Source organism: Sorex araneus, chromosome 5, assembly GCF_027595985.1.
Source record: "Sorex araneus isolate mSorAra2 chromosome 5, mSorAra2.pri, whole genome shotgun sequence".
Taxonomy (NCBI): Eukaryota; Metazoa; Chordata; class Mammalia; order Eulipotyphla; family Soricidae; genus Sorex; species Sorex araneus.
The window spans coordinates 138,131,165-138,271,442 of record NC_073306.1 but is presented as its reverse complement, the minus strand read 5'-3'; the positions used below and the strand labels follow the sequence as shown (position 1 = coordinate 138,271,442).

The following is a 140,278-nucleotide window of genomic DNA, read 5'->3' as shown; positions in this document are numbered from 1 at the left end:
GACAGGCTGTAAAAGAGCTCCCCATTAACTTAATTTATTTCACTTGAATACCAGAGACACTGATGCTAAAACCCTCTTAAATGAGCCATCTATCCTACTTCTGAAACGTATCTGCTGATACTACATTAAAAGGAGGCCTGTTACCAGGAGACGGCGCGACGGCCACCACGTACCCCCATTAACACCCGTGCTACAATGTCCACTTTATCCCAGGACGCACAGACGAGAGCCTTTAAGAAAGGAGCTCAGGGGTCATAAAACTCGGATCGATAAGAGAAGAGCTGAGGCATATGCTAACACACACACGCACACACACTCCCACACAGCCGCACACACACGCACACACACTCCCACACACACGCACACATGCACACTCACTCCCACACAGACACACACACGCACTCTCACTCCCACACAGACACACACATGCACACTCACTCCCACACAGACACACAGACGGGCACACACTCCCACAGCCTCACACACTCACAGGCATACACACCCCCACATTCAGTCTCACACACTCCTTCTTACACTCATTCACACCCAAACACGCTCCATCCCACTCACGCTCAGCCTCACGGTCCCAGAGAATCAGTCACACACTCATTCTCACACACCCTCACACTCACACACTCACACACATGGGCACACCATTCATACACAGCCCCACATCCACACACACCTTTAAACTCACACACACACACACACACACCACTTTCTCTTCCCCCCTGAGAAGTGACTGGACTGAAGGTGAAGTCAAAGCTTCCCAGGAAGCCGGGAGCCCCGGCCCGACCTTCTCTCAGCCCAGGGCGTCCACCCTCCTTGCCCACTTCTGCGCTGGCCGCCCGCAGGTTGCAGGGTTCCTGGACCTAAGGCCTCCCACAAAAGCACCCGCCGGGCTCCCTCCAGGGCCCCCCGCACTGCACACGGGGGCTCCCGGGCTGAGGGCTGGCACCCGCCTGGGCTCTGGGCAGCTCATGGCCCACCCTCGGGCACTGCGGGCTGGAGAAGGAACCGTGCGTCCCTGAGAAGCCGGACGCGGGCGGCTCCTCTGCGACTCGGACAGGGCTGTGCACGTCAACACCAAGAGTGGGGGGCAGGCCGGAGCCGCCCGCAGCTGACCTGGACGAACATGGCTCGTGAAAACCATCTGTGCAAAGGCCGTGCCCATCAGGAGTCCGAGGCAGAACATCAGACGAGCAAGCAGCGGCCCGGGGTTCGTGGCCCCAGGTCACGCTGCCGCCACGGCTGGTCTCGGCCCGTGCTGAGCCGCAGACCCCGGTGGCCTGAAGCCGCCAGCCCCCCGAGGGCCCGCCAGCTGAGTCAGCAGAATCTTAAAAGGATTAATTATCAATCGCAATGCTGCCCAATTACATTAATTGACCACTGTTTCCGTCCACGGAGAGTTGCTGATACTCACTCTCTGTGCTCGGGATGCTACTGGAGGAACGTTATGCTTTACGTGTGATTGAAATAAATGCTGGAAGGAGCTGTATGTCGGCAATGAACACTGCTCCTTAATTCTTTGAATTTTAAATTAAAATAAAGATCCAGAACACTGGGAGATTTGTGCTTGTTTGTCTTTAATTCATTTTCGATTCCCAGGGCACAGCGAGGCGAGTCTATCTGTGCCTAAATATTGGTATCTTTAATGACGACTAATTCCATCCCCCCCACCGAGATATTTTGCATTTCTAATTTGCTTGGTACACAGGCAACCAATGTGCATAATTGAACTGCAAATGGAAGTGTGTTTGCTACTTCAGTGAAATTAGAATTCAGTGAAGGTTATAAAAATATTAAACTTAATATCATATTACAGGAAGCGTAAGTATTTTTGATGGGCCCATAATTCCACCACTTCACCTGCTGTCTCCGCTGGCAAACATGGTTTGGAATATGAACGGAAACTCCCTCTTTATTAAACTGCAGTATTCGGAAAAGGTCCTCGACCACTTAGCAGCTCGCCACAGAAACTTCCAGACACGACCCACTGTAAAAATATCCTCCCACCACCGCTGAGAGGAGAGCAGCCTGGCCCCACCCCCTGGCCCGCAGGCCCCGCCCCCACCCGCCTCCCATCCACTCCCCCAACCCACTGTCTGCTAGCTTCACGGGTGTTGCTGCTGCTTTGTGTGTTCGTGTGTTTGGGAGCCACACCCAGCAATTCGGGCTGACTCCTGGCTCTGTGCTCAGGGATCACGCCTGGAGAGGTTGGCGGGCTGGACAGTCCAGCCCGCCCGGCTAAGCTGAGGGGCCCTTGCGGAGGCAAAGGCTGGCCGGGCCTGGCACTGGGGCTGACACCGCGGGAAGGAGAGTGAGAGGCGAGGAAGCAGCCCTGGCCATGCCCCAGGAGCAAGTTCCAGAAGCTTCTGGGAGGCCTCGGTGGGGCCCCCCCAACAGCCAGCCCAGCAAGGCCTATCCACCGAGCCTCTGGCCTCGAGTTCTCCTGGTGGGCTGACCCCTAGGTCAATTTGTCTGGGTTTTTTGTTTGTTTGTTTCTTGTTGTTGTTGAAGAACTGAGTAAGGGGTCTCTTATTCTGGGCCGGGAGCCGAGACCCGCCCCGCCAGCCTGCTCCTGGGGAGACGCGGGCCGGCGCCCTCCCACTCCCCAGAAACAGGCTCCCAGCCCCCTCCCAGCTGAACACAGGGTCTCTGCAACTCTACGGCAGCTGTTGTCTGTAAGGCAGATGCACATCATGAAAATCAGAGAAAACAATTTTTATCTCAGAGCTGGAGAAAGTTGGGGCAGCGACAGCGGGTCGAGGGGTCGGGCAGTTGCGGGCTCGTGGCTGGCCCAGGCCCCTTCCCGGGCACCGCCTCAGCTCCCAAGGCCCACCAGGAGTGAGCTCAGCTGAGCTGAGCAGGACTGGAGCAACAGCACAGCAGGGAGGGCGTTTGCCTTGCATGCAGCCAACCTGGGTTCGATTCCCAGGATCCCATAGGGTCCCCCGAGCAGAGCACCACCAGGGGCAATCTCTGCGCATCGCTGGGTGTGACCAGGAGTGAGCTGAGCACTGGGCCTGAGCACGGCTGGGCGCAGCTGGGAACTTCTCGAAACCAACCAGGAAACTTCACTGTGCCGGAAGGAGCGCGGAGGGCCGGACGGGCTCGGCGGGAAGGGTCAAACCCTGGCACCGCCATCCCCAGAAACAAGAAGCCCTCAGGCTAAAGACACTGACAACACGCCCGGCAGGCAGCCCTGGGCACCGGGCGGCTGAGGCGCCAGCAGGGCCGCTGGGGCGTCTGGGAGCTGCTCCCCTCCCCGGGAAAAGGGGAGGCGGAGCCCAGCAGACTGAGGCCCGGGTCACGGGCCTGTCCAGAGCCTCCCTGGCGACCCTCGGGGACAGGCACCCCTCCGCCCCCACGGCCCCAACCCTCATCCCAAAGCTCCACCAGGGCAAGGCCGACTCCACCACAGAGACGCAGCCAAGCCCCGGCGACTCGGCCCTCAGTGCCGCAGCGCGGCCCACGGTGCACAAGCCGCAACCCTCCAGGGGTGGGAAGTGACCCCCGAGCTTCCTCCCGCAAGTCAGGCCGGACTCGCCTGGCCCGTTCCCGACGCACCCCGAAGGCCGGGCTGGCTTCGTCCACCCGAGGGGTGAGGGGCGCTGGGCGGGTGGGGTGCCCCGGCACCTACCGGACACGTTGATGGAGGCGCCCGCGTCGATGACGCCGCTGTTGGGCCTGACGCAGTACCTGCGCGGCGCCGTGGTCTTCACCTTGAAGCACACATTCCGGTCCGTCGGGTTGCCCAGCTTCAGGTTGGTGGTGACCACGTCCGTGAAGGGGCCTGCGGGAGGGACGGACAGTGACCAGGGTGGCCGTGGGGAGAAGGGCCCCAGGGAGACCTGCTCCTGGGCCCTCGCCATGAGCCCGCACGGACGGGCAGACGGACGGACGGACGGACAGTCTGCGAGGGCCCTGGTCCGGCCCCCCACAGGGCACCAGCCCCAGGGACTGCACAGGGCAGCGGGCAACAAGGGTCGCAGAGGGCAGGCGACCGGGACCCTCTGCCACCCCCACAGGGTCGTGTGCTGGGGGAGGGGCCGCTCGGGCGGCCGCCAGGAGCCGCTCGGCTGCCGGGAAGCCGGGGACGCGCAGCGCCCCCAGGGCGTGTTTTATTATTATTTATTCATTTTCTACTTTATTAGATTTTTTAATTAAAAAAGTAAAACACGGCTTTTAAAACAGGCCCAACAATAAAAGATGAATAAAGAGGAAGTTAATGAGCTTTCCCTGTCCCCTGAGGTAACTAATATTCAGACACCAGCATCCCCCACAGTCTCTGTTTAGACAAACAGTTACGGGTGCTCACGCACGCACACACACGCGCGCGCGCACCCACACATGCACATACACACGCGCGCACACACATGTGCACGCACGCACACACGTGCACACACAAGCGCATATATACAGGCACACACGCACACACATGCGCAAGCACTGCGGAGGGGACAAAATTCAGATGTCCCCGTCATCTGAGTCTGGCGACCCGTTCACCTCTGCCTCGGGGCAGCCAGTCGTTGGGCGGGAGAGGTCAGCCCCGAGCCTGCCCCTGCACCCGCAGCTGCTCTGGGGCACGAGCCCTGTGGAGGGGACGGGGTCTCCCCACTGCCAGATGGAGACAGGCCCTGCCTGCCACCTGCTCCCCACGGCCACCACACCGCACGCTTCCCGCAGTCCCGTCCCCTCCCCTCCTCCCCCTGGCAGGCCCCTGCCGGCAAAAGTCACCCCCAGGCCGCGTTCTCTCTGCGAGCGGCGCGGGGCACGGACAGTCCATCTGGGACGGGCTTGACCATGAATCAAGCCAACAGTGGAGAGGAGGAAGCAAGGGCAGGACTCCCGGAGCCAGACGGACCCGCCGTGCTGCGAGGCTGAGCCGGAGACGTGCATCCTCGGGCCGTGATTGATGCGCAGATTACAGGGCGATCTGAGCATGAAACGGGGCGTACATGTGCTCACGCGAGTCTATCTGCCGGGACGCCAGGCGGGCAGCACCGGGGCAGCGAGGGGGCGGGAGGGGGAGCCAAGGAGGGGACCAGCTGGGCGGGGGGCACCGGGCACCCCAGGTGTGGCCCCAGACCCCAGAGAACGTCTCTGGGGGCTTCTCCTGCCCAGGCCCAGGCCTCCCCCAGGAGAAGAGGGGCAGCACTGAGGGGGGGAGGGAGGGAGGGAGGGGACAGGCAGCGGGGACTCGGGGTAGCTGCATGCAGGACGGGTGGGGGGTAGGGGAGTGGGAGGGAGGGGGAGGGGAGGGGGGAGAGGGAGGGAGGGGACAGGCAGCGGGACGGGAAGAGGGGTAGCTACACGCAGGATGGGCGGGGGAGGGGAGTGGGGGGAGGGGAGTGGGAGGGGAGGGGAGTGGAGAGGAGGGCTCCCCTCACACGCAGCCACATCTGCACAGGGCTCGAGTCTCCTACCAGGGCACGAGACAGACCAGCCAGAGTGCCTGAGTTTTCTGGGGTCTGTGTCTGTCTGTCTGTCTGTCTGTCTGTCTGTCTCTCACACGTGCAGCCAACATGGCACCATGCCCAGCCTCAGGCGCAGACAGGCCAGCAGGGAGGACGTCCCCCGAGAGCAGCGGGAGGGGATGGGCAGAGGGGGCTGGACGGGGCGGCCGCACCTCTGCCCCCCACGGCCTGCTCTGGGGATTTCAAGGCCATCCCGAGACCCCACATGCGTGCGGCCGGGGCAGCAGGAGGCGCACGGGGGCAGACTGCCCAGGTCTGGCCAGCTCGGCGGGCCTGGACCCGCCCAGGGCCCCGCCTGAGAGCAGAGTCCCTGCAGCGAGGGGCACGGGGTTCGGGAAAAACAAACCAGCCCTGTTCTCCCCACCCTGCACAATTTGCTTTAAGAATTTTATTGAAAATAAATTCTGCATGATTTGAGTAATTATAGGAAATAAACCATGTTAGTGTTCTCCCTTTCCCTGTATTAATTAGTCAGAATGCACAAAAACCTCAATAAAAATGATGGACGGGCCTATGAACATCATTCAGATTTTTACTAGTCACTTTCGTTTCATAAAGCTGCCACTTGCATTAAGGCAGTTTGTAAAAAATGGGCCTTTACTGGGCCACTGTCCATATAGATCACCAAGGACCTTAAACACTGCATACCAAGCGCCACACCAATCTTACAGACGCAACTCCCCGAAAGTCGGGGTCTTGAGAGGAACGTGAGAGCATCTGGTCTGTCTAGAAACAGAGCAAACTTGAGGCTTTTCTTTCTACTCCTCCATTCTGTCACTCAGTTTACACAAGTCTGGGAAGGAAAAACCTAGTGTGAGAAGTGGGAATTAGGGGAAATGAAGTCATGTGACTTTGGGAGGAGCGAGAAACACCGCCTAACTGTTGGGTGCTTCTTTTTTACAACGGGGTGATGCTCTTTACACTCCGACTCCGTGAACAGGCTGGCGTCCAGCGGCGGCCGTGCCCCTTGAGCCCAGGGCGCCCAGCTGACCTTCTCCGGCGTGTCTGGTTACTGCCACTCCTAAGTGTGTACCTGAAGACGGGAAGAGGCCCCAGAACTGACCTTCTTTACTTTTTGATGATTGTATTTCGGTTTGGGGGCCACACCCCGCGGTGCTCAGGAGACCGTCTGGGCTGCTGGGGGTCACACCCAGGTGGCTGCATGCGAGGCCAACGCTCTACCCACCGTTCCAGCCCCAGGCCTGCAGTGACCGTCTCAGAGCAAGAGGCTGCTGGAGTGGCCGGGCGGGAGTGTGCCCTACTGTCCCCTTCCACGGCACCCGCGGCCAGGTTGTCACCAAGGCGGGCAGGGGAGAGGCCGGGCAGCTGCAGGGCGTTGCGGGGCGCTTCACCAAAGCTCACTAGGGAGGCGGCCAGTCCTCCGTCCTCCGCCCCGTCGGGGGGCCGTCGCCACTCTTCTCAGGGCCCAGCCACCGGGGGCCACACTCCCCGCTCTCCGTCCGGGCCACTGGCCCCCACGCCCACTGCGGCCTCACTCCCTCGGTGAAAGCTGGGCTCTCGGCGAGGGTGCAGACACGGGCCCCGAGCCACAGGAGTGCAAGGCCCGGACACAGGGGGCCGCGGAGGGGCACCGTGTCCTGCCCCCCCCCTGCAGACGAGCAGATCCTCGAGCAGATGGACGGACAGACGGGACAGGCCCCGGGAAGGACGTGAGCCCCCCAGTCAGAACAGCTGCCGCCCCAGCACCCGAAAGGCAGAACAGAAACACTCAGAACTGGAGCCGGGTCCCGGTCAGAACCAAGGGCGGGTTCGGAAGGCGTCACACGTCGGAAGCGTGTTAGTCCGCGGCCAGGGCCTGCACCCGCCAGCCCCGGGCGGGGCCAACGCTGCTCTTCCCCCACCTCCGACTCTGCCCCCAGCTCCGCCCCGGCCGCACGGCGCTCCTGCTCCACAGCTGCGTAGTATTCCCCGGGCGTGGGCCACGACTTGTTCTGCGGCTGCCCCGGTGTCTGGGTGGGCTCCGCGCCCCGCGAGTTCGTGAGCGCCGCGGGAGGAACACGGCGCCGTCGCCCTCCCAACGCAGCAGTCCCCAAGCTTTACTCTCTCTGGTGCTTGGACTCGTTTTTGGTCGCACTCGGTGGTGCTCAGGACGTCCTCCTGGCCCTGGGCTCAGAGGTCGCTCCTGGCGGTGCCAGCCATGGAAGCCGGTGCCACCCTGCCATGCCCCGGGCCCTCTGCGACGGTGGCAGGCCTGGGCTCTGTCCCCAGCACCCCTCGGCCGTACTCTGAGCACAGAGCCAGGAGTATGCCTTGGGCACGGCCACACCAGAGCAGAGTCAAGGTCACGGGGCAGAAGGGCAGGGCAAGGGGCACCTCGGGGACTCGCAGGAGCTGGGGGGAGGAAGCGCGGCCCCAGGGCCCTTCCCGGGGCTCTGAGTAGTCGCTGGCCCCGGAGCACCGAGGAAGCGGACTCGAGTCCAGGCAGCAGGGGACCTGGGTGTCTCCTGCCCACAGCGCGGTGCGGGTGCAGTGACTTTACACACGACAAGGCGTGGCCCGCGGGTGCGAGGGAGCCAGCGGGTGTCAATGCCAGATCAGGGGGCAGCGGCAGGACCACGGGGTGGGGGACAGCAAAGGTGAGGAACCAGCGAGACCCCCAGGGCAGGGCAGCCGCGAGGGTGTGGAGGGAGAGGTCATGCCTGCAGGGGTGCGGGGCGTGCAGGGCTTAACGGGCAGGTAAACTGAGGCCAGGGAGACCGTTCAGGGGGAGGCGCTTCCTGGCACACGGCCAGCCCTGGCCTGACCCCCCGGCTCCCCGGGCACCGCCAGAGGCCAGCCTGGGCATCGCCAACAGGAGGAGCAGGCGGAGACCAGCCTGCGGCTGAGAGAGAGGGAAGCGGGGCGGCCCAGGGTCCGAGTCCCTCAGAGGGGAAAGGCAGCCAGACACCCGCCACCAAGTGTCACCCACCTGTCCTGAGGAGTGACCTGGCTCTCCCCCCACAGCCCACCGTGCCCCTCGGGTGCCCAGGAAGTGACCGTGCCTGTGACTGGGCCAAACTAAAGAGCAAACCCGACGACATCTCCATCCCAGCCAACGGCAGGCGCCCAGGAGGGGAGAGGAGAGAGGAGTTCGGGAACAGCCGCACAGGCTCTTCCTCAGAGTGCAGGGTCTCCTCAGAGTGGGGGGCTTCTCCTCACAGGCAGAATTCTCCTCAGAGTGGGGGAATCTCCTTAGAGCGGAGCTTCTCCTCAGATGGGGGGCTTCTCCTCAGAGGGATGGGCTTCTCCTCAGATGGGGGGGGGCTTCTCCTCAGAGGGATGGGCTTCTCCTCAGAAGGATGGGTTTCTCCTCAGAGGGATGGACTTCTCCTCAGAGGGATGGGCTTCTCCTCAGAGGGATGGGCTTCTCCTCAGAGGGATGGACTTCTCCTCAGAAGGATGGGCTTCTCCTCAGAGGGATGGGCTTCTCCTCAGATGGGGGGCTTCTCCTCAGAGGGATGGGCTTCTCCTCAGATGGGGGCTTCTCCTCAGAGGGATGGACTTCTCCTCAGAAGGATGGGCTTCTCCTCAGAGGGATGGGCTTATCCTCAGATGGGGGGCTTCTCCTCAGAGGGATGGGCTTCTCTTCAGATGGGGGCTTCTCCTCAGAGGGATGGGCTTCTCCTCAGAGGGATGGGCTTCTCCTCAGATGGGGGCTTCTCCTCAGAAGGATGGGCTTCCTCAGATGGGGGGCTTCTCCTCAGAGGGATGGGCTTCTCCTCAGATGGGGGCTTCTCCTCAGAGGGATGGGCTTCTCCTCAGAGGGATGGGCTTCTCCTCAGATGGAGGCTTCTCCGAGAGGGACAGCAAGTGTCCCCCAGTGAAGCCACTAGGCCCCATTAAAGGAGGAAGTTGGAGCTGAGGGGGGCCTCTGAGCAACCTCAAGAGGAGGAACTGAGGGCGCCTTTGCAAGACCACACTCCCTCAGCAGCTGCAAGGCCTAATGCTGACAGGCCGCCCTCGTCAGCCCCGGACCCAGGGCCCCTCATCTCTGACACCAGCTCCTCAGGAGGCCACATCCTTCCAGCCACTCCTCTGCGCTGATCATGGGGAGCCCCGGGCGCAGCCCCTTCCCTCATGGTACCCCCTGAGCACTTCAGAGATCTGCAAGCCCGGGGCCCCTCTACTCACACAGCCACTCCCGCCTCCAAACTCCCTGGGCAGAGCTGCAAGCGCTCGCAAGCTAATGCTTGTTTGGACAATCAACACCTAGTACAAGAACGAAGGTACGTCAGGGGCTGGAGCGACAGCAAAGCGGGGAGGGCGTCTGCCTTGCACACAGCCGACCCAGGTTCGATTCCCAGCATCCCATACCGGCACCGGCAGGGCTAATTCCTGAGTGCAGAGCCAGGAGTGACCCCTGAGCATCACCAGGTATGACCCAAAAAGCCAAAAAAAAAAAAAAAAAATGAAGGCATGTCATAGAAAACCGTGGTGCCATCCCATCTAAAGGAACGTTCTTCACGGCGGGGCGAGAGGAGCTGGCGGGCAGCTCGGGGAGTCAGGTGCAACCCCCAGCACTCAGACGCCCCCTGCGCCCTACCAGGCGTGACCCCTGGGTGCAGAGTGAGGAGTCAGCCCTGAGCATCACCGGGTGTGGCTCAGAAGCCTGAAGAAACGCCCCCTAAAAATCTCCAATGAGGAGCCGGATTCGATCCCCGGCACCCCAGACGTTCCCCGGAGCCACCAGGAGTGACCAGGGTGGCCCCAAACAAAACACAGAACAAAAACCCCCAAATTCCAAAGACTAATTCTTCATTTTTCTCCAGAAATGATCCCAATAGGAGCAGGAGACGCCTCCGGGCTCGAGTGTCCACTCTGCACGCACGAGGCCCCGCGCTGTCACCCCCAGAGCCACACGGCCCCCAAACACCACCACAGCAGAAGAAAGGGCAGCTGCAAGGCCGAGGGGCCCCGGGGAGAAACAGCATCAGGGCGCCCGCCTGGGCATGCTGGGGGCGGGAGCACGACCCACGTGACCGGGCCCCCGGACCCTCAAACAGTCACCTGCAGACCCCAAACGGAGGATGGCTCTTTCGAGGGGGCCAGGGACAGGTATTCAGAGACACTCCCATGACCTGATGTCCTGTGCGCCTCGCAAGGCCCTTCCCCGTGACTGTCTCGCGTGCAGGTGGAGACGCTGACGCTCACGGCTGTCCACATCGGCGGCCTCCGCTGAACTTACCACTCTGGAAAGCGGGCAGCTCAAGAGCACTGTTTCAGTGCTCTAAAACCACTATCCCGCTCGTGACTTTGCTTCTCTGCGGCCCCGCACCCCCAATCAGGTGACGACCTCAAAGGCCACGGCCGCCGTGCTGAGCACAGACCCAGGGCAGTGGGCTCGGACCCAGCCCCGGACCCGCTCGACCCTTGGGCTGTGGATTTGACTGCACAGAAGCCTCTTCGGCAACCTTGTCTTGACGAATGGCACCGGCGCCCGGGGCTCGTCTTTCTCGTCACCTTACTGAGAGCCGCGCTCATCTGTCCCAGGCCAGGGTCACCCTGAAGACGGCACATTCTTCAAACCCCAGTGGGGGCGGCCGGGGCAATCTCAGAGTGGAGGCGGCGAGGCGGGTGGGCCCCGGGCACTCGCCGCCCCCCTGCCCACGGGGCGTTCCAGCTACTTCCTGAGGGGTGTGTGGGGCCCTGGTTCCCAGGGCTTGGCCTCCAGCTGGGAGGGAAGATGAGTTTAATGAACCCAAGGAGTGGGTGTTTTTCCTTCCTCCAAACTCTGCTTTATCACAAGCGCCGTGAGTCACAAGGCTCCGGGTTGGGTTTGTGACATACAATGTCCATCACCGAGCCCGCCAGTGTCCGCCTGCTCCAAGCCGCTTCCCCAGGACCCTTCTGTGGCCCTCATGGCGAGGTCACCCTTCCCCGCTGTGGGTCAGGGCCGTGATTTCAACTCGCGCACATCGAGAGACCAAGCGGGCCGGCGGGCAGGGAGGGCCATGCTGCCGGCGAAGGCCTGTCCCGCCCGGCCAGACCGTGGCGTGTGGCCGCCCCCGAGCCCCCTCGGGAGCCAGTGCCACAGCGGGAAGGGGGGAGCAGAAGCGAGCCCGTTTCTAGACGGCACTTTTCTCCCCGGAACAAGAACTCGGGAGCAGCGCTACGGAGACTGAAGCTCAGTACAGCTTAGCGAGTTTACTGCCACTTGGAGAGGTGGTTAGGAACGGAATAGGTAGATGGTCTATTCTGACGGGCGGGAAGTGCTAGAGAGCTCAGCACGGCAGGCTGCTGTGCCGGAAGCGTCTGCTCTGAGACCGGGAAGCACCGAGGAACCAGCATGCCATCGAGGAAAGGCTGTCCCTGGCGTCGGGGAGGCCGCACTGGGCTCTCTGCTGGGCTTCAGGGTTAAAACAAAACACTTGAGGGGCTGGAGCGATAGCACAGGTGTGACCCAAAAAGGGAAAAAAAAACACACTTGACGGAGCCACACATCAATAGCAGGGGAAGCTGACAACTTTGGGCTTGCTTCTCGCACCCAGAACAGCCGCGCTGGCCTGTCTGCAATCGCCCAGCTTCCGACTGCTGTCCCCAGGGGCGCACGCGTCAGGCCAGGGCACCGCCCCTGCTCCCCGCCACCCCGCAGCACAGCGGCACAACAGCCGGTCAGGGCGGGGGGAGGGAGGACCGGGGGGCCTGGACCATGAGCAAAGACGGGGCGACACAAGTTACCTGGTCAGAATAAGCCGGAGGGAGGGACCCCAAAAAGCACGAAGGCCACGATGGCCACGATGACCAGGCGGGGAAGCCCGCCGCCCCGGCCCAGCACGTGGAGCCCCCGGAAGCTCCACGACGAGAAGACAAACAGCTGCACCACAACCGCGGGGGACTCCGAGGAGGGGGGACCCCGGGGCCCAAACACACAGCACAAATGCCATCGGCACCTGCTCACTGCAGCAGGATCCGGACAGCCCGAGTGCCCGAGAACAGACGACTGGTCAGAGAAACTATGGCACATCCACACAGTGGAACACCACAGCCACCAGGAAAAACGAAGACATGAAACTGGCTTATAGATGGCTGGACGTGAGGGTGTCGTGCTGAGTGAAGAGAGTCGGAAGGAGAGGGACAGCCAGAGGCTGCACTCATGTGTGGGATACAGATACACAGATACGGATATGGATATATATAAAAGTAGGACTGGGGCGACAGCACAGCGGGTAGGGCTTTTGCCCTGCACGCAGCCGACCTGGGTTCGATTCCTTGGTCCCTCTTGGAGAGCCCCGCCAGCTACTGAGAGTATCCCACCCGCACGGCAGAGCCTGGCAGGCTACCTATGGGGTATTCGATATGCCAAAAACAGTAACAACAAGTCTCACAATGGAGATGCTACTGGTGCCCGCTCGAGCAAATCGATGAGCAACGGGACGACAGTGCCATGACAGTGCATATATGAAAGTGGGAGACGAACAGCCCAGGACAGCAGAAACAGGGCCAGGAGGACTGGACTGTGGCAGGAAGCTCGTCCCAAGCGGGGTGGGGTGGGGGGCACTACAGCAGTGAGAGTTGGGAATGAGGGTCTGAAGGGAGGTCGGGGGGCAAACACGGTGACCTTCCAGCACCCGTACTGCACACCCTGATGCCAGGGAGAGAGACAGGAAAAGTGCCCACCTTGCGGGGAGGGCACGGGAGGGAACCGGGAACCCGGGCGGTGGGAGACGGACACTGGTGAAGGGACTGGGTTCTGGACACGGTGACCGGCACCTGATCACGGACAGCTCCGTGGCTGCATCTCACTGAGTCAATGAAAGATAAACACTGACTAAGTGGGGAGCAGAGACGACAGCCACTTGCTCTGAGAGGATGGTCTGAGCACCCGCTCCGACCCTCAGCAGGGAGACACAACACACAGCTGGGGCGAGGGAGCAAGGGAGAATGAGCACCCGCCCGCCCCGGAGCTGGCGGGGACGCGGGGGAAGGAGCCACGGGAAGTGCCGGAAACCCCCCAGGACTCAGCAGTCCCGCGGCTGAGCACCCACCCCAGGGCCCAGCACACCCGCAAAGGCTGGGGCGCCTGCGCTGGCCACAGCCCCAACCGCCGGGACCCAGGACGCTGGACACAGGATAGTGGAAACTGGACACGGGACACAGGGCATGGGTGCTCTCACAGCCCCACCCACAGCCACGGGGACACTGGACTCTGGACACAGGCACTCCCACAGTCCCATCCACGGCCACCGGAAAATGGGACACTGGACAGGGGCACCCTCACAGTCCCACCACGGCCGCCAGGACCCGGGACACTGGACACGGGACACAGGACATGGGACACGGGCGCTCTCACAGCCCCGCCCACTGCCGCTGGGACACTGGACCCGGGACACTGGACCCGGGGCCGGCCGGGCGCCAGGACACGCAGTGCAGGGCCCGCGGGTCCTGCGCACAGAACAGGCCACGCGCGGCCTCGGCTGGACACAGGGAGGCCAGAGGACGGGCCGACATGGAGCCGCTCTGCGAGGCGCGAAATCAAGACACGCAGCAAGGGAACCAAACGGGTCAGAGGCGAGAGAACCCGCACTGGTTCAGAACCCCGTTAACACAGGCAGAGGCAGGAAGCGGGCCCCGGGGGCGTGGTTATCCATTGGGCGGGGCCACCCGGTGGGGGCGTGGTCGCCGGGTGGGGCGGGGCCTTGGGCGTGGTCGTCGGTTGGGAGAGGCATCTGGCAGGGGCGTGGTCACCGGGTGGCAGGCGGAGGCGTGGGGCTGGGGGCTGGGGGCTGGGGCTGTTTCCGAGGAACCGGTCGTGAACGGCTCTGTAAGCCAGTGCTATGATAATACGCATCGTCTCATTACATGTCATATATGGAACTTCATGTGTAACACGTATACACTACACACAATTGTGATCCATTTCCTCAATGACTCAGAAATCGTCACCAGCGGGGCAGGCCGTGTGGCGGGGCGGGGCCACAGAGATTCTTGAGAAGAAGCGACTCCAGCAGAAAGTGCGCCCATGCGAGCACTGCCACAGGCCCAGAGGCCCCTCGGACAGCAGGCCCCTCCCTGCACGGGCTGGGAGTCCCGGGCCCTGAGGGCCGCCCCCTCACCCTGACAGCGGCCGGGGTCTCTCTGCTGCCCGCAGGGAGGAGGCCCTGCAGGCCTGGCGCCCACCCTGCACCTGGGCAGACACACCAAGAAGATGCACGCGAGACCCAGAGCATCTCTGCCGAGACCAGCTCTGCCTGAATCATCTCTGCCCAGACTGTCTCTGCCCAAGCTGTCTGCCCTAACTGTCTCTGCCCGGACAGTCTCCAGCTGGAGGGTCTCTGCCAGGCGCATCTCCATCCACACCGAGACGCGTCATCCTGGGCCCGGGGTCGCCGGCACTGGTTACCTCCTGAGCAACGCTGGCTGCGCAGTGGCTCCATCGCAGGGGGCAAGAACTCAGCCCAGTGACACGTGCCAGCTCTCACGCCGGCCGACAGCAGGGACCTTTCCTACAGTTTCATGTCTCAGTACACGGAACATCCCATCAACTCAGCCCCACTTCCTCCTTGGCTTCTTCCAGGGAACCTTTGCTTGTTTATCTGGGGTTCACACCCAGGGGTGCTCGGGGTACCAAGCAGCGGTAGGGGTCGGCCCCAGGCCACCTGCACACGCAGCCTGAGCTTGGTAACCCAAGTTCCCGCCAGCCCCCACCCCTTTAAACGCAGCCCAAAGGGGCGAGAGACAGGACGGGAAGAAGGCCTTGCACGTGGCCCACCCCAAATCAATCCCGGGAACCGCATTCGGTCCCCCAAGCACTGTTAGAAGTCACCCTTGACACAGAGGCAGGAATAGCCCGAGCACCACAAGATGTGCCCCCCCTCCACCAAACCAAATAAATAATAAAAATAAACAGCTCCGTGACCCTCCCAGGAGCTGCCGGCCTCGGTGGCGCTAAGCCCTGTGGATTACCTTCCCCGAAGCTATTCCTGCTGCTTCTGTCATCTGCGGCCTTCTCCAGGGGCGGCGGCGAGGGGGTGTGTGTGACCTGTGTGGGCCAGGCGCTTGGGCGGGTGTGTGGACCCCAGGACCAAGCGTGCCCAGGCCCAGGGTGAGGCCCCGGCCCCGAGGCTGCCAGGGGCTCTGCGGGGACCAGCACCAAGAGAGGCCCTGGAAGGTCCCGAGCTGCCCCAGGGTCCCAAGGAAGCGGTTGCTGCCACCGACAGTGACCAGCCCCAGGCAGGACGGAGCGCAGGGGCTGGGCCCCGGGTTCACGCCCCAGTCGGGGGCCGGGGACGGGGCTCGGTGGCAGCGCAGGTGCTAGGGGAGAGCCGGTGTTCATGTCCAGCACCCCAGAGAAGCTGGGCAGTCTGGGTTCGAGCGTGCCACTTGCCAGTTGGGTCATTCTGGCCATCACAGGCTCCTTTCTGTACCCGGGGCGCCGGGGTCAGCATCCTTGGCACGGCCACCCGCACGGCCCGCACTGGTCAGCGCCCGTGACTCCGGAGTCCGCGGCCCCGGCCGGAGGCAGCCCAGACCCTCCGCACCCGCCAGCCGTGCTGACCACGTGCCAGGCTCCGTGCTGACCACGTGCAGGCTGGAGGGGCTTCCAGTGTGATGCCCAACTAGCCGGCCGGCCGGGAAGGCCACACTGCACGGGGCTGTGCACGCGGCCGAGGGTCCGGCCAGGCCAGGGCACGCGCACTGGGCACCCTCGGCGGCGGCGGCTCCGGCCACGTCTCGTGGGGGGCCGAGAGGGGCCAGCGCCCGCCCGCCAGCCTCGACCGCGGGCCCCGCGAGGCCGCGTGCCCAGGGCGGGCCCGGCCACGGGCGGGCACGTGGCGGCGAGGGGACCCCCAGAGACCACGTGCCCGGGGCGGGCCTCACGGGCGGGCACATGCCAGCGAGGTGACCAGCGGCCGGACCACGTGCCCGGGGCGGGCCCGGCCATGCGCGGGCACGTGGCGGCGCGGTGACAGCGCCCGTCCTCGCGGCGTCGCCTCCCTGCCGGCGCGGCCCGGGGCGGCGGGGGCGCGGCGGGGGCGCGGCGGGGGCGGCGGGCGCGGGCCCGGGCGGCGCGGGCCGGGCTTACCTCGGAATCGGAGCTCGTGCTGCGGCTCGAGGCTCAGGACCTGCTCCACCTTCGCCATGTTCCCGCGGGGCCGGCCGCCGCCTGCTGCGCCCCCTTTAACGCGCACGGGGGGGCCGCGGGGGTCGCGGCGCGCGCGGTGCAGGCGCAGGGGCGGAGGGCGAGGGCGAGGCCGCGGGCGCGCGCACGCACGCACGCACGCACGCACGCAGGCGCCGCTGCCCCGCGGCCCAGGGCGCAGGCGCGGGCGGCGGGGGCGGGGCCGGCGCGCGGGGGGCGCGGCCAGCGCGGCTGATTGACGGCGGCGGGCGGGCCGGGGTCTGGCCGGGCGAGGGTCCCGCTTGCGGGTCCCCCGCGCTAACGAGCGGCCGCCAACGTGCACATGGCGCCTGCTGCGTGGGTGCCAGGTCCTGTTAGGGACTTTAATAGCGAAAGTCCTAATTATCCTCCCGCAGTCACCCTGTTTATTGGAGGCGGTGAGGCTGCCAGGTGTGACGTCGGGGAGCAGTAACTGCAAGTGGAGGGAGCCACCAATTACTGCGTGCTTGCCGAGTGCCTCCCCGCTCGCATTCGCGGCCAGGACTCTGCATTAGATGTGCACTGGGGGACGAGCACCCGGGACGCGCTCTGCACGCTGGGAAACAGGCGCTGAGGCGAGCGGGCTGGTGCCTGGGCTGTTGCACCAGCCTTCAGTAACCGACCGCACATGCCAGTTAAGGGATTAAAAAGTGCTGGCCACACACACACACACACACACACACACACACACACACACACACACACACACACACACACTCTGCTGGCAGCCCAGATCTACTCAAACAGGAGCACCTCACTCTTGGGGCTGGAACCTGACGCTCTGAAGCTTAGCATATGGAATGCGTGTTGTTTGTCATCTCCTGCACGTCCCCGCAGGGATGAAGGGCAGAGCAGGGAGTGGCTGAAATTGTAAAGTTTAGGGTATAACGTGCAGGTTCTCTACCGTCTCCTGCACAGACTGCGTGGATGAAATGAACAGCAGAGAGTGGACGGAGTTGCCAGACGCCCAGGGCCCTGTGCTGTTCTCACCGCCCTGCTGCTTACTGGAATTTTTCATAATAGAAGTTCTTTCTTAAGACAATCTTTGTCTTTTAAGTAGAGCATTTGGTCCATTTACACTTAGTCAAAATCAAAATATCTGGATTTATTTCTATTATAAAAATATCTGGATTTAGTTCCATTACTTAATTTGCTTTCTATGGCTCATGCCTATTTTTCATTTTCCTCTTTCCTTGCTCCTGCAAAGTTTCCTTTATTCTCATTCCATTTTTCTTCATCTGACCCACTCTGCTCCTAACATCTCAGTGATTCCCCCAGACACTTAAGCCTGAGTCCTTATATTATGAAAGTCCCATTTTTTAAAAAGCTTTTTACCCCGCTCCCTGAAAACATAAGGACTTTGGGATTCTTTAAATCACTCAGGCCCCCAAATTATATTCCTTGACTATAACGTATCTAAACTTTAGTGTTTTCTTTTTGAACCCACAAGTCATTATTACATTTTTTTTAACAGCTCATGTTAGTTTGGACACAACAGCACAATTATTGATTTTTTTTGCTCATTTTTTTCTCACATCTCGCAACTCACAACTAGGTTCAGTCTCCTGAGGCCAGGAGGAACTCCTTTAAATTCTATTTCGGGGTGAGGAGGAGCGCGTACAGGGTTCACTGATAACCAGGTTCAATCCCCACCACCACGTCTGCTCCCTGCTTGGGTCTGGCCCCAAACCAATAAATAAATTCTGCTTCAGTGAGGGTTTGCTAGAAAATAAGACCCTCTCAAGGGATGCTCATCTGAAGGCCGGAGCAGCAGGCGGGGTGTTTGCCTGGTACCTGGCAGACCCGGGCTCCATCCCCAGCACCCCAGATGGTCTCCTGAGTTTGCCAGGAGTAAGTCTTGAGCATGGCCAGGCGTGCGTCTCACACACACACACACACACACACACACACACACACACACACACATTCATTTGAAATGATTTGATTTTACTCTTGTTCCTGTAACTTATTTCAGTTGTTACTAAATGGGCAGTTGTTCTGTGTGGACACGAAGGTTCCAGACTCGGGACCCCAGCCCAGTGCCACGGTTCCTGTCAGGTGAGGGTGAGGGTCTCCTGTTATTCCTTCAATCGGAACCAGGTTGCCCCCACACCCCCTGTTCTGGGCTTCTGCACCTCACCACGACCAAGGCTTTAAAATGCTGCCACTGGGGCTGGAGCAATAGCACAACGGGTAGGGCAGGCAGGCGGCGGACCCAGGTTCGATTCCCAGCATCCCACATGGTCCCCTGAGCACCACCAGGAGTGACTCCTGAGTGCAAAGCCAGAGAGTAACCCCTGTGCATTGCCGGGTGTGACCCAAAAAGCAAAAAAAAAATAAAATAAAATGCCGCCACTGGTCTGCCCGGGCTCTCCTCCAGCCATCCCTCAGACTGACTGGCTGTCAAGGGCTGGCATTCCTCAGGTTCTCGAGACCAGGCCGGCCCAGACCAAGACCCCAGCAGAGCACTGCGTGGCGAGGCCCTTCCTGCCTCCCGGCTGGCTGCCCTCTTGCTCCCTGGGGTCTCTCTGGCCCAGACGCTAATCCCCTTCCTGTGCTCAGCCTTGTGGCCCAGGCCTACTCCCCCAACTCCGTATCAGGAATCAGCTCACAGCATACTAGGGGACGCAAACGTCCACCTTATGGTAGGACTCTCACTCGATTTCTCTCATCTTGCTGAACCTGTTCGTTGATATCTCCCAATGTTCTAGAAAATTCAGAGAGAATAAGATTTCTTTGTATTTTATTGTGGTAAATCATAAACATGATGATCTTAGCCATCTAGGTGTGTGTGTTGGGGGGGTGCTTCCAGCCCCGTGCTCCGAGTCCGTCCCTGTGTTGCTCTGGGAACCGGGCAGGGCAGGGGTGGAACTGGCCTCCCTCGTGCCAAGCACGTGCCCAGCCGCTGAACCAGCCCTTTTCTTGAGTGAGGGGGATGGTGACTGAGTCACACCCGGCAATGCTCAGGGCTTACTCCTGGCTCTGCACTCAGGAATCACTCCTAGCAGCAGTCGGGGGACGCTATGGGATGCCGGGGATCGAACCTGGGTTGGCCCCAGACAAGGCCGGTGCCCTGCCCACCCCTCTCCGGCCTCCCTTAACCACTCATGTGTGCAGGTCAGAGGCGTTCGGGCCAGTCACTGCCCACCAGCTCCGAAGCTCTCAAAACTGGAACTGGACCCCCGAGCTCCCGACTCCACAGCACCCCCACCCCCCCGCCATGTCCCCTCTCTAGGAACCCAACTGCTCATCTTCGGTGCCAAGAACGCTCTTGGTTCTTGTGTCTGTTTGGACCCTGTGATCCGGGCACCCGTGGGGCAGTATCGCCTTTCGGCATCCCCTTGGCCCCGTCTCTCCTCCTCTTCTGCAAGTGGCGGGGGGCAAGCCCGCACTGGCTTTCCAGCAGCGGGGGCCCTCCCAAGAGTGACTTAGAAAAACAACTGTGTTGTTCCCAGCCACGAGGGAACAAACAGAACATCCACGCTCGGCGTGTTTCCTCATGAGCCCCTGCTCCCGGTGCCTGCCAGCCCGCCTCTGCGAGCACTGGGGCAGCGAGTCGCAGGTGAAACGCCTGGTTCCCTGGGGGAGATGGCGGGAGGGAGGAAGAAGTGGGGGCGAGAGAGGCTGTGGAGCAGCCAGGTGGCCGCTCTGCTGCTGTGCCACGCCTTCACCCTCTGGTCTTCCTCGGACCTTTCCGATTCTTCCTTGGGCGCCTGCGGACGCCGTTCCTGCTTCATTCTCTCGCCGCTGTGGGATTCTGAGCATGCTGCTGCTCCGGCCCCCACTGCAGCCGGCCTGCTCCCGGCCAGGGTCGAGCTGGGGTGTGAGCACCGGGCTGGAGTTTCCGCATCTGTGTCCTCGCTGCTGCCTCGGCAACTCCCGGAGCAGGCGGGGCCACGCCTGGGAAAAGCCGATCAGGCCAGCGATGTCCCCAGTGCCAGTCAGTGACGCCCCAACTGGGGGACATTTGCACAGGACAGTGGGACCATCACCCCATACCCATCCTGCCGCACCCCCTGCGTGCTCACTCCAGCTCTGGCTCCTCACCCCGCCCCGAGGCAGCGAGGCTTTGCAGGTGGCGTTGACAGTCATGGGCCCCCTCTCCTGCCCCCCTCCCCTGGGAATCAGAAAAATTGGCACACTTCTGTGTCGTCAGTCTAGCATGCTCTCTAACATTTGGGTTTTGCTTTTTTTAATGCTTTTTGGGTCACACAGGGGTTTCTCCTGGCTCTGCACTCAGGAATTACTCCTGGCGGTGCTCGGGGGAACATATGGGATGCTGGGAATCAAACCCGGGTTGGCTGCATGCAAGGCAAACGCCCTCCCCGCCGTGCTCTCGCTCCAGCTCCTGGGCTGTGCTTTTTAGACCTACAGCTGCAAGGAGATAAGGGTTGTTTGAGGAACCCACGAATCACTCTTGTTTCCTATCTGTGACTGAAGCCATGTTTAAAGATCCTGATAGGACAGCGGGGAGGGCATTTGCCTTGCATGTGGCAGACCCAGGTTTGATCCCTGGTACCCCATTTTGTCCCTTGAGCACCACCAGAAGTAATTCCTGAGTGCAGAGCCAGAAGTAACCCCTGAATCACACTGTGTGATTCCCCAAAATAGAATAAAATAAAACAAAGTAAAGAGCCTGTAATTATTTTCCATAATCGTTCCAATGACTTGGAGCAGCTATCTCCTCCACACTTACATACTCACACATATAACATATGCGCTGTATGTATGCACATGTGTACACATACACATACATGCTAATATAGACATACTCGCATACACAGATAATCAAGAGAGATAGTGCCAAGGACTTGGCATATACCTTCCATGCCCAAGGCCTGGGTTTGATCCCTGCCACTGTGTGATCACCACCAGGACAATCCTTAATCACTGAGCCAGAACAACCCCCAAGAACTCCTGGGTAGGCCCTAAAACCCAAAAAAGAACCACTCTACACACACACACACACACACACACACACACACACACACACACACACACAGTGTTCTGAAGCCATTACAGCGAGCTGAGCTCAAGAGGGGACGCTCCAGGGGCTTCTTGGTCACAGTCACCTGCAGACAATCCTGTAATTCACAGCCACACTGTCACTCTTCTTGTCAACAGCGTGTGTGATAAGCTGGTTCTCTGGAGGAGGAGAAGTGACATTTCTGTGGTGCAAATCTCCCACCAGCACTGACTGCGAGGGGCATCAACCACCCCAGTTAAGAAGAGGGTGTGCAGCTACAGAACACGGCCCCCAGCAAGCACACGGCCACCTCCGGGCGCACCAGCCCAGCGTACCTATGGGACACGACTCCCAGCGAGCACACAGATGCCTCCGGGCGCACCAGCCCAGTGTACCTGCGGGATACGACCCTCAGCGAGCACACAGCCCCTGGGCACACCAGGGCCCATGCCGTGCCAGGGTCAACCCAGGGGACCCCGCATCCACAGTGTGTGCTCCTGCCTTTGCGCCCTCCCTCCTCCTCCCATCCTATGGTTCCTTTAAGCATCAGGGCCAGCCTCGGCGGTCCTGCCCTGGTGGTTTCTCTGGTGTTGTGTTTTGTGGCCTTCCGCGCTAGCATAAGGATTGCGGTCCCTTATCTCTGCGTTGCCAATCATTCCCCCAATGGTGGCTCCCCACAGTCATGTGCAAGGCGGGGGCTGGCTCGGGGGTCCTCAGGAGGCTACTGGGAAACAAGGCTGGCCACAGGCAAGGACTTCACAGTTGTTCACAAAGCTGGCAGAACCAACTAAGATGGCCTCAGATCAACAAAGATCACCTAAGATAGCCTAAGGTCACCAAAAATCACCCAAGAATACCTGGAATCACCCCAGATCACCTGTGATCATCTAAGATTACCTAAAATCACATCACCCAAGATTACCAGAGACCACCTAAGATTACCGAAGATTACCAAAGATCATCCGAGATTACCAGAGATCACCTAAGGTCACCAAAGATCACTCGAGATTACCAAAGAGCATCTAAGATCACCACCAGCTTTAACAGCAACAGCCGGTTGAGGCACCCAGCGAGGCAGGCTCAGGTTCATTGCTAACCGGACTCAGGAGCTCTGGGAAATCTGTTGAACTCAGGCTTGCTCCGGGAGAGGACAGACTCCCGTAAGCCCAGAGAGGACCCTGTGGACTCAGTTCACTCCACAGGGTCAGTGTGTGTAAACCGTACCCAGGACCAGGGCCAGGGAACAGGGGAGCCGGCCCGAGTGCCCAGGTCGAGAGGCCTTACAGGGTCTCCAATATGGGGGCACGGCAGACCCACTGGTCACCCACAGGGTGGACTTCAGTTTCCAGGTTCCTTCAGCTGACTTGAAGCCTCCACCTTCAGGCAACTGTGGTTCTTCCTGGCAGGGCCAGCCTCCTCCCTCAGGTTTGTGTGTCGGTCAGGTTCCTCCCTCAGATTACACAATGTGGCAGCCTCTGCCCAAATTTCATCGTGTCAAGCCAGAAGGACCCGGAGTCTTCAGGCACAGGCTGTGATGCCCAAAGGACTCAGTGCTGTCCCCTGAGCCCGGGCCCCTGCCAGGCCCGACTCTCCTGGGCTGCCAGGCTTGGCAGGACACTCGTGACTGGCTGGACGACGCCTCCCTGCACAGGACCCTCTGCAGCCCCACGGCCATGGCTATCCGCGTCACCTGCTATTCCCGTGGGCTTGCTCTGTGGACGCGGTGGCCAGGGGCTTCCTCCACGGCTGCTCAGGGGAGAAGGAGGAACATGGGCAGGACAGTCGGGGATGTGGGCAGCGGCCACTTCGCTCCAACAGAGATGCCCATGGGGGTCCCAGAGCAGGGCAGAAATGCCCGTGGGGGCCTAGGATGGGGCACAGACACCCTCGGGGGTTACACAGTGGGGCAGAGACGCACATGGGAGCCTCAGGGTGGAGCAGAAACTGCCTCATGGCAGGGAGTGGCCTGTCCTTGCCCTTCCCCCCAGGAGGGCAGCGTCTGTGTTTGCACGGGGGCCAGCAATCTGGGCACCGCCAGGCACCCTGTCTGGGGGTAGGGTCTGGCCTTTGCCGTCCGCTGATAGAGTGGAAGCCAGCTCTTCCCAGAGTCATTCCTGGTCCCTGGAGCCAGACACTGTTGCCACACTGGACCCTTGGGCAAGGTGACCAGGGGCAGGACAGGGAGAGCTGAGCCCTGGCCACCTCTGCCCAGGGGCACCGTCTTTGCAAAACGGGGTGTGCTCGAGGGGTTTAATTCCTGTCCAGATAGGGGGCCCCTCTGTTTGTCCACTGGGGTCTCAGTTATGAGGGGAAGTGTGAGAGATCTGGGGGGGACACGGCTTGCCCCCAGCCCCTGCGACTGGAAGTCCTTGGTTCTTCCTTCCTGATAGCACCAGGGTGGCAAGGCGCTTCTTGGTCCTCGTCTCTGAGTCTGGCAATTAAAAGGTTCTCACTAAATGTTTGATGAATGGAGGAAATAATGTAATTAAGCATTTGAGGCGGTGGGGGGACACGCAGTCTCTTCAATCCTTAGGGCCCCGTCCCCAAGCACCCAGAAGGCCACATTTGCATACAAATAATTGATATTCTAATTACAAATCATTCGTATTGATTTATTAAGCAGGTCCCTGAAGGGGCTCTGGAAGATAATTAGATTCCTAGCTCCTAAGGGGTGAGGGCGGTGGGTTTGCCTCCCCGGTCCCCCTCGGCTACATGATAAATGTTTGATGAGGCGGGAAGTGAGTGTGGGTTTATTGTGGGGAGCATTTATGGGGTCCCCACAGATCATTTGCGGCTTGTTGGTGTGGGGGTTGGGGAGGGACCAGCTGTGTGGGCCTGTGTGCGCGTGTGCGCATGCGTGTGTATGTGTGCGTGCGTGTGTGTGTGTGTGTGTGTGTGTGTGTGTGTGTGTGTGTAATGGGCAAACCTGTCTGTTCCCCGGGACCCTGGGAGTTTCCAGGGGTGCCCTTCATTCATGGAGATACACTGGGGTGCTCTGGGAACCCCAAGACGAAGGACATGAGCCAGCCAGGAGAAAAAGCTGAGCGGAACAGGGGCCTTGCTGGGGAGGGACCACCCCGGCCCGGCATCTGTCACCGAGTGGCTGCAGGTAATGCAACAGGAAACACACGGGCCAGAAAACTGGCTGTTTCCTACTGCTCAGAAGCTGGGCTCAGCCCAGGGCAGCTCCCTGCACAGCAGCCCTGGGCCAGCAGCAGGACCCTCTGGAAATGGAGATGGGGGGTGCAGTGGTTGGGGCTGGAGGTGCACACAGAGGCAGGTGAAAGGAGCACAAAGGAGGAAGGAGGACCAGGAGGATGGTGCAGGGGCCGCCAGTGTGTGTGTGTGTGTGTGTGTGTGTGTGTGTGTGTGGTGCTGGGATTAGAACTCAGAGCCTCACATAAGTGAGCCTCCCTAACCCTTGTCCCCAGCTCCTGGGGTCAGTTCAAACTGGTTTGCTCCCCACTATCCCCCCCCCGCCGCCCCATGATAAAGAATGTTTAGGGCCCAGCTCCTCCAGCAAGGCTATGCCTTTCTCGCAAAGTATCATGAAACAGTTGCATGTGTGTTATGTTGTGTGTGTGTGTGTGTGTGTGTGTGGAGGGCGGGGGACAGGGAGTGTTGGGAATCCCAGACCGTTGGGATGGGGTCCTCAGCTTGGGCTGTGGATGGAGGGGACGGGGCTGGCTTCCAGGGCAGCTTGGGCACACACCAGAGGACAAATGAAACTTATCCTCTTGGCAGGTTTTTACATGGTAGACAACATGCCTGTAGCCTGTAGCTGAAGGCTGAGCTTCTTACTGCGGCGGGGGGAGGGGTAAGGAGAGAGAGATGGGAAGGAGGTAGGAAGAAGGGTGGGCTATGGAGAGGAGGGAGTGGGAAAGGGAAGAGGGGAAGCAAGGGAGGAGGGAAGCAAGGGGAGGGGGACAGGCTGGAAGGAAGGACTGGAAGGAGGGAGCACTAGGGCAGGAGGACTGGGGAGGGACGAGGGAGCGGTGTAAATATACAGCTGGGGACACGGAGAGTGAAACTGCCAGTCAAAGGCAGTGACTTTGGCCCAGGAGTGAGGAGGCTTGGGGTGCTAGTAGGGCCCGGTGAAGTCTGGTGACCAAAGCACAGAGACCAGGAGGGCCAGTCTCAGCTCTCAGAGCAAAGAGCAACCTGACTACCACTCTGACAGAGGGAGGGGCCTTTATTCGTGGATTGCAGGGGGTGCGGGACACTGCTCCAGTCTCCTTGGACTCCGGTGATTCTGCAGGGGTGTGGGGGTGCAGGTCACTGTTCCCATCTCCCTGGGCTCCAGTGATTCCGGAGGGGTGTGGGGGTGTGGGTCACTGTTCCCATCTCCCTGGGCTCCAGTGATTCCGGAGGGGTGTGGGGGTGTGGGTCACTGTTCCCATCTCCCTGGGCTCTGTGATTCCACAGGGGTGTGGAGGTGCGGGGACACTGTTTCCATCTTCCTGGGTGCTGTTGATTCCACAGGGGTGTGGGGGTGTGGGTCACCATTCCTATCTCCCTGGGCTCCGGTGATTCCACAGGGATGTGGGGGTGCGGGTCACCGTTCCCAATTTCCTGGGCTCTGGTGATTCCACAGGGGTGTGGGGGTGTAAGTTACTGTTCCCATCTCCCTGGGCTCTGGTGATTCCGCAGGGGTGTGGGGGTGCGGGTCACTGTTCCCATCTCCCTGGGCTCTGGTGATTCCGCAGGGGTGTGGGGGTGTGGGTCACTGTTCCCATCTCCCTGGGCTCTGTGATTCCACAGGGGTGTAGAGGTGCGGGGACACTGTTTCCATCTTCCTGGGTGCTGGTGATTCTACAGGGGTGTGGGGGTGCGGGTCACCGTTCCCATCTTCCTGGGCTCCAGTGATTCCGCAGGGGTGTGGGGGTGCGGGTCACCGTTCCCAATTTCCTGGGCTCTGGTGATTCCACCGGGGTATGAAGGTGTGAGTTACTGTTCCCATCTCCCTGGGCTCTGGTGATTCTGCAGGGGTGTGGGGATGCGGGCCACCATTCCCATCTCCCTGGGCTCTGTGATTCCACAGGGGTGTGGAGGTGCGGACACTATTCCCATCTCCCTGGGCTCTGGTGATTCCGCAGGGGTGTGGGGGTGCGGGTCACCGTTCCCAATTTCCTGGGCTCTGGTGATTCCACCGGGGTGTGAAGGTGTGAATTACTGTTCCCATCTCCCTGGGCTCTGGTGATTCCGCAGGGGTGTGGGGATGCGGGTCACCATTCCCATCTCCCTGGGCTCTGTGATTCCACAGGGGTGTAGAGGTGCGGGGACACCATTCCCATCTTCCTGGGCTCCAGTGATTCCGGAGGGGTGTGGGGGTGCGGGTCACCGTTCCCATCTCCCTGGGCTCTGGTGATTCCACAGGGGTGTGGGGATGCGGGTCACCATTCCCAACTTCCTGGGCTCTGGTGATTCCACCGGGGTGTGAAGGTGTGAGTTACTGTTCCTATCTTCCTGGGTGCTGGTGATTCCACAGGGGTGTGGGGATGCGGGTCACCATTCCCATCTCCCTGGGCTCTGTGATTCCACAGGGGTGTGGAGGTGCGGACACTATTCCCATCTTCCTGGGTGCTGGTGATTCCACAGGGGTGTGGGGGTGCAGGTCACCATTCCCAATTTCCTGGGCTCTGGTGATTCCACAGGGGTGTGGGGGTGCGGGGACACTGTTTCCATCTTCCTGGGTGCTGGTAATTCTGCAGGGGTGTGGGACTGTGGGTCACTGTTCCCATCTCCCTGGACTCTGGTGATTCCACAGGGGTGTGGGGGTGCAGGTCACTGTTCCCATCTCCCTGGGCTCTGGTGATTCCGCAGGGGTGTGGGGGTGTGGGTCACTGTTCCCATCTCCCTGGGCTCTGTGATTCCACAGGGGTGTGGAGGTGCGGACACTATTCCCATCTTCCTGGGTGCTGGTGATTCCACAGGGGTGTGGAGGTGTGGGTCCTGTTCCCAATTTCCTGGGCTCTGGTGATTCCGCAGGGGTGTGGGGGTGCGGGTCACTGTTCCCATCTCCCTGGGCTCTGTGATTCCACAGGAGTGTGGGGGTGCGGGGACACTGTTTCCATCTTCCTGGGTGCTGGTGATTCTGCAGGGGTGTAGGGGTGCGGGTCACCGTTCCCAATTTCCTGGGCTCTGGTGATTCTTCAGGGGTGTGGGGGTGTGGGTCACTGTTCCCATCTCCCTGGGCTCTGGTGATTCTGCAGGGGTGTAGGGGTGCGGGTCATTGTTCCCATTTCCCTGGGCTCTGGTGATTTCGCAGGGGTGTGGGGGTGTGGATCACTGTTCCCATTTCCCTGGGCTCTGGTGATTCTGCAGGGGTGTGGGGGTGTGGGGGTGCGGGTCACTGTTCCAAATTTCCTGGGCTCTGGTGATTCAGCGGGGTGTGGGGGTGCGGATCACTGTTCCCATCTCCCTGGGCTCTGGTGATTCTGCAGGGATGTGGGGGTGCGGGTCACTGTTCCCATTTCCCTGGGCTCTGGTGATTCCACGTGATGTGGGGGTGGGGTCACTGTTCCCATGTCCCTGGGCTCTGGTGATTCTGCAGGGGTGTGGGGGTGGGTCACTGTTCCCATCTCCCTGGGCTCTGTGATTCCACAGGGGTATGGAGGTGTGGGGACACTGTTCCCATCTCCCTGGGCTCCGGTGATTCCGCAGCGGTGTGGGAGTGCGGGTCACTCTTGCCATTGCCCTGGGCTCTGGTGATTCCATGGGGCCTCATTCTGAGTGCCAGCAAGGCTAGTGTGAGGCTGGAGTCTGCAAAGATGCTGAAGAGCAGCCGGAGGTGGGCTCCAGGACCAACTGCGGGAACAGGTCGGCACTACCCCCGTCCCTGCTGTCTGGATCTCAGTGTCCTTCATGGGGAAGGTGGGACAGGCACAGGATGCACAGAGGATGGTAAAGAGGCCCCCAAAGGGCCCTGAGACCAGGAGCCAGGCCGGAAGCAGCTACAGAGAAGAGCCACACTGGGCGGTGCTGGGGCACCACACATGGGTGCCTGGTGGGGATGACACAGATCAAACCCCAGACCTGTACATGCTAGACCCATATTCTACTACCAGAGCTGTCTCCCAGACCCGGACTCCTCATGTCAGTGCTCAGGGGATCTGGTGGTACATATGATGGGATGGGAGCACTCAGCCCTACAGTTCTCTGGCCTGGGAGATAGTAGCATTTCCTTTTTTTTTTTTTTGTGGGCCACACCCAAGTTGGCCAGTGCTTGGAATCATTGGGTGGGGGTGGGGGTTAGGAGAGCAGATAACAGTGCTGGGGATGCATCTGGGGTCAGCTGTGTGCCAGGCAAGTGCCCAGCTGAGTCTGCGTTCTCGGGTGTGTGTGTGCAGGGCTCAGGCCTGGTGCCGTGAAGGCCCCGGAGTGGGGGTCAGAACTACCACACAGGTGGGTGGGTTGGAGGAGACCAGGAAACCCCAACCTTGTGCCTGGCCCCAAGCCAGCGCCCCCAGGAAATGGCACTAGCAAGGGCGGGCACCCACCCACCGCCCAGGGTGAGAGTCCTGTCCCTGAGTGCTGTGAGCGGGGCCAGTGAGCCCTCCACGGCAGCAACGGCGGATCTCGCCTGCGTTTTGCGGGAGCAGGTATGCGAGAGAAACCTCTCCTCTCCTTTCTCCTGGGAGGAGGGCTCACTGCCGGCCTCTAATCCATCCGTGTCATGCGTGACAGGAGCCCAGCCGCCCGCCCGCGCGCCGACGGCCTCTGATTGATCCCCCCTGTCCTAGCCCAAGGAGCTTGCAGGGAGAAGGTTTCCCATTTGAATTCCAAAGCAGCAGGGATACTGACAGGAGGAATAAGAGCCGGTGATGGATGACTCTCCCCGGCTGGCTCCGCTGTCCCGCGCCGCCAGCCTTGGCCTTGCTTCTCTCTGTCCTCCTGCTCAAAGCACCCACCCTGCCACCCTCCCCTGCACCCCAGCTGCCGGGGATCTTTGTTGTTTCCTTTTCTTCTTATTTTTCCTTTACAATTTGTCACTTGTCTCCCCCCCCCCCCATGTGTGGGTCTTTTGTTGCTGTTGAACTACAGCATTATAAAGAACAAACTTTTAGACTCCCCCTCTCCGTCCTCCCTCCCCGTGCTGTAATAGGGAAAAGGAAGCCTTCTGAACAGGGGGTCCTCAGGGCGGATAATCGTGGGGTCTGTCTCGTTTTTGCTAGTGTGGTTCATCCAAGTGATTTTTACAGCTTGACCCCTGGCGTCATTCATAGGAGACCTCTAAAGGGGTGTCACTGCCTTGGGGAAACACGGTCACTCTGGCTGACAGAGGGACCGGGCAGCACCCACCCGTGGAAACTGAGCAGCAAGTGTCTCTGGCCCATTTCAGAGAAGACCCCAAAGCAGGACAATGTGATTCCACCACTGCAGTGCCGAGCCCAGCAGAGCTGGTGGGTGCGGTTCTCTTCGTCTTTAGCGGCCGTGGGTGCCCTTCGGTGGGGGGGAGGGTGCTGGGGCTGGGGAGGGGGAACCCGATACACTCGGCTCCATAAATGCACCTGCAGAAACTTCAGCACTTGCTGTCCTTCTCCACCCCAAGGTCGTAAACAGGCCATTTATAAAAACTGCCACTCGGCCACCAATGGTGTCATCTCCTGTTACATCCAGGAGATCTGGGTGCGGAGGAGGCATTTAAGAACAGGAGGAAAGAACCCCGGGAATCCAGTGTCTCAGAGAGCTGGGTCAGCACACTGGAAATAGGAAATAGAAAAATTAATTTGAGCCAAGCCTTCTTGGGGGGAGGTTTTTGGACGCCGTGGCCAGTACTCAGAACGGGCTGATTCAGAGGGTTAAGTCACATGCTGGCAAGAGTTGCGCTTTCCCCTGCAGCCGGTTGGCTGGGGTTTATCTCTGTTTTTCATTAAAAAGAAAAGAAACAACTCTGGTAGGTTCTCATTTATATGCAAACAAGCCGCTGCCCCGACCCAGGGAGAGTAGCTGATTGAAATTCTAATGTTGATGATAGTATACCTCTGGCGGCATTAACCTCACATTTACATTCACGACTCCATAATTTCCTTCTTCAAAATACCCTTTTTTCTAATGGAACAGACCTGGGTGGGTCACGGTCCCATTATGTTTTCCCTGTATGTGATTTAACAGAGGTCGCCAGGTGACGTTCCGCAGTGAGCGCTGGTGGAGAGGATTCTGCTCCTCCCGCTGTCCTGCCCCCAGTCTTGCAATGGAGATTCTAATTATATCAATTTATGCAAATTTCGTAAAAGGTGCCCTCAGCCTGCTCTGCCCGGTTTCCTGGAAACTACCTACATGTTGTGCTGAAAATAAATCTAAGTGACCAGGGGCCTGATAAAAATCATCATCAACAAAATGACTCATTTGGACAAGGAAACTAGGAAGTTTGCCGTTTCCTTTGTTCTCTTTCACAGGCTGCCCCAGGGGTCTCTCAGAAAGGGCATTAAGAGAGGAGGGTGATTCTGCGGACCTGGAGGGCATACTCGAGAAGGACTGGTGATGCTTCTCAAGGGATCCAGATGTTTTAGGGGGAAGTCATGTTTTTGGCGAGCATCCTAGTATGAGCCACACAAGTAAAAATGTTTGCGAGAGCTTCGCATTCTGTTTCACGACGTACAACAGTAATGGAAATCTGGTTCTAAGATTCTGATGGAAAGAAAAACCGGCAGTAAACACTAAGGTTGCTTAGAAACCCGAGTCCACGGCTCAGTTCTCTGGTCCTCCAGGGCGCGCGGCCAGCTGTTCGCGCAGAAATAATGCACAGCAGCTGTGTGCGCACGGCCCCCCTTGACTTCCTGCGCGTGCTCATTCGCTTCTTCCTTTTCTGCACAGACTCACTTTCCCTGGGAATCACTGCGGCTTTCAGTGCAGTCCGCGATTCTGACCGGACAGAGGCTAAGCGCCTTCTTAACCAGCTACTTGTAGCCTCCACGCAACCCATTTCTTCTTTAAAAAAAAAATGCCCCAAATGAACACACACGTGTGAATAACACCCACAAAAAAGAAACGGAGGTTCTGGTCATGGCTCCTCTGAAACCCGGCTCGCGCTTCCGACTAAGCAAACTGAAGGTGAGCACTTTCCGGAGGGAAATTTGGGGCAAGTTCAGTGACTCTCTGGGGCCACTTTTCTGGAGGGTGTGAAGGCCCAAGCGCAGGAGCTTCTGATGGTTTTGTTCAGTTGGGTCTGGCTGGAATGGGGGTCGGCAGGTGTGGGGTCGGGGGGAGCCCCGTCACCGTCCCTCAGGTCCGTCACCGTCCCTCTGACCAGTCACTGTCCCTCAGGCCCGTCACACTCTCTCAGGCCCGTCACACTCTCTCAGGCCCGTCACCCTCCCTCAGGCCCGTCACCATCCCTCCAGTCCCTTCACTGTCCTTTCACTATCCCTCCCGCCCCCGTCCCTTCACTGTCCCTCCGGCCTGTCACCATCCCTCAGGCCTGTCACCGCCCCTCCAGTCCCTTCACTGTCCCTCCGGCCCGTCACCGTCCCCTGGGCTCCCATCATCATCCCTCAGGCCCGTCACCGTCCCTCCAGCCCCGTCACCGCCCCTCAGGCCGGTAACCATCTCTCTGGCCTGCCACTGTCCCTCGGGCCGCATCACCGCCCCCGGCCCCCTGTGAGGTCCTCTCGACTCCCTGTTCGAGGCTGCCAAGTTCCGTCAGGTCTTCTCTGGCAGATGGCGCCCGTCACCTCACCTCCTTCACGGGCCTGGGCAGGTGCAGGGGCTGCAGAGCAATCGCCCAATAGGACAGTGTGAGTTGCCCTAAACTCCCACCCCTATGGCCGAATGTGACCAATGAAGACGACGCCCTTAGAGCAACCGTCCAATAGGACAGTGCGAGTTGCTCCAAACTCCCACCCCCATGGCTGAATGTGACCAATGGAGACGACGCCCTTAGAGCAACTGCCCAAAAGGACAGTGTGAGTTGCTCTAAACTCCCACCCCTATGGCTGAATGTGACCAATGGAGACGATGTCCTCAGAGCAACCGTCCAATAGGACAGTGCCAGTCACCCCAAACTCCCACCCCTATGGCCAAATGTGACCAATGGGGACGAACCCCGCAGAGCAGTCATCCAATAGGACAGTGCGGAGTTGCTCTAAACTCCCACCCCTATGGCCAAATGTGACCAATGGAGACGAACCCCGCAGAGCAGTCATCCAATAGGACAGTGCGGAGTTGCTCTAAACTCCCACCCCTATGGCCGAATGTGACCAATGGAGACGAACCCCGCAGAGCAGTCATCCAATAGGACAGTGCAGAGTCGCCCTAAGAATGCGGCCAGTTTGGGATGGCTCACAGAGCCCCCGCCCGACAGGACCGTGCGGTCCCTCTATACCGCCGCCCCCGGCAGCCAATGGAGACGGGCCCTCAAGCGCGGGCTCGGCCGGCCCGTGCGGGCTCGGGCTCTGCAGGAGGCACTGGTGATGGGCCGCTCTCGGGACCGCATCCACTGCAGTAACAGGAACTCGAGTGCAAGTCCTGCTTGGCGCTCGACCCAAGAATTCCGCACCCCACTGGACGGCTGGGTTTGGTCACGAAGACCCCGCGCGCGTGTCTCACAAAGACACGGGGGAACACGCACTGCAGCGACCACCTGCGCACGAGCCGGCGCCCCCGTGGCCGATTCCCATCCCAGGTCGTCTGTGCAGCGAGATGCCACCAAGGCCTCTGCGCACGTGCACGACACCGGCCAGGGCCCAGGGCACGAAGCCCGCGACTCATGTGCTCTGCGTGTTTAGTTCACCAGCAGGCGACAGGCATCCGTGTGCTTGGAAAACAGGCGGGGGCGAATCGGGCGGTGATGCCGGGAGCTGGGTATAAGTCCCGGGGTTTGGTCCTCGGCCTGGTGAGAGGGCACTGAGCTGGCCGCGAGACTGATGGCATGTCCAGCACGTGCTGTGCTCCACAAATGAAGCAGAAAGCAAACAAACCCCCTGGACTAAGGACACAGAATTATTTGAACTGAAAGAGATAAGGAGACGGGCCCTTAAAGATAAATGGTGAGTGAGTGCTGACTCGCTCCTGCCGGGCCAGATGCCAGCTGGGTGGGCATCTCCGAGCCTGGAGAGCACTCCTTAGCCTCTCCTGGCTACCCTGAAGAAGGCAGCAAAGTCCGTGGGGGGCGAGGGGGCGGGTGGCACCTTGAAACGCAGTCTGAACATGGGCTCTGCTCTCTAGTGCCCATCTGGACGGCATTTCTCAGGAGCAGCGGGCCCTGGGGACAGCAGTGGGTCTGGTGACACGGGGGCTGGGGTGGGTCCCACACAGAAGAAACCTCCAGATCACCACATCTGTAAGGGGCCTCACTGTCCCTCTCCCCAGGGCAAGTACAGCCCTACTGAAGCACAGGGTCACTAACTTGGGTAGCTTTTGGCCTCTTTTCAGGAAAAAAAAAAAGTTATGCAGTGTCTCCCTGCAAATCTACCTGCTTTGAGCAACAGAGAGAGGGCCACCAATTGCAGAGGGTTTCTATGTCTCCCACCCCACCGGTTCAGCACCCCCTGGGGCGGGGGAAGTTGAGCTGGGTATGCAACTCAGTGGTAAAGCGCTTGCCTTTTGTGTGTGAAGCTCTGTAACAAACCAACCAATATCCCACCAAGAGATAAAGGCCTTGCAGGCCTGCCTGCAACGCGGTTCCCCGTCTGAACCTTCCCAGGGCCTTGAAGAGGGAGGGAGTGGTGGAAGATAAGAGGCAGGAGCTGGGAGACCCATCTGGCAATAAAGATGCCTCCCTACTCACAGACAGGATTGCTATCAAGGTCTGGGGCTTCAGTTAACAAAAACCATTTTGAAGTGACTTCAGCATAACTGGTCAAGTAAAACACAGCAGGGCAGAGAGCTGGTGCACAAGGCCGAACGCTTGCCTTGCATGAGACCAACTCAAGTTCAATTCCCCGGATCCCGTATGTTCTCCCAAGCCCTCCCAGGAGAACTTCCTGAAAGCAGAGCCAGGAGTAATCCCTCAGCAGCGATGCGTGTGACCCAAACAAAACAAAACAGAGAAAGGCACGAAGATTATCCCCACGAGAAACCATCTGAAACGCAAATATATGTATTTGTAAACATAGCATTTATTAACAAAATGTTTACACCCTTCTTACAATACAACAAATTCTGTAGTAATTTAGCATGTTATACTCTGTGAAAGTTTATCTTATAATACTCAAGCCCAAACAGTAAGGTTTAAAAGTATGCCAAATCAACCACTATTTGCCAACTACTACCAGCATTAAGTGGAAAAAGAAAAATCTTACAACAAAATCAAAAGATGTAGTTTTGCCAGCATCTACAAACAAGACAGACATATGGTTTATAGACTCAGGCCCAGCCCAAGCTTAAGACTGCAAAAATAAAGTCTCCAGACATCCACAGCAGCCTGGCAAACCATCATCTCTCATTCCATCCGGGCAGGCAGGCAGAGGCGTGCAGAGCCACGGCCACAAGTGCGGGTGCTTACGAGGCTCGCGTGCACGGCAGCCTCCGGTGTGGGCGATGCACCTGATATCCCCCTAACAGACTCAACTACAGAAAGGCACAGATTGCTCAGTCCCGGCCTCGGCTCTCGGAAAGGCATGGCGTTCCTCGAAGAAAGAACTGCTGGTAGGACAGAGGCAGAGCGATTTGTTTTAATATCTAGGTTCGTCTCCACGGCTGCTTCCCACCCCCCCTGCCCCCTCACAAAAGCTCTTTTCCCGGAGAAGGCCAACAACCGCTCCCCCCACCCCATACAAGCCAGCCGGGGCCGGGGGCTGTGCCTTGTCTCCCTCTTGGACGTGGGGCCACCCCTCCGAATGTGACCACTTAAGGCAGCACAGGAGAGAATGTCACACGCACGAGGGGTGGCGCTGGGGTGGGTGGCCTGTGTCTTGGGGGGAGAGCAGGGAGAGCCCCGCACCGGAGGAGTAAGGCAAGACGTATGCTCAGGCCCGGCGGGGCCGGGGGGAGCGTGACGATTGTGGAGTGACTCAGAGCGGGGACCGAGGGAGAATGAGCTGGACTGAAGGCGGACGGAGAAACTCTTTTCCAGGGCGATGAAGCTCCCTTTTCCCAGCACAGCCAACGGTTCAGAACTAGCGCTGCCCTCGGCTGTTCTGACTCACCCTCCGCTCATCACCCCCCTCACCCCCCCAGAGCCCTCTGCCATCACGAATCCTAGCCAAGTTAAGATTAAGAGAAAGTTCCCTAAATTCGACAGCTTGCTCCGGGGCCTGGCATGGACACACACACATTTAAGTCCCGCTTTCCAAAGTTTCTGAGGGCAGTGACTATTGTTCAGGTACGAATGAGAGAAGAACGGACCGACAGTGCTCTGGAAGCGTCTCAGGGTCACCTCTGGCCAGCTGGGGACACCGTGGGGAAGATGTGTTTGGCTTTCCCACAAGGCTGACTTCACAGGCTGTGAGAGTTTCCTGGACAACTGAAGTTCCAAGCACAGATTATTGGCCCTTGTAAAGACGCCATTTAAAGATGATTTCCTCCCGAGAACCGCCTCCCGCAACCCGCTTGCCCAAACACAGGGAAGCTTCTGAGTCAAGGGCCACCGAGGCAGCCATGCTCTGTTTCTGCTGTGTGATTAAGGAGAACATTAAGGTCCACGGTTTAAAACTGCCAATTAAAAAAGGCCCTTTCAAAAAATCATTACTGTCTTAGGACTTGCTATTAGTTGGCTGAATTCTTGGCACTAGTATCCCTGTTCATGGAAAGCTACCCAGAATTTTGTTTTAGTTGTAAACCATTTTGATGAGGCACTGGGCGCCATACAGATCTGGAAATGCGCTGGCAATAAATTGAGCAATTTGTGTGTGTGTGTTAAATTTGTTAAGCCTCCATGGTTTTAATTGCTGTATTTGCTGAAGACACATCCCAATCTCACCATTTAGAATATTCAGTACCATAAACGGAAAAGACAGAAGCTTTAAGACTTTTCTCTTAATAAACTCCTGACTCCCATTTTTCAGAAGCCAAAAACGTTCCCACATATCTAGAATTGATTATATTCTAAAAGGAGAGAGCACACACATATTAGTTATTCCTGATGGTGCAGACAAATTAAAGTTGATCTATGCTTGTGGAGGCCCTAGACGTGAAAAGTAAATCACCTTCCTGTATGGAAGAGAATCCTGAAGGACAAACGGAGAAATACGGGGATGCTGGGTTCTATTTATTCCCTTTCTTCATCATATCTAAGGAAACTTCATCACACAGATTTCTTGCTTATCATTCTCTTAGATTGAAAAAGTGGAGCTCCTGGAAAATGTCATACCCTCCTAATACTTTTTAGACTTTCATTTGCACATAAAACAGGACAAATGCCCCAGAATTCAATTAATGTTTCTTGCAAATCGGATAATCAGATTGCCTGGATTTCTATTACTGGAAGTCAAGACAAGTAACTCCGCTGTCGAGAGAAACTGGCGGTGCCTGACCCTTCCAGGCCTTGGCAGAATTCCACCCACCTCCTCTTTCGAAAACTCTCCAGTGGAATGTTTATCTCCTGAATAAATTTGTGGCTTGGATAATTTTTTATCAGAGGATCACAGGAGTTAAAGCACATCTCCTAGACATTGCCTCAAATTGTTTCTTATTATTTTTTTTTTTTTGAGGGAGCCAGGTAATTGAAAGCAGGCCTCTAACCCAGCTAGACCCTTGATGGAAAACCCCTTCTCTGATATGAACCGCTGAGCAGCGGCCTGTGGCTCTTGCCAGCACATCTCCCCTCCCCCGAGCCACGGCACAAGGGCTCAGTTACAGCCTGGTGCGGAGAGAAGGTGCCTTGGTTTTGCACCGTCGCCACCCTCCTCAAGCCGAGTTCGGGCCACTCTGAGCGTCATTACTCAGGTTCGTGCAAACACAAGGAGTGTGGCGGGGCTCATCTGTTCCTGCACAACGGCGCACGTCCCACTCCAGGGAAGGGAGCAGAAAGAGTCCAAGGATGGATTTATAGAGCCTCTTCTACTCTCACTCCCGCATACAAAAGACACAGCAAGGAACAAATAACCACTGCAGGCTCCGAGGCGCTGAGGCTGACATGCCAATTAGTGCAGAGGCCCTGAACCAGCCTGCCCGCCCCCACGGCGCGCCAGGAGAGAGCCGGGCCGACTTCTCCAGGAGAACAGTCCCTAAAGGACATTTTCCTCACGACACCTCCCAGGGTTTAATTCAGAGGGCCCCGAGGCCCGTTTCCTGCCTGGAGAAAAAGAAATGTAAGAATTAAAGAGAAGTTGGGAAATTAAATGTGGCCTTTTCCTCTTTATTTAAAAATAACAGAGGACTTCAGGAAGGACCCAGTCCGCTTGAGACTGAGCCTCCGGGACAAAAGCCTCTCTGCGAGGCACAGGCAGGCGCCCAGGAGATGTGTGTAATGGGAGACTTTGCACAACACCACCGACTGCTGCGGGGAGAAGGTTATTTTCCAAGCAGCCCGTCTCTCGGCGGCTATGCACGGAACTTCTGACTGCGGCCGAGGCTGAGGATAGAGGAGTTTTACTGAGAACCACAGGCCTGCATTCGCTCCTGCCCCCAGCCTTTCTTCCAGGGAGTTTTACGTGGAGGACACTCAATCATACCCTCACTTGATGTTCTTTTAATCAGCGGATGATCGCTAATTAGTTACCACAGGACCAGAAAAACACTTATGTGACAGGAGAGTTCTGTGCGGCGCCGATGGTGGGCACTGGACACCTGCAAAGAGCTTATTTCAGTTTCTCTGTGAGGAATCGATACGCACTTGGAGCTCATTAATGATTTCTCTCTTTTCAGTCCCTCAAGTTTTAAAAAATGGCCATGCGTCATCGGAGAGCCAAAGACGTTTTATAGATGGGGCTCCAGCTCAATTCCTTGAAACTGAGCCCTTTTTTCCTAGTGAGAAGTAACAGCAGGGAACAGACGGAGTGTTGGATGACATCACCCGCCTCTTCAGTTCAGAACCCAGAGTGTACTCAGCAAAACAAGGGCTCCAACTTTAACGTTCATCTTTGCATTTCAGAAGCAAACAAAAGAGATGAAACTGGGGGCTTCCCCCCTTCGCCCCAGGGCGGCATTATGGGTCAGAGGTAACACTCTGCAGGGGGTGCTGCCAGGCATCAAAAGATACCGCAGGAGAACCAGGGAAACGGGGCCATGTCAATTGCTGATGCAGACCGATGGAGCAGGGCAGGAGAAGGTGGCAGGAGACGCGTGTGAAATCGAGGTGTCGCGCCAGCCAGACACCATCCGTCCCGTTCATCAAACGTGGTGAAACCCACACAGAGCCCTGCACTGCACCTGGAAAATGAGAAACCAGCAGCAAGAGAGGAGAAAGGACGGGTCTGATCTGAGCATGTGACGGGGAAGAAAAGGGCGCCCAGGTTCGGTGGAAGGACAGATGGGGCGGCAGCGGGCGGCAGGAGGTAGTGAGGGCGGCAGCCAGCCGGGCCTGCGAGGAGGCAGTGACCTCTGTTTTCATTTGGTTGTCGTGAAGACAGAGGCCCAGCACAGGGGAGCCAAGGACAGGCCGGGGGCGTGGTCACACACGGGATAAAATGGAACCATCTTTCAGTGCTCAGGAGTGAGCCCTGGGGATCGTGTTTCCTCTCCCGGCACTGGGGAGGCGCAAGGTGCCGTGAGCGACGTCAGAGCCCCCCCACCCACCCCCCGCACCGCACCCTATAGCCTCCAGAATAAACACTCTGATGCAGGAGGAAAAGGGGACGCAGAGCTGACGTCATCTGAGTGCAGTAGCTTCCCCATTAAAATCTATCTGCATCAAGGAGGGGGGAAGGTGGGGGAACAACAGGATGAAATCACGATTATTTCTACATAGTTTCAACTGTTCAGTTAATGATAGCTCTGAAAATATCACTCAGTTTCAAATAAAGCAGTTACAGTTCCTATTTAATCCTGCAAATTTCCTTCCCTTACAATACTGAGCTGGAGGGCTCCCAGTGACACCGGGAACAAATCTCACCAACTTCACTTCTGTGTCTTAGTTTGAAATCCCGTCAGAAACCTCCTTAGGCTTCCCGACGGGAAAGGGTGCTCACCCTGACCAGGGAAAAAGAAAGGCGCCAGAAGGAGCAACGGAGCGTTCACCAGGCGGGCTCTGAACGCAGTGGACCTGAGGCTGCCGCAGGCGCCGGGAGAAATTTCTCACCGATGCTCAGTAACTGACTGGAGTTGGGGCTCGAACTTTCAGCCCCAGGCTCGGCAGGGCCGGTCAGGCTTGTCAGAGTGGCTTATGTCTCTATTACCGCTTCCAGGTGGGCTGCTCCAGAGGGGGGGGACGGCAGCTGTGGGCTCCCCACGGACAGACTGAGACCTGGAGGGCGGCGGTCAGGAGAGTGCCAGTGACACGTAGGATTTATTCACGTATTTACATAATTTGTCATCTTTAAGCAATGGTCTCATAAATATAGACTACAACTTTACATATGCTAAGCTACAGATAATTGCTTTTGTCACCAAAATATTTGGGTTAAATTAGAAAAAAAAACAAACAAAAATACTGACAGCATTTACACTTCTTTACTTTCTCTTTCTCTCTTCCTTTTTAAAAAACTATTGCTAACCAGTTTAAACATATGCAATTCAATTTCTCCCAGGCAGCCCTCCCTCCCTTCTTGATCATAAGAGCTTATTACAAAAGGTGCCAATAATGTGTTTGGTGACACAGAAATGACAGGGTCAGAACGCAAACGGAGGGTGAGATACTCATCTGCTATTACTGCTGTTAATTTACTGATGTCTCCTGGGCTAATGTAGCAATGAAAATTGCTCTGGAGATGGTGGGGCTGAAACCATTTCCATCAGTCGTGTAAGTAACCCATTTTAACTTCAGATAATAATTGCTACCCCTCCACTTAGGAGAGCCCGCCTGTTTGAAATGATACAATTCCCTGTAACAGTGGTGACAGGAAGCCCAGGAAATGACCATTCTCCCCAGGTCTTCTCCAAAGAGCCTGAAAGTGCGAGTTTTCCCTTTACAAATGTCACACAGAACCTTGATTACAAACTGCTCCACAGTCGAATCATACCATCCGGACAATTCTACGTCCCTTTCGGGCAAGGTCAGAAGCCAGTGATGCGGGTGCCTTGCCTGGCAGTCTCTGCAGGATGTAGCAGAGGATGACGGCAATGCTCCTGCTGCAGTCTTCAGAGGAGTCGGGGGTCAGTCTCTGAGAAACCCCTTCCTTGCGCGCAGGATCACCCACTTCCTCATGGAGTTGGGGTGCCGGGGCGGGGTCAGCAGCAGCTCCGCTTGGGCTCTGACGGCTGTCTCCGGAGCTTGAAGCCCTTCCCGCCAGACGCAGGGTTGGCATCCGAGGATGGGATCCTTCGACCTGCACCCGGGGGAGAGAAGGGAAGGGAGAGAAGTGGAACTTGGCACATCTGTTTGTTGTCAGACACAACAGTTTTCGCTTTAAAAATTTCCCCCAGAGTATAATAAATATGAACTTTGGGATAAATCTTTCTTACACTGGAAGGTTTTACAGGTATACCCAGAGCTCTGCTCGACCGGCCGTGTTAGCCTCCGGGGGCATCCACACTGACCCTCACTGTCCGGGCCCTGTCAGCCCCTAAACAAGGACCTCACAAGCATTTAGAAAAGACTTAACAGGAAATATTCATGCTGATGATGTTCTGAGCAGGCAACTCACAATACTCCCGGTGGCAGAGTTCACCAGGACAGGCCTGTCTGGTGGCGGAGGGGCCTTCTCAGGCCCCACTGCAGCTGACAGGATGCCCCTCGCCCCTGTGCACGCCCCGCATCGGCACAGCCTGTGGGCTGGACCGGCTCGTACATTCTGGGGCACTTAGAGGGCAGAGATGGGACCTGCTGACTCTCATGTCCTTTGTTGCCAAGCCCCGAGTCTCCAGCAAACGCCTGTGAGTCCACGTGGACAGACACAGCATGTCACACACCTTCAGTGGACTACCAGCACGCCCATGACGACATCTGAAAAGCAATGCCCAAGTGCCACTGATGCTTCTGGGCAGTGTCTGTCAGAAACAGGGTGGCACGCACACCTGGCGACAGAGCATCTTGGAACTCACCGCAGGGGCAGAGAGGACTGAGACAGGGGGAAGGTAATCATCTCAGATGCGAGCCAGGAAGGGGCAAAAAAAGGAAAGAGGATGAAAAAAATCAGATAGTACTAAATGTCCTTCAAGCTAGAGTACAGCGGGGAGGGCGCTTGCCTTGCAAGCTGCTAACCAGGGTTCAATCTCCGGCATCCCATATAGTCCTCTGAGTACCACCAGGAGTGATCCCTGAGTGTAGAGTCAGGAGAGACCTCTGAGCATCGCCAAGTGAGCCCCCTACACCTACACACATACACACATGAAACCCCTAAAAACTCTCCTTCCTGCCAGTGCAGTCTGAGTACTAAGACATCATATAGGGACAGTGAGGCCTGATAGCACGTTGGGAGGGCTCGGCAGGAGAAGTGCAGCACCGGGCGGACAGTGGGCATGGATAGACGGCGTGCTGTTGCTCTCTACTCTGTTCGGGGGCCACACCTGGTGGTGCTTGACCCTCACTCCTGGCGGGGCACCAGGGACCATCCGGGGCGCCGGGAACCGAGCCAGGCCAGACGCCTGCGCACTGTTGAATCTCTCCGGCCCCGCATGTCGTCACTCAGGACGACTCCCCAGCACACCCCAAGCCCGGGGCGCTGTCCCTGCTCCGACACCGGCATGGATGGGAAGGAGCCCGGCTCTCAACACAAGACGTGGCGCTGAAGTCCATGGCGGAGCCAATGCAGAACATCTTCAACACGTGAAACTCACACAGGGCCAAGGCAGCCAGAAGGGCCGGCACTTAGGAAGGTGTGCTCCGGGGCCGGGCACGCTGGGACCACCTGAGCCTGTGAAGATCCCTTCGACTTCACATCTTTGCTGAGCACTTTTCTGCAAGCAAATCACTTCTGCCTGACAGGCATGCGCTGAGCCATTTTATAGCAACGAAAAAACAAACCCAGCTTGCCTGTTCTCTAGGCTTTTCTGAACTGACACTCTTTATTTTTCAGTCACAATGGGTACAGACATACTCATTTTTTTAAAAATAAAACCATTTTCATTGTTGGGAGAGTTCACAACCTTCTTATTTACAACACGCCTGGAATCAAGAATGCGCCCACAGACAGTGGGGCGGGAGGGGGGGGCGTGGCTCCATGGCAGGGCACACTCTGGTGCACATGAGGCCCTGGATTTGATCCCCACTACTGACCAAAAAACAAAAACAAAAAAACACAAACAAAAAAAAAAACCAAAACACAAAACCAGAAAGTGGTAACAACATCTTCCTGATACCACACATGACACCATGCAGAGAAACTCTAGCTCGAACCGTGAAACAAACTCCCAGCAGCTTCACACCGCCTCTCAGGATGCGCCAGATAACCAAGGGAGGCAAAGACATCCTGATTTTCACGGCCCGGGGTGCAGGCTAGCAGCCCACTGGCCACAGCTGCTGGCCAGCATGTGAGCTTGGCTGACCTGCAGCTTTTCAGAAAACAATTGAACGCATGGCCACATGCAACCAACAGCACAACTACATCAAACTCAGGTCTCTGGTTCACTGAATTAAGTGCCAAATGCTCAACTAAAAATATAAGAAAAAAATGAGAACCAGACCAGCAACTGGGCTGCCAGGGGCTTGATTCCCGGGGCCCGACCCTCTGCTGGGCCTGCATTTCCCAACAGCTGCGTTTGTTCCTCGTCTGCCTCATCCAGGCTGGCACTGGGAGGCCAGGAAGCTCGATCAGTGCTAGGGCCTCATCCCTGGGCATGTGCTTACCACCGAGCCATATTCCCGGCTGCCCACGGTGACCCTAGGAAGGACATTGCCTTCCCTGCCGGAAGTCTGACTTGTCGGGTCCTGGGTGCCTGCTGGGGTGCTCATCAGCCATCACCCCCGGCCCTCTGGAGAGGCCTTCCCTACACACACACCCACCTCTTCCCTCTTCTTTCAGGGGTCCTTATGTCTGTCTAGCTGAGCGGGCTAGGCCTGTCTCTTGGATACATTTGAAAGAAATGAATAAACAGGGTGAGGTCTCAGCAGCCGGCTCTCAGCTCTGCCTCCCTCCAACCCCTGGAGAGGGGCGGGGAGGGCTGGGGGAAGGGGAAGCATGTCGCACCCACAGAGGATTACCCATGCATTTCATTTCCCTTTATTTATTCGGTTCATTTTCAATGGCTTTGGACAACTAATTGAAACACATTTACAGAGAGCTGGCAGGAGGGCAGCTCCAGGACCCCAGCCCCGCCGCGCAATATTTATTCAGCAGCAGCCCCCAACAATGTCACGGCACCCTCACCCTCGGCACCCGACTCCCCTCACCGAGAACCCAGGGAAGCTCCGCCCGCCCGCTGAGGGATCCCACCCCGCCAGACCATTGTCTGAGGCTGCTCACGCCGAGGAGACCCGGGAGGCCTGGAGCTACTCACTTATTTCTATAAAGAGCTCATTGATGTTGATGGCGTTCTTGGCGCTGGTCTCCACAAAGATGGCATGGATGGAGTCCGCATAGTCCTTGGCGTCTCGCTCCAGGACCTCTCTGGAAGGCAATGACAGCGACTAAGATGCCAGCGCCTGCCCGGCATTTACTTGCGCTTAATGAATACAAAAGAGGTTACACCAGGCCCTGACCTGGCCCCGCCCAGCCGCAGCCCCCCTGGGGAAACTGCTAGTAACGGGCTCCAGGGGGGCAAGTGGCGGTTCAGAAGCGGGTCCACAGGGTGCTGAACACAGGCTCCAACTCTTGAAGCCTGGGCTTGGGAGCTCACGTCTGACAGTGCCCGGGGACGGACACACAGACAGACAGACAGACACACATACACACACACACACACACACATACACTCTCTCCCAATTTCAGTGGAGACCTTCCAACTCCATAACCAAGAGGAATGAATTTCTGCATGCTGAGATAAAATGAGAGACTTCAGCCGGCTCTGGCTCCCAGGGAGGGGAGGGGCCCACACGTGGCAGGGGCTTCTCTCCTCCGATGACTCACCTGACGTCGATAAGATCACACTTATTCCCTGCAATGGCGACTACGATGTTGGGTGGGCCGTGCTGCCGAAGTTCTTTCACCCAGTTCTTTAAGGTTGAAAACGTCTCCTGTAACACAGCAGAGGAAAGCGACTAGAGAGCTAGGCCACCCAGGGGGTGTCCAAAAGAGTCCCGAGAAAACCGCCATCAGTCTTACTTCTTTTGTGATGTCATACACGATTATCGCTGCGGCAGACCCTCGGTAGTACATGGGTGCTAAGGCACGAAACTGCAGGGGAGAGAAACAGAACAGGGCCGACTGGTTACACGGAGTTTCCATGAGACGTACGGCCCATTATCCCTGTACAAGAGGAAGAAGATGACGGGATGCATTAAAGCAAATGAAACCGTAAATACCAAAGGCAAGAACTTCTAATACCGGAATGTATCTCGGAAGATAAGTCAAAATACAGTTTTACAGGAATTAAATATGGTGACATAAACAACTGCTTCATCTAAGAAGGCTCTTTAACTGAACTCAATGTTATAATCCCCAAATCCATTTGCTCAATAAACTTTGACCTCCCAAACGATCAAGGAGATAAAAGAAAATGCTGTTCTCAGTGCTCCAGAGAAGCGGGAAGACAGTCCTGCAAGCGAAATGCTGATGGCCTCACAGAGGGCCGCCCTTGCAGCCACGTCCTGGAGGGGTAGGGGACCCGCACAGGCCTGCAGGCTCAACACCCCCCATCACTAGCCCCAACGGGTGCAGAAGGCCAGGGAAGGAAAGCAAAGGCTGGGGGAGGGAGGAGTCCACCCACGCGAGGGGGGCGGGGCCATTCTGAGCACACAGCCTGCTGGGGGCCACACCGAGGGGTGTGACCCACGCTACTGCTCCCAGACAAGAACTTTCTCTCTACTTGACCCTGACTTGACTCCCCCAGATGCTGTGATGCCCATCCTCTCCTGCCCCTACACAGGCATGGTGGGAGTCAACAGCGAGGGGGGAGCACCCCCACACACCACACACACACAAACACACATGCGCGCGCACGGTTTCTTCACAGCCAAGCGTGGGGAGGGTCTCGACTCTGCTTCCCCACCAGCTTTCTCCGCGCCCCGCACACCACAAGAACAAGAACTGGAGAATGAAGGAGCAAGAGCTGAGCCTGGGCGGGGGAACTAAGCGTCCGCCCGGAACGCTTCACGAGCGACCATCAGTCCTGTCTCTGGGGTGCAGCCCGAGAAGGCGCCAGGAGGAAGGACGCTTCAGAGAGAAACGAGGTGCCAAAAAGCACTCCCCAAGCCAGGCTACCGCGCCTCCTCGGCAGCAGGGGGTTGAGGGCCTCTTGCATGTAAGCTGAGATTTGGGTACAGGAGCACAACACACATGTCTGTGTACAACGCAAGCACCATCGCAAATTCCTTCGTCCCTGCTGGATGCCCCAACAGCCAGGGAGACAAAGGCGCCACAAAACACCCGTTGCAAAGCTGGCAACAGGCACAGTGCACCTGTACCAAGTCCTGTTCTGTTCTTCAGGCGGGATGTGCTCCTTCTCCCTCCCCGCCCCCACCCGGGCTGGTTTCGAGATTCTCCCATTCTTTGGTGTCCAACAGTTGGGCCAACTGTGCCTTTAAGTGATGTGGCTGGTCCTTGCGAGCTGCTGCACTGCCCTGACGTGTGTAGAGCAGGCTGCCTGTCCCCTGCCCAGCAGGCTTCTCACGTTAGCTCTTGGGTCCAGGTTTGAGCATTTCCACCTCCTCTGCCTCCAGGGCGCGCTTCCCCATCTCCTTTGCCTTTGGGTCTTGGATGCGCCGGTACGACCTCCTCCTTGTGCTCAGTGCCGGCACCTCCGGCGGAGGCTGGACTGCGCGCGTGGGCTGCCTTCAGGGGAGGCCCAAGCTCTTTCCCAGCACCCTCCGACACGGGAGACTGCATGCCAGCTCTGAAGCCTCCTTTCTCCCTGACGGACACCAGCCCCGCTCCGGCGAGCAATTTTAGACGTGTCTCTTTTGTGGAGCCACAACTGGGGGGATGGTGGTGGTGGGGGGTGTCAAAGACTTGAGGAGAATTTACAGGCAGACCTTGGGATTTCCCGCCTGGCTGCATCCATCTGGCCTGAGATCTGCCTCCTTCCTGCAGCCGCTCCAGGCATCCCGGACCCCGCCCTCCAACACCTCCCGCTGAGCACTGCCGGTGCTGAGCAGTCTGGGGGAGTCAGAGAAGCAGGTGGGGAGGGGGTGTCCCCCACAGAGCCTGCCCAGGCCGGACAGGCTGCCTGTCTCTGGTGCTCGTCCAGAGTTTATCAAGTAGACTGTTGTCTGAGGGGGCTGGCCTGAAATAAATCACGCTGCCATCACTGGCGTGGAAACTCTTTCCACGCTGATTCGGGGTAAAGGAGGCTGACAGCTAATAAAGAGAATCTCGGGCTGCAACACATCTCTGCCGCAAAGCCGGCTCGAGAGCTGGGCTCAGAAACACACACACACACACACACACACACACACACACACACACACACACACACACACACACACACACACACACACACACACACTGCTTGAGAGTTGGGCTCAGAAAATCTCTCTCTCTCCTCCCATCAGAACGCTGGTTACCAACCAGGTTGGTAACACTCAGGTTACCAGCTCCCCTGGAGAAACTGCTAGTAACGGGCTGTGGCCAACACTCAGCCCCAGTTCTAGAAGAATCTAAGCCACAGCGCACTATCCTGATTCCAGAAAGAATTTCTTACATGGACTCCACAGGACTCGATGGGCCTCTACCTTCCTGAGGAGCCCTGCCTTCCAGAAACGGCCACTGGGAGGAAGGGTTCAGAGACAGGGACCTTGAGAACGAGACTGTGTGCTGGGCTCTGGGTGGGACATTCCCCTTTATGTGATCACAGGGCCAGGGATGGTACTTGGGAGGATTCTGTGAGGAGAGAAGCATCTTTCTGGCTGGCACCCATCCGAGCACTGCAGCGGGGAGAGGTGCACGGGTGACAGGCGGGAACAGGGTACCCACGCTGAATTCACGAAGGAGAGCAAATTAAAAGAAACAAAGGCCTGACAAAGGTTCACTCTCAAGAAAACAAACATCAAATCATGACCAAGTTTCATTTAACGTGACAAGTGAAAAAAGGGAAAGTTAGTACTGCATCCCTGCGCTGGCTTCCTGTGTGAGGCTGCAGTGAAAGGCGATCAATGGCCCTGCGTCTTTCTCAGTTCACCGGACTCTCCCCGCCCAGCACAGTCCCCGGGTCACAAACCTCACCCTCTGCATCATGGCCCCCTCTGCACTCAGGGGTGCAAGCTCTCAACCCCAGTGGCTTTGGGGGGCATTCAAGAACTTCTCCAGGGGCTGGATAGTACAGTGCGGAGGGCATCTGCCTTGCACGCGGCCAACCCGGGTTTGATCCCCAGCATGGTCCCCCCAAGCACCGCCAGGAGTAATTCCTGAATGCAGAGCCAGGAGGAACCCCTGAGCATCGCCACGTGTAACTCAAAAAAGAAAAAAAAAAAGAACTTCTCCAAAAGTCACTTTTCTTGACTTACTGATACCACTGTGCAGTAAGGCACAGCTGGATCGTGAAGACTAGGCAAGACTGTTTAAGCTGCTGAATCTCTCATTTTCCCCATCACCGGGGATCGGCCCCAGGACCTCACTCATGCAAGGCAAGGGGTCCAGTGAGTGGGTCAAAGCGATGGAGAGCAAGAGTCGCGTGGGGCAAAAGAGGAGGCTGTGTGAGCGGCGGGTCCAACAGAAGGGGTTCGCGTCTCCCAGGCTTTCGGTCCCATGAGGACCGTCCTGCATCAGCCCAGGGCAGAGTCAGCGGTGCGCAGAGCCAGCCTGGGGGGCTTCCCACTGTATCAGAGCAGTGGCCGGCGCCAAGGGGCTGAGCACAGCCAGGAGGGAGCCCCCCGCCTCATAGAAGAAAGGCAAGTAAGGACCCAGGAGCTGTGCGAGGCTGCGCACGATGGACGCAGCCTGGGCCGAGGCACGGAAGGCTGTGGTGACACAGCTGAGGTCTTCAGGGAGGGAGTGTTCAAAAAGGCAGCAGACAGGATAAATGACAACCAGGGGTGGAATGGGGGTCCTCGGGAAATGGAGGGAGGCTGCGGGGAAGGGCGGGGGAAGGGCTGGTCCCTCTGGCAGGAGGGGCCGCAGCGGGGAGAATGGTGAGAGGATGTGGAAGGAGACCGGGGAAGCCGAGCACAGCGGCATCGAGGGCGGGGGCATCAGCAGAGACCCCTCCGAGGCCAGGAGAGTTCTGAGGGCAGACAAGTGTTCCGGCTGCATGAAGATGGTGGGTTGGAGGGCGCCGGCCGGCGTCTGCAGGACCCCAAGGCCTCGCCCAGGACCGAGCAGCAGGTGCTGTGTGGTTCACAGGCAGACACGCAGCTTTTCTTAACCACTGTGACACCCCTGGACAGGCACCTGGCCGGGAAGCAAGCGGCCAGAGCACGAACTCACCAGATGCTGGCACTCGGCCCACCCCCGCCCTGCCCGCCCCGCTGCCACGCCTGCTAAGGGAGCGTGCCTCGAGCAGGGGCCAGGCGGATCTGCATCTGAGAGCAAGGGCGCCCGGTGTAGAATCAATTAGAAGTGGGGCGACAAGAAGAGAAAAGCAGCTAATTACGAGACGGAACGGAATCCTGCTATTATGGAGCGGCGAGGGAGAGTCGGAGGCCCTTATGTTTGTCTTCTTTTATGTCCCAGGAAAAAAGAGATATTATCCATCACACAGTAAACCAGGATAAACTCGGATTCAAAGCAGAACGAGCTCTCCATTGTGGCACGGTTCTTTATGACGAGAGCCTCCCGTGTCATCAAATACGTGGGAGGGAAATTGGGCCTCGATTCCGTGAAAGGGTGCACACATGACCGGGGTGAAGAGCAAAACAAGCTCTCGGCTAATAGGACAAACAACAGCCGGCTGCGGTCTATAGACGCATTCAGCGCGTCTGCGGGACGGGTGGGCAAAGGTCTAATTGCCCTGGCGCTCTATTCTAAACACACAACACCAGGGAGGCGTGGGGCCTCCGAGGCAGAGCACAGATAAGGCCGGGGATGAAAATGGGCAAGAAACTTGGTGTCAACGTCAGCCTCCATATAGGTGCAAACGTCTGTCCCCTAGAGGACAGCGGCGCGGCTTGTTTGGCCGCCCCTGACCATCAGCCTCCCCCCTGAGCGGCATCTACGCTGTCTGAGATAAGGCCCCTGCCAGACTCCTGATCTCCCGATTCCTCGGCTCCACCGAAGAGCTCAGGGACCCTGAGTACCTATCAAGGGCTCCGAGGGCCCTGCTGGCAAACCACATTCAACGGACACACCTTGACGGACGCACACGCAGGCCCCGGGGGAGCCTGTCCCTCCATGCCCACTGCCCCGCCTGACTCGGGTGGCCTCTACCTGGCTCTCCGCGAGCAACAGAGCTAGCAGATATTTCTTGAGCGCCTACCGAAGGCGCTGTGCGGGCAGCCAGTCCACTCAAACCTCAAACTTTCTCTTCTGTCATGTCCCCACTTAGCTTTGAGCAGGCGGCTGTGAATAAGATGCGCTTAACTCTCCCGGCCGGACGCCCCACGTTCAGGGCGACACCCTGAGTGGGACTTTACCAGCCCGTTAGTTAGCATTTTCTTTAAGACACTAAAGCAGAGAAACGCCCTCAGTTGTTGTGGTCGCTCGAGGCCTCCTTGGAAAGGAGGGAGGGTCTCGGGTCGCAATGGAGCGTGCGTGAGCGGGCTGTCAGGACTCGGACGGGCATGGGGGTGAGGACCTGTCTCAGAAGAGCACCGGGGAAGCTAGAGGGTGACTTACTCGTTCTTGTCCGGCTGTGTCCCAGATGAGAAACTTATGGAGCTCATGTTGGTACTGGACGGTCTTGGTCATGAACGATGCCCTGGAGAGAGAGAGCTAAGTGGTCAGACCATCATTTCCAGCCCTGTGCCAGCCCGGCTCACCCCCACAGTGCTCACTCCTGGTCTCTCCGGGGCACCAACGCTTGGTGCTCCGGGGCACCAAGGCTGCCGGCTCTGGGACACGTCTGGACAGTGAAGGAGAATTTCCTTTGGAGGCTGTGATGGCCCAAGTTCCGAATCACCAGAGTCAGGAGGTATGTGGGGCCCTAGGCATCCACCTCCCTTGGAAACTACACAAGTGGGTCATGGAAAGACGGTGCCTTCAAACGCTTTTGTGAGAGATATCCAAACACACAATCATAACGAGCCAAACAGGAGCAAGTATAGCCCCAGAGTTAACAAAACACTGACACCGCACAAGAAGCAAGACCGCCAGCTGAGGGACAGCGCTCCCGGGGCCACACACGGCTCAAGGCTGCACCAGCCCCACACAGAGGAAGGCAGGCTTGCAGGGCCCCCAGTCTGAGGGTGCTGAGGGCTTCCAAAGCAGGGATGGCACTGTTCTGGAAGCTCTGCACTCAGGGAGAGCCCCCCTGGCCCTGCCGCCCCCTCCTAAGAGACCCCTCAGTGCCAGAGCTGACTGTGCCGTCTTCCCAGCTAGGGAGCGAACAGGCTGCGTGGGGCCAGGCTCGGACACGTCCACACATCCTGGCCACCACCGTCAGGACAACACTGCAGTCAGACGGCGAGTCTGAACAGGGGCTGCAGGGAGCTGGGGGCTGTGCAGCTGTGTGGTGGGGAGTGGGGGCTGGGTCTGAGCCCCAGCACCACACGGTTCCCCGAGGGCAGCTGGGAGTGACCGCCAGCACTGAGCACCTCCAGGTGTGACCCCCCCAAAACAAACAAAAGCAAACAGGACAGATGGACTGGCTTTCTGCGTAATAGTGAAGCTTTCAGTTTAAAAAGCTCAGAAATGGGACTGATGAATCCCGAGCCACACTGACTGGAGTCTGGGGTCTCCAAAGCAAAGCTGGGGTGCTGTGAGGAAGCTGGGTCCCGCGGATGGGCCGGGGGCCATTATCAGTTTCCTCACTGGAGATTTATCTCCTGGCACCCTCAGCCAAGTGCTTTACGCACAGAAGGTGCTCTGCAAATGGTCACGGTTATCGGATCAGGGACTTCTGGTGACTCACCGTGATTAGATCAGTACGGCACGATTTCCCACTTACGGAAGAGCGAAGCATTCGCAACGCCGTGTTTACTGGGGGCTTCAAGGGCAGGACGAGTGTGGAGACTGTGACGCACTCCACCTGCACTAGGTATCAGCGTTACTGCCCAGAGGCGGCTCTGGCAGAGGCCTGAGTCCAGGCCTTGCAATTAGTAATAAAAGCTCGCGCCGCTGCCTCATCAATCACGGCGCGGTGCTCGGCTGAAGCGGGCACCAGGCGTCCAGCAGAGGCATGAACAGAGCCAGCGCGGCCAACAAGTGCCTGTCGTCCGATCAGAGGACAAGAGATGGAATATGCTTCAGAGAAAGGGACAGGCAATAATTAAAAGGAAAATTTTCATTACAGGATCAGAAACCACTGAAGTTGGAGCTGCCTCTCAGCCTTCCCCCTTTCACCGGGGCAGAGCCCCTCACCCTGACAGGAGCGAGAAAGAGGAAACGGGGCCGAGGTGTAGCACGCGCCTCTCCAGGAGGAACCCCGGACCACCATCACTCTCCACACAGCCCCTCCTCTCAGGACCAGGGCTGTGGGCCGTGCTCCTGCCTCGGGTCTCCGTCTGTGCTCACGGGCTTCCTTCAGGCCCTGGGTGGCTGGAGTCACCCTCTTCACCGCCAGTTCCTTAGGAAGCCCTCCGGGACTGATACCAGAAATCCCGCGCAGCCTTTCTACCTCCCGGAGATGGGGGTGCCTGTGGGCGGGAGGACCGTCACAGGTGACGTGGCCCCACGTGAAGACCATCGTTTGCCTCGGGGTCTGCCCCGGGCGTCTCCTGCAGTCAGCGAATGACTCCAGGTTCTCTCAGCGCCCGTCCAGCTCCACATACTTCCGGCCACCGCCCCTTTCTGGGGAACAGTGAGTGTGCTGCTGTTTTCTTAGAGAAAACACTTTAAAAAACCTTTAAGTCCCCCAGTATGTTCCCCAGCCGAACCTCCCAACTTGAAGCGAGGCCAGCTTGGCACACGCCAGCTGCGGCTGCCACTCTGCCGCTCCCCGGAGCCTCCCAGCGGCACCTGCGCCTCAGCCCTCAGGTGAGCGGGCCGAGTCCCCCCCAACCCCCCATTTCTGTGCTCTGTCACTTGTGTTTTCATCTCTTCTTACTTTGCGCCGTGGCCCCCCATTTTTGTACTTTTTCCCTTGGAACATCCTGGGACCCCCGGGGCCCCGGCTGAGAAGCTGCTTGAGGTCTTCGCACCGTCGCCAGAGCCCAGAAACCCGCCGATCCCACCCCCCGCCATCTGTGCTCACGTCAGCCCACGCTCCAGGGACTGCACCTGCCACCACGTCTAGTGAGAGGCGTTCAGGATGTTTCAGACATGTGTGAGCCGTGTTCATGCCGCCCCGAGAAAAGGGAACGTGAGGCGCTGTCGCTGTCCTGCCCCTCGCAACACGCAGAGTCCCCAGTCATCTCCTCCCTGCGACCCCGGGCCGGGCGGGCTCAGGACTCGCCGTGGGGCTCCGCACTCCGTCCCGCCCACACTGCCCCAGCCACAGCCAGGTCCTCCACTCAGAAGTGCAGGCGTCAGCGCAGCGTCCCTGTGTCCTCGCGTCCCTCAGACGGCTGCAGGACAGTCCCCCAATCTCCCGCTCTCTCGCCACCCCTCTTTTGCTGATACTCAGGGCTGACAGCATTCGCATTTTCCCCACACCCACTCCCAAGTGCCCCCCGGCACACGGCATTCGCCTCCCGGAGAAGGGCCCTTCCTGGCCTGCGGTTGCCAGCGTCCAGTTCTGTAGGACTGTCTGGTTCTTTGGTCTGATTTAATCTACATTTGAACCTCAACCTCTGAAATAAATTCATGAATTGGGCCCTAATCTCGGAGTGGGCCCAGGACAATTTTCCCTCCCACTGTCACTCGAACTCCGGAATCACTCCTTTATGTTCGAGTTAAATGATGTGGAGGGGATGATAACTTCAGTATCTTGCTTTCTGGAAACCAGGCAAGGGCTTCCTGCCATCCAAATGATACATTTTTATTTTCCAGCCTGCCATTTACTTGTCTGATAACCTGATTTTTCACTACTAAACCATCTCTCTTCACTCTGCCTAGGCAGATCTTATTACCTCTTTAATCTAAAATCCCTACTAGCATTATTTCCTAAAGCTAGAATGCCTTTCATATACTTCTCCATTTTTCATGACATTCTAAAAAGATGCCTTTCACGCAAACCAAGCAGCCCGCTCTCCGGGCAGAGGACGTGTTCCCCATGAAAATACCTGCTCCGAGGGGTCAGCACTCTTCTCCGCCGGAGCCTGCAGATCACAGGCGGCCTGGGGGGTGTGTGCTGCACGCCCCGGTCCCTTTCTAAACTGCTGCCACCCCATGATGGGATAGGGCGCCTCGGAGGGTGAACAACACTCCAACTGAAAAATTAATGAAGGCCGTCCTGCCTCGGTCCGACATGCCGCCGGAAACTCTCCCGCCCGCGCTGTGATCTGGACGCGGGATCAAAGGCACAGGCCCTCCCCTAGGCCGCCGGGACGGGCAGACAAGGGGCCCTGCGGAAGGAGGCGGGATTCGGGGAAGGGCAGAGAAGCCCGGCACGGCCCTGGGACGCTGGGAAGATGCCGCTTTAGTCTGCAGTGGCCTCAGGGAACACCTTGAGTCTCCACAGAGCCCGCCGAGGCCCTGAGCCCCTCATGCGTTTCTCCAAACCCTTCCACGAAACTCTCCCCCCCTCCCACCACTAGAATCTCAGGGTTCACTTAGCACCGTCACTGCCCCCTGACGAGAGGGGGACACAACAGACACGATGTCCGCAGATGCCCCGTTACCCCAAGCGAATCCTTAAGTACTTTCTACATGCTTGTTATTCTAAAAACTTAGGAAAACATTTCTTTAAAGGTCAAGAAAATGACATTTGCTAACAGAGTTTAGCCTTTTCCAGTCTGTCAAAAATAACTTACATAATGTACAACTTTCTATGTCCTGACAGCCATCGGTGTGAAATAGGGATGAACTCCACACTCCTGACTGCCCTTCCCCAGGGCGACACTCCTCCCCGACCCTGACACGCATGCGCCCTGTCGCTCCTGACTGCAAGCGTCTGGCTTGGGCCGGACGCCTCACCATTCTTCTGCAGACGAGACAGAGGGCCAGAGCTAATGGGGGCCGTGTCCAGTTCCAGGCGTGTCCCTGGACCCACAGAGCCGCACAGCTGTCACAGACAGGGCCCCCAAGCCCTCCAAACTCAGGACCAGCAGGGGAGGGGCGCTGTCCATCACAGTTTATGGCAGCAGGGCCGTGGGCACCCTCACACCTCAGGCTTCTGCCACCTTTGTGGGATCTTGTTGATGGGATAAACAATTAAGTGCAAGACAAGGAGGGGGTCCCGGTGGCCGATGGCCCGATATCATCACCAGGGTCCCTAGGGGGCTCAGGAGTCTGGGAAGGCAGGAGAGGTGGAAAGGGCCACAAGGCCAAGTGGCCAGCAAGAACCACGAGAGGCCAGGCAGCCGGCCCCGGGGAAGATGGGGCAGGGTGGCGAGAGCCGAGGGGCCCCTGGTGGGCTGTGGCCTGGCCCAGGTGGGGGTTAAAGCAGTCTGCAGCCAGGCACGCGCTGGTGCGGCCGTGGGTGGCCTGAGTTATTCCAGTCATTTCCAAACTGTAATTGCGCTCATTCATTTTCTGAGTGAGCGAGACACTCACACGCTCCATTACCCTGAATGCACGAGACAGGTACCTGTCAGCCTCCCGGCTCCTGCACCCTCCGCCCTGCTCCGGAGAGGCGAGGCAAGGCAGTGGTCAGTGTGAGCACAGGGAGGCAGCTGCCCAGCCCTTCTGTGGTGCTCGTAGCCCAAGGGCTAGTGAAGCGTCAGGGGAGCCGGCCCAGAGCCCCCTCAGGCCGGCTCTCCCCTCCTCCACTCTGAGGCCCACTCTGCTCTGGACACCCCGAGTCCTCCCCAATGCACGAGTGGCCCTGTCCAGCCACACCTCACTGGTGGAAGCTACAGGGGCTCAGATGGGCAGCAGGGATGGGGCAAGGCTGCTCTCAGCTCCCCGTCCAGCATCTACCAATGGCCGAACCCATTTCCCTGCCCCTGTTCCCTCACCTGGAACCTGGGAACTAACTTTCATTCTGTTTTGTAATTGAAAAGTACAAAACATAGGTTCCCAATTCTATGAGTCTGGACATTTCATATGCATAGTACTACTAGATAGAAAGGATCTACAGCCCCATGAAGCCCCCTTAAGGAAAGCCCCCCTTCCCCCTTCATTCTTTGATCTCTGCCTCCAGCAAGCCGCTTCTGATTGGCACTTCATGATTACTTTTCTGGACTTTATAAAAATGGAATCACAATCTATCTCCTATCTCCTCTAGTGTTCAGGTTATTGCTGTATGGTATTCCACTGTAAGAACACTGCACGTGGCCTCCTTTTTTGCTTGCTAGTTTTTGGGGGCCACACCCCAGCAGTTCTCAGGGCTTACTCCTGGCGGGGACCAGGGGGTCACACGGAACGGCAGAGACCGCACTTGGGTCAGCTGTGCAAGTCAAGTGCCCTACCCCGAACCGTCGCTCTGGCCCCACATGGCGGAACAGCATGGCTGTTTCAGCGTGGGCACCAGTCTCTCGGAAAGCATCTACTGTCACCTCTCTGTGGGAGGAACTGCCAGGTGAAGGAGAGATATTTCACTTCAGATTGAAGACAGGAAAATGCCTGATGGGACAGCCCGATCTCAGTCTCTTCGAACGGGCAAAAGTCATCGCTGCTGCTCCCACTTGCCACCCGCCCTTCGGCTGTAATCCTTTCATTTGTGCCTCGTCCTAAGAACTGGCAAGGAAACAGGCTGACGCGGCCCTGCAGCCCTTCACCGTGAGGTCTGCAGACGCCGGGGAAAGGCAGAAGGATCACAGGACGGAGACATGGCCCGAGAGTCTGGGTACTGCCACCCTGGGTATGTGGACGGAACTGACGAAGCCAGAACGCTGGGCCCAGAGACTGCCTCTCAGCACGCCGACCCCCACAGCGGGCTACAGGAGTGCCCACCTGGCCTGGGTTTCTGTTCTTCCTTCTCTACGTTCTTTTGGCTACTTCGCAATTTTGCCCTTTTGGGTTCTATTTTATCTCCCGCTGAATTTTTTGCCAAATACTCTCTCCCCTCACTTTTGACCCCACTTGGCGGGGGCCGGGCTCGCTCGGGCAGTGCTGGGAACCAAAACTGGATCTGCCGCATTTCAAGCACGTGCGACATCTACGGAGCCATCTCTCTGGCCCTGTTTTACTCCCTGTGTGTGGGTCTTTCCAGTAGCTTCTCTAGAGAGGAGTGCGGCAATCCTCTCTCTTCTGGCTGTTTCCACATAATAGACGCTGTTTCCTGAGCGTCAAATCTGCGACATCCAGCTCTGTGAATTCCCCACAGTGCTCCTCCTGCCTTGGTCAAAGTTCTTCTTATGTTATGAGCTCATATCTTGGTCTTAAAAATTAATAGTCTTCTTTGAACTTCTTTTAGTATTTATGATATGAATTCGCCATAGGCAAATTCTCCCCGCTTTTGTCTGAGAATATCTTTATTTCATCTTTGCTTTAAAGTAAATTCTTGCTGAACAGAGAATTCTTGCTTGCCTTGTCTTCTGTGTCCCTTCTCCAAGGCTGAAGACACTGTGTCACGGACTCCTGGCTCCCACTGTTCTCACTATTTCAGGTTTCTAGGCTGATTTTTAAACTTATCATTATTTTTTTGGTGGTCAGCAGATCTAGGACCCGTCCTAGCGAAACTCAGCTGACCAGCAATGTGGATCACCATGAGGCCGAGAGCTAGGGACCGCCAAGGCAACATTCTGGTGGTGCCTGGAGGCCTGGGGCCACTGGTCATGTAGGCCTGATGGTCGTGAGCGTGGGCTCAGCGGGGTGCCCTGAGGCCAGGCTCGGCTCGGGGAGCAAGTGGGCGGTGGTGTCGAAGTGGCAGATGGGCCCACACCGAGGTGCTGTGAGGAAGGCCTCCTTCCTGCTGACGAACAGGGGCCAGCCAGCTAAGACAAGGGCCCAATGTCTCCTGTGACGGGACTTAACAAAATACACAGTGAAAACTCCATCCTTCTCCACGTTTTATAGAAGGTGAACAGAGGCTCAATTTTTAAAAAGGTGAAACTGGCTGGAGTGTTTTATCGGTAGGGCCTATGCCTCACACTACGAAAATAAATAATAAAAAGGGAGAAATCTAAGGTGTTTTCAGACAGGCAATGCAGCTCCAGAGGAATCTATTAAGGAAGATACAAAAAGGCCCTTTTCAGATGGAGTAAGCCCCTGAGGCAAAGCAGAAATGCAGACAGGACTCAAGAGCCATGGGAAAAATCAGCACAGGGAGGACCCAACAGGAATGCCAAGGTACCACAATGCCAACTGTCCGCCAGCTCAGTTCGAGAATTAAAATCCAAGAGGACAGGCCCAGGGAGCTGAGGACCTGGGCGTGAGGTCCTCGAACTGCTGGAACAGGATGACAGGATCGCACATATCAGGGATGTTTTGGGTGACTTCTGGAGCAAACATTAAAAAAACTAATAGAATACCGTATAATTACCAAAATTACATGCCATTACTCACAAAACAAAAGCTACCCACAAGCACAAAGGACAGAGAGGGGAGATGCAAAGCAAAGCGAGAGCCAGCGGGCTGACAATAACCACACCAGTGACTGGATTATGAACAGAACAAATTCTCCAACAGAAAACCAAAGCTGGGAGCCCCGAGTCCAGGAAGGTGGATGAGTTGTGGGGTTCCCCGGGTTGTTGAAGGCAGAGCAGGGGAACGAGCAGTAGATCTGCACATGAACCCAGACCCACGGGGACTCTCCAGGCGGCACTGGCAAAGGGAAGGTGCCCACGACTGCCCCGGGTGGAAGGCAGGGCCAGCAGCAGGAAAGAGAGACGTCTCGGCGTGGTGGTGCATATGGGACCTCTACCGCATGGCTCCGACACCCTGACCCGAGGGTGGGAAATCTGAATATACCGAGTTATAGGCAGGGGCCCAGCAAACTTCTGGATGGAAATCCAGATAGCCACACTTGGCAGTAAAGACAATATTCGCAGTAATAAGATTTGCCACTGTCTAAAGCTGACACTCCAAAGAAACTAACTACCCTAAGTGTAAAAGCAGGCTCCCACGAATTCAAACCCTCAGTGGATCATTTAACATCCTGCTAAACCAAACTCAGCACTCCACAGCAGGGAGAAACTAGAATCTCTGCACTCCATCTCTCACAGTGTCTAGTACCTAGGGAAAGGTGGCTAGAGATGCAAAGAAGGCCTCAGGGCCATGTGCTCTACCAGGGACCAGTGGCTTGTCATCCCTGCTCCTCTGCAGGGAGTGGGGGTGCACCCACGGCTTCACCAGGCAAGACGAGTGCCCTACTGCCGAGCCACCTCTCCAGCCTGAGAAGAAGCTATTCCAAATATAATCAGGGCTTAATGAAAATCTAGCATTCAGGACAGTACATGAAAATTCAAAAATATGCTACACTGCTGGGAAGCAGTAGCACGTAAATGCCTATCAATGGACAGACACTCCTGAGGAGAGAGAGAAGACCACGGGAACAAATAACCCCAAGCTTCGGTCATCTATGAAACAGATCACAATTAAACACTGAAATACCAGAGGGGCAGCAAGAAAAAGTGTTGTTTTTTTTTTTTCTGACTGCAAAGTCTGATCTCTTGTCTGCCATATTTATTTCTGAATCTTTTTCTTTTTTTTTTATTGAATCACCATGAAATACTGTTACAAAGCTTTCATGTTTAAGCTTTAGTCAAAGATCGAACACCCATCCCTCCACCAGTGTATATTTTCCACCACCAAGGAAAAAGTTTTTTAAAAAGGTAATGATTGTGAATATCCCAAATAATAAAACAAGTTCTGATTCAAAAAATTTATTGAACTAAAGATATTACTCATTGAGAATATTACAGTAAATTGATGATCTTAAAAGATACAGAACAGAAGCAGCCATGGAATAAAAGATGGATTACATTTAGGGGAAGCGTTATGGAGGCTGACAGGTCTGGCAGCAGAAACCACGGAGGCAAATGACAGCAGAACAATCCACTAAAGTGCTAAAAAACTGCCCATGTGTGGGACGTCCCCAGGCCTTCCTCCTCCTGTGAGGAGAAGCCCAGCACTCTGACCCCTTCTCGCCCGGGCCAGGGATGACCCGGCAAGACCACAGCAAACAAAGCACAACTGAACACCTGAGAGCAGAAATCCAAAATGCTCAAGAAGAAAACGTAACACGATGTGACCATTTTGCCGTTATGTGCAGATATCAAATCATGCCACACTACAGAAAGGAAAAAAGGTCAGGAAAAATTCAAGCCCGAAATCCTTAGCAAAAATAGTCTTATTTTCTTTTGTTTTGTTTGGGGGTCACACCCAACCATGATCAGGGGTGACGTCTGGCTCTGCTCAGGAGTCACTCCTGCCAAGTTTGGAGGACCAGACGGGATGCCGGGGCAAACGCTCTACCTGCCGTACCAACGCACTGACCCTGAGCAAAAATATTCTTTACATTCTGGAAATGTAGTACCGGCATTTCCAGAAAAGAACTAAGGGAATCTGTCACCGAGGGTCCTTAATACTGAAAGTGCCACCAAACGCTTAAAAGGTCCTTGGGCTGAAGGGAAGTGAAGTCAGATGAAAACCCAATTCTCTAAGAAGGAATGAAGAGCAAGGGAAAATCTGTGAAATAAATGAATTTTTTTCTTCCTTTATTTTCTGCCATGAGAAACCCCCCATTTGGGGGCCATTCCAGGAACCAAGCCTATAACATGCTTTACCGAGATGCCACATCCTGGCTGAGATTCATCTCGTGGCCGATTCTGGCCTCCGAGGTCTGGGTATGTGGCCTGGTGTGTGCCGGGCAAATCAGACGCCCTCCTGGGGGAAAGGGAGGCAGTCTGGGCTTTCGGCTACAGGAGAACACCAGTGGCAGAGGAGAAAAATGCCTTTTTTTTTAACAGTCATGTCATCATAAAAGAAAACGGAGACGGTCTCTAATGTAGAGAAAAGTTACAAGCACCAAATTTATCCCGAACTGTGTGAGATGAAGCTACACTTACCCTAGCAACCAAAACTTCTCTTAGCTACCTACCCAGAGGAAATGAAACCCGACAGTCACGAAGGATTTGTCACGAATTCACAATATCTATATTCATAATTGCCCCAAACTGGAAACGATCTGGATGCCCACAGCAGGAGAAGGAATAAATGCATTGTGATGCGTTCCTGGAGCACGGACTATTCCCATAAGTAAATTCTGCGTCAGCCCCAAAGACGTCCAAACACCAACACTGCTCCACGGGAAGAAACGGAAAGCAGACAGTGCCCGCAGGATCATATATATTTCATATGTGTGAGTGAAATACAAGAAGAGGAGGCAGACGAACTGCAAGTGGCTAGTGGCTATGGTAAGAATAAACGTCTATCCCCACATCTTAAGGACACAGGAGACTGACTCCCAGGGGTTGGGACACAGAGGGGACTTTCTGAGGTGACAGGAATTTCTGTATCTTGATTAGGATGATGGATGCACAGAAAGTTGTCAGAATCAAACTACCAGCTGCTTACAGGAGGTCCACCTAAAGGAGACACAGAGGTGATAAACCAAATGAGAGAAAAAGAGGCACTATAAAAACACCGACCAAAGGAAATCATGTCACATTATCAGTAACAGACAAATCTGACCTCAGGGGAAAATGCCTTCCCAGATTGCACAGTCCATCTTGAAACATGAGAAGGGGTACATTATGGGGAAGAAATAAAATTCTGCATTTGTAGTAAGTAGCTGTGAAATAGAGATGGTAAACCTAGGAGATGGAAAGGATCAACAGACCAATATGCATCCAGGGTGGGAGATGCATATTGTCAGTAAACTAACTTCTGTTACTAACTCCCGTTAGTAACTAAAGGAATCAAGTGGATCAAAACACCAGCAAGAGTAACAGGAAAACAAAACAGAAAAACCGAAACCTGAATTAATATGACTAATTATAATAAACTTCAGAAGCCCCATAGTTGCAGAGTATTTTCTTGAATACATGCAGAACCCTCACCAAAACCCACATAATCCATAGGCCACAAAGCAAAACATACAATCTCAAACTATTAAATGATACAAAATGTTCTCTCACCTCAATTATTCCAGTAAGCATTCACAGAAAGTTAACTAGGAAGTTTCCCTATTATTGGAAACTGAGAAATATACATCTAAATGACATGGATCAAGTATTCGGCTCAATGACACTTGGATCAAACATGCAATCTTAATAGAAACTGGAAAATATTTAAAAATGAAAGCGAATGATGACAATGAAACTGTGATAAGGAAGAGCATATTGGATCCGGCCACCGCCTCGGGTAAGTGGTTTTCTCAGTACTTAGCCCTGGGCGTCACACAGGGAAGGCGCCACAGCAGCCTCGGCCCAATAACTGCGGTTTTAGACTATCAGGGATAAGGGGCACAAGGAAAGAAAGTACTGAGGCCATCGACGCAGTCGCAGCTCTCAAAAGGGCAGAGAAAAGCACAACGAATAAGGGGAGACTAAAGGCGGGAGAGGCAGAGAACACAGTGAATCCAGTATTAACTGATCCAAGTGACTCCCCATCAGAAATGTGAAAGAGGAGAAATTGCCCTTGTTTGGTTTCTGAGCCACACCTGGCAGTGCTTGGGGCCGACTCCTGGTGGGCTCAGGGGACCACGTGGTGCTGGGGATCAAACGCAGGTTGCTGGGTGCAGGAAAGGGCCCGACAGGCTTGAATCTGAACATCTTTACGCCTCGGAAGCATACGAGAAAAACTTCCTTAAAGAACCCACAAAATTCAGTCTATTAAAGGTCTGACACAAGTAAAAACTGAAATTCTGCTATGAATGATTTTAAATTGTGAAGAAACTCAATTCCTTAAACTCACATCTCAGATGACATCAGTGATGGATTTTACTCATCATTTAAGAAAGAATCAAGAGCAATTTTATAGAAACTGCTTCATAAGAGCATCCCAATTATTTTCAAGTCAAGCATAATTCAGCTGATCAAATCTGTCATATTATACAGAAGAATATTACATGGCAATTTCACTTATAAACATATATACAAATAACAGCAAGCTAAAGTCAATAAAAATTTAAAATACATAACACAATCAAAGTGGATTTATTCACTCAGTTCAACCATGTAAATAAAAGTTGGAAATGTAATTTACATATTAAAAGCAAAAAAAAGAGAATGATGTGATCAACCCAATATAGAAAAAATATTTGATAAATCCAATACTTATTTATGTAGAACAATTCCAGCAAGTGCAGAGGACACTTGGGTGCTGTGCTAAGGGGGCAGGGAGCCAAACCCCTGCAGGCAGGTTCACTGGTGCAATGGGGAAGCTTCCTTGCTAAGATTAGAATCAGATTAACAATACCCACACCACTTTTCTATTCCATAATATACTGGAGATAGAATTTGATTTACTAAAATAAGGAATGAAAAAGGAAAAGCTTAATGATTAGAAATGAAAATAATTCAAAGCAATAATACCATTTAGCATATTAACAGCATAAAACTGCATTGAGCCACAAACTCCTTGCAAAAAAAAAAAAAAATCCAATGACAGGCATGCAAGGCCATGACACAGAGAAGTAGAAAAAGTAGAAAGAAAAGGATTACAATAATCTATGCTCATAGATGGGAAGATTCAATGTAATATAGATGTCATTTCTTTCCAAGCCGATCTATAAATCCATGGAATGCTGGTCCAAGCTGCGGCGGGGATTCGTGTACTGGTACGTAGAGAATGGACAGGGTGGGGGTGGATCGATAGCAAGCAGGCAGGACACTTGCCTTGCATGTACCTGACTCGGGTTCGATCTCTGGGACCCCAAAAGGTCACTTGAGCCCACCAAGAATGATCTCTGAGCGCAGAACCAGGAATAAGCCCTGAGCACCATCAAGAGTGGCCCAATAACAACCAAACTAAAATAATAACTGGATAAGCTGAATTTTCATATTCATGAGGCTCCTGAAAAATAATGCAGTAGACTAGCACCGCCAAGCACCAAGACAGACACGGAGACGAAGAACCTGATACCAGTGCCAAGAGGGAAAAAGGAAAGTGGGAAAAACAGCCGCAACGGCCCCTCTCACAGGGCACTGGCTAAGGCAAAAAAAATGTGATGTGGATTTTGTTAGATGCAGAAGTCAAACCTTTGAAAGTAGACAGATAAAGAAGGATATTGTAAACCCTAGCAGAAACACTAACATAAGAAAACCAAGAGATAGTGGTGATGAGGCAATGGTGCAGATAAAATGGAATCATTAACAGGGGCAAAAAATAAATAAATAAAGAGATCAAGATGATAGATTTAAACTAAACAATACCGATGCTTAAAACAAATATATTCTATACCAATACTATCTAATAGAACATTCTATGAGGACTGAGAGGGAGCTAGCAAGGCTGAGGACCTGAGTACTTTTAACTTTCATTTAAGTGAAGCCACATGTGGTTACCAGTAACTGTTTTGAACAGCACAGAGAACTGTGAGATTAGATATAAAAGCAGGATTCATAATGTTGTTTACAAGAAATCCACTTTAATATATAAAATAAATAGGTTAAATCTAAATGGATGGGGAAAGATAGGCAAACACTAATCAACAGAAAGCTGAAGCGTCTTCAGTAGGACAAGCAGAATGCAGAATCAGTGCTGTTACCAGGAAAAAGAGGGACATTTCAGGACGGCAAAGAGGTCGTGCTATTAAGAAAAATAACCATGGTACATGTGGATACATAATATTAAGAGCTTCAAAATACAGGGAGCAAAAATGGATTCAAGGAAAGACAGAAATGGCAAATCCTTAATTAGGGCAGGATTTCAAACGCTTCCTTTGTGACTGCCAATGAGAGGGGCTGATAGGCAGGTGGGGGTGGGGTCCCACACGCCGATCGACCACAAAGGCTGACCATATTGCAGGCCATAGAAAAATAGGCACAATAAGCCTGAAATAACAGTGCCTATGTTCTCTGACCACAAGAGATTTAACCAGAAATCAATCATAGACATTTTCCTGGAAAAAAAAAGGCACTCTCCTAAACTTCCATTTCAAAAAACTAAAAATATGAGAGAGAGAGAGAAAGAGAACAAACTGAGCCAAAATAATAAACAAAAGCAAGGGGGCTGGGGAAGGGGAAACGGAGACAAATACAAAAATCTAAAAAAAAAAGAAGAAATTATTAATATTAATGAAACCAAAACAAATTCTTTGGGACTATTAGAATTGGTAAAAAAGATATACTTCTAGCAGGAAAGAACTTCAAGATACTAAAAGGGTAATAGGCAAACATCAGGAACACCTTCGTCCTTATAAACCGTTTTGGTTTGGGGGCCACGCCTGGCAGCGCTCAGGGCTTACTCCTGGCCCCATCAGGAATCATTCCCGATGGGCACAGGGACCAAATACGGCACCCAGGGATGAAACCCGAGTTAGCTGTGTGCAAGGCCAGCGTCCTGCCTCAACACTGTAATTTACAATACTGCTCACGGCAGGGTGTCGTGCACGTAACATCCACCAGTGTCAGTGTTCCTCCACCGCTGTCTCTGGGTCGCTCCCACCAATAAGTCACAAAATGAGTGCAGACACACTGCTCTCGAGGCACAAGGGGCCAGCGTGTGCGAGGAAGAGAAGCACAGTTTCCATGAACCGGAGAACTGGAATCTGTTTTAAACATCTTTCTGACGAAGAGTCCTGGCTTTGAAGGCCTCATTCATGAACAGCACCGACTTTCAGAGAGAAAGAATGCCAATCTGTAGAAACTTCCAAAACAGCAGGGCAGGGGAACACATCGCCCACGGGTTTAACAAGGTCTGGACTAGAGAAAGAAATTAGAAAAAAACTACAGAAATACGAAGGCTAAATCTTTAGTAGCATTTTAGTAAATCAATCCAAAATAACCAAGGATAACCAAGTGAAGTTTATAAACGGTTCAATACTTTAATCAGGGGGCTGAAGCGATAGTACAGCAGGTAGGGCATTCGCCTTACACATGGCCAACCCAGGCTCAATCCCTGGCATCTCATATGGTCCCCTGAGCACCGCCAGGAGTAATTACTGCGCACAGAGCCAGGAGTAGCCCCTGAGCATCGCCGGGTATGCTCCCATACCCCAGATTACTTTAATCAACTCTTTTTTTCGGGAGGTAGCAGGGGAGGTTGGGCCACACCTGTCAGTGCTCAGGGCTTATTCCTTGTCCCACGCTCAGAAATCCCTCCGGTGGGCTGGGGGATCACACAGAGTACCCGGGATTGGACCCATGTGCAAGGCAAGCACCTAATCTGCGGTGCTATTTCTACTAATTTAATACTGACAAGAGAAAATATATTCAGTCTAAAAGATTCGTCAAAGCATCAAATTGACAGAAGTCAACAAAATACTTGTTTCTGCGCCACACACAGTGATGCTCAGGAGGCAGCAAGCTAGCAAACTTCTTGAGGGCTCCGGGCCTGCGCAGGGGACCACGAAGAGTCGGGAACCAAACACGGGCATCCCGCATGCAAAGCCTGCACTGCAACCCACTCAGCCCTCTTCTCTCTCAGGGGCGCCAATGAGAGTTTTTAATCAAAAGGTGGCGATAAGGCTGAGGAGGGGATCTCTGACCAAGGTTAGAAGGAGTCACCTCTAGCCAAGACTGAGTGGGAGGGCACCTATAAACAACACGGGCGCAGACAAAAGAGGGCTCATCAGCCTTACAGTGTGAGGCGATTTTACCCAGGGTGCTGCCTCATGCACTGAACACGCCCCTGGTGGCTCTGCTGTCTCATACCCGTGTTCCAAGAGCAGTTTCTGGCCACACCACAGCCAGCTGTACTCAAGTTCCACAACTAAAGAGTATGACCCCTGGAAAACACAACAGCAAAGAGTGCCATGGAACCCAGTCGGCGTGGCAACATCCACCCATTGGGCTGCTCCTGACTGTGCTCAGAGGTCCTACACGATGCCGGCAACAGAAAGACAGTCTGATGCTGGCAAGCAAGTGCCTCAACTACCTCTCCAGCTCAGGAGAGGGGTTGAGGAGGCCAGCTGTCCGGCAGGATAACCAACACCGCAGGCTTCCCTTCCACTTGGAGAAAGACAAGGACGTCGGTTCTCCCGACTTCCCAGCAACGTTCTAAGGCAGGTGAAGAGGAATGAAGTAGGGACTGGGTGCTTCTCACTGCACGTGAGCTGGAATGAGTGTATTTTACTACATGTGAGTTGGAATTCCCTAAAAGAGTCCTGGCATAAGGAGAGAGGCGTGTTGGAGCCCAGCTGGAATGAATGAAAACAAACTCCAACCGCAACGCAGTCTCCCTTCCATACCTCACCCAGAAATGAGTTTCAGGGAATCTTTGAATCTAAATCCGAAACATGAAACAAAAATACTGTGTAATAATAATAGGAGATTATTTTCATGACTGGGAACACCTGTAAAGGCAAGTAGAGGCCGCCCCAAAAGCCTCCGTCCCTCTCGGAGAGCCTGGCAAGCTACCAAGAGTATCCCGCCCACTCAGGACCCAGGCTAACTACCTGTGGTGTACTCGATATGCCAAAAACAGTAACGACGATGGTCCTCATTCCCCTGATCCTGAAAGAGCCCCCAGTACGCCATCAGGCTACACTAGCACTTGACAGGGACAAATGGAGACGTTACTGGCGCCAGCTCAAGCAAATAGATGAACAACGGGATGACAGTGATGATGATGATGATGATGATGATGATGATGGTAAATCCAAGTTTCTTCAACAGGTGACAAAAAGCACTAACCTTAAAGAAAAGTCAGCCCAAACAAGCACAACATCCACATTACTAAGAGTAATAACATTCATTAAAAAAGAGAGATATATTTACTTTTAGAGAGAGAGGTTAGTCAAACAAAGGGAGAAAATACCCACAAAACTCAGACCTAACCATGCCCGGTCCCCAGAAAATCCATGAAATGACTACTGACCAAGAAGAGCATGACTGAGAAGCCACCACAAATGACTCTTAGTTTGGGTTTGTGGGCCACAAGCAGTGGGTGGTCAGGGCTTATTCCCAGCTCTGAACTTGGGGATCGCTCCTGGCTGGGACTTGGGGGGCCATATAGGGTGGCCGAACCCAGGGAAGCCACGTGGAAAGCAAATATCCTACCCACTGTACTCTTTCTCCAGCCCCGTGCTGGGGTGACAACCACCGGTGCTCAGAGCTTCCTCCTGGCTCTGTGCTCAGGGATCACTTGGGGGGGGTGTATCCTATGGGGTGCCAGGGATCAAATCCAGGTTGGCCAGGCGCAAGGCCAATGGCTTTCCACACTGTACTATCTCTCTAGCCCTACGACTAAGATTCTCAGACAGACAACTTACTGAAGGCTAATATCCAAACGACCGACAGACATATGCATAAGTACCCGATGGCTCTGGTCATCCTGGAACTAGAAATGACAGCCCGAACAAGGCACTACCACACACCAACACTGAAGACTAACAAGGCCCAAGGTCACAGAGGCTAAGAAGCAACTGCAGCCCCGGCCCTGCTGGGAATCGAAGGAAGCCAAGAAGACACGTGTCCCCTGGGCCCAGCAGCTCAGCATCACCACAAACCTAAGAGCATAGATACGTATTTCCTGAAGAAATGGCACCTGTTGGACACAAAGATGTCAAGAACCTTTGGAGCAGTATTTTCACTACCTCTGGTTCGGGACCACACTGACTGCTCTGGGCTGTGCCCAGGGTCATTCCTGGTGGTGCTTGGGGGACCATAAGCAGAGCCGGGGACTGAACTGGAGTTGGCAGGATACAAGGGAAGCACCTTTACCCTCTGTGTTCTCACTCTGGTCCCAACAGAATTATTTTTAATAGCTCCACTCGTGAAACAAGCACAACATCCACAAGTGGAATGGAGAAGATCACTGTGGCCTGCAGTATAACGGGAACGACCTGCTGAGGGCAAGACAGATGGGTTCACAATGTCTGAGTGGAAGCAGCAGGTGCAAAGTAAGGTGCACAGTGTAATTCCACATATTTAGAATTTTAAAAAATAGTGGCATGAACTTGCTAAAAAATAAAAATACACCAAAACTGCTAAGAAATAACAAATGTTTACCAGTTGCCAGGGATCATTCTAAGTAATTTTTATGTATTTTAACTCATTTTTCACCACTCTGTAATTAGATGCACTAATAACCTCAAATGTGCAAATTGGGAAACAATGAGGTTAAAAATTTGCCCAAGGTCACAAAGCAAACAAATGCTGGAGGTGGTGAGGAGGCCCCAGCTGGCCCAGTTGGAGCTTCCCCGTGGAGAGGGAGGGAGCACCAAGGCCCAGAGAAGGCGGGGAGGGCTAAACTCCAGCCTTCCAGAGAAAACCCTCCGCAGGCAACGCCACCCGTGGCCGGGGCGGGCAGAAGAAAGGTGGTAAGGGCTGGCAGGGCCCTCACACTCTGCCTGACCCTGACGGGACTCCCCTGCACCGACGTTCAGCAGCACTTGGGGTCAGAGAGCTGGTGTGGCAGGTCGGGCTCTTTCCTCACACACCATCAACTGGGTCCAGACCCCAGACGGCGCCCAAACCTCACCAGGAGTGATTCCTGTGACCCCCTAAGCACAGAGCCAAGAGCAAGCCCCGAGCACTGTCAGCCGTGGCCCCAAAAACTAAACAATCCCAAACCAGAATGGGATGCTCTTTCCTCCCGGCTGCGCTGGGGGCCAAGGTACAGCCTCTGTCCCTGCTTCCAGCTTGCAGCCCACACGCACACGCCAGTGGACATCACTGACAGGGCTGGAGTCCAGGCGCTGTATGCAGCAGGCGGAGGCCCCAAGTACTGCCAGGAGTAACACCAGGAGCCCTTGGGTGTCCCCAAGTGTGGTCCCATCTCCCAAAAAATCCATTTAAGAATGTGTAAATGGGGGCCAGAGAGAGAGTACAGCAAGCAGGCGTTTGCCTTGCACAAAGCCACCTTGCATTCAGTCCCCGCATTCCTCCAGGAATAAGGCCTGAGCACCATCAAGAGTGGCCCAAAGACAAAGCAAATAAACAACAGCAACAACCCCATTTAAATGTTTCAAATAATGCAGATAAGCCAAGACAACTAGTGGCTACACGGAACAATGTACGGGGCTCCAGCGTTCCGGCTCTGCACTGCCATTTACCCGAACTACTCGGGGGCCTGCCCAGATCCGAGCAGGCTGGGTGACAGGGGCACAGCATTGGGGCAAGAGCTCTGAGCGGCTGAGTGCCCGAGGGCCACCACGGAAGGCACACTTCAGAGGTGAGCAAGACTAGGGGTGAAGGGACACTTAGAGGGTGACCCAGCCAGGCATGTGGGGGTGGACAGTGGGCATGAGAAGGCACTTATGGTTGCTGGCTTGAGGGGACAAGGACGTAATATGTTTGCTAAGCAACAAGCAGGTCAAGTTCCCACAGTACCCAGGGCTTGGGTCCTGCTGTCAGGAGTTAGGGGCACAGGGTGCCACCACCCGAGGCTTCCAAGAATTTGGCCCCAGAGGTGTGGGACCCCTCGGGAGCAATACCCCACAAACCACTTCCGCATCCTGCACACATAAGGGGCACAACCGTCCCTCTAATGCTTGCACCTCAGCACAGCAGGGATCCTGGGATTCTGTGACTATCCGGGTGCATCTTCCCAGCCAGACTGGGGTGTGGACCCCGGCGAGACACTAACCGGCGCCAGCAGAAGCCCGGGGGGAGGCCAAACCCATGCAGAGAAGCTCCAACGGGGACAAACGGCTGTGAAACATGGAGGCCGGCAGGGACAGATCCTGCCCTGACAGTGCCCCAGCAACAGCCTCTCAGCGACACGGGACGCGCCGAGGGGGACCAATTTAGCAGAAAATCTGTAAAACCAACTTTGCAAAGGCAAGCGGCCCTTCTGGGAGGCTACCGTGTCCCCAGGTGCAATTCCTGACTCGCAGGCGGGGGTCCCCGCGCCGCCCTCCCTCTGGAGAAGCCCACATTCTCTCCTGAACCTGCTACCCTTATTTCCCCTCCGCTCTCTCACTGCCCTATTCGGCTCCTGCGATTTTTCTCTGTGCGGGACGGTGAAAAAGCCAGGAGGAGCGCGGAAAGGAAGGCAGCACTGCCGCTTGGCTGACGTGGGCATGCGTCCCTGTCGCATCGCCCTGCCCACTCCTGAGTATCCGCAAGTCATGCTACCCGGAGAACTCTCCAGACAAGTACCCTTGGGTCCTCTGATGCCTGCAGGGGATGGAGACGTGGGGTTCGCGGAGCAGAGCCCCCGTCTTCTCTCTAGACCACCTCTTCCCAAACTTCAACAGAAAGGAAGAGGACCCGCAGGTGTCAGTGAACCCCGTTCTGAATTTCACGTCTAGGATCTCACAGGTAGAATTCAGCGGCCACTGTCCCGAGTCCATCATGGCCCCGCAGGACCTGTACTTTCCAGCCACAGAGCTCAGGGAAATGAACTGCATGGAACAAGATTTCTTTTATTCTTTTAATGCGAGTGTCTGCTTGACTCATCTTCGTGTAGGCTCGCATGCTGCATCTAAGGACGCAAAGAACCCGGACAGGCGTTCCGACCAACTGTCCTTTCCCGCGCTGAGCAACTCCCCGCTTCAGGCCAGTTCAGTGGTTCCCCAAGACACCAGGCGACAAGACCAACTTCCCTGCCATGGACATTCCAGGACAGTCTGACAAGTGCCCAGAAGAGTTGGTAGGACATAAGCGTCCCACCAAGCACAGGCAGGTGCTTGTGGCAGACCCTTGGCCGTGACCCACCCAGGTACTCTTTGGTGACGGAGGGAGGAGAGGGACGCGGGAGATGCCTCTCGGGCTCTTACCTCTCCATCCTCACCGGCAACACTCAGGGCCAGAACCAAACTCAGACCCCACCCATGCCAGGCCCTATTCCCAGCCCCCTATTCACGTTCTTGCCTGGACCCTGTCACTCTTAAGGGAGCCACCAGGGTACTTCACTAATGCCCACGGAGACAGAAAAGGCCTTCTGGACCAGAGCACAGCACGGGAAAAGCACCAGTGTGAAAATGGGGTTCCGTGGTGTGTGCTCAGAGGGACGAACAGAGGAGCAAGGGTGCGGCTGAGGCAGCAGAGGTGGCTGCTCCAGACCCAGAAAGGTCTCCTCAGTGCTGGGGCCACACGGGGCAGTGTCCGGATCAGAGCCAGCGCTGAAGCCGCAGCCACTGCGGAGCAAGGACCCTGGCCTCAGCACCGCCGTGGTCCTGAGCAAGGCCTCCACCGCACCTCTAAAGCAGCCTCCACGGCAACGGGAGCCAGGCGAGGGCCAGGAGGCAGAGCCTGGCTGATGGAGCCGGGTCAGCAGTCCAGCAGGAAGGGCCCGCAGGCACGGGGAGAGGGGACGGGGCCCCAGGGCCAGGCGCCAGCAGAACTGCCAAGGGGGTTGGGGAAGGACGGGGAGCTGGCAGGGGCTCTCAGCCCTGGGAAAGTCTGTCCGGAACTCCTCCCACAGCCCCAGGGCACACTCCTAAGACCCCCGAGCAGCAGAGTGGCAAAGGCTGCAGAGGTGCATCCCACCACGGGCGCAGGCCCCGACTCCCGGACACACCTCTCCACCTCTCCCGGCCTCACGGACCTGGGGGAAGACCGGCAGAGACCACGGCGAGGGAAGTGGGGCTTGCTGGAGCCACAGTGAGTTCGGCAGGGCTGAGTTCCAGGCCACACGGCGGGAAGCGGGGTCTGGTGCGAAGGACAAAAGCCTGTGAGGTGAGCCTGAGTCTGTCACACCGAGTACTGGACTCAGCATGGGGTGAAGGCCAATGGGGCCAGAGAGGAGAGCGAGGGGCACTGTGACAGGCACTCAGGACCTCCGCCTGCTGTCACCAAGCCGGCAACCCCTCCCTCCGTTTTGCCCTTGGTTCTCCCCACACCCCCACCTCTCACAGCTCCAAAACACACCCCCAACTCCACCTGCCTCAGTTTCACTGTCGCTCCCGAGGGAAGGGAGCACCATTATCACCACCAACCAGTTAACTTCCAGTCTTCAGACAGTTTTTATTGTTGTGTTTTTTGGGTCTGGAGGCCACACCCAGTGGTGCTCAGGGCTTACTCCTGGCAGGGCTCAGGGGACAGTATGTGGTGCCAGGCATCAACTAATAGCAAAGCAAGCACCTTTCCCACTGTGCTCTCTCCCCTACCCAGTTTGAAGGTTTGTTTTCATTTGGGGACCACCCCAGCAGTGCTCAGAGAATGTGTCAGGGGACTACATGGGGAACAGGGGATGGAATCCAGGTTGGCCGCAGGCAAGGCAAGCACCCTACCAACTGGTTCTCTCTCCACCCCTTCAAACCCTTTGCCAAACTTTTTACTGAAGTTTAATTTCCTCTCTCACTGTGTGAACGCCAGCGCTTCCAAGTCTTGCCCTCCATCACCAGGCCCCTCTGACCCAGCCTGCTCTATGCTCTTAGCCTCCCACTTCTCTGGCAGCATAGAAAATGGTCAAAAAAAAAACCCCTCAAACTAATATGCATAAGGTCAGGAAGGCAGGAACCAAGTTTATTTACATCAGGAGCTGACGACTTTTTCCTGGAAAGGGTCAATTAGGAAGTGTTCTAGCTATGCGGACTACTGGGTGTATGTTGAGCGCATAGCTCCAAAACAGCTGGAAACAAAATGTAAACGGGCATGACCGTGTTTCAATCAATTTTCATTAACAAAACAGAAAGTGGGACAAAGGGTCAGTTTGTGGACTCCCGGTCTCACTCATCAGCACCGTTTCATATCTGGCATGTGACAGCAGCTCCATGGAAGGCTGAGGGGGAATGTCACTGGTTCTGGCATCAGGTGGGAACCAGCCTGCAGAGAAGGGGGTGCACAGCAGCTGAGGAAGCAGTGACTTGTCCTTCAAGAATTCTGGTCTAAGCAGCCAGGCGAGGGGACAAGGTCTCAGTGGAGCTGGCGGAGCAGGCCAGATACAGAGCTGGGGGAGAGAGGGGTCTCCACAGGAGCAGGCCAGATACAGAGCTGAGGGAGAGAGGGGTCTCCACAGGAGCAGGCCAGATACAGAGCTGGGGGAGAGAGGGGTCTCCACAGGAGCAGGCCAGATACAGAGCTGGGGGAGAGAGGGGTCTCCACAGGAGCAGGCCAGATACAGAGCTGGGGGAGAAAGGGGTCTCCACAGGAGCAGGCCAGACACAGAGCTGGGGAGAAAGGGGTCTCCACAAGTGAGGTGTTGGGGCACATGACTGATGGAGGAGGGGGAAAGGGGAGACCATGAGCTGTGGGGAAGCTGCACCCTCTGTCCGGCGCACTGTGAGAGGAGCCACGAGGAGCACAGGCATGGGCGCTCAGGGCAAGGCCGCAGCCTGCCAGGATGGTCAGACCGCGCCCTCTTCTCCTGCCCCTGTGAGAAAGCATGTCAGAGCCATTCTCTCAGGCCTGACAGCTCTGAAGTGTGTCACTCACTGAGTCACCCACACACTGGCCATCACTTCCTGTCCCTTCACTTTCCCGTGCAGGTAGTGACAGGCAGGCCTGGGGGAGGATGAACTCACGCTTCAAACATGTGGCCACACCCAGTTCTTTCTGGAAGGGCACGGGAGGCCTCGAGTGTCCGAGCCAGCATGGGGCGGCTCTCGGGCGGGCCTCCTCAGGTGCAGGCTCCGGTGCAGGCCGCAAAGACCTCTCCTGAGAAACGCTTCAGCCAGAGAGCACAAGCTCTCCCCTCAAACGGAAGATACTGTCTTACTGGGCGGGGCGCGAAGGCAGCCGGGCGGCTCTGTGGCTTCTCACCCCAGCCCAGCCCGACCTGCAGTCAACTCCTCCTGAGGCAGCCCGAGGCGCGCACAGCTAACCGCCCCGAGAGTTTCCTCAGGCAGGACCCCAGAGCCCCGACATTTCCCTCACGCAAGGCCAGAGCCCTGAGGAAGCCCGTCCCGACCCACAGGGACGGGCGAGGGCCCGGGCTGCTCCGGCCCTTCAGAGGAGCCCAAGCCCGCCCTCTCTGGGTGCACCTGCTCCTCCCGCCCTCCCGCCAGGGCGAGAGTCTCCGCGACCCCCCGGCCAGGTGACCGCGGACGCCACGGAAGCAACGCTCCAGTACCTCCTTCCCGAGCCTCCACGCCCGCAACAAGGATGGCTCCCCTCAGGGCCATGGTCCGGGCCGAGGCTCGGAGACAGTGCTCGGCGACAGTGCTCGCGCGACCCTCCTCGGCTCGCCCGGCCCCCCTTTCCGGCGCTGCTGGGCCCGTGTCACGCCCCGCGGACGGACGGCGCGTCCCTTACCCTATGGTCGGGTTGATGTTGGGGTCGAAACTGTCCTCCACGAACCGCCAGACGATGCTCGACTTACCGACGCCCGTGTCCTGGGGGGAGAGGGGGGTCAGGGGCACGCCGGCCCGGGCAAACATCTGGGAGCGTCACGGGGGTATGGGGTCTGGGGGCGCCACAAGGGGCGGGGGGTCTGGGGGCGTCACGGGGAGCGGGAGGGTCTGAGGGTATCACGGGGGCGGGGGGAGTCTGGGGGCGTCACGGTGGGCGGGGTTAGCCTGGGGGCGTCACGGGGGGCGGGAGGGTCTGGGGGTGTCACGGGGGCGGGGAAGACTGGGGACGCCACAGGGGATGGGGGTCTGAGGGCGTCACGGGGGACGGGGGGAGTCTGGGGTCGTCACAGGGGGCGGGGGGGTCTGGGGGCGCCACAAAGGGCAGGGGTCTGGGGGTGTCACGAGGGCGGGGGTCTGGGGGCGTCGCGGGGGGAGTCTGGGGGCACCACAGGGGGCGGGGGTCTGGGGGTGTCATGGGGGGCGGGGGTCTGGGGGTGTCACGAGAGCGGGGGTCTGGGGGCGTCGTGCGGGGAGTCTGGGGGCGCCACACAGCCGGGGGGGGTCTGAGGGCGCCACAAGGGGCGGGGGCCTGAGGGTGTCACGAGGGCGGGGGGAGTTTGGGGGCATCACGAGGGCGAGGCGTCTGGGGGCGCCACAGGGGCGGGGGCCTGGGGGTGTCACGAGGGTGGGGGGTCTGGGGGCGTCACGGGAGCAGGGGCCTGGGGGCATCACGAGGGCGGGGGTCTGGGGGCGCCACAGGGGCGGGGGCCTGGGGGTGTCACGAGGGCAGGGGTCTGGGGGCGTCGCGGGGGCGCCGCGCTGGCGGTCATCGGGCCGAGCGAGCACGTGGGTCGGGCCGGGCGCGGGCGGGGCCGGAAGCTCCGGGCGCCGCGGCCCGGGCGCCTCCCGAGGAAAAGTTTCTCAGGGGGCGCCGGGCGGGCGCGGCCGGGGTCGGGGGCCCGGCCTACTCACCCCCAGCAGACACACTTTCAGCTCCCTCAGCGCCATGCCGGAGCCCGGGCCGCGGGCCGCGCCGCCCTACGCGGAGGGAGAGGCCGGGCCCAGCACGAGCATCCCGCGGGGCCGCCGCCGCCGCACGGCCCGGCCCGCCGCCGGGAGCCCAGAGGCGGCGGCCGCCCGCCCACCCGCGGCTCGGCCCGTGCGTCGCCGGCCGCGCGGGACCCGCCTCAGCAGCCCCGAGCCGAGCGCGGCCTCCGGGGCGCCGTCGTCGCCGCCGCCATCTTGGGACGCCGGCCGGGTCACGTGGCCTCCCCGCCCACCTCCGCGGCCACCTTCGCAGAGGCTCGCGCGGGGGCGGGACCGCCGAGGCGCGGGCCCCGCCCCCAGCACGCGGGCCCCGCCCCCGGCCCCTCCCAGGACGCGGAGCGAGCGAGGCTGGCCGGGTTCTGCGAGGTCCGGTCCCCGCCCCTCCGCCCGGGCCACGCCCCCCGCACTCGGGCCCCGCCCCCGGCCCCTCCCAGGACGCAGAGCGAGCCGGCCGGCCGGGTTCTCGGGGCTCCGCCCCGGCTCCGCCCTCGAGCCCACCTGGGCCGCTCCCCCGCGCGACTTGAGGACTGGCAAGGTGGCTTAGGTGATCGTAAGTAACAGTTGCGCACCTCACCCCGGAACCGGGGCGCATGGGGCTTGGGGGGTCGCCACAGGCCAGGGCCCCCAACTGCAGGGATGCTGGAAGCTGCGGCCCCTCCTCTGGGGGCGGGCGGCGGCGGGGACCCTCCCCTCGGGTGGCTACGAAACTTGGTCCTTCTGGTCACTTTCTCCTTCGCGATGGCAGAGCCCGGGGTTCCGGGCAGGGGGATAGCACTGTCCCAGGCGCTCCACCCCACACCCCTCCCGGCCTCAGAACTGCGCCAAGGGGGGCGGGAACCCAGCCCCACTTGCCCAGGTGTCTTGGGGCGCCCCCTTGCCCGGGGATCCTTGGCCGCCCGCTTGCCCAGGAGTCCCAGGGCCGCCCCCTCTGCCCAGGGGTCCGGGGCCCCTGCGCCCTCTCCTTTGGGAATCCCTGGAGGGGGTCGCAGCGGGGGGGGGGGGGTCGCCCGCATCCTGGCAAGCTCGTTTCCTTTCACAGTGCATAGTTTCCTTTCCTGCCCAACTGTTGCTGCGGACCACCTGTTTGGCGCTGGCCGGCCTGGTGCAGGGCCCTGGGCCTGAAAGGATGTGCAGAAACTCCCCTTCTGAGGGGCAGCCCCCCCCCCCCCCCCGCATGAGCCCCTCAGGGCTGGGCGGCTTGCTGGTGAGGTGGGGCACAGAAACCCTCGCCACACCGCCTTCCCTCTCACACCAGCCACCCCTTTCCTAAGAAGTAAGGCTTGGGAGACTCTCCGTGGGTCCTGGCAGCTTTAAACCAGGGACCCGCACTTTCATGTTTGTCGAAGGAAACTTCACACATCATGACACCCAGAGGAGCCATGGAGCAGACGGTTTGGAGCAGGAGCCGGGGCGCTTTGGGCTGCGGGCCTGTGCCACGCTTGACCTGCTCGGTGACCCTAGACAAGCCACAGAGCCAGCAGGCGTCTCAGTGGCCTCATCCCGGCTCGGCACTTGGAAAATGGGCCTTATGTGGTCCTTGTCAGGAGGCTTTGGGGAAGGTTAACTGAAAATGGAAGGTTCGGTGCCACACCTCCGGGCGTAGTTAATGCTGGGTGAAATCCAGCCGCTGTTACTGTCGCTCCAGTCGGCCCTGGTAGCCGCGTTGGTGAGCCGTCACAGATTTGCAGAAAGCTGACCATCAGCGCCAAGGAGCAGGCTGGCCTGGCCGGAGTGACCAGTAATTGGACTTCTTTCTGCTCTGTTTACTCCTTCAGTCATTTTGTATGTATCTTAGACAGGGAAAAGGAGACAGCAGACAAAGGAGTGACATTACTTCGGACCCATTTGGACAGATTCTGGATTTTGGAGACTTGTCATACGGAAGGCCCTGAATGCTATTTAGGTGGCTGGCAGGTCTCTGCCCTCATACAATACTGGACCCCATGGGGTGCTGGGCCTTAAACCTGGGTGGGTCACCTGCAAGGCAAGTGCCCTTCCCGATGCCAGGAAACTAGCCTTTAAAGGAACTCCCAGGCCTTTGCGTTTACTGAGTAACTCTGGTGGAAGTGGCACCTCTTTGATGTTGGACCCTCTTGTCCCTTCCCCAAAGCCTCCTGACGAGGACCACATAAGGCCCATTTTCTAAGGTCCTAGCTGGGATGAGGCCACTGAGACTCCTGCTGGCTCTGTGACTTGTCTAGGGTCACCGAGCAGGTCAAGCATGGCACAGGCCCGCAGCCCAAAGCTCCTGCTCCGAACCGTCTGTTCCACGGCTCTTCTGGGTGTGACCCAAGAAGCAAAAAAAAAAGAATCATCATTAATTGGGTCAGAGGTAATGATGCCATTTTCATTTTTCTTCAAGAGAAAGGGCCTTGTTCAACAGAAATGAGCGTTTATGGGTGAAACTATTTGACAGGTGAGGGTTGCTTTCAAATCCCGCAGTAAGTAAACAGTATTGGGGAGGAGGCTTGATGGGAAGATGACGGCATGTCGGTCCCTGGAGCTGGGCTTGGGCTATGCTGTTCCCTCTGTTTTGCATGTGCTTAGAAATATCTATGATAAAAAGTTTTTTAAAAATGAAATGTAAGTCTTGTCTCTGATCAAACGTCTGTACCAAGAATTGGAAAGTTGGATTTCTATTCGGAAGTTGGCTGCAAAGTTATCGTGACATTCATTTAGCTTCCCAAACTCTGATTCACAGAATCTATTAGGATCTGGGGAGCAGCGTATTTCTTTTCAAATGTCTTAAAGCGCAATTGGTGAAAGCAGTTGAGAGAGCGTCTGCACTTGGTGAAAAGAGCTTCGTGCCTCGTTGATATTCCACCTTTGTTGGAGCAGAATTAGCTGCCTGAAGGGTCGAGATAGGCTTTCCACGCTGGGTGCAGGAAGGAGGGCGGGTGCTCCTGCTTGAATGGAAGACGTCCTCCTGGGGGAAACCCTTCATCTCACCTGCCGGCTTTGTTCCAAGTTTATAACCAAGTTGTGCTTCCAGAGCAGAATAACCATATGAATTTGAGCCCTAAATCGAACCATTGATCTATTTCTCTGAACTGTAATATAAACTTGAATCAAACATTGTCACTTTAGAAAGAAACCCGGACAGGCCTCCCTCCAAGTGTTTGAATAGGACAAGAACTAGCAGACCTTACTGAGCCTCAGGAAATAGCACCAAACCGACATCCGACTCTACTTTTTTTTTACTTTTATAAATTTATTTCCTAATAATTTTAAAATAATAATTTGCATTCTCTGAAGTTTCTTTGGACCAACTAATATGGAATAATTTTGCTATATGCCTGCCATGGGGGCAAAAAAAACCCAGAAGCCTCATTTATGTCAGGGAAGATATGATAACTACTACAATAAGGTTCAAAATGAAATGTAATGCAACATATTTTACCCGCTAGAGTTGAAGACTTAGTTATGTAAATGAGAATAGGCAGTATACTATATTGTATTAGGCTATTTGAATCTTATTTGTGTAGATTAAAAATCATATATCAACTAATTGATATATGACTTGTTGATTTATTTTATTTTTATAAAGTTGTTCACAATAATTTATTACATTCAGTATTCCAGTACCAATCCCACCACCATTACATCTTCCCACCACCTTATTTTGGATTTTTCCACCCCAACCCCCAAAGCCTGCCCCCGAAGCAGGACCTAAATAATTTATTTTGTATTGTTTGTTATAAATAATCCACTAAAAATGACCGAAAAAAAAGTTTCCTTAGAGGAAAGTGTGAAGATTATTGTATTTCACCCTGGAGCCATTAAGCCATTAAGTATAAGAGATTACTAATATGTTGTTAAAGGTTGAGCCTTATGTGCTAATACATATATATGTATATTTTTTCAAGGTTGGTTGCCTTCTACTTTACACCCCATCAAAGGTGTTGTGCTACTCTTGGTAAATCAGTGGCGTGGAGTATGAGATGTCACTCCAGGAATTCTAAAACTTTTAGTAGAGTTATACAGCTGAGGTTAATTTTTTTAAAAACAGGATGATGACTCTGGGGTCCAGAGACATCTCTGTGGCATATTGCTCTCGTGTTGCTCTCTTCCGAGAGATTTATTTGTGAATCTCTGTGTCATGGTAGTTAATGAGCTTATATGGCGCCAGAAGCAGTTCATGGGGGTGACTGCCAGGCTACCGGAAGCTCCCAGATGGGGGAGGTCACCCATCCTGACTCCGTGGGGGCCTGGGGGTTTCAGTCACAAGTCCCTCATGTCTGGGTGTTTCAGCAGATTCACTCATGGATGAGGCTCGTCTGATCCTTGGAGATTGGCCCTGAGCGTGGTGGCAACTGAGTTCTGGAGGTTTTTGGCTACGGGGGCTCTGTTGGGGTGGGTGTGGGAACTCCCCCAGCCCCCTCCGGGTTGCCCCAGATGAGACAGCCTGGTGCGGCGTCTGGAGGCATCTCTGCAGCGTGTCGCTCTCATGTTGCTCTCTGCTGAGAGATTTATATGTGAGTCTCTTGACATCTGACTCTTGTCTGGCAGAGATGGCTAGGTGCGTTTCTGGAGCCCCGTTTGCACGCTGGGATCTTTGTGGGCCAGAGGGTCTCTATACAATGCTCGGATCGCCTGGAGGCAGCCAGCGGGCTGGGGGAGCGAGTGGGACTGGCTGTGTTCCTGGGGCTGGCCGGGCACTGCCAGCCGTCCTCTGCAGCCCCACATCAGACTTGGCCTGCCCCGACCCAAGCCTGCTCGGCTGCTGTTCACCGTGAGTCGGGTTGGAGAGCCGTACTTTTTTTGCCGGCGTAACTTAAACTCTGCTTTGTTGAATCATCCTTGACGAGTTGTTCAAAATGTGCTTTTCCAGCTGGTGTGTTGGGGAAACACCTGCTAGTTTCCCCCCAACACGAGGAAGGTGGCCAGGAGCTGAGCTCACTTTGCTCTCCCCTGTGACGCCCTTGACCTTCCGTGTCGCCCAGGAGCCCATGATCACGCCCTTGACCTTCCATGCCGCCCATAAGCCCATGGTCACGCCCTTGACCTTCCGTGCTGCCCCCAGTCATGCCCTTGACCTTCCATGCTGCCCCCGTCACGCCCTTGACCTTCCATGCCCCCCGTCACGCCCTTGACCTTCCATGCCTGCCGCCTTTTCCGTTCCCCATGAGATAGACGGGTGCGTCTCGGAGATTCCCCAAGATGGTCTCCAAAAAGAGAGTCTGAAATGGCTTTTTACATCACAAGCTTTGGCTTACGGAGGCCCCCTGCAGAGCAGCCCTGGGCCCAGTCCGGGTGGTGCCGGTGGGGGATGGCCCATGGCATGCTGGGAATTAAATTCAGAGCCTCACACGTGCAAAGCGTGTGTTCTGTTGCTTCTGCCACACTCTGCACCCACAAATTCAGAGATTTTATTTATTTATTTATTTAGGCATTTGCCTTGCACATGGCCGACCTGAGTTCGATTTCTCTGTCCCTCTCGGAGAGCCCGGCAAGCTACCGAGAGTATCTCGCCCACATGGCAGAGCCTGGCAAGCTCCCCGTGGCGTATTCAATATGCCAAAAACAGTCACAACAAGTCTCACAATAGAGATGTTACTGGTGCCCGCTCGAGCAAATCCATGAATAACGGGACTATAGTGCTAATAGTGCTATTTATTTATTTATTTATTTATTACTTTTTGAGTCAGACCCGGCAATGCACAGGGATTACTCCTGGCTTTGCACTCAGGAATTACTCCTGGAGGTGCTCAGGGGACCATATGGGATACTGGGAATCGAACCCGGGTCAACCATGTGCAAGGCAAACGCCCTACCTGCTGTACTATTACTCCAGCAACAAATTCAGATATTTTAAGCAAATTTTGTGGTTAAACCTAGCTAGGGGAAAGTTGTTTGCCCTTCCCCTTTGTGGTCTCAACCCTCGGGGCAGAGGGATGGGAGTGGCGGTGTGTGGGGGGGGAGGCTTTCCACCCCAGGAGGGGCCGAGGGGGTACTGCGGTGAGGGGTTACACAGGAGGGAGGGCTGCAGCCCGGGGGGTGGCTGGGCAGTGGGGAGGTGCCCAGGGTGCCCCTTCCCTGAGCTGGGCAGACCTCTGCGTCTCCTTACTGCTCATCCAGGCTCCCCAGGGCCGGGGGCCTCGCCCAGAGCGTCAGAGCTGGGGCCGCAGAGGGCTCTCCAGCCGGGGTCTGAGCACGGCCACAGCTTCAGAGCCCAGGACAGGCGTCCGTTCGGCCACACCCACGCTAGAACCGCGCAGTCTCCGAGACGAGACCCCCTCACGCCCGCTCTCGGGAGTCCGTGCCCCGGGCCAGGAGGACCCGGGCGTGTCGGGGGCACGGAAGGGCCGTGTGGGCTAGGCAGTGGGTTGGGCGCTGCTTCACCCCAGGGGGCCAGGGAAGGATTGTGTGGTCGGGGAGGGGGTCTCTGCTCGAGGGGCCTCTGTCGAGAGGGGGGCTGTGCAGGAGAGCCAGAGCTGACCCCCGGGCCCGAGGCTGAGGGGTGGTCTCCTGCCGGGGGCTGGTGGGTGACTGTGGGTTGCGGCCCGGGAGGGGGTTGTCACAGGCACTGGGGAACGTGGCTCATTTCCGTTCAGCTGGAGGCGGCTCCCTCTCCCCGGGGCAGTGGCAGGAAGCCGCAGGGGCCGGAGGGACACCCAAAGAAGGACCCGCCAGGCAGTGCCGCGTCCACGGGGCAGCCGGGGAGAGCCCGTGGGTCCCCCGAGGGGATTCTGTTCGGAGGCTCAGTGATGCTGCTCAGGGAGGTGGGCGGGAGCCTTGTTCTTGTGGGCAGGTGGGCAGGGGTGAAGCAGTACCGTAGGGAAGGGAGAGAGAAGCCCGGGGCCGACGCCCCAGGCAGAGCAGGAAGCCGGAGGCCCTTGGACCCGCGTTCTGTTCGGGGCGACCCTCGTGCCGTGCAGGTGCGCTGCGGCCTTTCGGGAGCGAGGAGGCGAGAGGCGGCCATGGCTGCCCCCGGGGGGCCCACGCCAGGCAGCTCTGCCGGGCAGTCCCTCACCCCTGCGTGGTCCCCGCTGCTCCTGGGCTCCGGGGGCTCCCACTGGGGTGTCCCCGGCTGGGGACCTTCCAGGGAGGCGGGAGGGCCCGAGCTGAGTTGCTGCTCTCGGAGCCCAGAGCACGTTTGCCTCATCTCTGTGTTTTCTGGAGATGTTGGAGGACTGGGAGGGCCCGGCCGGGAGGTTCTCGGGACAGTCGCCTTCGCCCGGGTGAAGCTGTTCTCATACTGTGGGGCGCCCGGGGCTCTGAGCCCGCGTGGGGGTGTCTCACGGCGCTGGGTGAACAAGTCCGATGCCAAGGGGCCACGGCACAGGTGTGCTCACGCCTGCGCAGGGCAGGCACTGGACGTTGGCAGAGCGGTGAACGGCAGGGCCCCGCGAGGGCCTTTTGGAGATGCTGGGAGCAGCCTCTCGCCTAGCGGGCGTGACGGTGCAGGAAGATGGTCCTAGTCCTGGCCGGCTGGAGGAGGTCACCCTCCTTGCGGGCAGAAGAAAGGGCTAATGAACTGGCGGGTGCAGGGGCCGGGCCAGCCGGGGCGGGGGGTGCTCAGGTCTCCGTGGAAGGCGGGCCCCTCCCAGCAGCTGGGCCCTGCGGGAGAAGCAGCTTTGCTTGGTCCCGCTGTCTGGGTGGGAGAGACGTCTCTGTGTTTGGGGGGCTGTGGGCGCCCCACCGACCCCCGCTCTTCTGTTTCGAATCGGCCTCAAGTCTGACTCGGACAGTGGCTCGTTGCGCAACTCGGCCCTGCCGCACTGCCCGCCCTCTCGGGCCTAGCGGGCGCGGGGCGAGGCGCCCACCGGAAGCTCTTCCCTGCCAGGTAACCCGAGTCGGCGGCGTCCTGTGGACTGTCAGCCCAGGATGGGTCGTAAATAATGGCAGGTTTTGGAAGCTGTGATTAAAGCCACAAATCACGGAGGAATTTCCCGTCTGCATGGTGTGGACAGGCCAGGCGCTCCTGAATTAAACCGTCTCTCGGCCAGCCCGCAGCGCGGGGCTCCTGAGAGCCATCGGTGGCCCCAAGATTCGAGGCCGGCAGCCCCCCGCAGCAGCCAGCCACCCCACCCACCGCACGCCGGGGGGAAGGGCCCCCAGACCTCAGTTACATCGTCGGGGACGTGTGTGGGGGTTCCGTGCCTGCCTCCCCCAGAGCCGGCAAATCAAGATTAAGAGTCCCCTTGATTCTTGGGGGGGGGTCAAGTGCTGTTTGAAGCTCTTAGGGTCTCAGGTTAGGGAGTGTGAGACCACCACAGGGAGGGCTTGATCAGCCCCAGGCACATGTTACTTGCAGCCTTGCAAAGACTTCACTACTGGTCTTTGAAGTTATGGAGGGGAGGCTTTCAAGAGCGTCTGCAAGTCCTGCGTGAACACATTCGTGTATGTGTGTGTGTGTGTGTGTGTGCATGCACGCGTGTGTGCACCCATATGTGTGCGTGTGTGTACGTGTGCACGTGCATGTGTGTGCATGTGTGCACGTGCGTGTGTGCACCCGTGTGTGCATGTGTGTACGTACGTGTGTGCACGTGCGTGTGTGCACCCGTGTGTGCATGTGTGTACGTACGTGTGTGCACGTGCGTGTGTGCACCCGTGTGTGCATGTGTGTACGTACGTGTGTGTGCGTGTGCATGTGTGTGTGTGTGTGTGTGAGAGAGAGAGAGAGAGGGCACATTTTGTAAACAAGGCCTCTACCTCCTGGGCCACCCGGCACTGTCTTTGGAGCATTCTGAGCGGCTCGTGCCTGTCTGTCCCCCAGCCGAGGTCCCTGGTGTCCTGTCAGAGACAGAATATTGGATCCGGGGGATAATTGGACTGGCCCGGGGTGGCATATCTCACGCAGAGTTATAGTGACAGAGTGACATGCTGAATGGAGAATCGTAAATATCGGCAGGGCCCGGAGAACGGTTCTTAATGAAAATGCTGGCTGGGATGGACGCGCCTTAACCCCTGTGCGCGTCTGCACCGGTAAAGGTCGCTCTCGGGGGCTGTTTTATTGGCTTTATTTTTTTCCCCTCTCTCGTTTCCACTCAAAACCCAGGCTACTGTGGCACCTGGGTCGGGATTTGGCGGCTTGAACTTGCTGGATCCTGGGGGCTGTACCAGGCGGCTGCCCCCCACCCCTTAGGTTCTTCCTCTCTCCTGGGGGGAGACTCCCCGAGGGGCTCCCAGGCTGCCCGCCTCGAACCCCTCTTCCTGCGTTCCCTGGCGCCTGGGTGTGGTGGGGATTACAGGGTGGTCATTCCCCTGCCCCTGGGATGCGCCTGCCACCCCCGTCCCCTGCCTCCAGCCAGGGGTGTGTGTGTGCCGTTGGTGGTGGCTCGCTGCCGGGAGACCCGAGTAGATCTTTGCACGCCTGAGGTAGGCTGACTGTGCGCTGTATCTTCTCCTCGACCCGGTTCCACTGTCTGGCCCAGCCCTGCCCCACGGGGCCGTGCTCAGCGCCGCCTCGGCTCAGTCCCGCACTGCTCTAGCTGAGTCGCCAGCCTGCTGTGAGCAATGAACGTGCTGGCGCCCATGTCTGTGCTCTTGAGCAGGACGCAGGCCATGGCAGATCCGCCCCACCCCCGACTCCGGCACCCCAAAGTGGGTTCCAGGGTTTGTTTTTTTTCCCAGGAGACCTGTTGTTTTCTATCAGTTTGGTCCTCTTTTGATGAGCTTGTTGGCGTTGCCCAGACCCTCTGGCAGGGCCCCCCCAGCTGTCCCCAGGGCTGCTGTGCACTCTGAACTGGATGGGGGGGGTCTTGGGGGACTCGCAGGTGCTCCCCACGGTCCCAGCAGCTCAGCACGAGGGACAGTGGAGGCGGTGTTCCTCGGGCCCCGGGGTGCCAGGGTCGGACTCCTGAGCTACACCCCGGAGGGGGGCCTTGAGGTTGGGGACCAAACTGGTGTCGGCCTCCTGTGAGACCAGCCCGCCTCCCGCCGTGCCGTCCTGACCTGGCTGCTTTTCTTTCCTCCCTAAGTGTCCTCAGCCAGCATCAGGGTCAGAGGAGAACCCCCGCCAGACGCACCGGAGAGGGTCTCCGCGTGAGGCCCTGGGTCCCCCTCGATGCGACCGAGCCTCTGGGCTCTTGTTCTTTGTCCCTTCCGAGGGCACGGGGCAGCCCCCGTGTGCGGCGGGCCGGGGAGCCATCGCCCGGAAACACGAGACCCCTCGTCAGGGAACTTGTCGTTCTTGGCAAACGCGAGATGGCACGATGGGAACAGACGAACAGGAACGGGGCGTATTTACGTGCCGGGTCATCATTCACGTCCAACCCGAGCGCGGGACAGGCCTGATGTTTCTGTGTGGCCCGAGCCACTCAGGCTGCAGAGTGACTGACCACTCAGGAGGCCAACACGCCCCCCACACACACACCCCTGAAGCGCTCAGCTTGTAGACAGCAGGTCGAAGACAGTGTGTCGGCTTGGCCGTAACTAGAGACGTTGGTTCTAGAAGATTCTGTGGGGCACGGCATGGGTCAGCATAAGCAGGGATGGTCTCGGGTTCGGAGTTTACAGGCCTCTGGAGAAATGGAGTAGAGGGGCTTCAGGTGGGTAGAGGCGGGGCGTGGCGACCATCTCGGGTGGTGTGCTGGAGGAGGGGAGGGTCTCCGGGGGCCTCTCGGCAGCACCCATGCCCTGCCCTTGGCAGCGGGCGCTGCGGTGTGGGAGTCAGAGGTGAGCAGGGGGACCAGGGAGGCGGGTGGGGTATGTGGGCCCCCAGGCCCCTCCCTGGGGGCTCCCAGGTGGGGACCTTTCTGATTGTCAGGACTCGGGACGTGGGTCATCTCGGCGTCTCAGGGGTGGGGGCTCAGCCCCCGCTCCAGCAGAGAGCGACGCCAAGCGCCCACCCGTGTCACAGAGTTTCTCGGCTGGTGATTGATTCCGTTTGTCTTTGAAGACTTAATAAAATAAAAAAAAAAAAAAGAAAACATTAAAAACGTCACAGGAAGAGGCCATCAATCATGGCACCTGGGCACTCGCCTTCAGGACAGACACGGGAGATGACGCTGTCCCTGTCCCCGGCCCCGGGGGGCATGGTGGAGCAGTTGCCAACGTGATGGGTGAGCAGGGGCCCTCGCTGAAACGCGAACTCACAGGAGCTTCTCATTCCGGAAGGGCCCAGGGTGCGGGCGCCCCACCGGGGAAAACGTTCTTGGGCGTAGCAGACGAGCAAACGCTGGTGCTCCGTACCCGAAGCAAAGACCCCTCCAGCCCGCCCGCCCTGCGGCCCTGACAGTGGATGGCTGTCCTGGGCTGCCCAGTGCCCTCCAGAAGGCCGCCCATGGCGGGCGGCTGCCTCTAATGCTGTTTTATCAGGATGTCATCTGTATTTTCTTGCTATCAAGTAACGTCTTTGACTTAGACAGAGCTGGTGTCAGCTGTTGAAATGAAACTTAAGCAAAATGTCATCAGACAAAAGGGAAACAACATTATTAAATTCTAGATAGACTCAGGCCCCTGCCAGAACTGGGAAGCACGAGCCCGGCTCTGAGTCGAAAGTGAGGAGGGGCGGAGAGATGGGGGCCGCGGGGCGAGCACAGGGCCTGGCACCCCAGAAGCTCCCCCGGGCCCTGCTGGGAATGATCCCTGAGCACCGCCAGGGCCACCCCCCCCCCAAAAAAAAACGGAAAAAATCCAAATCCAAGTGAAGATCAAGTCACCACAGGGATACGCTTGCAGCACACGCATGCCGGAAGGGGGCTTAGGCCTGTTGCCTGCTGGCGAGCTCTGTGGGGACCCAGGAGGCCTGGTGGCGGGGGTGTGCCCTCAGATGGGAGCTGCCGTGTCAGCAGGCCGCCAGGCCTGGCAGCCCGGTCACAGCCCGAGGGGCGCAGCCTTGTCAGGCTGCACAACGGAAGCCACGACGCCGTTTCGTGACACGGCTCTAACACGCCCGCAGCCTCGTCTCGCGGCCTCGGTGATTTCCCCCTTTCCTCCTGCCGTTGCTGCCGTGCGCTGGTCCTGCCCTGGGCCCGGGTGGACAGGAGAGCCGTGCAGCTTTCCCGGGCGCCGCACCCCGCACTGGAGCTCGGGGTCCCCTCGCCCCATGGCAGCAGCTGTGACTGGGGCTCCCCGCTTCTTCCTCAGGGCTCCTGGGACTCTCGTGGGCGGGTCGGGTGATCGGTCTCAGGAGACTGACTTCTGCAGAAGCCACGTTTGTGAAGCCTCTGCAGCGGAGGGCCCCCCACCCGCCACTCCCCTCCCCGCTCCGGCTGGCGAGGCCCCTCTAGGCCCCTGTCAGGTCTCTGCCCTGGAGCGCGTCCCCACACGCCGTTGGTTCCACGGTGCTGAGTTCGAGTCCCTCCTCCAGTGGCTTCAGGCCCTCGCAGAGCCCCCGCTCCCGTCCCTTTGCCCCACACACGGCCTTCCCGGCAGGGCCCTGTTCATACGTGACGAGTCTGTGTCCCTTTTCCCCCAGGCCCTGCTGCCTCCTCTCTGTCCCAGCTGCCCCGACTTTCTGCTTCGGGAGCCCCCGGGGCTGGCCGAGGCCTCGGCACCGTCCACTTCTCGCATCCTCCTAGCGAGTGTTTGAGTTCCAGACGCTGTTCGGGCTGTTTGACTCTCCGAGGTGCCTCCGAGGTGCGTCCTTTTACCTGTCCACACCTGACCCTGTGTGTGTTGGTCTTGACTTTGGTTTGGGGTCACACCCAGCGATGCTCAGGGGTCGCTCCCGGCTCTGCACTCAGGAATCTCTCTTGGTGGTGCTCAGGGGACCATACGGGCTTCCGGGGATCAAGCCCGGCCTGCCACGTGCCAGGCCAGCGCCCTCCCGCTGTCCCACGGCCACCGACCCTCCCCGTGTGCCATCCTTCTGGTTCCCGCTCTTCCCACTAGCCGTGTGTTCCTGTTTCCTTTTTTTTTTTCCCCCTTTTTGGCCACACCCGGTGGTGCTCAGGGCTCACTCCCAGCTCTGTGCTCAGCCATCACTCCGGGTGGCTTGGGGGGCCATGTAGGGTGCTGGGGATGGGACCTAGGCCAGCCGCACCCAAGGCCAGTGCCCTCCCTGCAGTGCTCTCCCTCCAGCCCCTCTGCTGCTTTACTGAGTGCTTTGGGTGGTCGCTCCACCCAGCGGATGCCCGTGTCCACCCTGGCAGCCCCGGCGGTCTGCTGGGAGGCTGGTGCCTTCCTGCACTTTGCTCCATGCCTGCTGGACACTCTCGGCGGGGCGGGGTCCCCGGGCCAGTGTGGGGACGCCTGTGCAGCGAGAAGCACGGTGGCAGGGTTCCCCCTGGCGGAGTCTTCTCTGGGCTTCTTCCCGCCCTCCTCCCCCACCCCTCCACTCCCGCCGCACACACTTTCCTGAGCTCTAGAGACAGAGACAGGGACAGTGTCAGGACAAAGTGGTCTCACGTGCTGAAGGCAGCGGGGGGTCGCGGCTCCTGTGTGCGAGGGCTGTCTGTCTGCCACCCAGTCTGTCTCTCTGTCCAGTATTATTTTGGGGTTTGATTTGGGGGCCACGCCCGGCCGTGCCCAGAGATCACTCCTGGTGGGGCTCAGGGGACCCTCGGGGCACCCCGTCCGCTCGCCGGGACCTCAGCCTGGCTGTCTGATCTCAGCACCCCGCAGCCCCTCAGGCATCTTCCCCTCTGCAGCAGCGGGAACAGCCCCAGCTCGGGGTCCCGACACCCGGCAGAGCGGCCCTGGGCCCCGGGTTCTGGCGGAAGCCCCCTCCCTCCCCACGCTCGCACACTCTCACTCTGCCCGCGTCCTCCGGGCTCTTCCTGGCTCTCTGCTCTGCGCTCACTCAGTTGGTGCTCAGGGACCCTGCGGTACAGGGGCTGAACCTGGGCGCCCACACCTAGAGCCTGTGCTTGGCCTAACAAGCGTCTCCCTGGTCCAGTTGCTGAATTGAGGGGGGAAAAAAAATTTTTTTTTTTTAATTTTTGAATTGGCAGAGCCTGGCAAGCTCCCCGTGGCGTAGTGGATATGCCAAATGTAGTAACAATAGCGGGCCTCGTTCCCTGACCCTGAAAGAGCCTCCGATACGGCAGCGTTAGGAAGGACGAGTAAGGAGAGGCTGCCAAAATCCCAGGGCTGGGACGAATGGAGACGTTACTGGCGCCCGCTCGAGCAAATCGATGAACTAGGGGATGACAGTGATACAGTGGTTTTTAACTTTTTTCTAGTTCAGGCGCATGTTTCCCAGGGTGCTGGCACAGGTGCCCCCTTCCCTCCCCCCTTCCCACCATTGAGTCTTTTCCTTCGTCCTGTTTGTTCTGGGCCCGGCTTCCTCCCCGTGTTTGTCGACTGTGAAATGCTCCCCTCGTCTTCGGGGCTGCTTGGCAGAGCTGCATGGGGGCCAGACCTGCCTGTTTCTCTCTCGAGCGGCTGCTGGCTGCCTCACGGCCTGGCCCTGGGTCCCCGTGGGTGGGAGGGAGGGACCGTGGCCTTGTGCTGCTGGTGGCTCTCGGTGGCAGGGTCGCGTTCAGGGGGTGCTGAGTGATGGGTTTTTGTACGGGGCAGTGGGCCAGAAGTCTGGGAGCCTGTGCCCCAGACAGTGGCCTGCGGGGGGCGGGCTCTGCTCCCGGAGCCACAGGCAGCCCCACTGCCTAGGGGTGGTGGGGGGCTCAGCTGCAGACTCAGCGCCCCGCCTTCAGGCCCACCCGGCTCCCCACACAGGCCTGGCTGGGCCTCGGGACATGCTGACCCCGGGTACTGGCCCCTGAGAACTGCCCCCCACACCCCGGCCCCATGGAGCCCTTTCTCGAATCCGGGTGGGGCTTCTTCCTTCCTGTGTTTAAAAATACTTTCTCTGGAGTTAAGTGTGTGTGTGTGTGTGTGTGTGTGTGTGTCTTATCTGTGTGTATGTGTATGTTTGTGTCTGTGTGTGTTTGTGTCTTTGTGTGTGTGTGGGGGGGGGTGTTTGTGTATCTGTCTCTGTGTGTCTGTGTCCATGTGTGCGTTTGTCCCTTTGTCTCTGTGTGTCTGTGTGTCTGGTGAGCAGGAGGAAACCTGTTTCTCTTCCCCGTGCCCGGTGCTTGCTGGAAATTCCAGTGTCTGGATTCGAACATTGTGACTCGAAGCCCAGGCTGTCCCTGACTCACCGCAGGGCAGGCAGGTGACACGCCAGCTGCAGGTGACCCGTGACGGCGGGACGTTCTCCCGGGCGGGCGAGAGGCTGGCGCCCGGGCCAGAGCCTGACGGGGCCCAGCAAGGCCTGGGCGGGTCGGCGCGAGTAAGAGGGGGCAGGGCTGGGGGGACCTTTCTGAGCCCTGGGTCCGTCCCGATAGTTCCTGCCCCCCCATACACACACACACACTTTGGGGGTGACATCTGCATCCTACAGGGGTGCCACCACCCCGGAAAAGAGAAAGAAGGAAAAGGAACCGGCCCCGCCCCGACTCCCATTCCCGCAACCCGGTCTCAACATGTATGTAGCGGTGCCTGACCCCCCACCCTTTCTGCCCTCACGTCCGAGCCCACCCCGGGGCCCAGAGAGACGGGATTTTGCGGCGTGGAGCTTCTGGGTGGCCTGGCCCGCACCGAGTCATCACTCCCAACACCCTGGAGTCTCTCTCCGCTCGGTGGGTCCTGGCAGCTGTGGGCACCCACGGGCCGGCCCTGCTCGGGCACCTGTGCCCTGGCTCCGCTGTGACGCCTGCGGGACTGCTTCTTTGTGATGGGGGTTGTTTGGGCCACACCCAGCAGTGCTCAGGGCTGACTCCTGGCTCTGTGCTCACTCCAGGTGGTGCTCGGGGAACCCTGTCGGGGATCCAGCTGGGTGTCGGCCGTCTGCACGGCCAGCGCCTCGCCCCTGCTCACTCTCGCTGCAGCCCTGCAGTCCTTTTCAGAGGCTGGTTTGTTCCCGCAGCTCAACAGTATATTTTGTGTCACCGGCCCTTGGGGGTCTAGTTCCTCTGTGCCTTTACACCAGGCTGCACGGCCGCCCGGGGAAGTTCAGCTTTCTGAGGGGTGGGAAGGACCCGCCTGTGGGTCTCACAGGCCTCTCCCTGATTCTGAATCTTTACTGATGACAGGGGACGTCGTTCGTCCCATCACTGACAGCACAGGGCATCACCCCTGTGTTCTCATGTGTATGTATTCCTTTCTGTAAGGGGTGGGGGCTCGAGCCGCCCAGCCGGGCTCAGGGCTCGCGCCTGGTGCTGCCCTCGTGGAGTCTCTCCAAACGGGGCTGCCGCCCCCCCCGCCCCCGGCAGGCGCCCAACTTCCCATTTTCGCTCTCTGGTCCACAGAGAGTGAATAAGAAAAATATCGCTTTTTCTTTCTTTCAGCCACACCTGGACGTTGCCAGGCTGTTCTCCGGGCTCTGTTCAGCTGTCCATGCTGGTGGTGTTTGGGGAGCCGCAGGCCGTACTGGGGGGACACCGGGCTGGCCGTGTGCATAGCAAGCCCCTACCCCAGTGCTGTTCTCCAGCTCCCACTTACACACGGTCTCTGGAGAGGTGTGCACACGTGGCTCTTCCCTGTTCTTGAAATCAAACTCTTAAGCGTTCAAAATTATAAGCTCTCCCTGTGAATCCTGTATGAGAGGTGAGCTCACAGCATTTCATTCCTGTTCTCAGTGTTCCAGGGTTTTTTTTTTTTCCTTTTGGGTCACACCCAGTGATGCTCAGGGGTTACTCCTGACTCTGCACTCAGGAATTACTCCTGGAGGTGCTTGGGGGACCCTATGGGATGCCGGGAATCGAACCCAGGTCGGCCCCATGCAAGGCAAATGGCCTCCCCATTGTGCTATCGCTCCGGCCCCTGTGTTCCACTTTCTTAACAATGATTTTTTTTACCTTTTTGGGTCACACCCGGCGATGCACAGGGGTCACTCCTGGCTCTGCACTCAGGAATTACTCCTGGCGGTGCTCAGGGGACCATATGGGATGCTGGGAATCGAACCCAGGTCGGCCGCATGCAAGGCAGACGCCCTCCCCGTTGTGCTATCGCTCCAGCCCCAACAATGATTTTTGAACGCCCAAATCCTCCATGCTTTCCCCTCCCTTTTTGGGCCACTGAGGACCACCCCTGGTGGCCAGTCGAGCCTGGCACCACTGTGACCCTTTGAGCTCGCCCTGGCCCCCGAGCCCTCGGCCTCGCTGGGGTCTGCCGTGCAACACGCCTCCTCACCACCCAGCTGCATTGCTCTCGCCGCAAAACCTCCCCCAGCACAGAGCGCCGATCTCGCTCCTAAGCTTTCTCCTGGGAGTTTGGCCACTCTGTGCTTTGATTTCATCCCTGTGGTCTGTTTTGCGCTCACTACTTCACGTGTGTCCAGGACGCGGGTTTCCTTCCCCTCCGAGCGTCTCCGGTTACTCTCGCTCTCCGTGCTGGGTTGAATCCCCGAGACTCCCCTGTCACAGGTGTTCCGCGCACCTGTCTGTCTGTCTGAGCCTCCGTCCCCGGGGCCTGGGAGCAGATGCCGGTTGTGAGGCTTTCTGCTTGGTGCTCTTCCCCCCCGAGTTGTCTGGCTGCTCATTCACGTTTGTAAGCAGCTCACTTATCTCAGCAGACCAAGTTGCTGGGACTTTGGCATTGAACTTACAGGGAAGATTTGCCAAGGACTGACATCTTTGCAGATTTTTTTTTTTTTTGTATTTCACCCATGAAGGTGGCTTATCTGTTTTTAAGACTCTGACTTACTTTTCTTACTTTTCTAGCATGAAGAGTGGGCTTTGGTTCCCAGCAAACCCTCGAGAGAGGCGTGCTCTGCGGCGGCCACCTGCATCCGCCCTGGACATCTGTTTTGTAAAATGCCGGGAGAAAGTTCTCATGTAGGATTTGCACAGATGTTGTTAAGTTTTATGTATTTCATATTTTTGTTGGCACCAATTCTTTAAAAGAAACCACGCACGTCAGCCGTGTATTGCCGCGGTGTCACCACCATCCGTCTTCCCTCCTCCGGACGATCCCACAAGATCCACCTATTGATTCGCACGGCGGCATCATTCCGGGACAGTCTTGTGTGTCAGTGAAGACAGATTTAATTTTTCCTCTCCAAATTGTATGCCTTTTGTTTTGCGGTCGTGCTGTCGTGCTGCGTTGCTGGGACCCAGGGCCATAAACACGGCAGTCCATTGTCACAGCTTTTGCTTGGGTCATCAGACATTTTTCAGAGATCTTTATAACATGAGAAATGACGGTTGTTTGTGTCCCCCCGACCCCCACCATTCCTGACCCGCCAGGGCCACTGATAACGACAGATGCCCACTGGTGTCAGATTTGTTTGTTCCAGGAGCTTCCTCAACATTCCTCAGCGCCCGTCACTCGTGTGACAGACCCTTCCGGCCTGTGGGTCCGAGCCTCCTGCCTTCCTCCCTACCCTGGGAGCACCAGCGTCTTTCCCACGTCAAGAGTTCTTGCTTTGCACGGGTTTCCTTGCTCTAAAGAGATTGCCCCGTTTTCCGTGTCACGCGATGGTCTGGGGGCTGTGAAATCTGCTCTTGTTCTTTCTCACAGGATTCTACCCCCCCCCACCCTCCCCCTGCCCCGTGGCAGCTCTGGAACATTTCACCCTCGCACCGATTTTCACTAAGGGGTCACGGTCCCCCTTGACATCCCGAATCGGGGCTCACTGACTTTCTCACGTCTGTGGCTTAGGGTTGTGGCGGTTTTTTCTTTTCTTTCTTCCCAGATTAAAGCAGTTTCCTGCGGTGAGCGGCTCTCGGGCTCCCCCGTGCCGGTGGGTCCCTCCGCTTCCTCGCCCACCTTCCCGTGGGGCACGGAGCGCAGAGGTGCCTCACGCCGCTGCTGGGGCCGGCTTTTCCCTCCCACCGCCTCTCCTCTCTTTGGATGGCATCTCGGTCTCCGCACTGACCGGACAGCAGCCGGCTCTGCATTTCTTCCAGCTTGTCTTTGGGTTCATTGATTCATTCCATCCGTCGCTTTTACGTTCGAGGCCTTTTCCCATCTCTCTCTCTTCTCCACCATGTTTTGCTGGAATGTGCAGTGTGCCCTTCTTTAGAGATCGTTTTCTCTTCATTCTGCCATCACGGCCGTGATGTGTGTGTATGGGGGTGGGGTCGGGTCCTATGTATTCGCTTTTCCTGGTTAGGGTCAGATTATTAGGGCTCTGTCTGTGCTTGGTACCCAGGCACGGAGAAGCCTGTGTTTGCTGCTCGGTTTTCCTGTGGGAATCGTGTAAGCCCAGCGTTGGTGGGTCTTGTCTTAATGTCTGGGTGACTCCCTTCACCTGGGTGCCTGTGGAGGGGACTCTGGCCCTTACCCAGAGACCCTCCCGCTGCCCCGTGCCAACCCTGCGCGCCCCTGACTCCCCCTCCCTCGGCGCCCCCCTGCCCCGGGTCCCCTCTGAGTCCTCGGCCTGGAGAGGCCCCGGCTGTGCGGCTGGCTGGGGTCTGGCCCCCTCGGCCGAGTGCTGTCGTCCCTTCCTTGGGGCACTGGGACCCAGCTGGGCCCATGGGTGCTTCTGGCTTCCTGTGGGCCTCCCCACACGCTGGCCGAGGGGCCCCCGCTCTGCTGCTGGTCTGGGGTGCGTCTGACTCCCTGCCTGGACGGGAAACGCCGCCTGGAGGCCGGCCCTGACTCCTGCTGGCTCTCTAACATCTTCAGCAAGAACACGCGTCTGCGTCCACACTTGCTTCCCGCTAGTTCAGTTTCTCCGGGCCCTTCCCGCGTTCCTCTCCTGTCAGCCCGTGGGCTTCAGCCTGGCATCTGGCCCGTCTCCAGACCTGTGGGGGACGGGCCGCGCGGGCCGGAGGACCCCTCCCAGATTCTGCACCCACCCCCAGGTGAGGCTGCCCAGGCCAGGCCGCAGAGGCCGGGGTCCCCGGGATGCACACGGGGCCTCTCGTGGCCGGAGCCGCCCCTCTCGGTCCCCGCGTGAGGCCGGGCGGGTTGCAGGCTGCTGTCCTGCTGGCAGGGGGCAGCGGGGAGCGTTCTCAGCCTCTCCTGCCTCGTGGGCAGCCCCGCAGCCCCCAGCAGTGAGTTTGCAGGGCCAGGGCGTGCCCGTGACGTGTCTGCTGTGCTCCTGCGTCCTCGCACCCGGGTGGTGTCCGTCACTTCCCGGCCTCGGTCTGAACTTGGGGCCACACAGGAGTGACCACAGGCCACCGGCAGGACAGGCTGTGCATCCAGCCCCTTGGGCCCCAAGCTTGGGGGCTCCGGTCCCGCCGTCTGTGGGGGCGGGGGGGGGGAGAACGGGAGCCCAGATGTGCAGGGGGCCAGGACGGGGGGGGGGGCAGGGTGAGACACATCTGCACGGGCAGAGGCCCCGCCGCCCTCCCAGGCCCGCAGGAGAGTGACGCATAGATGTCTCACGCGTCTCGTCTCTGCGAATGTAAATTCTTTATTAAAGTTCTCTGCGTAACTGTGACACAAGGTAAAATTTTAATAAGCTCTAATTACTCACCTAAAAGGATTAGTTGAGGGGGGAAATGCGGTTAGTGTTTTAAAGACAAATAAGCCGCCGGTGCCCACTTGTCAGTGGGCTGGGGGGGGCGGGGGGAGCGAAGTCATTCGTATCTCCACGCTCGGGGGCGGGCGGGGCTGGGCCGAGAGGGATCCAGTGTCTTGTCCCACTCCAGGGCGAGGTGGGCTTCAGAGCCAGCAGGCGGCCAGGAGCTGCCCGCTATCTGCCGAGGGGTCTCTCCATCCTGGGGGCGGGGGCTTCTGAGTCTGTCTCTGGAGGGAGCAGGGGCGTCACTTTTTGGGGGTGCAGGGACTCGCTCCCCACTGCCCTGGGTCCTGTGCAGGGCCCCGCCTGGCTCTCTGGCCGCCGTCTTCCCGTGGCAGCTGCGTGGCCAGTTTCCCGGGGCCGTGGCCCTCGGCGGCTCCCCTGTGGCCTGGTGCCGGGGCGTCAGCATGTGGGGAAACGGGGCCTGGGGCTCCAGCTTGCAAAGAAGATGTCCCTGTTAGGTCAAGTCTCTGCGCTTCCCTTTGTGGCCCTTGGTCTCCCTCTCGCTCTCCCGGGTGCACACACCTGTGGTCTGTTGTTCTCTGTCCTGGAGATTTTACTGGGGGCTGGGCACTCCAAAGGGTGCCGGGGGTCGAGTCTGGGCTCCTGCATGCTGTGTCCATCCGGGGCCTCGGCGCCGTCAGAGGTGGCCAGCGTCTTGTCCGAGTTTGCACTCGAGGCGTTTGACCTTCCGCGCTAGCCCAGAGCACAGGTCGTCCCTCGCGCTCCGCTTTGATTGCTGTGGCTGCGTAAACACGGGATCGATCTGGGGCCTCCCACTCGGTGTGCGGGGGGCCTGGGGCCACTTCCGGTGATGTTTGGCCAGGCTGGACGGGGAGCTGGTCAGGCCCCGCGGCGGGCTCAGGGCCAGCCGGGCTCCGTCCGCGGCTGCTGTGGGGGCTCAGGCCGCCCCGAGAATTGATTTTTACATGTTGATTGTGTCCTATTGATTATGCTAAACTCACTTATGGATGTTGATGCCTCCCCTGCGGAGTCTCCGCTCTGTCCTGGGGGCCGCGGGAGGGGCGCTTCCTCTTCCTCCCCCGCTCGTGCTGAAGGTTTCTCCCCTTATCTGTATGTGGTGCTGCGGGTTGAACCCAGGCCCTCGCCCTGCCACGGCCCGCAGCCCACGCGGGACAGGCACAGTCGTGGTTCTGCTCCTCTGTATTCCTGGCTCTGAGGCCTTCGTTTCACCCTTTAGAAACACGTTTACGTGGTGTTTTGTTTCCTAGTCGTCTCGACTCTTCCTCTTTCTTTTTTTTAAAAAAAAATATTTATTTAAATATCTTTTTTTTAAAAAAATTATAAAATATTTAAATATTTATAAAATATTTTTTAAAAATATATTTTTAAATATATATTTTTAAATATTTTATTTTTATAAAGTTGTTCACAGTGATTTATTACATTTGATACTCCAACACAGCCCCCACCCCCATGACACCTTCCCACCGCCAGAGCGTGAACGTTTCCCCCCCGACCCCGAGCCTAAATTATTCATTCTGTGTTATGCTTGTTATGAACAATCCGCTAAAAAGGATCCAAAACCGGTTCCTTAGAGGGAAGTGTGTGAAGGTTGTTGTGTTTCACCCTGAAGCCATTAAGTCCTTACAGAGGAGATCACTAACATGTTGTTAAAGGTTGAGCCTTGTGTGTGTGTGTATATATATATATATATATATATATATATATGTATATATATATATAAAATACATATTTTTTTAACTCTTCTTATTGCTCTTCCTTGTCCTATCTTCTTAAAGAGAAACCAAGTGCTTCAGGAATAACCCCGCTCTGTGGCCGCTGCCGCCGTCCATGTCCCTGGCCTTCCTGCTGGCCGTTCTCAGGGTCACGGCGTCCTGTCCTCCAGACCATCCGTGGGGTGGAGGTGAGGTGGTGGCCCCCGGCCAGAGCGAGGGTGTCACAGGGCTTCGGTTCCTGCCCCTCCCTGGTACCCGGCTGCCGCGTCTCCCTTCCATGGGCCGCCCCCCCCCCCCGGCCACTGCGTCGGTCAGCTGGGGCCATTGGACCCCTGCCTGCCGTGTCCCTGTCCCTGCCGTGTCCCTGTCCCTGCCGTGTCCCTGTCGCCGTCGCCCCACAGGCGTGTCTGCTTTTGCGTCTCCCCCCACCCCTCCTCTCCCTTTGATCGATGGGCTTTGTTCCGTCTTTCATCTTTTGGCCTTGGGGAGTACCTGGCAGTGCTCCTGGGACCCCCATGGTGCCAGGGTTCGAACCAGGGCCGCAGCTGCGGCTCTCTGCGGCTTTCTCCTTGAGCGTGAGTTTGGGGCTGCAGGGAGGTGCACCAGGAGGGCACCAGCTGCCGTGAACCCGCCGGCTCCTCCCCTGCCCCCTCAGCTCCCAGCCCAGCCCACCTGCGTGCCACCAGGGCAGGGCCACCTGGGCCTCTGTTCCCCTCGGCCCTGACAGGACACTGGGAGTGGCTGGGGGAGGGCGAGGCCCTGCGTGTTCGGAGCCACCTACTTTCTTTCTTTCTTTTTAAAAACATTTCAGCAAACTGGTTTGGGCACAAGCATGGAAGAATTCCCGGAGCAGAGCGTGTCCCTCCCCGCAGCTGGCCGTCAGCCGTCTCCACTGCCCGTGTCAGACCGTATGCGCCAGCACACCCCACCGGCACACACGTGCACAGGTGTGATTCGTGTTCAGAAATGGGCTCTCGCCTATCGGTTCAGTGCTGTCACGGGCCTCCGCCTCCCCGGTGCCTCTCTACAGGACCCTTGAATGTTGGCCGAGGACGCGGGGAGAGTCCCGCGGGCAGGGCTGCAGCCTCCCAGCTCTGTCCGAGACACCTCACGGGGCACCCCCAGCACTGCCAGGGCTAACCCCCAAGCACCACTCGGGGTGGGCCCCACTCTCCACACACACACACACATGCACACGCACACATGCATGCAGGCTCACACATGTACACACGCACATACACACATGCATGCAGGCTCACACATGCACACACACGCGCACACACACATGCATGCAGGCTCACACATGTACACACACGCACACACACATGCATGCAGGCTCACACACATGTACACACATGTACACACAGGCACATGCACATGCACACACAGATGCACATGCACATGCACATGCGCGCGCATGCAGTGGTGGTGTGCCTGTATGGAGACGCTTGTGAACCCAGGGCACTTGCCCTCACGGCCAGAAACCCGTGTGCTCTCGCCCTTGGCTCACGCCGCGTGTGCTGGTGGGCGCCCCGGCCTCATCCGTCTTCCCAGCACCCCGGGGCGGGCTCGGTTCTCCCTCCTCTCGCACCCAGGTGGACTCTCCTGCGCCTGCTCACTCTGGGCCATTCTGACAGGGAGCGGCCGCTTTCCCGAGGCCTCGGGACTGGCTGGGGCGTTTCCTGCCAAGCCGCCTCGCACGGCCGGGGTCTGTGGGGACGACGCGCCCGTTCCCACAGCCGGCTCTGGGCTGGCTCCTGCGAAGGGCCCCCACCTCGCCCTTCGCTCGCCGCGCGGGGGCAGGTCCCCGTGGCCACCCCCTGCCCTCTGCCTTTGTGAGCGGTGACCCCGGGAGCAGAGCGGGGACCTAGTGACGTGATTTCCCAGGAGGGGCTGACACGAATGGGAGCCAGTGGCATGTAATCAGGGACTTTATAGTGTCTCTGTCGACTTTCCCAAACCTCCCGGCTGCCAGAGCTTGACCTTGCGTCCCAGGGGGGGCATAAGTCCCCCGGCAGACAGGTGGGCTTGATGGATTTCTTCCTGTGTGAGCCGGGCGCAGCGGCCGCGTCTTTGGCCTCTGTGACTCCGGCCCGCCTCCCCCGCAAATCACGGCGGGGTCCGGGCCGCCAGCGCCGTGGTGGGCCCCCTCCCCTCACCCTGAGGCTGTGCTGGAAGCGGCTTTATTAAGGGTATTTTTCATGCCATCGGGCACACGCATGAAAAGCGGCTGGCCCGGGGGTCGCCTCCGTCACACCCCACGGCCGTGTCCTCCCCGCAGCTCACAGCTGGCGGCCGTTGCGGCCGAGTCGCGCCTTGGGGGTTTGTCACATCTGTGGGCGCTGCGGTGGCCAGGCCCCAGGCTGCCACCCTCCTCGGCCACGTCCCCCCGGGGCACCTGCCTTGCGCCCTCACAGCCTTCCCCGCTGCCAGCAGCGGGTCCGGCGCTCGGTACCTCCAGGGCCAGCGTCCTGGGGCCGTGGCTGTGTGGTGGACTCTGTGCCCTGCCCCCCGGGACGGCCTCCCCCCCCACAGAGCTGGGCTCCCCCTCCACCCTCCACCCGGCCTCCCTGAGGCTGGGAGCAATCTGGGGACTGTTGCACATTTTGACAATTTCCATTGAAAACAGAAAAATAAGTCTTCCGTATAGCTCCTGCGCGCATCTAGAATATTCCTGTGGCTATGGCCCAGCTTTCACAGAGGGCTCGGCCTGCATGCGCGCCGCAATGGGTCCTCTATGCAGATGAGCCGCCCGGCCCGCGAAGGCGATTAGATATGTGTGTGAAATTTAATGTGCTTTATTGGAGCCCGAGCCGCTCTTTTGTTGAGTGCTCTGCCTTCGGAATAATTGGGATGCGGGGATTGTGGGGGAGTGCGTTTATGAAGGGATTATTTATAATGTATACATTCGGGCTGGAATTTAAATAAGTACAACCCGCAGGCCGGCGCATACACCACCAGCCGTAATGGCCTCTGGGTGCTGGCCAGGCCGCAGACTTCCGCTCCTGCCTCGATTTATATATGGCTTGTTGTAATAGAGTTGTCATTCTCTCTTCTTTTTATGTTTTCATATTGCCCGTATAGCTTATTAGCTTTTTAAGCCTGTCTGTAGTATAAATACTCTAAATGGGAAATGATTTTTAAACTGCATTTGTCTAATTTCCTTGATGAAGTATTTTAGTAAGAAAGGCAAGACGCTTTCCTCACCGAGAGCCGAGATCCGGCTTGTCCTTAACATAATCCTTTATTATTATTCTTTTTATTGCTTGACTGCTGCAGAGCGGGGGCTGTGGACCAAGCTGACGGGGCCGATCCCTCCCGTGACCGTTTCTTTCTTTTCTGGAACAAGAAAGCGGCCCAGACGCTGATGGCGCTCCCCGAGGGCCCCGACCTCGAGTGGCCGGCCGGTCAGGTGTGAAAAATTGCGACCTGAAGATTTCTGCAACAGGGGCTAGAGTGATAGCACAGCGGGGAGGGCGTTTGCCTTGCACGCGGCCGACCCGGGTTCAAATCCCAGCATCCCATCGGGTCCCCTGAGCACCGCCAGGAGTAATTCCTGAGTGCAGAGCCAGGAGTAAGCCCTGTGCATCGCCAGGTGTGACCCAAAAACCAAAAAAAAAAAAAAAAAAAGATTTCTGCAACAGACGGATTCTCTCTCGCCTCCTACCCGCCGGGGCTGGGGGGAGGTGGAGGCTTCTGGGATTTGGGGTTCGGGAGGGAAGGTCTGTTTGTGCCAGTCCCCCGGGCCCGAGGGAGACAGCGTCCGTCCGTGTCCCCCGCGTGGTGAGTCCCTGGTCCCTGTCTGTGGCGTCGTGTGATGGGATTTCAGACCTGCCTGGCAGCAGAGACGAGACGAGAGCCAGACACTGCGCCCAGCGTTGGCACACGCCAACACACGCGTGTCTCCTCCCACTCCCTCGCAGGTCAGGCCGCCTGGACTTGGAGGTCTGCGGTCAGTGCCCTGGTCTGTGGTCAGTGCCCTGGTCTGTGGTCAGTGCCTTGGTCTGTGGTCAGTGCCCTGGTCTGCGGTCAGTGCCCTGGTCTGCGGTCAGTGCCCTGGTCTGTGGTCAGTGCCCTGGTCTGTAGTCAGTGCCTTGGTCTGCAGGCAGTGCCCTGGTCTGTGGTCAGTGCCCTGGTCTGCGGTCAGTGCCCTGGTCTGTGGTCAGTGCCTTGGTCTGTGGTCAGTGCCCTGGTCTGTGGTCAGTGCCTTGGTCTGTGGTCAGTGCCTTGTTCTGCAGGCAGTGCCCTGGTCTGTGGTCAGTGCCCTGGTCTGTGGTCAGTGCCTTGGTCTGCGGTCAGTGCCCTGGTCTGCGGACAGTGCCGTGGCCCCCTGGGCAGCGGGCAGAGCCCCAGAGTGCACCTTGCCCCGTTTCCCACCCCTGTCCGGGCTCCTGCTTCCTCTGTTTCACGCAGTTTCACCCCTTCCAGGCCGTGCGGGAAGTCTGCGTGCTGCCTCGGTTGGCCTGAGCTCTCTGGAGGCAGGGCAGACCCGGCAGGAGCGGGGGGGCGGGGACCCCCATTCCAGGCATGGTGCTCGGGGAGCACTTCTGGCAGTGCTCATGGAAACTCTGTCTCTTCTTCTCCCTCTCTCTCTTCCTCTCTCTGTCTCTGTCTCTCTCTGTGTCTGTCTCTGTTTTTCTCTCCCCCCCCTCCTCTCTCTCTTCCTCCCTCCCTCGCCGCCCCCCGCCCCCCACCCCAGGGCCTCATAGAGGCAAAGTGAGTGTCCTGCTGAGACACATCCCAGCATGGAGCGACTCATTTTCTTAAAGGAATGAAACATTCTCCTGGCTTGTATTGCTGTGCAGCATTTCAGGCCCAGGCCTTCCCACTTGCTGTGCCGCTTTCGTTACCCCACACTCCGGGCCCTTCCCACGGCGGGGCTGGGGTCTGTGCTGGGGTGGTCTCGGGGGAGGCCGGGGGCGTGTGTCTCCCGGTGTGAGTCCCCCCGCGTCCATCCCTTCCCTCGGGATGAAGCTGCCCGTCGGCTCACCGCCGGCTCCTTTGTTTTCTTTCCCATCTCAGGAATTCGCTTCTATATTTTTTATTGACTTTAGGCTTATAGTTGTGAGATGTTTTGACGTGATAGCAGAGTCAGAGCGATAAAGCCAAGTGCCCGGGACGCCCGGCTGCCGGCCCTCCCCCTCCCTCCCGCTCTGTCCTCCGTAAAACCGTTTTTACTGGGTTTGGCGTTATTGCCTTCAAAAGACTACGCACTTGCCCGAACAAGCGTGCGTCCGTGTCGCGGCACCTGACCCCGGCCCCTCCCGCTGGGCAGTGGCCGCTCGGTGGCCCTGGGAAGTTCCCACGGGCCGGCAAGACCCCGCCAGTGCGTGAATGGGCACTGGGCTATTTCCACTTCGCCATTTTATCTACTTTTTAGTTTTATTTGTAGTGAAGCGAGGTAGTTTTTTACTGAATGAAACTTACTTAGAAAGGCCTTAGGAAGGCCCGAAGCAATAGTGCAGTGTGTGGGGGGGTGTTTGCCTCACACGCAGCCGACCCAGGTTCGATCCCCGGCACCCCGTGGGGTCCCCCGAGCACCACCAGGAGTAATTCCTGAGAGCAGAGCCAGAGGAACTGCTGAGCACTGCCAGGGGTGGCCCCCAAACGAAGCCAAGAGACACGAGGAGAGGAGGCACGTGTCCAGGCGGGAACATGAGACTCTCCAGGGCAAGCAGGGCTTGAGGAGGAGCCCACCCGTTGTCAGGAACGGCTGCACCTACTGCCCGGCCTTTGTCGGCCTGTGTCTCTGGCCTGGGGGTGGATTCCTACAAGGGGAAAGGCACTTTCCCTCCGACCGCACCCTGGGAGTCCCTAGGCCTGCCTGTAACCCGCATCCCGCCTTCCTGCCTCCGAGCCCTGGGCCGCCCTCCCCTCCCCTCCCCTGCAGGGCAAGTGCCCCTCCCCTTTCCCCCTCCTCGGCCCTGAGCCTTCTCCTTGGGTTCTGCTTGTTCATTTGTTTTTTAGTTTTTGTTTGTTTGTTTGTTTTGCCTTTTGGGTCACACCCGGCGATGTTCAGGGCTTCCTCCTGGTTCTGCACTCAGGAGTCATTCCCGGCAGTGCTCAGGGGACCCTATGGGATGCTGGGAGTCGAACCCGGGTTAGCTGCGTGCAAGGCAAACGCCCTCCCCACTGTGCTCTCGCTCCAGCCTCCTTGTTTGTTTGGGCCCCACCTGGCAGTGCTCAGGGCTCACTCCTGGCTCTGTGCTCAGGGAGCACTTCTGGTGGGGTCTGGGGGGGCCCTTGTGAGATAGAGCTCGAGCTGGCCACGTGCAGGGCCAGCGCCCCGCACGCTGACTGTCACTCCGCCCCGGGCGTGGCCATCTCCAGATGAAGACCCTCTACCAGGTGGTGCTGGGCCAGCGTGGGCCCCGCAGGGACCCTCGGGTGGACACGGACAACCTCTGTTCGCTCCATGGCGGGGCACGCGGGGGGCTGGGAGGCGGGAGAGGCTCCGGCACGGGCCGGGGGGGCTGGAGCAGCTTCTTGGAGCGGGACTGTCCCAGTGGGGGGTGATTCGGGGTGACTCGGGGACAACTCGAACGAACTGCCTTGACGTGTGTCTTCTCTCGCCGGAGTCCAACGAAGCAGCAGCGGCCAGTCGCCAAGGCGGTTCTCGCTCTTTCTCTTCCCCTCAGGGGGCGGGGGGAGTGGCGGGACCCGCTCCCGGCTCTGTGCTCGGGGATTCCCTCCCCGCAGTGCTCGGGGGACCCAGGGGCCAAGCCGGCTCGGCCATGCGCAGGGTGAGCCCCCCCGATGCCCGGTCTCTCCCCCTCGCTGCCAGCTGAGCGTGGGCGCCGTCTGCTCGGGGCCCGGGGCAGGAGCGTCCCCGCTGCCTCTCCGGGCCCTGGCCGTGAGCCCTCCCCGGCGCCCAGGCAGAGTCCAGGCGGCCCAGCGGGGCCCAGGACCAGCTCCGCTTGCTTCTGGGACTGGCTCTCCCACGGGCCAGTCCAGGCTGCCCCCCGCGCCAGACCAAGACCCCCCCACCCCGCCTCTCCCGGGGCCTGTGGAAGGTTCCCCGAGGCCTGGTCCGCAACTGGCCCCTTCCCCGGCCAGTCAGGTGGGCGCCCCCCCCCGGCCCACAGCTGGCCCAGGAAGTGGCTCCAGGATCTGAGGCCCCCTTGGCCCCCGTTATGAGCCCGTCAAGACGGAGGCGAGGGCTGCTGAGGGCCCGGGAGAGGTGACGTGGGGGAAAGGAATCCTCTGCTTCCTCCAAGTGCAAAAATCACAGCTCACGGAGCTCGAAGCCTGCACCCTGGCCCCAGAACGCTGGGCCGTTCTTCTTCATTTCTGTAGGAGTTCCCGCACTGCGAGGGAAAGGTCTGGCTCTTTAAACTGATTTAATTTTTTTTTTGCATATTCCATATGTTTATAAGATGAATCAGGCTGAAGAATAATTGATTATTAAAATTCAAATTCTCCAGGGTTCTTTTATAAATTTCTAGTTTCCCTGTAAGAAATTAAATTTACTTTGCAAAATGAACCTGGATAATGTCATTTAGCTGGCAGACTCGGCAGCTGAGCAGCGAACTGGCCAAGTAGGTCTTTTTTGTTTGAAAGTTGGTTCGGCGAGTTTCCAAGGTTACAACTGGCAAAACCCGCTATCTTCTCCCCAAAGACTGATAACACCACAAAAAAAAAATCATGTGAAAGGCATTTTTGCATGATTTTTATTTTGTTCTGTTTCCAGCCACTCCATTCTTGTCAGCAGTATTCTTCGTGTGTGTGCATGTGGGGTTTTTTTGTTTTGTTTTGTTTTTTGTAAAAATATTTGGAAAATACAGCAAGGCTTCCAAAAGCTATCTCCACAAATCACTTGCAGAAGGGATTTTTGCACATAAATTGGACTTTTCATTTAAAATGAGTGACTGATCTCATTATTCCAACCTAGAAGCTTCCAGACGTGGCTGCCGAGAGCTACGTGGCCTTTGGGCCTCTCCCAGCGTGGCACATGTGGATTCTTGGGGGGCTGCCGGGGGGGGCCCGTCCCTCCCCCGTGTGGACCCGGATGGGAGTCAGGCCTGGGGTGTCCTGGGGGACCCACCTCCCCTGGGGGTACGTGCCCACTGACCCCAGGCCATGAGTTGCCCATTTGCCTTTGGCCGGGACCTGGCGGGGCGCGTCGAGGGTGGGCTTGGGGCCGCGGGGCTCCGGGAGGGAGGCTGTGCGCGGCTCGCAGAGCCCCTCCGAGGGCACAGTTCCTTCTCAGCCGGCCTCTGAGCGGCTCGTCACCATCTGTGGCGTCTCGGGGCCTGAGGAGGCGGCGGGAGGAAGGCAGGCCGCTCTGGCGCCGAGCGTCGGGGGCCTCTCCTGGCAGCTGCGTGCGCGGGCGATGCCGCATCTGTCGTGCCCACGCCGGCCTCCGCACAGTGCCCGTCTCCCGCCACTGACAGACGGGGCTGTTCACCCACTCCCCTCTCTCCGGGTTAGCCGGCACTCGGGGCTGCACACGTGAGGGAAATCCAGAGAGGCTGTCGGGGAGGACGGGGGGCTGTGCCACCGCCGGGCCCTGCTGTCAGGACCCCTCTCTCACGCTGACACATGCTGTCTCTCTCTCACACACGCACAGTCTCACACACAAATGCTCTCTCACACGCTCTCACAGTCTCACACACACTCACAGACACACACTCTCACAGTCTCACACACAAATACTCTCTCACACGCTCTCACAGTCTCACACTCACAGTCTCACACACTCACAAATACTCTCTCACACGCTCTCACAGTCTCACATACACTCACAGACACACACTCACTCTCATAGTATCACACACTCACAAATACTCTCACACGCTCTCAGTCTCACATACACACAGACACATACTCACTCTCATAGTATCACACTCACAAATACACACACTCTCCCAGTCTCTCACAGTATCACACACTCTCACAAACACTCACACACTCAGTCTCTCACACACTCTCATAGTATCACACACTCACAAACACACTCACACACTCAGTCTCTCACTCTCATGGCATCACAGTCACAGACACACGTACTCTCAGCCTCTCACACACTCCTAGTATCCCATACTCACAAATACACACACTCTCAGTCTCTTACAAACACACACAGTCTCACACACACTCATAGTCTCACTCATACTCATACACTCTCAAATGTCTCTCACACACAAACTCTTACATACACTCACACACATTAACACACTAACACACTCCCACATTTTCACATGTGCTCTTTCACACTCACATGCTCACGCGCACACACACACTCTCTCTCTCTCTCTCTCTCTCTCTCTCTCTCTCTCTCTCTCTCTCTCACACACACACACACACACACACACACACACAGCCCCTCTCTCCTGCCTCTCCCTGGCCCCCTCTCGGCACACGCAGGCACGTTCTCCTGAGCCCGTGTCCTCTGCAGATGTTCCCGCCGTGCTAGCAGCGTCTGTGACTCTGTCAGGCCTCACGGCCCATCTGTCTCTGCCACTTGGCAGTCGACGGCCAGGCTTCTGTCTGTCCATCTTCCCGCCGAGCAGGGCAGAGTCTGAATCTCAGGGTCACAGGCCCGTTCCCGCGGGGGTGCCCCACACGGTGCCAGGCCCAGAGTCGGCTGAATAAATGTTAGTGGTGAATGAATGAATGGGTAGAGTGGGAAGGGCTGTATCCTGTAATTACACCCAGACAGCGTAAACAGGCCGCTGGAGACCAATTATAATTCCTCTCGCTTGCAGGAAGGGCCGTTAGCACTCGGAGAGTATAACTCCCTGTCAGAAGCCTCGTTTTTCTCTCCCAACACGTTTTCACATTAAGGCCTCCTCATTTTTTGGCGTCATTCCTTTTTCAAAAGCTCATTTTTACTTGTGCATTTATTTAAAAGAATGCGCAGCTGTACACTGGGAGGAGGCGTTGGCTCCTTCGTCCACACTGCAATTCCCAGTGAGCAGAGACCTTCGTCCACACTGCAGTTCCCACGGCCCAGGCCTCTCACTTCTTGTCAGGGTGCGCTGACCCCCACAGCTGGGTTTGTGTGACTCGGCTGCGAAGGTCCTGTGGGTGACTGGGGACCCCAGGACCCCCCAGCCATTGCCCTGCATCCTCGTGGCCTAGGGCTGCCTCTGCGGGCCCTGGGACTGTCCTCTCGCACCCTGCATCTGCCAGACTCCTCACGAGCCTTGTTGGGCCCCTCAGGCGCGACCTCCCTGCTGCCAGACGGTGCCAGTCACGGAGAATTCTGAGGAGCCCAGGGGTCATTTTCCATTTTTATTTTTATTTTTGCTTTTTGGGTCACACCCGGCAATGCTCAGGGGTTACTCCTGGCTCTGCACTCAGGAATTACTCCTGGCGGTGCTCGGGGGACCCTGTGGGATGCTGGTAATCGAACCCGGGTCGGCCACACGCAAGGCAAACGCCCTCCCCGCTGTGCTCTCACTCCAGCCCTGTCATTTTCCATTGTTCAAACACAGAGGAAGCTCGTGGGAAGAGAATCGTAATCTCCCGCCCACTTCGGCTTTTCAAAGGTCGTGTTGAACTGGTTTATCAGACTCGTGTGTGTGTGTGTGTGTGTGTGTGTGTGTCTTTGTGTGTGTGTGTGTGTGTGTGTGTAGACTCACATGAGAGTAGACGTACAAGTCCGTGGGCGTGTGACACACGTTTCTGAGTGCTTGGACACACAGTGCCGCCGTCCTCAGCACTCACTGCGTGTTCCTAAAGCAAACGGCCGGGTGGTCCAACACCCGCCATCAGGAGAGGGAACCTGGATTCGGGGCTCACGGCCCATCCCCACTGGGCGCAGACGCAGACACCGCACCAAGCACGCGTGTCCCTGGCCGTCCCCAGTCTGGGGCCGATCCTGAGTGTCCTGTGAGAAACTCACTGGGGGGCTGGTCTGGTGTCTCTGCCCCGTCCGCTCCGCGCCGCGTGTGCGTCTGCTTTGGGCAGGGGGCCGGGCGTCCTCCTGCGTCAGCCTCCACCTGGGTTGGGTGGGCCCCGGGGTGTCGAGGCAGAGGCTCAGGAGTTGTCTGAGGAGGTACAGGGTGTTTGCCAGCTGCCCCCGACAGGCCACTTCTTCTGGCCAATGGCGGGCAGGGGAGTTTCAGGGTCGGACCCTCCTCCTCCGCCCACCAGCCAGGCCTGAGGCCGTGGACGCTCCCTGGGCACACGCTCCCGTTCCCGCTGTAGCTCTGCAGAGCTGTCGCGTCTCTCCTCAGAGGCCTGCTGTCGGCGACTTTCTTTCTCTGCTATGTTTTTGGCGGGTTCCGGAATCAGGGTTATCCTGGCCTCAAAAAAAAAAAAAAGGGGGGGTGCTGGAGCAATAGCACAGCGGGTAGGGCGTTTGCCTTGCATGCGGCTGACCCGGGTTCGATTCCCAGCATCCCATATGGTCCCCTGAGCACCACCAGGGGTGATTCCTGAGTGCAGAGGCAGGAGTAACCCCTGTGCATCGCCGGGTGTGACCCAAAAAGCAAAAAAAAAAAAAAGAAAAAAAATGAGCTGGGTGTTGTCCCAGCTCTTGTTTTTCTGAAAGACTCAAGGCTGGTGGTATCAGCGCCTGACATGCCTGCTAGGGCTCGCCGATAAAGCCCCTCATCCTGGTCCTGGGAGATGGTGTTTGATAACATCCCACTGCTCCTCGGCGTTCCTTAGAGCCCCTCCCTCCGTGCCGCTGGGCGGGCCGTGTGCTTCAGTGGATTTATTAATCTCTCCTAAGTTGCTCAATTTGTTGAGGTCATTTGTTATATCCCCTTATCCCGCTAATTCCCATAAATTCGCGGGGATAGTCTTGCTAACTTAACCATCTTGGTTGTTTGTGTTTTCACCTTTTTTTCCCTCCTGTCTCAATCAATCTTGCTGGGGATTTATCAACTTTATTAATATTTTCCAAGCACCAGATTTGGCTCTCTTGCCTTCTTTATTGCTTGTTCCCCTTCGCAGTGATTTCTCCTGCTTATTATTTCCTTCCTGCTACTTACTTCGGTTCAATTTGCTTGTCATTTTCTACCTTCTGAAGGAGGAAATTGAATATTTTCTTCCTTTTGTGTGTGTCCTCTCTGCCAGTGCTCGGGACGATGTGGAGGCCGGGGGGGGAGGGGTGTAGGGTGGGGCGGGGGGCTGCGGCCCCGGGGCCAGCTCCTCCGTGCCTGGTGCTGGGGTGCTGTGTGGCTCTGGGCCCAGGGGCCACCCCAGCTGTGCTCGGGGGCGGGAGTCCTTGAGGCCCGGCCCGTGTGCGGCCGTGCAAGCACTGTCCACCCTGCCCCCGTGCCAGGCCTTTACGGCTCCACGTGTGACGCCTCGGCCTTTTCCACGGAAAGCTGACTTGCTCTCGGCGTGTCCGGGAGCCCCCCTCGCCGGCACCCCCGAGCCCCCCGCCCCACTGGGTGCTGGGCTGTGTCCCTGCGCCTCCCGCTCGGTAGCCCCTGCAAGGTCGTTGCTCGCCCTCATGGTGCTCCTTCCCGTTTCGCCTCTGGCCTGACCGTCTCCGCCTTTCCACCGAGTGTGTCGTTCATTTCTCTCCCACGCGACTTGATAGATTAATCCCGGTGCTCTGTCCCCTGGCTCGGGGACCCCCTTCATTCTTTTCCTACCTTCTTTTAGACTCTTTCAGGGTTTTATTTATTTATTTATTTATTTTTTGCCCTGAATGTTAGTTCCTCTGCCAGGGGAGTGGGCCCAGCCCTGCCCCCCCCGCCCTCGGTGCTGCTGTGTAAGGCGGCAGTAAAGGCATTCCACTGGGTACTCGGACCATCCTCTCTGCCAAGGAACTTAGGGGAGGGGGCGCAGGGCCTCTGGACGCACGTGGCATTTCCGTGGGAGCGTCCTTATCTCTCTGAGGCTCGGCGTCCGAGAGACAGCGCAGCTTCCTGCGGGACCCTGAGGCGCGTCCGTCCGTTCGTCCCTGGCCCCGGGTTCTCACGAGGAGGGGCCCGCACCCGCCTCTCCCATGTCACCAGCCTCGGCCACGCGCTTCCTGCTTTTTGTTCTTCACCCTGGGATGGACGTCGGGGCCCCTCCAGGCCGTCCCTCCGCCCGCCTGACGCACGGAGGCACGTGCGTCAATGTCCGGGAGCTTCTGTTTGGCTTTTACCGTCGCTCTTGTCTCTGATGTTCAGGTTTTACTCTTCCCGCTGCTCTGTCTTTGCATTTAATGACTCTTGTTCCCATCTCCAGCCGCCCCTCCGCCTGCCCGGGGCACTTTGGGTCTGCTCGTCACTGCGTTGTTCAGCTCTGGAATTCCCAGCGTGGCCCTTTCTCTTACGACAGTTTCTGTGACTCGGGCCCCGTCAAGGGCGTGTTCCCTCTGCACTGCATATTCCTCAGTTTCCCCTCACAGCTTTCTTTTTTCTTTTTTTGCTTTTTTGGGTCCCACCTGGCGATGCTCAGGGGTTCCCCCTGGCTCTGCACTCAGGAATCACTCCCCGCGGTGCTCGGGGAACCCTATGGGATGCCGGGGATCGGGCCCGGGTCGGCCGTGTGCAAGGCAAACGCCCTCCCCGCTGTGCTGTCGCTCCAGCCCCTCCCCCCAGCTTCCTCGTGAATTTCATTTGATAAAATAATGGCCTTGGAGAATATCGTCTCTGTCTCTGTGCTAGGAAGTGCCCCCCATTGCCCCGCTACGCACATACTGCCCCTGAATTTGGTGGTTGCTGTTGCCAAGGATCAAACTCAAGGATCAAACTCAAGGCCGCGTCCCGGGAAGCGGCACCCTGACGTGTCCGGCGTTGCCCTTCACTCTCTTCCCTCGGGGGACAGCGCTGGGCTCTCCGTGGAGCCTCCGTTTCCGTGCCCGGGCCGCACAGCGGAAGCCTGGGAGAGACCCGGCCCTGTTGGCTGCCCCCAGGTGAGCTGTGCCCTGCGGGTCCCGCCCGCCCTGCTCTCCCGGCTGCTCCTCGTGGGGGCCCGTGTCTCCCCGACTACAGACACAACACCTGGGGGGCCCCCACGGTGGTTTATGTTTTTTTTGTTTTGTTTTGTTTTGCTTTTTGGGTCACACCCGGCGATGCTCAGGGGTGACTCCTGGCTCTGCACTCAGGACTCACTCCTGGCAGTGCTTGGGGACCCTACAGGATGGCGGGAATCGAACCTGGGTCACCCGCGTGCCAGGCAAACGCCCTCCCCGCTGTGCTATCGCTCTGGCCCCGCAGGTGGCCTAGGTGAGGCCCAGAGCAGAGAGACGGTCACCGGCCACCTTCTCCCGCCCCGCCCCTGCTGCGCCGAGGCCGTCTGGGAAGGCCGAGATGAGGCCCTGCACAGTGGGCCAGAGCCCGAGGGCACACAGGTGACCGGCAGGCTGCAGTGACGTCTGTCTGGCCTCCTGGGCGGCGTTCATCTCCACACCTGGGGCCCCTCAGGGGAGGGGCTGTCAGCAGGAGGACAGGGTCAGCCCCCACGGGACCCAGGCGTCAGGTGCCTGTTCTGGCTCCCAGAAGGAATGTCAGGAATGGACAGGCTTGATTCGGAGGTTCCCAGGCGGGGGGAGCGGGAGAGTGACGGCTCGGGGGCGACGGCGGCTTCTCCGCAGGCAGAGGTGCTCTCAGCGCACGTCTCCGGCGGGGGGGCGGTGCGGGCGACACACGCTCGGGCACCCCGTAAGCTCAGCCACATGGGCACACGCAGGGCACAGGCTGGGGCAGCATGTGTGCCCTCGCTTTGTTCAGGCAGCGCGGACAGGGTTTCTCCAACCCGCCCCCGCGTGGGGCTTTCTAGCTAGGTAAGAGTTCGTTGCTAGGGCGGTTGCCAAGGGGGTTCCCGGGGTCTGGAGTTTCTCTGGCAGAGGCGAGTCCTTCAGGTGTCATAAATCTCCCTCGGGCCCCTAATTGCAGACTCAGTCTCTCTGGGTCCGGCCTCCTCGGGTCATCGCTGGCGCCAGGAAGATCTTATCAGGCCTCGACCTTCCTCCGCGCAGTTTCGGTGTCACTGGATTTATTGCTTCTCCGCAGTCCCGTCGCCGGGGGCCCTCTCCGGTCTGCCTGCCTCCCCGGGACCCTCCTGCCCTGCTCGGCCTCCCGGCCCCCGCGGCGCCTTCCAAGCGTGCTTTCTGTCCCAGCGCCCCAGCTGTTCCCTGAGAGACGACCCTTCCCACCTGACCCCGTGCTGCCCGCTGGGACAAGCCTCCCCTGCCACGCCCCTTCCTCCGATGAGATTCTTCCTGGGTGTTCATCAGGACCCACTTGCTTTTGTTCCTTGAGCTTATTTTTAAGATAACTTTAGTGCCCTTTGGAAGTCCCGGCCCCAATATCTGAACCTTCTGTGACTTGGTTTCTCTTGATTGGTATTGCTCACCCTCCTCCCTCCCTCCCTCCCTCCCTCCCTCCCTCCCTCCCTTCCTCCCTTCCTCCCTCCTTCCCTCCCTCCTTCCTTTCTTCCTTCCTTCTTCCCTCTCTTCTTCTCTCCCTCCGTCTTCCTTCCTTCCTTCCTTCCTTCCTTCCTTCCTTCCTTCCTTCCTTCCTTCCTTCCTTCCTTCTTTCCTTCCTTCCTTCCTTCCTTTTTCTTTTCATGGTTTTGGGGGCTTCCCAGATTGTGTCCAGGATCATTCCCGACGCTCTCAGGGGACCGTTTGGGGTGCCGGGACCCAGTGCAGTCGGCCTCGTGCGGGTCAGTGTCTGTCTGGCCCAGGCGGGTGTCTCGAGGGTGTTGTTCCCTTGTGTGTCGCACTCCCTGCCGTGTGCCGGGTGTCTCCTGACTGAGGCACGGGCCCTGGCGCCCGCGGTCCCCTCTGGAGAGAGCAGACTTGCCCGGAGCCGCTCGGTCCTCCCCGAGGTGTCCCCTCCGCCCGCCTCCGCCCTCCCCCTTCAAGCTCAGCCACCCAGCACAGCCCTGCGGAAGCGGGTGCCTCCCAGAAGGGAGCCCCGGAGAATGGGTGCACGTGGGCCCAGGCCTGAACAGAAGCCAGCGGCCGCCGGTGTGTCTCGCCCTCCGGTGCTCGGACCCCGCCGGGACCTGCGGCCCGTGTGACTCCCGTCTGGGGCGTCTCCGCCCCTCACCCTCACAGCGGTCTGCAGACGCCTCACTGCTGGGCTCCCTCAGTCCCCGCGAGAGTGCGGGAGTACGGCCCAGTGAGATGGGCGCAGTGTCCCGGCCACGCCTGTCTCCCCCGCCCGTCCTCCAGGCGCCATCCGCAGCCCGGGGTCTTGGCGCAGGCGGGGGATGGGTCTCGGTTCTGTGCGGGGGCGGGGGGGGGGGGGCGCCCAGCCACGCCTCTGCCAGCAACGCCCGTGTGGCCGCCGCATGGGTAGCGGCCAGTGGGCGTGGTCTCCATCGGGGAGCGTCCAGGCCGCCTTCCCGCCCGTCAGGTCACTGCCTGCTGCGGCCCAGAAGGCCGAGAATCCTGACCTCCCTTTGCAGACCTCAGTGTTCCCCGCCGCCGCCGGACAGGCGGGCCGGGCCCGAGACATCTTTGTTTTGTTTTGGTTTGGTTTTTGCTTTTTGGGTCACACCCGGCGATGCACAGGGGTTACTCCTGGCTCTGCACTCAGGAATTACTCCTGGCGGTGCTCAGGGGACCCTGTGGGGTGCTGGGACTCGAAATCGGGTCGGCCGCGTGCAAGGCAAACGCCCTCCCCGCTGTGCTATGGCTCTGGCCCACCAAGACATCCTTGGTCTGTGGCGCCTTCACCCGCTGCCCGCGCCCTGAGCGGCCGCGCCCGTCTGCCCAGCCGAGGCCCTTTCTGCATCCGTCACTTTCAAATTTCCTGACTTCTGAAGGGCCATTTTTCATCCTGCCCAGGCAGCTGCCCGGAGCGGGGGCAGCATCCGTGTAGCTCACTCACGGCTCATCCCTGCAGCCCGGCTGCTCCCCCTACCCCCCGCCCCCCGCCTCTCCGCCCCTCTGTTCTAGAACTCTCTCCCACTGCCCCTCGGGCTTCAGAACCGGCCTCCTTCAGGTTCCGATGCCTCCAGCCGGCTGTGTTCTGGGAGGGGCTGGGTCGCTGCCCCCCGGCCCCCTTCCCACCCCCCTCCCTGCTCCCCTGCTCAGAGCTGCCGGCCTGGTGGCATTGGACACGGTGCCGTGGGCGCTGGCCTCTGAGGAGGGGTCTGGGCCCGGACCCCTTACCCCAGGAGAGCCCCTGCAGGCGTTTCTCACCAGCCCCTGCCTCCCTCACCCCTGCAGCTGCCTCTGCTTCCTGAAGACCCCTGTGCGCGGCTGTGGCCCGCTGCCGTCTCCCGTGTTGGGTTCGTGAAAACAGGGACCGACTGTGTCATCCTCGGGGCCTCCAGATACACCAGACCCCCAGGAGGAGGGGGGCTTCGGTGTTCACGCACACCCAGAGACACCTCCGCCCCCCACCCCCGGGACGAGAGCTTCCACGAGAGGATCCGGCTGTGTCCCTGTGGCCGCTGGCCACGGTCGCCGGAGGCCCCGGCAGCGCAGACGGGCCCGGGGCAGGTCACAGTGGGCCCGTGTGGAGGGTTTTCTCTCCCTCGGTTCCGAGCGAAGGGACCTCTCGGGGCGTGGCTGGCTGACGGGGCACCGAGGAGGGAGAAAGAATCCACTTCTGCCCACAAGCTCTGACGCCTCGGTGCGTGAGCCGGCGGGATTCCGCCGATTCCCTAAGTCACTCGCAGTTTCTCTCTGTCATTCAGTCACTCACTCAGCTCTGCCTCTCGCGGGTCCCCACACGCCCTTCTCTCGCTCAGTCTGACCTGCTCACGACCAAGGTGCAAAGGGGCAGAACACGTTTCCTTAGTCCACTTGCCATGATTTCTGCGTGTTTCAGAGGAGTCCTCTATAGCCGGGATATAGTTCCCGTGTCTGTCGTTCCTGGAGGGACGGGTCTGACCCTCACCAGTGGGTGGGCCCCGTCCCCCGCCCCCTTTGCTGCGGCTGTCGCACACGCCTGCCTGGGTGAGGAAGTTCTGTTCACATGCTTTATAGAGGCTGGAAGTAGGCACTGTGGGGTTCATTTTCTGGAAGAATAAAAACTGCACGACAGCGGTAAATTTCCCCTTATTTTCTGTTGGAAATCACTTATTTGGGACTCAGGGAGTCCCCGTGACCGTGAGCCTGGCGCGGCGAGCCCGCGAGATGGTGCTGGTCTGGCCCGGAGCCTCCCAGACGCAGGGGCCCAGGCCTGGCCGGGCCACCCAGCCCCAGTCAGCCCCGCCGGGGGGCGCTCTCTGGGCCCCGGTTCTGGCCAGGATAATTAGCAGGACCCTGCGCCACTGCCCGCGTCCACCTCACAACCTAGCAATTATCTTGTCTGGACTTTCAGCAACAGTGACCCCTGGGCAGGATGGAATATTAGAGCTTTAATTATGTAAAGAAGCAAAAGTAATCGCAATAATGATTCTGAGACGTGTCTGCTGGGCTATGAATAACGAAGCTACCCGGTCCCCTAAATTCAGATAAAATATTCATTGAGCGTCGTGATTAAATAACCGATAAAGAAATTTTTCTCTTATTTTTTAATTAATGAAGTTCTCAGGCTCGTTCACGTGGGGAGGAATGTGGGGTCTCTGCCGACCCCGCCCCGCCCGCGTCCCCCCCCTGGAGGTCCCGGCGGCCCCCATCGTGCTTCTGGGGGAGACTTCCCTCTGGGGTGCGACTGGCTCGCCGGGCTGTTTCGGGGGCGGGCAGGGGACTCTGACGACCAACCCGGAAACTTCTAGGCGGGTCCGCCCTTTCTCCGTCCTCCTCGCCAGCCCCGGTCCGCGTGGCTTCCAGGGCCGCCATTGCCGCCCGCTGCGAGCCGAGGGCCGACTGGTCGTGTCCAAAGCACACGCCCCCCGGAGACCCTTTGCCTCCCGAGAGACTGGGGGGTGCGTGGAGGCCGGGCCCTGCAGGACGGGGCCTCGTGGTCTCACGCCATGAGTCTGCCCGCCTTCAGCCTGGACGGACCCTGGCAGACGGGGCGGGCAGCCCCTTCGAGGGCGTCCCAGGGCGCGTCCAGGGAGGGCCACGGTCTGGGCCATGGACCTGGCAGTGCTCCCTCTGGGACACCGGCCCCACGGCCCTTCCCGCCACCTGTGTGTTCAGTGGCGGCAAAATCGACCGCCTGGCGCCAGGCAGAGCTTCAAGGAGGCCGCGGCCAGTGGGGACTCGCCTCCCCAGAGCCGCAGGGGCCACGGGGGAGGGGGAGACACACTCCTCTACACATCACTGCGTGCGACAGCACACGTGTGCGGGTGCCTGTGTGTGGGAGTGTTGTGCATGCATGAGTGTGTCCATGTGTGAGGAACATGTGGGAGTGTGTGAGAGGATTGTGCACACGAGTGTGGGTCTATGTGTACTTGATGTGTAAGCATGTGTGTGCATGTGAGTGAGAGTACGTGTGCGTGCATGTGACTGTGCACATGTGAGTGTGTATGAGAGGATCATGCACACAAGTGTGAGTCTATGTGTGCACATGATTATGTCAGTGCATGTGTGTGCATGGGTGTGTGAGTGTATGTGTACATGACGTGTAAGTGTGTGTGTGCATGTGAGTGTGTGAGTGTACATGTACATGATGTGTGTGCGTGAGTTTGTGAGTTTATGTGTACATGATGTGGAAGTGTGAATGTGTGAGTGTATGTCTACATGTGTGTGGAAGTGTGTGTGCACATGAGTGTCAGTGTGCATGTGTGTGCGTGTGTACATGATGTGTGTGAGTGTGTGTGATGATGTGGAAGTGTGTGCACATGAGTATGTGAGTGTATGTGTGTGTGCATGAGTGTGTGAGTGTATGTGTGCATGGTGTGTGTGCACGTGAGTATGTGCATGTGGCTGTGCATGTGAGTGTGTATGAGAGGATTGTGCACACAAGTGTGAGTGTATGTGTACATGTGTGTAGAAGTATGTGTGCACATGAGTGTGAGTGCATATGTGTGCACATGGGTGTGTACATGATGTGTACGTGCGTGTGCATGAGTGTGTGAGTGTATGTGTACATGATGTGGAAGTGTGTGCGTGTGAGTGTGCATGTGTGTGCATTTCATGTGCGTGTGTGTGAGTGCGTGTCTGCGTGGCCGTGGACAGTGGAGGTGCTCAGCTCCTCGGCTTCTGTGTGGGTCCCGGCCAGTGCCCGGCTTCCCCGCCCGGCGGGCGTGCGGTCAGTGCGAAAGGAAAGGCGGCTGCAGAGGGAGCCTGGACACGGGGCACTTGGTGTGCGTGTGCCTGACCCCTGCTCCGACTCTGGCACCACGCGTGGCAGCAGTGACCCCTGAGCACAGAGGCAGGAGTAGCCCTGAAGACCCCAACGCAGATGCGTAAATACAGCCGAGGTGGGTAGTGGTCAGCCCTTGGCTCCCCAGCAAGGGGAGCGCGGCCTGTGCGGGGTTTCCCTGGTGCCCGTGTCCAGCAGCCGTGCCGTCCACGCCATCGTCCCTCCCCGTCAGCCGCTCGCTCTGGCCCTGGGCAGACGGTGGCAATGTCAGGAAGGGCGAGGGTATGCGCGTGTCTCTCGGGCCCCCGCCCCTCCCTCACAGCACACAGGCCCCTCACGTCCAGGGAGACCCCCCCGCCCCGGGGCCTTTGAGCTGGTGCATGCCCTCGGGACGCGGCGTTGCTGGCCCCAGGCCCGGACTGTCGGTGCCACCGTGAGGCCGGGGGCAGCAGGGTGCGGGCGGGCTTGGGGCTGGGGGACGCTCACTCCTCACAGAAGGAGCCTGTGCTGACCTCTGGCCGTGGGGGCTCCCAGACACGGTGGGGACCGAGCACAGGGCCGCAGGGGGTGTAGACGGCCGAGGCCCAGCCCGTGTGCCTGTCTGCTGGAGGAGGCGCCCCCCCCCATCCAGCCTTCCTCTGAGCGTCCGGCTCGGAGCCGTGGTCTGCACCATGCGTGGCCACTTGCGTGTCATGTCGGCGGGGTCTGAGTGCACAGGGTCACTTCCACATGCCCAGCTCAGCCGGGGCCCCAGAAGGGCTCTCAGGTGATGCCCCACAAAGCAAGGAAAGTGATGACCATTCTAGAAACTTCTCCTCCTGCAACTCAAGTTCCAGTGCTCTCTGTGGGCACCGAGAGCGTCCGGCTTGCGGGTCACCATGAGGCGTCCCTCCCGCCCCAGCCCCACGTCTGCCAGCACGATGGCACCTGCAGGCCCAGCACCCCTGGTGCAGTGAGGACTGCCCCACCCGCACGCACCAGCTCCTCATGCTCCCAGCCGCACCCCTGCCCGGGGCCCTGTGCTCCCCTGGGCACAGACACCCCTCAGCCATCCCAGCAAGTCCGACTTGTTTTTCAGGTCTGTTTTGGGTAACTAGGCAACCCTGAGGGAGGGGCCCCTGTGCTCGGTCAGGCTCCAGCCTCATCCACCCCCACCCCTGCAACACACACACTCCATCCCCGTCCTCTGACACAGGCAGGGGTGCGGCTGGGTGCTCGCAGGGGCGCCCCCTTCCTCCTGCCAGGACCATCCAGTCGTGTGTCTCCCCCCACCCCCCCCCAGGACCCCTGCTCAGCCTCCCAGCCGAGAGTCACCCCCGAGAGTCACTCCCCAGCCCAGCAGCTGGCCGGGCGCTGGGGAGGGGCGGTCTGGGACGGCCTTAGGTTTCGGGGGAGGGGAAGGGGCCCTGGAATTCGCAGTTTGTCTCCGGGGCGCCAGGGGGATCATTCCAGCTGCCAAAGAGGCGAAAGGAAACGGAGAAACTGGGGAACGCCCTAGCAGGGAAGCCAGAGTCTGGGCCCAGGAGAGCAAAGAGCACTGTGGTGGGGGCGGCTCACCCAGCCCCCTTGGTCGCTGACTGTCGCAGAAACTTGCCCCCGCACCCCGCACCCCCCCCAGCCCTGGCACTTAGGTCTGGAGTCGGCGACCCCCGCTCCCACCGGGCACTTGGGGGGATCATTAGAGGGGGGATCCTTCATGCGGCCGGGGTGGGGGCTGCCTTCTTTCATCCCCCGCCGCTCAGCTGAGGACAGAAGGTTCTGGAAGTGCATCGACTTTCCCCGTCAGATATTGAGCTGATCTGTCAGCGCCCGAGAGAGGCGGCGGCGTGACATTTCACGAGCGGGAGTGAGGCGGGTGTGGGGGGGGGCAGCCCCCCTCAGTGCGCCCGGCGGCGGCAAGCCAGGGGCCAGATGTCACTGCCGAGTGGGCGCCCGGCTCCTCTTAATTGCTACCCAGTTTGAAGGCTGGTGGGCGGGCGCGCGGCCCCTCTGCCCGGCCTGCCCGCCGCCCTCTCGGACCCGGCGTCGCACCCACCGGCCCCAGCAGGGCCTCTCCCGCTCTGGCCTCCGCCCTGGGCTCGTGGGGCCTGTCGCGGCTGGGGTGTCACCGGGGATCTGCCTTCCGTGGCACCGACAGTCTGTCTGCCGGCCCCTCGCATGACCGTGTCCGCGCCCGCAGGGACCCCCTGCCCAGGGAGCCGCTTCCTGGCCGGCGCGAAGGAGGCGTCTCTGCAGGGGACAGCGGGGCCTGGGCGGGGCCGCATGGACCACCGTGCCGTCCACTTCACACCGGACACGTGTGCCGGAAGTTGGACGCGAGCGTGGCCCCTGCGCCCCAGGACTCCCCTCTGCCCCCCCGCCCCCTCCCTCGCTGCTGTCTCCGGCTCTAATAACTCGACCCGAGCCTTCCAAGTCTGAACCCTGGAGGACAGTGTTGAGAAGCGAACCGGGCTGACGGGGTGCGGAGTCTCACGCCGACACTCGGCCCCTGTCGCCACTCGGTGGCTTTTGTTCCTTCCGCCCAGTCGCTCAGTCCCGGGGGGGCTTCCCTGCCCCCGGACGGGGCCCTGTGGCTCTCTGAGACCCCCATGGCAACAGTGGGGCCAGAGGTGTGCGTGGGGTGGGCTGGGCATGTCCTGGGAGGCAGTGACCCCCAGCCGGCGGTGTGGACCGACCGGCTGGCACAGCCGCCCCCCGAGGGCCTGACAGACGCCCCGGCCAAGCCGGCTCCTGCCTCCTGCCCAAGGTCTTTGGGACGGGCCCCGTCAGGCTGGTCCGGCAAGGGACAGGCTGGCCCAGCGTGGGGACAGCCAGCGGGACCAGGGCTGTGTTCTCGGTGGCCCCCGGCCCCACCCACCTTTCTCAGCAGCAACAGGGAGGCTCGTGGCTGGCGTGCACCTGCCCCGGGCGGGGGGAGCTCGCCAGTGCCCCCCCCACCCCGCCTTCTCCCTGGGAACTGCCCATGATTTAGGGGTCGCTAACTACCACCGACCTGGTCTGAAAAACCTTCAGTGCGGTTTTACTTATTTCTAAGGAATTCTTTAAAAGCCGTTGTCCTGAGGCGCTGGGTCCCAGCACTGTTCCTTGTGCTTTCACAGGTAGTTCCAGCCCCGCGGCCGCCAGCAGAGTCCTCGGGCCCCGCCGGCGTTCCGGATGGAGCAGGAATTCGAGTCTCAGGATCCTATTGGATTTCCCGAAGGTAGGCGACGTTTCAGAGCTGAAAGAGCCAAGCCCCCCCCCCCCCCCCCGCCACCCAGGGTCTGGGCCCAGAGTCTGGAAACATCTGGGGGAAGACGGAGCTGCCGGGTTTGCCCCGACCTCCACCGCGTGTTCTTTGGACAGTTTCCCGGGGCTGTGGAGGGTCAGACGGAGACTGTGGCCCCCTCCGTGGACCAAGCAGGAGGCGGCTGGCTGGCTGGGGCCCAGGCGGGCACCGACCCTCTGCGGGGCCTCTGGAGGCCGAGCCTGCTGCCCCCCTCGCCCCCCTGCCCGTGCTCGTAGAGCAAGAACCCGAGATCAGAAGCCTCCGGGGAAGCCGTGCCCCACCAGGGTCCATGTGAACGGCAGCAGCCCTGCGGCCCATCCCCTGCCGAGGGCCAGACCCTGCACATCTGAACTCACACGCGCCAGCAGATGGGCACGCGCACACTCACACACACACCCATAGGCGCACACGCATAGGCGCACACACATACACGCTCTGGTACGTGCACACACACAAGCGCGCGCACACATGCACACACGGCCTTCTAAAGGCAGGGCGTTGGGGAAGCTGAGCGGCAGGTGTGGGGAAGGGCCCCACGGCGGTGACAGAGTGCAGAGCCACGGGAGACACGGCCTGGGTGGGGCGCTTGGGGCCCCTGCCCGAGAAGGGCGGGTGGGGCACGTGGAGGGAATGCACAGCCGTGCCGAGCCCCCCGCCCCCCACCCCTGTTTTCAGAAAGAACGGCTCCAGGAATCCGGAGCGGCCGGTTCAGAGCAGACACGGGAGGTTTCGGTCTGAACTCTCGGGGTCTGCCTGCAGGGGAGGGGGCAACCCGGATGGTCTCGTTCCCGCCTTGCCTAACTGGAGACTGATTTCCAGGCCGGCGTGGCCGTGCTCTTTGCAGATAAAGAGATTATGCCTTTACCGCGGGACACCAGGACCCGGAGCTCTCAGTCACAGAGCCGGGCTCCCAGGAGGCCCTGCTCCCGGGGACGCCGCAGTGAGCGAGAGAGAGGCTCTGCTCTCCGCACGGCAATTTATTCCAGCCAAACAAGAGATGAATCACCACTCTTCAATATTTCCCTATTAATCGGGGCCGTCTTTGCCAGAGCTTTCTGGAACATTCTGAGCACAGCCCTCTCTGGAGAGGCCGGCGCGGGGCCTGTGCACGTCAGCCCCTGGCGTGAATCACGACCCAGGCCCCCCCAGACCGGGCGGGCGGCGTGGGTGGGCTCCGCAGCGTGCGCGGCCTGGGTTGCCGTTTCACCTTGTGCAGATTTATCTCTGCGTCTCGGGGCCTCGTTTTTCTCCCCCCCTGGAACCCTCTGGGATCATCGTTCCCCCCGGGACCCTCTGGGATCATTGTCCCCCCCCAGATACCTCTAGGATTATCGTCCCCCCACCAAACCTCTGGGCTCATCATCCCCCCCGGGACCCTCTGGGATCATTGTCGCCCCTGCAGAAATCCATCACGCCCGCAGCCCCTTGGCGGGATGCGGCGGTGCCAGGGGCACACGGGAGGACACCCCCTTTGCTGTGATCCTTAATCATGACGCTTAATTCCGGGGACTCGCCCCCTCCCCCAGCCCCTGACGCCCGGTGCCCCCCGCACCCGGACTTGGAGCAGAGGAAAAGAGGCGCGCGGTTCCCGTGCAGGCAGCGCGCCCTCTGGCGGCAGCGCGCGGGAGCGCCCCGCGGGCCGCCTGGGCCCGCTCGGTGGGCGCAGGTCTTTAACCTCGGGAGAGGGGAGCGGGGTGCGGGGTCTCCCCGGGAGTGGGGAGCGGGGCGCGGAGTTACCCTGGGATACGGGCTCGGGGTCCCCGGGGCGCGAGGTCCCCCTGGGAGAGGGAGGCGGGGCTCAGGGACCCTCGAGAGCGGGTCGCAGGACATAGGGTCCCCCTGGGAGAGGGGAGCCGGTCACCGGGTACCCCCTGGAGTGAGCAGCGGGGGGGGGCGCGGGGGTCCCCCTGAGAGCGGGTGCGGGGCGAGGGGTCTCCCAGGGTGTGGGGAACGGGGCGCGGGGTCCCCCCAGAATTGGGGAGCCGGGAGCGGGGTCCCCCAAGAAGTGGGAAGCGGGGCGCAGGTCCCCCTGGGAATGGAGAGCGGGGCGCGGGGTGCCCCCAGAATTGGTGAGCCGGGCTCAGGGTCCCCCTGGGTGTGGGGAGCGGGGCGCGGGGTCCCCCCAGAAGTGGGGAGCGGGACGCGGGGTCCCCCCAGAATTTGTGAGCCGCGCGCGGAGTCCCCCTGGGTGTGGGGAGCGGGGCTCGGGGTCCCCCCAGAAGTAGGGAGCGGGGCGCGGGGTCCCCCGGGAATGAGGAGTGGGGCGCGGGGTCCCCCCAGAAGTGGGGAGCGGGGCGCAGGGTCCCCCCAGAATTGGTGAGCCGCGCGCAGGGTCCTCCTGGGTGTGGGGAGCGGGGCGCGGGGTCCCCCCGGGTGTGGGGAGCAGGGCGCGGGGTCCCCCCAGAAGTGGGGATTGGGGCGCGGGGTCCCCCTAGCAGTGGTGAGCCGGGCGCGGTGTCCCCCCAGAAATAGGGAGCGGGGCGCGGGGTCCCCCGGGAATGGGGAGCGGGGCGCGGGGTACCCCTGGGAGTTGGGAGTAGGGCGCGGGGTCCCCCGGGGCGCGGGGCGCGGCCCGTTCCCGCCGCCCGCCGGCCCGTCTCCCCGGTGGCTCCGCGCACCGCGGCGGCTCGGCGCACCGCGGCGGCTCGGGCCGGGCTGCGGGCGCGTGTGCGGCTCCCGCGCCGGTTCACGGCCGCCGGCGGGGGGTCGCCCCGGGTCTCCCGGTGGTTTCCCGGGCCAGGGGGCTGCGCGGGGCCCGCGCGCGCTGCCCGCGCCCCCGGCCCGCCCCGCGCCCCCGGCCCCGCGCTTCTCCCCAGGCGGGCCCGCGCGCGCCCCCCGGGGTCTGCTGCCCGCGGAGACTCGGCGCCGGTTCACGCGCGGAGATGGGGAAAGTTCCACGCGCGGTCCAACTGGTGACCTAAGACTGAAATGTTAAATCCTGATTCATACATTCCTCGGCCCCTGTCCTGCAAAGTCCAGCCTGTTCCCCCTGTTGTTTGATTTGTGTGCGAGAAATAAGGAATCAGAGGATTTTTTCTTGAACTCTTCCCTGCGCGGCTCTTCCCTGCGCGGCCCTTCCCGGCGCTTCCCGCCCAGGCGCTTCCGCGGGTCGCCGCTCGGGCTTCTCCCAGCCCTGCTGCTCCTGAGATAAAATGAGAATAAGGGAATGGATACCGCGGTTATTTTGTCTTGTTTGTTTCATTGTGGCTTTGCCCCCAGTCCAGTGACTGCTTTTAAATCTCAGGCAGCTGATACAATATTCACGCTGCACCCAAAGGTGTTGATGGTGCCTGCGTGCACACTGCCACATAGTTACGTGCAGAAAATGTCTCAGAAATTCGGTGAATCTTCTTCAGACTTGTAAGAAATTGTGGCAGTGTGTGTGTGTGTGTGTGTATTAAGTAGAAAAATGTGTATTTCTTCCATTTTAATTCCTTAATTTCCCCCCTTTAAAAAAAAATAAAGCCAGCATGTTAAATCTTGATATTAGAGCCTGCATTGTAGTTTTGTTAATTTACAAGACAGCGTTCTGTTCGGCTGTCTCCCCCAGTGATGTAATTGTGGACACATCATTTTCTGCCCGAGACGCTTGCTCCGGTGGCCGGCGTTTCTCAGGATCCGGGTGTCTCTGCGGCATTTGCATCAAGTGTTCGGGGAGGAGCTCTCAGCACGACAGCGGAGCCCGGGGCAGCTGGAGGCCAGGCAGAGGGTCTCATTTGGAGATTGATTTGCTAAGAGACTCGTATTGAAATTTTATAAAAAATGACATCTCAGAAAGATCCTGATTTAGCCATCAGGATTTAGACACCTTCTAGGATTTGGAATCTTAAGATTAATAAAGCATTTTTATAAAAAGGCCAGTCCCTCTCTAAGAATGGCTTTTATCTTAGTTTAGTTTTTGGTTTTCAGATCACACCGGGCTGTGCTCAGGACTCAGTCCTGGCTCTGCCCTCTGGGGTCAGTGCTGGCAGGGCTGGGGGGTCCTTGGGGGGTCCCCCGGCAGACTGTGTTTGGGGGAAGGCCTCCACGATTTCGTGTGTGCGTGTGTGTCTGTGCTCGGCCGTCTCTGAGCCCCTCTGCCCTGTGTTCTGACGATCGCCGTGGCGATCTCCCGTGCTGGGAAACATGTTTCCAAGGTAAAGTGCACCCAGCCCGCGGCCGTGGCGGCGCTGTGTGGCCCGGAGACGGCACGCTTCCCCCGGGCTCTCTCGGGCTCCCGGCCGCAGCTGCCGGCAGTCCCCTGCGTGAGCGCAGGCCTGCACCGCCAGTGCCGACCCCCCGACCCTGCTGGCCTGGCAGCTGGCCCACTGTGGGCCAGTGACTTGCCAAGGGTAGCTGCATGTGAATCTCATGATGCTGGCTGAGCACCTACTGCATGCACTCAGCCTCATGGATGCTGGCTGAGCACCTACTGCATGCACTCACAGTCTCATGGATGCTGGCTGAGCACCTGCTGCATGCACTCAGTCTCATGATGCTGGCTGAGCACCTGCTGCATGCACTCAGTCTCATGATGCTGGCTGAGCACCTGCTGCATGCACTCACAGTCTCATGATGCTGGCTGAGCACCTGCTGCATGCACTCAGTCTCATGATGCTGGCTGAGTACCTACTGCATGCACTCACAGTCTCATGGATGCTGGCTGAGCACCTGCTGCATGCACTCACAGTCTCATGATGCTGGCTGAGCACCTGCTGCATGCACTCAGTCTCATGATGCTGGCTGAGTACCTACTGCATGCACTCACAGTCTCATGGATGCTGGCTGAGCACCTGCTGCATGCACTCACAGTCTCATGATGCTGGCTGAGCACCTGCTGCATGCACTCAGTCTCATGGATGCTGGCTGAGCACCTGCTGCATGCACTCAGTCTCATGATGCTGGCTGAGCACCTACTGCATGCACTCACAGTCTCATGGATGCTGGCTGAGCACCTGCTGCATGCACTCACAGTCTCATGATGCTGGCTGAGCACCTGCTGCATGCACTCACAGTCTCATGATGCTGGCTGAGCACCTGCTGCATGCACTCACAGTCTCATGATGTTGGCTGAGCACCTACTACATGCACTCACAGTCTCATGATGCTGGCTGAGCACCTGCTGCATGCACTCAGTCTCATGGATGCTGGCTGAGCACCTGCTGCATGCACTCAGTCTCATGATGCTGGCTGAGCACCTACTGCATGCACTCACAGTCTCATGATGTTGGCTGAGCACCTACTGCATGCACTCACAGTCTCATGATGCTGGCTGAGCACCTGCTGCATGCACTTCTTAGTCACATGGATGCTGGCTGAGCACCTACTACATGCACTCACAGTCTCATGATGCTGGCTGAGCACCTACTGCATGCACTCACAGTCTCATGGATGCTGGCTGAACACCTGCTGCATGCACTCAGTCTCATGATGCTGGCTGAGCACCTACTGCATGCACTCACAGTCTCATGATGCTGGCTGAGCACCTGCTGCATGCACTCAGTCTCACGATGCTGGCTGAGCACCTGCTGCATGCACTCACAGTCTCATGATGCTGGCTGAGCACCTACTGCATGCACTCATAGTCTCATGATGCTGGCTGAGCACCTACTGCATGCACTTCTTAGTCTCATGGGTGCTGGCTGAGCACCTACTGTATGCACTTCTTAGTCTCATGGGTGCTGGCTGAGCACCTACTGCATGCACTTCTTAGTCACATGGGTGCTGGCTGAGCACCTACTGTATGCACTTAGTCTCACGGGTGCTGGCTGAGCACCTACTGTGTGCACTTTTAGTCTCACGGTGCGCTCTCTAGTCCTGTCCCATGGGTGTTGACTGGAAACCTACTGTGCGCCACACATGCTCTCGATGCAGCTGTTTCTTCCACCTGCCGGTTGCGGGCCAGGCCTGCCTCACTCTGGCTGTACCAGGGTTAGGGCTGTCCCCGCGCCTCACGTCTGCCTGCCATGGGGCGGGGAGGCGCCTGAGCGGAGCCCTGGGCCCAGCAGACCCGTCTCAGGTCACCCATGGAAATAGGGGCGTGGCTTGCACTGGCGGGGGAAGGGGCTGCCCTTTCCTGAGCACCCATGGGCGTCAACTGTCTCATCGCACCCCTGGGCCTCGTGCCAGGACCTGGCGTACTGAGCCTGGCCTGGACCTTCGCCTCGGACCAGCTTCTGTAGATAGATGAAGGAGCTGCGGCCCAGGGAGGTTGAGTGATTGGCTCAAGGTCACACAGCCGCGGGAACCCATGACTTCGTGGTGGTGGTTCTAACAGGTATTCTCAGTGTTTGCTTCTGTTTGAGCAAGCAGGGAAGAGGGTCTCTGGGAGCGTCAGCAGCCCCCTAGGGCAGTTTGGGGAGAGGGCGGCTGGGGCCTTCCTAGCGTCCTGCCCGGTCCCGGCCAGCCCCGCCCCAGTCCTGCGGCAGCCGAGGAGTCTCCGGCGCCCCCTGCTGGTGCGGAGGGGCCCTGCAGGAGGCTTCGTCTGGCAGAAGCTGCCCAGGACCCCTCAAGGCCCGGCCGGGGCGGCCCCCAGAGAAGAGAGTCAGTGCTCGGCTGCAGGAAGTGAAAACCAGGTCCCTCTGCTTTTAGGTAGAAAAGGGATTTTGTTTCTGTCTTTGTTTCGGGGCCACATTCAGCAGTGCTCTGGGGCTGCTCCTGGCTCCGCGCTCAAGGATCACTCCCGGCAGGGTTCAGAAAACCACGTGGGGCACCGGGGATCGAACCCGGGTCATCAGTGTGCAAGGCAAGTGCCCTCCCCGCTGAACTGTCATTTTGGCCCAGTCTTTTCCTCTCAGATCTGGAAAAATCCATGTTGAGGGGCTGGAGCGACAGCACAGCGGGGAGGGCGTTTGCCTTGCATGCGGTCGACCCGGGTTCGATTCCCAGCATCCCATAGGGTCCCCTGAGCACCGCCAGGAGTAATTCCTGAGTGCAGAGCCAGGAGTAACTTCTGAGCATCTCCAGGTGTGACCCAAAAAGCAAAACAAAGAAAAAGAAAAAAAGAAAAATCCATGTTGAAAGTAAAGCAAAAGGCATCACCTGATTTGCTCAGGGAACAGCAAGTGTTTGCATTTCACGTTTGCGTACGTTGGGCTCTCGCTAGTGATGCCACAGCGGCACTGGGGCCACGCCCCTGCTCAGGGCAGCTCAGGGAGTGTGTCACCGTCCGGAGTCACCTCTGGGGTGGCTGGGCGCCCTCCCGCCCAGTGTTGGGGGGAAGGCCCCCCGTGCCCTCGGCCGTGGGCGCACGTGGGGAGCTGAGGGCCCCTGCGCCATGACCACACTGGGTCCTCACCCACACCCTGCCAGAGAGACCCTGGCCAGGTCTCCCACCGGTGACAGGGCTGGCTGGGCCGCGGCTGACTCGAGTGGGAGACTCGGGTGAGGAGCAGCGGGTGAGTCGGGCATGTCTGTGTGTTGTTGGCAGAGCCGGGCCCTGGGCCCGCCTCAGCGCCAGCCCGTGAGCGACAGGCCAGACTCTCCTCACGTCTCCATCATCCTGCTGAGGAAACAGGAAGCCTCTTCCCGGGCCAGAGCCATCGGGTTCGTCCCTCCGTCTGGCTCGGAAGCCTTTGTCTCCACTCTGGAGCCTGAGGGCCGGGGCCGGCTGGTGAACGGGAAACAGGGCACAGGGGTTTACCCAGACCCAGTGGGGTTCGCAGGATTCACACACACCTTCACATCCAATCCTCACACCTCACACACCTCACACTACACACCCTCACACCACACACACCCTCACACCACACACACCCTCACATCCAACCCCTCACACCTCACACACCTCACACCACACACCCTGACAGAGACCACACACAGCCTCACACCACACACAGCCTCACACTACACACACCCTCACACCACACACACCCTCACATCACACACACCCTCACACCACACACAGCCTCACACCACACACAAACCCTTACATACAACCCCTCACACTTTCACACACTCTCACACCACACACAAACCCTTACATACAACCCCTCACACCTTCACACACTCTCACACCACACACCCTGACAGACCACACACACCCTCACACCACACACAGCCACACACCACACACACCCTCACACCACACACACCTTCAAACCACACACCCTCACACACACAACTACACACACCCTCATATACCACACATACACCCTCACAGGCACGTCCTCATGCACAACCTCTCACTTGCACACACACATACACCACACACATCCTCACACACACCCTTAAGTACACCCTCACACACCACACACATAGCCTCACACGCCCTCACAGACACACCTACACTCTCCCTCATATACCATACAAACACCCTCACACAAATATCTCACACCCACATCTTCACACACTCACCCTCACACACCTTCATATACTACCCTCACCACCACCCCTCACAGTTTTCACACACGTCACACACCCGCTCACATCCACACTTGCCCTCACTCACACCTTCACATACACACACACCCTCACATGTGCCTTCACACACGCACACACTCACCCTCACAGCCCTCTCACACACGCACACACTTGCCCTCACACGCACCTTCACCCACGCGCACACCCTCACACTCACCCTCGCACACTCACACTCTCCCTCACACTAACTTGCCCTCACACACGGAGGGGTTCGTGGACCCCAGGCCTCTGCATGCTCAGACACGGGCTGTGGGGGCTCACTCACGCGTCTCGAACCCCAGCACAGTCTCTCACCTGCAGCGTCTCTGGTGTTTCGGAGAAGAGCTGAGGTGAGCCTAGTTTAGTTTTCACATCAGAGAAACAGGCTAAAGTGCAAAACGTTCCTGAGGCCTGAGGGGGGGAATGATGTTTTTTGTTAGTTTTGAGTTGGCTCCTAGAGAGAGGCCCGGGGGGTGGGGAGAAGAGCTTAAAGGGTATCAGCGTGCGCTTTTCACAGGCTCTCATGGGGTACTGGCACCCGGGACCCCAGACCCAAAGTAAATAAGCAGTTCAGTCCACGTTGCCATGAAGGGGATGGGGGAGGAGAATGAGGAGAGGGAGGAGGGGGAGAGGGAGGAGGGGGAGAGGGCGGAGGGGGAGAGAGGAGGGAGAGGGAAGAGGGGAGAGGGAGGAGGGGGAGGGAGGAGGGGGAGAGAGAGAAGGGGGAGAGGGCGGAGGGGGAGAGAGAGAAGGGGGAGAGGGAGGAGGGGGAGAGAGGAGGGAGAGGGAGGAGGGGAGAGGGAGGAGGAGAGGGAAGAGGAGAAGGGAGGAGGGGGAGAGGGAAGAGGAGAGGGAGGAGGGGGAGAGGGAGGAGGAGAGGGAAGAGGGGAAGGGAGGAGGGGGAGAGGGAAGAGGAGAGGGAGGAGGGGGAGAGGGAGGAGGGGGAGAGGGAGGAGGAGGAGAGGGAGGAGGGGGAGTCCCACGGAAGGCAGTGGGTTCAAGCCCTACGGTTCGACCTTCAGGGGGTTGTTTTGTGGCCAGTAAGCAAACAGCTTTCACACAGGGTGTTGGTGGCTGCGGGGGCTGGGTGGCCGCGTGTCGTGGTGTTTCCCGCCTCCCCGCGGCGCCCACCCGTCCCACAGCCCCTCTCCACACGCTTCTTGCCACTTGCTCCCCCCAGTCTTTCCGTCCCAGGGAGGGAAAGATACTGTTGGGTTTCTTGGTCACGACTCCAAGCAGAGGCTCGTCTCCGGGGGCTTCCATCCTGGGCGCCCATCTCCAGGGACCCTTGGGCGCAGGCCGCGTGGGTGTCTGGACGCCTGCTGGCGTGAGCCAGTGGCACAGGGCTGACGTGTGCAGACGTGGCCTCAGCCCGCCCCACACGGGGGTTGGGGTCTAGGACACAGTTCATGGCACGCGGGACTCACTCTTCTCCCCGGTGTGTCTTAGAAATGCAGGTAACCCTCATCTTGAGGGCCTCGGCCTCCCAGTCAGACCCGCACCAGCGTGTCTCCGTGCCTGCCGCCCGGGAAGCAAAGCGGAATCTCACAGACGCTGCTGAGCCGGGCAAACGGAACCCAGCGCGTGTGACCAGCCAGGCCTCTCACTCGGCGCCATCCCGGCCACCTCAGAGGGGAGCGCGCGTCACCTCTCAGGAGACAGCTCGGAAGCCAGGGACACCAGAGGCCACTTTCCCGCCTGCCCCGTGTGCCCAGGCAGGTGGCTGTGGTGCTGAAGAGCCGGGGGCCGGCCGACGCGTCCCCGAAAGGTCCTTTCCTAGGAGCTTTGCATCTTTCTCAGGACTCGCAGGGGCGACCTCCCGTGGACTTTGCTATGAAATATCGCCCATGGCGTTCTGGGCTGTTTTTCACCCAGATACTGTCCCATCAGTAAATAACTCCCGACGGGAAGAAAATGGACGAATGTCACCTTAGCCGCCTCCCAGTGAACAGAACAAATGCATCTGCTCTGTTCCGCAGTGTAAATTCCTGCTCTGTTTTGAGATGCTGAAACAGAGCCAGTTTGTTTACCTTGAAAATGATAATTAAAAAAAAAAAAAGCTATCAAAGCGTGATTCATGGTGGTCTTGCTGCTACTGGACTCTCAGTGTGGAGCTGCTCGGAGCTTTTCTCCCGGGCACCCCCTTACTCTTGCGGGAGCTGTCCGTGGAGCTGCTCACTGGCCGCAGAGGGGCTGAGGACGAGTCCCCGAGTCCTCCCACAAGCCCCTCGCGTGAAGAGCTCGAGAGGGGGGTTGGCCCTCGAGATGTCCTGACCGATTCTCTCAGGTCTCAACCAAAACGTAGATTCCGACGCCGGGGGTCTGGAGATTGAAAGCCATGAGGTGTCGTAAACGAACCTCAGTAACCGGAACCTCCGTTTTGTGCCTTTAAAATTTAGGGGGCTGGAGTGACAGCACAGCGGGGAGGGCGTTTGCCTTGCATGCGGCCGAACCGGGTTCGATTCCCAGCATCCCATAGGGTCCCCCGAGCACCGCCAGGAGTAATTCCTGAGTGCATGAGCCAGGAGTAACCCCTGAGCATCACTGGATGTGACCCCCAAAAAAGCAAAAAAAAAAATCTAAAATTTAGACTGAGGGAGAGGCTGTGGCCATGAGCTGAGAGTCCGTAAACGCTGGCTCAGTTCCCCAGACAGCTCACCCATCTCCGTGTGTTCCTACGTCCCCAAAGGCAGGGGCGGGGATGGGAGCCCCCCGGTGTCTCAGGACGAGGGGGCCCAGTTTCCCATTCCTCCCTGGGACTGGTTTCCTTGTCTCCTTCCACCTCTTTATTTTTATTTACTTTAGATAAAATTTCTGGGACTCTATAGGATTTCCTGGTATCCGGATGCCCCCCCCCCCAACCCCCGGAGTGCTCTGGGCTGATTCTTTAAAAAGAAAGCAGGGGCTTGGCCACTGGCCAAAGAAAAGATGATGCAGGGGAGAGTTCCCGGGGGACCCCAGGGGGGCGGCTGGGAACCGCAGCAGAGTGAGTGAGCAACAGCGGAGTGCAAGCTGGCAGCACATTTGAACAGGAAAACAACGGTCACGTCTCAGTGCCTGCCTGAGAATAGGTGGAGGCCCTGCCCTGCCTCCGGGACAAGCATCTTTAATTTTTCTTTTCTTATTGCTTTAGGTTTCAGTGGTCCCCTGGTCAGAGTCCTCACCTGGGGTGGCGGGTCCCACACTGGCTTCTTCTGCGGAGCTTTGTTCCCGCGTGGCCTGGGAGGTGCATGTTATTGGTGGGGGTGGAGGGGCGTCTTCTAGAATTCGCTGCATCAGACGTGTTTGTGGCGGTCCGAGACCCCCGTGTGTGTTTTCGGTTTCTGGGTTAAGTTTTCTGTGATTTATTATGATGCCTTCCCAACGCAAGAGGTTTTTTAATGACACGTTTCTCGGCAGGAATGTTTGAAGCCCACATGTTCTTTCATTTAAAAACATGATGATTTGGGTGATCAGCTGGTTTCCCCCCTTCCCCAGGGCTGCCGCCCGCCCTGCCCCTCTGGCCCGGCGCGCGCGCCCCCGGCCCTCTGCGCGCTCCGCGTGGCCGCGCAAACGGGGCGCGGACGCAGGGGTGGACCCGGCCCGGCCCGCGGCGCCCGCGGGGTGGACGTGCGGGACAGCAGGCGGCCTTGTCCCGTGGAAGCGTCCAGAACAGAGCCGGGTCAGCGCGGTCCTCCCCCTCCTCCTCCTCCTGGCTCGGCCGCGCGCCTGCGCCCTGGTGCGTCGGGCCCGGCTGCGGGGACAGCCCAGCCTGAGTCCTCGCCCGCGTGGACAGGCCGCGGGGAGCGACCCCTCTGCTGGGGTCAATCCACCTCCTGCCCCGCCCCCAGCCCCGCCTGGTCCAGGCGCCCGCCCCCGCCCCCGCCACGTCACTCCCCGCCAAGCCGCGCCTTTGTGCCGTGTGGGGGCGGCGATGACGCGGCCACTCCGAGTGGACTGCCGCACGCAGTGGGCGCGGGCAGACCATGCCGTGGTCGGCGGACTTGCGGGTGGACCGAGCCCAAGAAGTGGGGCGACAGGGGTCCTCACAGGGCCTGCAGGGCTCCAGCATCCCCAGGTGGCGGGGCTCCAGCATCCTGGGTCCCAGCATCCGGGGATGGCGGGGCACCAGCATCACGGACTCCAGCGTCCCTGGCTCCAGTATTCCAGGCCAGCAGGGCTCCAGCGCCCAGGGCTCCAGCGTCCTGGGTCTCAGCGTCCCAGGTTCCAGCGTCCCGGGCTCCAGGGTCCTGCACCCCAGCATCCGGAGCTCCACCATCCTTGGCCCCTGGGGCTCCAGCTTCCCAGGCTCCGGCATCCCGGGCTCCAGCATCCCGGGCCAGTGGGGCTCCAGCATCCCGGGCCAGCGGGACTCCAGCATCCGGGGCTCCGGCATCCCGGGCCAGTGGGGCTCCAGCATCCGGGGCTCCGGCATCCCGGGCCAGTGGGGCTCCAGCATCCCGGGCTCCAGCACCCGGGGCTCCAGCGTCCTGCACCCGCCCCACGCCAGCATCCTGGGCTCCAGACTCCCTGGGCTGCGGGGCTCCAGCATCTCGGGCCTGCATCGTCCGGCCGCCAGCGTGCTGGGCGTGCCGGGTTTGAGCGCAGCCTCCGTCCGCCTGCGGCCGCTCCTGGCACTGTCCCCAGTGTCCAGCCAGGGCCAGCAGACGCGCCTGGCCCTGACCAGAGACACGTCGAGCCTGGTGCTGGACGGCATCCCCGACGTGTTCAGCCTGCGGGTGCTCCTGGAGGAGAGCGGGGAGCTGTTCCGGATCCCCAACTGCCGCAGCGACACGACAATCCGGGAGCTCAAGGAGCAGCTGGACCTCGTGGCCGGCATCCCCTTCAACCTGCAGCGCCTGCAGTACCTGGACCAAGGTGCCCCCCGCCCCCCGGCTGCCCGCGTGGACAAGCCCCCACCCCCGGCCCCGCCCATGCGGGTGCCCTGGACCAGACCGTCTCGGGTCAGGCCTCGGCACCCAGCACCCCGGGGCCCCCAACTCCCGGGTCTCCCCTCGGTCGCCAGGACTGACCCAGTCTCCACGCCTCCAGCTGGGGCGGACACAGGCGTCAGGACCCCGACACCCAAGGCCAGACTTTAAGCCCCCCATGCGGGCCTGGTGGGTGCCAAAACCCTGCCACCCCCCAAACCAGCTGCCCCCCTCTGGATCCCCAAACCCAGAACTAAGCTGCCCCAGTCTGACCCCCCCAACCCAGACCAGCCCCCAGGAGGCTGCACTCAGGAGAGAACCAGGGCCACGAGCCTCATGTCAGCCCCCCGGGGTGGCTGCCCTTGTCCCTAGCTCCGTGGCCGCTCGTGTTTAGGGGGCGAGGGGGGACACACATCCTAGGTGTGGGGTTCAACACAGAAACACCCCGAAACACGGCACTTAGGGCCTCGCTGCAGGTGGCAGCCCTGTTCCGGGCCAGAGGCTCCTGTCTGTCCTCCCAAGCCCAGTGTCCCTTTAGCTCGGGGGTCCTCGTGGCACTCCCCCACCCTGGCCTGGTACCCCCAACATGGGGCCTGCGTGATCGCGACCTGCATGTCAGCAGAAGCACCGAGGCTGCTGGGAGGGGCCTTGTCGGGCCTGTCCGGGGGGAAAACGGCTTCTCCATCTCCCCCTCAAGGCTGAGCGCGGGCGTGGAAAACCTCCCCAACACGTCACCAAGGTGACCCTGCCTGCGCCCCCGTCCCGGGCACCCCCCTGCTCATCTATTTTCCCTGGTGAGCTGGGCTTGGCCGTAAATCCCGGAGTGCTCGAAGGCAGAGGCAGGCCGGGGAGTGGGTCATGCGTAGCCACTTAGTGGCCGGGCTCAGAAGCTGCCCTCTGGCCACTGCCCTCTTTACCGCTGACCGCACAGGAGCCGGGGGAGCTGCCGCAGCATGGAAGGGAGTTTGGGCTCCTGCCCAGGAGTGAGCTCACGGCCGCGTCCCCCTCCGGGCGTGCCGGGGAGAAGGAGTGAGCTCACACGGGTGGGTGCTGGGAAGGAGCAAACCTCCGGGGACCCGTGCCAGGCCCCCCAGGCTGCCCGTGGCAGCTCTCGGCAGCCCTGGCTGGGGGCTTGGGCTGAGCCCTGTGAGAGCGGAGCAGGGGGGGCTCCCAGAGGTGGTCGGCGTGCGTGAGTGGCGCCCTCGTGTCTCCAGGGAGCCCCCCTCCGCCCCCATGCTCTGGGGGCCACGTGTCTGATTTCGACTCGTGACTGACCATCCCGTGCCCGGCCCCAGTGGACAGAGGACACGGAGGGGGCAGGATTACTTCTCTGCACACGGTTCCTTCGGCCCGTCTGTCCCTGTGTCTGTCCACGCGTGGGGTCCCAGGCAGGACACGCCCGTGGGGGGGCATCAGAGAAGGGCCAGGCCCTCCCGAGCGCTCGCGGAAGACGGTGTCCAGAGTGGCACTGTGGTGGCAGCTCTGGCACCAGCAGGTGGCAAGTGGGGTCCAAGCCGCCCGCCACCAGGCGTGCCTGGTCCCCCCCCGAGCACCAGCACACCGAGCACCAGCCCGGTGGAGAAACACGGCTACCGAGGCCCAGAGAGGCCCAGCGCCACCTTCCCGCCCCCCTTGCTCCGGAGCCAGGTGCAGCGGGTGCTGGACCCCGGCGGCCCCGAGAACCTTTGTTTGTTTTTGTTTATTTGGTCTTGGCCCCCCTCGGCAGTGCTCAGGCCTTACTCCTGGCCCTGTGCTCAGGGATCACGCTGGCGGGACCTGCCTGGACCACCTCGCAGCCACGGACAGGGTCTCGTAGCGCCCAGCCTGTGTGAGCAGAGCCCACACGGACCCCAGACCCGCCCCCCAGCGGCAGGAGGTGCAGGCAGAGTGTCTGACCCCCGTCAGCACCACGTGCCGCCTCTCAGGGTGCCCCTTGCCACAGGCATCCTCATGGATGAGTCCACGCTCAAGTACCACGACGTGGACCCCGGCGGGGTCATCTCGCTGTGTATCTGGCAGTACGACAGCTGGACGGAGCTGGTCCTGGCGGCAGTGGAAGGCGACCCCAGCAAGGTGACCCCCTGCGCCCTGAGCGGACCTTCTGCCTCGGGCAGCTGAGGCGGGCGGGGCGGCTCCGTCACTGGGGCTCTGCACTCAGGCCTCCTGGCCGTGTGCAAGGCCAGCGCCTCCTGCCGGCTCGAGAGGGAATCTGAGGAAGCATCTGGACACGGGGACGGGCGCCGCCCACCCCTGGCCCTGCGCCCTGCCCCGAGCGTCCACCTGCGCAGGCTGGCGACTGCGATGGCCAGTGACCCTCCCAGGGCAGTCAGGTGACACGGGAGCTGCTCGTGTGTGTGTGTGCATGTGTGTTCGTGTACATGTGTGTGCTTGTGTGTATATGTGTATGTGTATATGTACATGTGTGTGCATGCATGCATATGTGTGCATGTGTATCCATGTGTGTGCATGTACATGTGTGTGCGTGTGTGTGGTGTGCTTGTACATACGTGCGTGTGCATGTGCACACGTGTGTGTGTGTGTGTGTTGGAGCTGAAAGGCTGACTTAGCAGCTAGTGAGGCCCATCTGCCCTGAGCAATCCATGATTTGAGCATCAACACGGCAGGCTCGGCCGACCCCAGCCCCGGCCCCTCCTGCCTGTCCCTGGCCCTGCCCCACCCTCTGCCTCCCTCCGCCCCAGAGGCCGGGCCCCTCGCTTCTCCGTGCCCTGGGGCCTCCCTCGTGCTCCCCATCCAGGGCTGAGTCAGCCGGGGTCGGCTCCTGAGGCTCGCGGAGACATGGGCGCGGAAGTGGGGCGAGGGCCGGACCCCGGGGTCCCCACAGAGGCCGTACCCGGCCATGCCACAGACTGTCTCCTCTCCAGAACACGGGCAGGAGGCGTGTCCCACCTCTCCGGCGGGCCTGGTGGGAGCCGTGTCCGGCCCGTGTGCCCCAGCCCCCGCCTGTGCCCACAGCTCTCGTGCCTCGGGGTGTCGTCGGAGGACTCCTGGGCGCAGACGGCCCAGATGCAGCGGCTGGGCCCGGAGGCCCGGGGGCGCTGGGTGGCGCAGCGCGCCTTCGTGGCCCTGTACGTCGCGGCCCACCGAGGGCACCTCTCGGCCGTGAAGCACCTCCTGGAACACGGTAGCGCTGGGGGGGGGCAGGGGGGCGTGGCGGGCCCATGTTCCTGCGCCAGCCCCACCCCGCGCTGCCCCAGACGCTGCCCCCGCCCCACCGAGAACGTATGTTGCCCTCACGGGGAGTCAGGGCGTCAGGACAAGTCGTCCACCCCACGGTCATTCACGTGGGGGACATGCTGGGGATGGACAGAGGTCGGGGAGGGGGAGGGGCCTCCTCAGGGCTCCGAGGTGGCCCAGGAAGGAAAACAATGGTTTGTTTACAAAAGCAGCCACTTGTGCAAAGGGCCTGGGGCAGGGGAGGGGCAGTCATGCTAAGTGGCAGACCGAGCAGAGACCCCCCCCCATACACATATACACACACACACACATGCCCACCCCCATTGAGCTCCCGCCCCTCCCCCGTTTCTCGGCAGGCGCCAGCTGCTCGGGCAGCACGCCGATGGGCAGGACGGCCCTGCACGTGGCGGCGGCCATGGACCGGCCGAGGTGCATCGCCGTCCTGCTCAAGCACGGGGCCTCCATCACCCAGCGGGACAGGAACGGGGAGACGCCCCTGTCCCTCGCCCACAGGTTCACGCACAGCGGCGTCCAGCGGCGGCTCTTCCTCTTCTACTGGAAGACCAGGAGCAGGGCCCTGGGCAGGACGGACGCCCAGAAGGCCCCGCCCAAGCCCACCCCCAAGAAGAACAGGACTTAGCGCCCCCTGCAAAGGTGTCCGCGCCGCAAGGGCGAGGCCGGGGAGCGTGGTGGTCCGCACGGCAGTGGGAGGGAGTGGCCTGTCCCGGGCGCCGCTGACCCCGCGAGGGGCGTGTGGGGGGGAGGGCCCGGGCCGCAGGACACGCCAGTCCTTTGCTCCCCACGGGCCTGCGGGGAGGCAGCTGTGGCTCCTTTCCCCGCGGAGACGGACTCTTGCGGTGGCCGGGACGAGGCCGTGTGGGTGCCGTCCACACGGGCGGTGCTGGCGGGAGGCCACCGGGTGGAGCGGTCGGCTCAGTGTGTCCAGCGGGCTGGGCGCGACCCGGGAGTGTGCCTGAAGCACCTTTGAAAAGTCTCTTCCAGGGCTGGAGCGATAGCATAGTGGGGAGGGCGTTTGCCTTGCACGCGGCCAACCCGGGTTCGATTCCCAGCATCCCAAAGGGTCTCCGAGCACCACAGACCTGACCGTTCTGTTCCTGCTGGACTCTCGTAATGGCCTGAGGAGGGGGAGTCCTCACCCATTTCCCTTCCTGAAGTGGACGCTGAGGCGACCTAGCCCAGCAGAACTCCATCCTGAAGCTGCCAGAGTTTTCCAGAACTTTCTGGAGCTTTCTAGAACGGGGCCCCTGGTTTTTGGACAGTGTCCAGCCTCACAGGCCTGGTTCGGGGGGAGTGAGGTTGGAGGCACCTGCGGGGGCCTGCCGTGGTCAGACGCTCCCCTTGCGTCACCGAGAGTGGGCTGTGGAAACCACCCATGACTCTGTGGAACATTCCAGGGCTGGGAAAGGTCAGGGGTCTCCCTGGCTGATCCGTATCGCCCACTTTCCCACCCCGGGCCCCCCGTGTGCGCGCTTCCCTGAAGCCCTCCGTCCTGACTCCGTTTCCGGCTCCTTCCAGTGCAGGGCTGACACGGGAACCTTCGTGCCCCCCCGCCCGGCTCAGGGCCCGTGACCGAGCCCCGCTTTTAAATTAATTGGCTGCGTTTCCTGCTGTCAGGGCGAGTGAGCGTGTTGACGCGGGCCATGCGCTCAGCGGCCGGGGCCGCCCGGCTCCACTGTCCGCTTGACAAATAGGACTCGGGGGGTGGGGGGGTGGGGGGCAGCCTTGGCCAGGCTGGGCGCGGGCTCGTGTTCTTGGCCATCTCACCCAGCCCTGGCAGGCCCGAGTACCCGACCGTGGGTCAATTCACTTAGCTAATGAGCAGGGGGTGGTGGGGGGGCTCCTTTTAACTTAACGAGGGGAACCTTGCCGGCTCCGGGCCGGGAGCCAGGTGGCTGCCTCTTCGCGATGACGGACTCTTGTCCCCAAAAGCCCGGGGTGGGCACCCGTCGCCAGGTGACTGCTCAGCTCAGAGACCCCCCCCCCGACTCGGGGCCACGCTCTGTGGCGTCCGTAGGGGGGTCTGTTTAGACGAAGTGACGACACCCCGTCCCCCGTCCTGCGCCCCCTCGTGGGCAAAGCCCCGGAAGAGACGTTTGCCGTGGGGTTCACGCGTGTCGGGGTGGAGGCTGTTTGAGGCCAGGCTTGGGAGCCGCAGGAAGTTGTTCTGGAAAGGGGGCGGCCGTGTCCTCATCCTTGAGGGTCCCCGAGGACGTGAGGCCCAGCCCGGGGCCGAGAAGCGCTTCTGGCAGTCGGTTCTCTCCGTCTGGGCAGGGGGGAGGGCGGGACACGGCCGCCAAGGCCGAGAGGGCCCCTGCAGCTCGGCCGCTCTGCAAGGCCTTAAGTGCCCGCGGATTTGGTGTCACCTCGGGAGGGGACTGCAGGGCCCTCACGTCAGTCACACACCTGCTCCGGACATAGAGTGGTCATGTGTGTGTGTGTGTGTGTGTGCACGTGTGTACATGTGTGTGCGTGTGTATGTGTGTGCATGTGTGCGTGTGTGTGGTGTGCATGTGTGCGTGTGTGTGCGTGTGTGTGCATGTGT

General features: G+C 59.0%; 3 protein-coding genes across 3 annotated transcripts in view; 1 reads left to right on the top strand and 2 right to left on the bottom strand.

The window, feature by feature from the left end:
* The window catches only part of VAPB (VAMP associated protein B and C), a 22,973-nt gene extending 6,275 nt beyond the window's left edge, over positions 1-16,698 (bottom strand). Inside the window, exons 1-2 of the mRNA XM_055137421.1 lie at positions 16,504-16,698; positions 3,644-3,796 (exon numbers count right to left, since the gene is read on the bottom strand). Coding sequence (XP_054993396.1) covers positions 3,644-3,796; positions 16,504-16,561 — 211 coding nt within the window. The 5' untranslated portion in view covers positions 16,562-16,698. The remainder of the gene's footprint in view (positions 1-3,643; positions 3,797-16,503) is intronic.
* Positions 16,699-34,582: 17,884 nt separating this feature from the next.
* Positions 34,583-76,093, bottom strand: RAB22A (RAB22A, member RAS oncogene family). The gene is made up of 7 exons (XM_055137423.1): positions 75,833-76,093; positions 74,823-74,902; positions 50,326-50,407; positions 44,722-44,793; positions 44,527-44,633; positions 43,958-44,067; positions 34,583-40,848 (listed from the first exon to the last, which is right to left on the bottom strand). The coding sequence occupies exons 1-7, from the start codon at positions 75,866-75,868 to the stop codon at positions 40,751-40,753; spliced, it is 585 nt and encodes a 194-aa protein (XP_054993398.1). The 5' UTR covers positions 75,869-76,093; the 3' UTR covers positions 34,583-40,750.
* Positions 75,867-88,385, top strand: LOC129405003 (uncharacterized). Its single transcript, XM_055139957.1, has 4 exons — positions 75,867-76,118; positions 80,851-80,929; positions 81,041-81,044; positions 88,298-88,385. Exons 1-4 carry the CDS (start codon positions 75,867-75,869, stop codon positions 88,383-88,385), a joined length of 423 nt encoding a protein of 140 aa, XP_054995932.1.
* Positions 88,386-140,278: the final 51,893 nt, after the last annotated feature.

Coding starts and splice junctions, on each gene's coding strand:
- LOC129405003 (XM_055139957.1), top strand. CDS start 75,867: ATGCCGGAGCCCGGGCCGCGGGCCGCGCCGCCCTACGCGGAGGGAGAG. Junction 76,119..80,850: donor CATCTTGGGACGCCGGCCGG/GTCACGTGGCCT, acceptor CGTGTCGCCCAG/GAGCCCATGATCACGCCCTT.
- RAB22A (XM_055137423.1), bottom strand. CDS start 75,868: ATGGCGCTGAGGGAGCTGAAAGTGTGTCTGCTGGGG. Junction 74,903..75,832: donor TGAAAGTGTGTCTGCTGGGG/GTGAGTAGGCCG, acceptor CTCTCCCCCCAG/GACACGGGCGTCGGTAAGTC. Junction 40,849..43,957: donor TGAGCTCTTTATAGAAATAA/GTGAGTAGCTCC, acceptor CCCCGGGTGCAG/GTCGAAGGATCCCATCCTCG.